Below are 110,854 nucleotides of genomic sequence, written 5' to 3' on the forward strand. Positions count from 1 at the left end.
ATGATTGACAGGAAAGAGACTGCGCATGCGTGAAAGCTGAGCGTGCGGTGAGAACGCCACTCTCCAACAAATCGGGTCTAAAAATGGCCAAAAACTAAGTTTTATGCAAAATCAACAGAGCCTTTATGTTGTTAAAGGGTGGACTTTAAATGCCTCCAAAGAAAACAAAAACGCGGACAGGAGAAAGTGATACTTGTGCTGAACAGGTGACAGCAGTGGATATGGCAGGTGGGAAGCCCAATCAACCTGAATTGGCTGCACTGATTCGCACTATCATGAGAGAAAAATCAGCGCGGTGATTGAAAAACTGCAACCGCAGCTAAATGCCTTGAAAGATAATATATCTGAGTGCAGCCAAAAAATCGGAGATGTTGAACAAGCATTATGCAACATGGACAGCCGGGTGACAAAACTGGAGACGGCAAATAAGCTCCTCCGTCAGGAGAATGAGGATCTGAAAGAAAAGGCCGAACGGCTGGAGAGCCACAGCAGAAAATACAATTTAAGAGTCTTTGGTATAACTGCGAACATCGAAAAAGGAAATCCAACAAGTTATATGTCCTCACTTTTTAAAGAGTTGTTTAAAGGCAAGCTCCAGGTGGAACCGGAGGTGGAGATTGCGCATCGGGTCGGACCCATGGTGTCATCTGGAAATCGAGCAATGATTGTGAAGATGCAGAGATACATGGCGAGAGAGGATATCTTAAGGATCGCGAGGAAGGAAGGTGTGCTTGAGGTACGAGGAATGAAGATACGGATTTTTCCTGATCTGACATCTGAGATGGCAAAAAAGAGAGCCGGCTTTCGTGTAAGAGAGAGACTGAGGAGCGCAGGTGTGAGGCACGGTATTATCCATCCGGCCACACTGATCATAACTTTCAAAGAAGAAACAAAAAGATTTGCGGACCATCTGGCCGCAGAAACTTATTGGAAAGAGGTGATAGAACCTGGGCTGCCAAACAAGTAAAGGACGGGATGGACCTGTCACCACAAGGTATGATATACGCGATTAAATATGACGTTAATGGACATGCGAGGTTAAGAGAATGAACTGCAAGAATTAATAATAAGACTGACAATTAAAGTTAAAATAAATCACTGGAAGTTGCTGAAAGTTGATTCTTTTTTTTTCTTTAGTTCAAATGAATTGAATTTAAGTTGTTCAGTGACGCTGAAACGAGTGGATCAATGGCCATACGAGAAATATTGTTACATATGAGGAGATGGCGAGTTCTCTTAAGGTTTCCGCTGTGTATTATTGAAATGGGGAGGAATGGGTGTGTATGTGTGTATGGCAGTCTTGCATTGTGTGTGTATATGTTTGATTGCGGTTTGTTTTTTGTTTTATTGTTTTGTGTGTGTGGTGTGTGTATGTGTGATGTGTGTATGTGTCTGGTTGTCCCGAGTGTGTTTGCGGCTATTGCCGTGTCAATGTATACATGTAATCCCAGTAAAGTCTCTGATAAATCTGTACTGTTTATATTATGGGGTTTGAGGATATAAACTTTGTTGGAGATTCTCAGCACTGTAGTGATATGGGTGGTAATATTACCTGTAATGTTCTTGACCCTGATAACTTAAAGCCGTTAATTGATGTGCATAATTTTTCTCTGCTACATCTTAACATCAGAAGCCTAAACAAACATCATTCCGATTTAGCTGCCTTACTGTCAAACTCTAGTTGTCATTTTGATGTTATTGGGTGTAGTGAAACCTGGCTCAATGACTTTTCATATGTTGATTTATTTAACCTTGATGGGTACAATTTACACTTTAAGAACAGACCAAATAGATCAGGTGGAGGGGTCTGTCTCTATGTTAAAAGCAGTCTCCAAGTAAAAACCTGTGATCTTCATTTAGAAGATGATCATTGTGAGTCTTTATTCATTGAGATACACAATCATGACAAGACAATCATTGTTGGTGTACTCTATCGTCCACCAGACTCTCCTCTTAACACATTTTTCTGTAATCTGGAAGTTCTATTACACAAACTGAATAAGCTAAAAAAAGACTGCATACTCCTTGGTGACTATAACATCGATATTTCCAAGGAAGATGGGCCAAAACACGACTTTATGAACACATTGCACTCTTCCTCCTTTTTCCACACTATAAATAGATTTACTAGAGTCACACAGGTATCCAGGACCACTATTGATAATATTATCACTAATATTATAAACACTAAGTTGGAGACGGGAGTTGTGCAGTCTGACATTACAGACCATTTTCCCATTGCAATATTCTTTGGCTCTGGCAAATTGTTCTCTCCTCCACTCTCAAAAATTAAATCTAAAATTCTAAATGAGAGGAATGTACATAACCTAATTGTTAATTTACAGGACAAGTCGTGGGACTCTGTCTATGATAGTGGGACTGCTGATGCTGCATATGACAGCCTGATTACGATAATCCAAGACTCCATTAAGGACACAATCCCTGAAAAGACTGTCAGGTGCAGCACTACTCTCCAGAACCCTTGGATTACGAATGGAATTTTAAAGTCAATTAAATATAAAAGTAGGCTTTACAAGTCTTACATGAAAAATCCTACTAACCTAAATAAAGAGAAATATATTTCCTATAAAAATAAATTAACACAGATCATAAGAAAGCGCAAAAGAAGTCATTACACAGAACTCTTACAAGCTTCACAGGGGGACTGCAGGAGGTCTTGGAATGTGTTAAATGAAGTCCTCAACAGGAGACATAAACCCATTACTCTACCTGATCTTGGTGATGCCAAAGCTGATCTTGCACAGAGTTTTAATACTCATTTTGCTTCAATAGGTGTAAATCTGTCTAGGAAGATCAGTCAACCCCAGGGTGTTACTTTCAAGCAATTTCTTTCTGGTAGCTACATTCAATCGTTTTACATGAAACCAACAGATAGTACTGAACTACTCAAGATCATTATGGACTTGAGGAGCTCATACACCGCTGGTGTAGATGGAATATGTAATAATATCATGAAAGCCATTGCTAACATCATTGTAGAGCCACTGGCCCATTGTATTAACCTTTCTTTACTTACTGGCACTGTACCCAAAATGACCAAAATAGCCAAGATAATTCCCATTTTTAAATCAGGTGACCGCAATGATATGAGCAACTATCGGCCCATATCAATTCTACCCACCTTTTCTAAAGTAATGGAGAAGGTGGTATACAATAGACTCAGTGGCTATCTTGAAAAACTAAATATTCTTGTTTCCTCCCAATACGGTTTCAGAAAAAAGAGCACAACCTGTATGGCAATACTTGACCTAATAGAACAAATTCATGACTGCATTGAAGAGGGCAAATGTGGGGTTGGTATTTTCTTGGACCTATCAAAAGCTTTTGATACCATTGACTTTGATATATTGCTAGATAAATTACATCACTATGGTATCAGAGGTTTGGCGCTTGCATGGTTCAGAAGTTATTTATATGAGCGGGAACAGTATGTCCATGTAAATGATCATAACTCTACCTGTAAGCCTATAATCTTTGGGGTCCCCCAGGGTTCCATTTTGGGGCCACTCCTATTCATCCTATACATAAATGATTTTGTAAATTGTTCCAAAATATTTCATAAAATAATTTTTGCTGACGATACCAATTTGTTTACATCACACAGAAACCCACTTATTCTTCAAGATATAGTAAACTTTGAGTTAACCAAAGTGGACTCTTGGTTCAAATGTAACAAACTGTCATTAAATGTCAGTAAAACAAATTTCATCTTATTCAAATCAAACAAAAAGTTTGTCCACACTGGTTACTACGGTGGCCCGTACGGTCAAACACAACAGAAAAGTGCGACACGCTATTTCAAATCTCACAACACACCAGAAAATTGTGACACGCTATTTCAAAACTCACAACACACCAGAAAAATGTGACACGCTATTTCAAAACTCACAACACAACACACCAGAAAATTGCACGCTATTTCAAAACTCACAACACAACACACCAGAAAATTGCGACACGCTATTTCAAAACTCACAACACAACACATTAACTCACAACGGAAATACGACGGACCATATTTTCTGACGGACCGTTTTGATTCCGACAGCGGGCTCTGGGAGATTTCAATGAGAGGTAAGTTAAACGCTGCTGCTCAATGATTGTTATTAATGTCGTTATATGTTTTCACAATTTTTGGTCACCATGTTGAAATTGTCATAAAGTTCTGTATGTGCCCTGCCGTCCATCCTTTGGTTATTGTGAAACTAGCTCTGCAGTAAGTAGTGCTAACTGCTAGCGTTACGTTGGTAATGTTTGTAATTCAGATGAAGGTAACGTTAAAGCCCTGACCATATTAGATAATACACTAACATCTGGGAGAAAGAAGACTTATAGCTGAGATCATTCTTCGAAAGTGACGTGTTTTTAATCGCGTTCAAGTAATTAAAACCTAGCGCAAAGGAATGGTAAAGTTAACGTTACATGCATGGTCTGCCATGTAGGCTATGGCACACTAGCTCTTAAAGTAGCAATGTTTATCTGGGTCATTTTATCGATAAGCATTGGTGTCAAACTGCGTTCCTGGAGGGCCACTATCCTGCATATTTGAGATGTTTCCCTCTTCCAACACACCTGATTCAAATGATCAGCTCATCATCAAGCTCTGCAGAAGCCTGATAACGATCCTGATCATCTGAATCAGGTGTGTTGGAAGAGGGAAACATCTAAAACATGCAGGGAAGTGGCCCTCCAGGAACGCAGTTTGACATCCCTGTATAAAGGTAACATAGCAGGTGCTTCAGTTTCCTCAGTCAGACATAAAACTAACGTTACAGTCATCACAAACAAGTCAGCATGAGTCAAACGATGATAAACAACCAGCTATCTGGATTTTTAAGGTGCAGAGCACACTACTAAACAACACTTAAGTTATTCTCATTATACACTCCCAATTATGTTAGGTCAGCAGAGGTGTATATTTTCCTGCCTTTCCATTAATTTTAGCCTAAGTGGCTTTGATCGGGTAACTACATCTAGGAAGGTCCACCATTCTAAGTGCTTGCTTAATGATTTATTTTTTTTTATTTACACAGTAAAATGTACTGTCCTTTTTGTGGATCTGGCCTGCATTCACAAAATGCATTCTGCAGTTCATGTGGAAAAGACATCAAATTCTTGCATGATGCTGATAAGCCTGGCACAAGTGGAGGTAATTTTTTAAAAAGGATTGCACAACTGTCAGTTTGTCTTCTCTGGTTAATTGAAGTCTGTCTGTCTGTCTGTTTATCTATCAGTTACTTATTTTTTAAATTGTACTAAGACTAGAGTAATATTATGTAATTATGGACTGGAATACTGGCTGTCTAAACAGTATTATCAGTGATCTTTGTCCTATTCAATTTTGACTCTAAACAAGGAAGCACAGCAGTGGCAGGAAAAAGTGCAGTGGAGTCATTCCAGAATTTTCGGGTTGTAAAAGAGAAGGAGAGACAGTCATGCTTCACAAAGAAAAAGGCACAACGGCCAGACAGCGTAAAGGTAACCTGTCTTTGTTGATATAGTCAGTTGTTTTGTTATAGTTAGGCCTGTCACAATAATCTATAAATCAGTAAATTGTACAATATATAAAAATTAACTATATTTTGCTGGCTTCAATATATCGCCATTTGCATGCACATTTGTTTTCCTTGTTTGTTTCTCTCTCTACGAAAGAGACTGGATGACTGAGAGTCACTGTTGTTATTGTTTTTTGTTGATTTATGTTTTTTTTTTAATTTAGAATATTTAAAATATCTTCTTCACACTCCAATAATAATGCTAAATATTCTTGAGAAATAAAAGGTGTATTGCTTTTGAAAGGGTGTACTTGTATTAGTATGGTATTTCATTACTAGATTAGTAGAGAATTGGTCTCAAAATAACAATGACAGTAACGTAATTTATCAGAACAATTTCTGGGACAATATATCATTTAGCAAATTTTGTTATTGTGACAGGCCTACCTAGTTATAGTTCATTCTGTCATTTATTTGCACTGTGTCAGTGAACCTTTTAATAGTAGCCTTCATATTTGTTCTTTAGATTTCAGTTGCTCTTATGAGACTGATAGAGGGAGAGCTCAGACCTGTCAGAGGAACATCTCTACCGCTTGCTGTGAAACCAGAGCTAGATGCAGAGCAGTTGCACAAAGCTGTTGTACAAAAAATGAAAGACTTCAACCAAAATTTGCAAAGCAGAGCCTACTTTCTTCTCTACCCTGATGGTGCAAAGATTATAAATATACCAGGAACAGAAAAGCCCTTCACTGTGAAATGCTATAAGGAGGCATTGGGAAAGGCATACCAGCGCATTACAGTGTACATTTGTCCAGTTGAAGATTTTCTTACCCATTGTAAGTGATTGTGAAATAAATGACCATACAAGACTAGCTTTCTTGCATTAATCTAGTATCTCTACATTTTAGTGTTATGTCTGATGTTTTATTTCACAGCTAAGGAACCAAACTCAGAGAAGTCTGATTCAGACTCAGAGGTGTTCATTACAAGCAGAAGCGTTGCAGAATTCAATTCAGCTGACACAGTGGTGAGTGTAACATTTGCCATGTTCTAAATTTGTAGGTTCTTTGCAGAGCTGAACAAATTATTAATTGCAATACAAACTCCTATTTTTAAATAGCTGAGGATACAATATATTTTTGAGATGTGTGCCAAACTACCACTTTGACATAAATATTGTCATGCTGCGTAGATGTTTGGTCTATCTTGATAATCATAATGTTAGCAATTATAATCACAATAACACTTTTAAAAATCAATCAGTTTAATTGTCAGTCAAATGTAAGTGCTACAGTTTTAAATCCATGTTTGTTTTACTTTCAGCTATGGGAACCAACTTTGAATAGCACCAGTGCTGATGACAGAGAATCATGTATTGATTCAGAAGTGGTAATTTCTTTCTTATAATATTTTGTGATGTGAATATAGTTTTGCTTGAAAATATTCTCACTTTTAATTTGTCCTAAAGCACATTTACTGTAAGTGATGTGTGACACACTGACCTAGAGATTCATGTAATCTTCTTTTACTTTAGAATAAAGCATTTCCTTCCAAATGGGACATGCAATAGCATAATTTATGATTGCAACACACCTGTCTAATCCCTGTTATGGTTTGTGAGACAGGTCTTACTTTCTGACTCAGAAGGGGGCCCAGAAACATCAAAACGTGCAATGGAAACTGCATGCTATAGGTATTATTCTTCCCCACATTTTAAGTGTAGTAATTGATATGGAAATGCCAACAATGTACATTTGTTTATTTCACAGCAAATACACCCAACTATATGCACCTACTGTAGTAGAGGATCTGGACGACTGGATGTACAGTATTGAGGACAGTTGCGATTTTGAAAAGGATGCAGAGTAAGAGAATGGTTATCCTTATTAAAACTGACGTTTTTCTGATTAAACAGGTCTGTTGTCGTGCAGAATTAGGTGTATTAAGTAAGATGGTTATGATATAACTCATTGTAGGGTGGAAGAGGAATCTGTGTCAAATATCATTGCAAACCTGGCACTCCAGATTGACCGCCATGCCGTGAGCAGATTTAACATTTGCCGGTCTGACATCTGGGATGGGGCTGTCAGAGGATTCAAGAGGGGAACATTCTCTGAGGAAAAGGACCTCCTGGTAAGGTTTTCTGATGATGGAGGCAGATTTGAGGAAGGTGTTGACACAGGTGGACCAAAGAGAGAATTCCTCTCTCTTCTGATGAAAAAGCTAAACCAACGACCCATATTTGATGGACCTGCGGAGAGCCGCTACCTTGTCTACAATGCAACAGGTACTGTTATGGTGAATGTTTTAAAGGAAAACTACACACAACCATGTATCATTGTTTAGTGTAGGAGCCAATTTAACATTTCATAACTCTGCATTTCTTCATGCAGCAATCAGAGAAGATGAATACAGTTTGGTAGGGAAGATGATTGCTGTGTCGATTGTACATGGTGGGCCTGGCCCTAACTTTCTGTCAAGGGATCTGGTTAGCCACATTGCAGGGCAGTCCAGTTTCACCTCATCCATAAGAGACATTACAGATGAAGAAATAGGGAAAGTGCTACAGCAGGTATGAGGATCATTTATAGAGAGCTGTTTAATTTTGGCATAGGTAACTGGTTGATAAAAGGAGCAGGTGTGTCCACTTAAGACCTTCTGTCATTGTAGCTTTCTGGTATAACTTATTCATGATTACTTTTTACATTTAAAAATGACTGAGGGGTTTCTCATGTTTTTTAGATTGAGAATGCATCCTCATTGGAGCGCTTGCGAGACCTGATTGCACAGAACAGCAGCATGTTGCAGACTGCAGGATGCTTCAAACATGTTAAATCAGTGGAGGAAAAACACTTGATTGTAAAGGAGTACCTCAGGTGGTATATAATCGACAGGAACCACAGAGCAATTGAAAGGTATTTTATTCTTGTTCTATTACTGCAACAAAACATTGTGTCATTGTCTCATTTACGTATAACTCAAACAGCAACCTGTTGTTGTTTTTTAGATTCAAGGATGGCCTTTCCAAGTTGCAGTTTCTAACTGCACTGCAGCAGCATCCTACGGTGCTGGCCCCCATTCTCTGCCATTTGGATGACAGATTATCTGCTGCAGAAATTGAAAACCTGTTTCAGCCACAACTTAGTCCACAAGGAAGCAACAGGAGGATCCAGGAGGACAAAGCAAGAAGTTTCTGGGCTGACTATCTTCTTGATTGTGTTTCTCCTTCGAAACAAACCTGTAAAAGGTAGACACAAAGTAGGTTAGTCTAGTCTGGTCACTAGACTGTCAAACTGTGTACGTGTTCTACTTCATGTTAGGAAAAAAATATTTAGATTTAGTTATGTTTATAGCATTGGCCAGAATTTTGGACCTGTTTTGCTAATGTCCTTGTTTTTGTCATGTGGTCTTTGTGACGCAGCTGGGTTTAGAGGACATAACTTTTCTTTTTTTAAATCAGTATTGGAACATATTCCGTACTAAACGTCAGGAAAGTAAGGTGGAAGTCTAATTTATGATTTTTTGGCAATAATGCCGAATTCTTTAATTTGTTGTATTTTTTTGAGTATACATTTTATGTACATTTAAGTGGCACTGAAGACAGCTTGTTTTGCTGAAAATTTAAAAAATAAAATTCTTTGACTGCAGGCTCTTCTGTTAAATCTCTGAAAGCTTTGGTGTGTGTACTTTAAAGGATTACCGGACAAATAGTATATATTAAATATCAGCCATGTTCTTCAAGGTGATGTATGTCTCTACAGCAGATTCCCACTGAAGAAGTGGTGTCAAACCACTTTGTCTTTGTAATTGTTCGTAGCGGGTTTGCTGGTCATTATCTCCCTCAGGAGTTGCTGGTGCTGGCATGAGGCTTTCAAGCTGACTAAGAACTTGGGTTGATGATGGAAATCCACAGTTCCTCCCATTAAACCTGTGAACAGAAAAAAAATGTATACAAACTGACAAAGCATCACAACAAAGGTTGGTTTTCTTTGATGTTCCATTTTTACTAGCATTTCAACAATTTCCAATTTTTTCACAGTACAAGGATGGACATGACTATATATTTAAAGTTAAAATGTATTATCTAAAATTAGAGCAAAGGGATATTATTTAAAGCAACAAGGTGTTCCAAAGTGAAGTGACAGCATTAGAGAAACACCTATTGTGGATTCTAGAGTCCACAACAAGGCAGTTTATTTTACAGTCATCCATTACTAACAATTTTCTTGATTTCTATCATGATTTGTTCATAATAAAAAATAATATTTGCACTACCTGTCTGAAGTCTTAAATATAGTTTTAATGCAATGTATTTCAAATAGGGTTTTGCAATTATTTTAAAATGATTTATAATACTCACCTGTTAGGCAAAAAGTACATTGCCTCTGGTCTTCCAGATGGGCATCTGGATTGCCGAACTGGACGAATAATGTGAGTGTTCCATTGCTGCTTGTATTCATTCAGTTCTTTCTGCAGGACATCCAAAAAGCAGTATCGCAGCAAATTTGTGTGTTCGTAGCTGCCATTGAACAGATGCCTCTCCCTCAAGTCACTGAATAGATCCATCCAAAATTGACTCCTAGTAAAACAACACACATTTTAGTAACATGTAATATAATACCATGTCCCTGTAAGAGATAAAGAGGTGCTCTGACAGAAATAAGCTTTGAGAAGTAGTGGTTATGATGCAAAAGCAATTTTATAGAAAGTCTCAAGTTGGTAATGAATTAAGACAACACTTAAAGGAACCAAGCAATTGAGTATCCTTATCATTTACATAATCAAACAGTAAATATTACAAGACTAGACAAAAACATAGCATATGGCTGGACTACATTTGGACAGGGGCGTGATGTTTGTGAGGGTTGGATTTCACATTTAGTCCCTCAATCAGTCAGTCAGACACACAATCACTCAGACAATCATGTTTACAGGACTGACCTGGTCCAGCCAAAAATACATCATCACAGAGCAGTGATTTTCAACCCTGGTCCTCGAGGCACACTATCCAGCAGGTTTTGCATGTTTCCCTGCTTGATAACACCTGATCCTAATTAATGGTCTTTATTAGGCCGTTATCAAAGTCTGCACAAGTCTGTTGATGACACGGCCACTTGTATCAGGGTGTGAAGAAGCAGGGAAACATCTAAAACCTGCTGGATAGTGTGCCTCGAGGACCAGGGTTGAAAACCACTGACATAGAGCATAGATCAATGAAGGCTTAACAATAAGCGACAAAAACCTTTGTTTGCGAAAGTAGGACCACCAGCTTTCAATGCGTTGGTTGGATGTTGAAGTCCCATACATGTGGCTTTTGGCTCCTGCAAACTCATCTGTATGCTCAGATCTCAAAGAACAATGAAGCGCTGCCATCAGTCCATTTTCAGTGCCACAGTCAGTGCGGAGCCGCATTGGACAAACTCCAAACTCAGCGACACACTCAATGTAATTTTGAGCAATGACTCTAGGATCATTGTTGGACTTCCCGCATTTGAGCCACAAAACTTTTCTGGAAAAGCCATCAATACAGCCACTTATGGCAATTCCAAAAGGTTTCAATTTGTCATACCCATCAACATGCCAGACCTCATTGGGTCCATTTGAGTGGTATGTTCTTCGGACAAACTTGCGTCTAGAACGTTTCTCTTTCCCCAGCGGGTCCAGTTCTCCCATCAGGTGCATCACATCACATCTTCTTACTGTAAAAGAGTACTTCTGTTTCAGAGTCTGCCACATCGCTCGGTAACCTAAGAGCTTGCCTGATCCCTGAATTTCTTCTGAAATAGCTGCCCGCACAGTAGCAATTGGAGTGTAGTTAGTCCTCCTGGTTAGGTCTGCATCTTGTAGTCTTCTTTTTAAAGTCCCAAGACTCATTGAAATGTTGTGCTTAGTTGTCAGTAAGTCGAGTATTATTTCATAAGTATGGCCTTCTGTGAAATACTTATGGATAAGTTCATCCACCATTGTAGTTTCATGACCTGGGGAAAAGGATGTATTATAACACTGTATTAGACACATGAACATGAGTTATATTACTTAATAAGCAGTAATAAGTAAGAAATTAAAGTTGCTTATGTAGACTCAGATTCTTTAGAATTCACTCCCTGATGAAGGCCTGCCAGGTGAAAAAAAATTAAGCTATAAACCCTTTTTTTTTTGCAAAACTTAAAAATATACTACTAAGGGGTTGAGTGAATGTTTTGAGGGTGCCTTTCTGTTTATACTAATTTTTTCCACTCTATTACATTCAGCTGAATGTTAGGGGTTTCAGCATACTTAAATAGTAATCTCACCAAAAATGTATGGTATATTAACACAGCTCCATCACCATAATTACATAATATTACTCTAGTCTTAGTACAATTTAAAAAATAAGTAACTGATAGATAAACAGACAGACAGACAGACTTCAATTAACCAGAGAAGACAAACTGACAGTTGTGCAATCCTTTTAAAAAAATTACCTCCACTTGTGCCAGGCTTATCAGCATCATGCAAGAATTTGATGTCTTTTCCACATGAACTGCAGAATGCATTTTGTGAATGCAGGCCAGATCCACAAAAAGGACAGTACATTTTACTGTGTAAATAAAAAAAATAAATCATTAAGCAAGCACTTAGAATGGTGGACCTTCCTAGATGTATAGTTACCCGATCAAAGCCACTTAGGCTAAAATTAATGGAAAGGCAGGAAAATATACACCTCTGCTGACCTAACATAATTGGGAGTGTATAATGAGAATAACTTAAGTGTTGTTTAGTAGTGTGCTCTGCACCTTAAAAATCCAGATAGCTGGTTGTTTATCATCGTTTGACTCATGCTGACTTGTTTGTGATGACTGTAACGTTAGTTTTATGTCTGACTGAGGAAACTGAAGCACCTGCTATGTTACCTTTATACAGGGATGTCAAACTGCGTTCCTGGAGGGCCACTTCCCTGCATGTTTTAGATGTTTCCCTCTTCCAACACACCTGATTCAGATGATCAGGATCGTTATCAGGCTTCTGCAGAGCTTGATGATGAGCTGATCATTTGAATCAGGTGTGTTGGAAGAGGGAAACATCTCAAATATGCAGGATAGTGGCCCTCCAGGAACGCAGTTTGACACCAATGCTTATCGACAAAATGACCCAGATAAACATTGCTACTTTAAGAGCTAGTGTGCCATAGCCTACATGGCAGACCATGCATGTAACGTTAACTTTACCATTCCTTTGCGCTAGGTTTTAATTACTTGAACGCGATTAAAAACACGTCACTTTCGAAGAATGATCTCAGCTATAAGTCTTCTTTCTCCCAGATGTTAGTGTATTATCTAATATGGTCAGGGCTTTAACGTTACCTTCATCTGAATTACAAACATTACCAACGTAACGCTAGCAGTTAGCACTACTTACTGCAGAGCTAGTTTCACAATAACCAAAGGATGGACGGCAGGGCACATACAGAACTTTATGACAATTTCAACATGGTGACCAAAAATTGTGAAAACATATAACGACATTAATAACAATCATTGAGCAGCAGCGTTTAACTTACCTCTCATTGAAATCTCCCAGAGCCCGCTGTCGGAATCAAAACGGTCCGTCAGAAAATATGGTCCGTCGTATTTCCGTTGTGAGTTAATGTGTTGTGTTGTGAGTTTTGAAATAGCGTGTCGCAATTTTCTGGTGTGTTGTGTTGTGAGTTTTGAAATAGCGTGCAATTTTCTGGTGTGTTGTGTTGTGAGTTTTGAAATAGCGTGTCACATTTTTCTGGTGTGTTGTGAGTTTTGAAATAGCGTGTCACAATTTTCTGGTGTGTTGTGAGATTTGAAATAGCGTGTCGCACTTTTCTGTTGTGTTTGACCGTACGGGCCACCGTAGGTTACTGCCTATTTAAAATAAATGGGCAGGAAATAAAAAGAGTATGTGCCACTAAATTCCTGGGGGTCCATATTGATGATTCTCTCAATTTCAAATGTCATATTGACCATCTTGTAAACAAACTGTCCAAGTATGTTGGCTTGTTCTACAAGATCAGACACTTCCTTCCTCTGTCTGCCCTTCTTACTTTGTACAAAACTCTCTTTGAACCTCATCTCAACTACTGTAATGTGATATGGTGCAACACCTTCACATGCCATCTTAAAAAATTAGCATCTTTGCAAAAGAAAGTCATACGGGCCCTGTCTTGGTCAGAGATAAATTCCCCCACCCACCCTCTATTTCACCACTTTGAGTTACTAAGACTGGCTGAGTTAAACAATTATCATAATGCTTGTCTTATGTTTCAAATTGTCAATAGGCTCAACCCTAGACTTAGTAGTCTTGTGCCAATCTCCAGTCCTCAGCACACGTACCAAACAAGAATCAAACCACTCATATTAGGGAAATGTCGCCGACATGTGCGCGCCAGTATGAGTGTTGTTTGCAGGGGGCCGCAGATTTGGAATGGGATTGATGATGGCCTCAAGGTGTTGCGTTCTATCTCCAAGTTTAAAAGACAACTAAAAAATAATCTTTTACTAACCTATATATAATTTAAAATGCTTCTTCATGGACTGCTGGGACGTATGTGTGTGTGACTGTATGTGTATGTAATGTTAAGTATGTATGTTAAGTGTTTTTTTGTGTACTTGTATGCATTTATCCATCACCATCTCTTTATGGATGGTAACTAAACTAAACTAAAAGGTTACAACATCTACAGAAGGGATAGAAATAGATATGGTGGGGGAGTAGCTTTCTACGTTCGAGATCATGTTCCAGTAAAAGTGCGTTCGGATATGATAAATTACAATATTGAAATACTGTGGTTACAAACCTATTTACCTCACAAAAAGCCTTTTTTACTTGGTTGCTGCTACAGACCTCCTGGGGAATGATAGTAAAAAACTATGGAAGGTCTTAAATGAACTGACAGGTAGGAAAGATAAAAACAATCCAGCTTTTCTGGAAAAGGATGGTGAGTTTATTACTAAGCCCAGTGGCATTGCCAATTATTTAAATGATTATTTTATAAGCAAAGTAGTGAATCTAAGAGAAAGTATGACTAATCTAAGTAATGATATATCTCATATATTAATAAGAAATAAAATTATGAAAAATAGAAATTCCAAGTTCAAACTGGTAAATGTTAACACGGAAAAGATTATTGAACTATTGACAAAGGGCAAAGACAAACCAGCTGGTCTTGATGGCCTAGACAGCAGGCTTCTGAGGGTGGTTGCTGATGACATTGCTCCAGCGTTGGTTCACATCATAAACTTAAGCTTTACATGCGGCACATGTCCTCTTGCCTGGAAGCAAGCAAAAATAGTTCCACTAACAAAAAATAAGAGACTACCTTTTTCTGGCTCAAATAGTCGTCCAATAAGCCTGCTACCGATACTTGGAAAGATGATGGAAACAATTGTGTATGAACAAATTAATAATTATTTATCAGATAATGAAATAATCAGTACTTCACAACATGCATATAGAAAGGCTCACTCCACTGCAACGGCGTTGACGGTCATGTCTGATGATTGGCTGAGGGAAATTGAAATGAAAAACATGATTGGTGCTGTATTTTTGGACTTTTCAGCGGCTTTTGACATTATAGATCATAACATACTATTAGAAAAACTGGCTTGTTACGGCTTTGAGCAATCTGCACTCAACTGGTTCTACAGTTATCTGTCCAACAGGACGCAATCTGTGTTTTTTAATGGCAGCTACTCAGAAAACAAAACCATAACATGGGGAGTTCCTCAAGGAAGCTGTCTTGGACCTTTATTGTTCACAATCTTTACGAATGACTTACCATGGGCACTAGAAAAAGTGAATACAGTGATGTACGCGGATGACTCGACTATATATGCTTCTGCAAAGACTAATAATGAATTAGAAACTATTATAAATAACAAATTAATTAGTATAGCGGAATGGGTCAGAGCAAACAAGCTAGCCCTAAATTTATCAAAATCCAACTGTATGATTATCGGGTCAAATCATAATATTGATAAGAATCCTGTTTTGTATATCAAGGTCAATGAAATCATCATAAAACAAGTGGACGAAACCAAACTTCTGGGAGGAATAGTAGACAACAAACTTTCATGGAAAAAACATATTTCTAATATCATTACAAAGATGGGGAGGGGTATATTTATTGTAAGAAGACATGCATTCTATATGAATCATAGGATTTTAAAAACAGCTATTCAATCACTTATACTATCAAACCTTGACTATTGCCCAGCAGTTTGGTCCAGTGCTAATGGTGAAATGTTGAATGCTTTGCAAATTATACAAAACAGAGCTGCCCGCACTATTCTCAAGTGCGACAATAGGACAAATATAATCTCTATGCACAAGAAACTCAACTGGTTATTGGTCAAAGACAGACTCATATACTCACTGTTGATTGTGATAAGAAACATATCTGTTTTAAAAAAGCCATATGATTTGTTTGATAACCTCTCTTTTAGTGCAGAAAATCACTGTCACAACACTAGACATGCAACTGTTGGAAATTTTACAATACCTAAGGTTAGATCTAATGACATCAAACGTACAGTCCTGTATAGATGAATGAAAGAATGGAATTCTTTACCCAATCATGTAAAACTTGCTAACAATAATCAATTCAGAATACTACTTAAAAAATATCTGTCCAAGTAATGGTTTCGGTATGGAATAGTTGTGTATGTAATATGATTGTTTTTAGTACATGAGATATAATGGTATTATTGCATAGTAGTGTTATATTATATATATATTATATATGTTATATTCTATTATTATAGAATAGATATATATGAGTGTGTGTATGTATGTGTGTATACATATGTAGGTATGTATGTGTGTATGTGTGTATGTATATATATATATATATATATATATATATATATATATATACATGCGCGTCGCAACCATATATTTTGGGGGGGACGCGTCCCCCCCACTCTTGAAAAAAAGTCGTTCGGACCCCCCCACATTTGCTAGTCCAGCGTGTTTTCATTGCTTCACAATCAAATCCGTTCCACTTTATGAGTAGGAGATTACCCATATCTACAGAAATCCACTCCGCGTTTTACTTCTGTTTTTTAACACGGCAGCAGCAGCAGCATTCAAAACATTCAGTCAGTCTGAGGCAAGCCGATGTGGAGATGCCGAGATGGACATAAGAAATTAAGTAAGTTACCAAGTTTTACCTTGAGTGGCCAAACAGCAAAATTGCGTTGTTCCCTGGTCAAACACAGCCAGTTTATATATATATCGACGCAGAGCCTACGGCGTAGGGTACGGTGTACGTTGCGCGTCGCCTACGCCGTAGGCTCTGCGTTGGTGTAACGCGGAACCATAAATCAGCTACGGAGCCGGCAGCAGACAGAAATCAGCCTTTATTCTGGCGAGGTTGCAAAAAACGTGCAAAAAAGTGATTATGTACATTCACTGAGTGGATATTATGAAAGTAAAATATATATATCTCGCTGTATGATGACTAAAAGCATTCTGGGATTTTTTTTGTCCCTAGAAAACTAGTTTTTTCTTTTTAAATCAGAGGGTGTTGTGTAAAATTCCCACTGTGACGTACTGGAGCCTTCACAGGTGTTGAACACTGGCCTGCTTCTTGTTACACCTCACATCCTTGATAAATACTGTAGTAGGCCTGTATGGTTCATCTGGAAACAACAGGATTGAATAAAATGATGTTGTTGTTAAGAAATCTTGTAAGCCATTCTTTTACTTTTTGTTGAATATAAGAAAATAGGGATAAGTAGTCAACTAATATAAAATAACATGACGCCGTGGGTTGGTTTTCCTCTCAACCTCCCCAATTTTTTCAGTCACCAGCCGCCACTGATATATAAAGTGTTAATAACTGGAAAGGTGGAGGATGTGGATGTGGTCAGTTCGTACCCAGAACTAAACCGCCATTCGTTGGAGGTACAGCTGGCCATGTTCAAACTTCAGTATCCCTGCAGCACAGTCAGTGAAGTGGTGGATACATTGAGAGCTATGCTGCCAGAGGTTCCAGGTCTGTTCACTCAAGTAGAAGTGTTGGTCAGGCTTCTTCTTGTTGTGCCATGCTCCTCAGCAGAGGCTGAGAGAAGTTTTAGTGCCTTAAGAAGGCTCAAGACCTGGCTGCACTCTTCAATGACTCAAAAGCGCTTGAACAATGTGGCTGTTTGCCACATCCACCAAGAGCATCTTGACAAACTTGACTAGAGGAGATTTGCCAGTCATTTGTGTCTGCAAATGACAAAAGAGGTCACACTTTTGGAGCCTTTGTATGATGGTTATGTTCTATTTGTAGAAATCCTGCTGTAAGCATGTACAGATAAAAGAGGAGATGGGTGAAGATATGGAACATTTAACAGGTTGTATTGAGTATTGAGTTATAGTTGTATTGAGTTATAGTTGTATGTTCTGCAGGTCACTGAATATTTTGTATTTCCTCATTACTTTTTTTTCCAAGAGATTTTTTGTTGCATGGCATTATTAATCCTCATTTAATAAAGTGCCAAAAAAGTTGTCAGTGTCAGTCCTCTATGAATTAAACCAAAACATATAGTAGTCAGTAATTGCAGACCATGCCAGCTCCAAGGAAAAACAAAGAGAAAGGGAGATTATTTTGGGTGTAAAATGCACCAGAATGCGGGAAATTGAATCTACTATGTTCAAAATTTTCTTCCCCAGACCCCCCCCCCAAAAAGGGTCCCCCCCACATTACAAAAGCTGCTGACGCCCATGTATATATATATATATATATATATATATATATATATATATATATATATATATATATATATATATATATATATATATGTCTGTGTGAATATAATATAGAATTTGACTTGGAATGTTGAATATGATAGAGTATTATATGATGGGTATATGTATGTGTATAGGTATGTATGTGTGTGTATATGTGTGTATGTATATATATATATATATATATATATATATATATATATATATATATATATATGTATATATGAGGTATATATTAGGTATATGTGGGGAGGATATAGTTGACTTGGTTTCTGTTCTTGTCTTGATTCTTAAGATATCTTGATTTTGTATACATATTTTTTTCTTCTTGCTCTTTCTGTGTTTTTATTTTTTAAAGTTTTTTTCTATGTTGTTTTCTTTTGTATTGCATTTTCTTGTTAAGACCCCAGGAAGAATAGCTGCAGTTTCTGCTGCAGCTAATGGGGATCTCAATAAATAAACAATAAACAAACATTCTCCCAATCCTCTTCTGGATCATCCAAATGCTCTCTAGCAAACTTCAGACTGTACTGGCTTCAGCAGGGGGAACGTCTGGCCCTGCAGGATCTGAGTCGCTGGCGGCGTATTTGTTACTGACGGTTCCTTTGTTACTCTGGTCCCAGCTCTCTGCAGGTCATTCACTAGGTCCCCGTGTGGTTCTGGGATCTTTACTCACCGTTCTTGTGATCATTTTTACCCCCCGGGTATAATATATAAGTATAATTATAATCTACAATTACCAGGTAATATTATGGAAACAACACGCGCTTTCTTTTACAGTCCAGTTTCACTTTAATTAATGGGTAAATATCAGGTAATTATTTCTGTACTTAATGAAGAAGTACCAGGTAATATTATGGAAACAACACACGCTTTCTTTTACAGTCCAGTTTCACTTTAATTAATGGGTAAATATCAGGTAATTATTTCTGTACTTAATGAGGAAGTACCAGGCAATATTATGGAAACAACACACGCTTTCTTTTACAGTCTAGTTTCACTTTAATTACTGAGTAAAAGCCAGGAATAAATGTCTGTACTTATTGGGTAAATACTTAGGAAATAGAATTACTGGGCAAGTAACTACAAGGTAAGTACCTGCCAATTGCCAGGTAAAACATGGTAACTATCAGGTTAATTACAAGGTCATTAGAGTCATTTACACCCCTCGGGGGTACATGCACCAATCCATTGATAATACATAAATCAATAATGAATGGGTAAATACCCGGTAGTTATCCATGAAATGTATAGTAAATACAAGGTAACTACATGGTCATTGAAGTGTAATTAGCTGGTAACTACCTCAAATATAGGTTATAATTTCCTTGTAGTTTGCAGAAAAATACTTAGTAATTACCTGGTACTTACTTAGAAATAATTCATGTAATTTCAGAGTAATTACATGGTAAATTGACTGGTAGTTACCAATATTAACCTAGTAAATACCTGTAATTTCCCTCATAGTTCCCATCTAATGGCCGGGTTTCCCAGATCCAACCTCTAATTAAGGATTTAAGAGAGGTTCAAAGAAGGTTTCAACTAAGAGAGAACCTTAAGATACGGGTGTTTCCCAGATGACTTCTTAACACCGTCCTTTAGTTTCGCTCTTTCAAAAGCTCTTTGGAGCAGCTGTCCGGTTCTGAAACCAAATCAATCGATGTCAGGCAAATCGATCACCGATCACTATCAGCGCATTTTCACACGCAGCACTGCTACCTAACGCACTAATTCCCTGCGTGCGTTACAATGAAAAATTAAGATGATAAATATAATTCAATGACCCCTTTTCATGATGAAAACAAGACGGCAACTAAATAAGAAGTAGTCCTGGTAAGAGAATAATGAGGAAATGTATTGTTTTTATTAAATGTGAAAGATGGACGGAAGGAGAAATTAACTTAACGATCATTCAGCATATTGGACCACATTGTATCCTCCTGACTAGTAAAACAGAATCCTTCACCTCAAAAAAATATTCTAAAGTTTATTTAGCTGCTTGACCGTTTTCACTATTGCATTTATCAACGTTGTATTTGTGGATGTTTGGAGACACAGCGGGTGTGGAGACCAGTGTTGGGACTAACGTTATTTAGTAACGCGTTACAGTAACGCCGTTGGTTTTGCGGTAACTAATACTCTACCAAACGGTGCGTTACGCCGTTATTTCTGGCTACAGTGAGGCTTTTTTTCCCCACACGCGGAGACCAGAGGAAACGTAGTGGGCGTGTGTGCGTTCAAAAACATGACGGTCATGGCGAGCCAAAAGAAGGCGAGTTTCACAACGTGGAATTACAGCAATCCCTGGTTTTTCGCAGGGGTTATGTTCCAAAAAGAACCCGTGATAAGTGAAATTCTTTTTACAATTATAGAGGGCTTCAAATTGCAGAGATCAGCCCCGCCTCGCACGTATTCCACTGCTCTTCTGATGCTGCTGCATCCGACTCGCGCTGTAGCGTCTTTTTCTCCTAAAGCCGCGGTGCAGGTGGGTTTTATCGAGAGAAGAAAATAGTTATGGGTCGTTGTCTTTGCTCTTTTTTCTTCTGGGGAAAAAGATTCCTATAAACCGACACCATTGGTTATATTTGAGACTGTAATGAACGATTCATCAAAGGCTCCTGTTCTTCAGCTGCTGCTGAAGCTCATTGGCCGTTCTCAGCTTGTTGCTAAGCAACCAACGTTATTGACACAGGAAGTGAAGAATCGGGGAGACTGTTTAGAATGCAGAACACGATGCACAATGCAAATCCATACAGTACCTGCTGAAATGAAGGCTAGAGGGGATTAATGGGAGCATTTAAAATAATGTTTTTATTTATTATTATTTTAATTATTATTATTATTATTATGTATAGTATATTATATTATTATTAGTATAGGTATCGGATAGGTGAATGGATGAATGAATGGGATGCCTGGGTCTGGGGCCCTCCGTTGTCGGGCCTGCATGGGTGTCGCCTTGTTGGGGGGTTCCCTCTCTCCGGGCCCGTCTCCGGTCCCCCCCGCTGCCTCTGCGGCGGGGCGCCCCTCTGGTCTTGGAGGGCCACTTTCGTGGGGGACGGGTCCGCCTGCCCGCATTGGCGGCCGGGGCGGCTCTGTCTCTCCGGGCAGGCTGTCCCCCTGCCGGGTGGGGGTCGTTGGCCTGAAGGGTGAGGGCCTCCTGGCCGCGTGTCCGGCCCGGACCGGGTGGCCGGGGATTGCCTGGGTCGCGGTCTGCCGCCGCGGGATCCCTGGCTGCTTCTTCCCGCGCCGTGGGGGCCCCGCCCGCGGGCCCCCTCGGCCGTCGCCGGGGGGGGGGGGGGGGGGGGGTGGGCCTCGCAGGCGGTGGGTTGCCTCCCTCCTACTTCTCCCCTATGTGGGGTTGCCGGTGGCCTGGGTTCCGGGCTCTTCCGTGTCGGCCTCTGGTCTCGCGGGTGGCGGGTTTGCTCCACCCCCTACCCCACTATAGATACACTTCAGGTGGAGCTTTGTTTGGTTTATTACACACACACACACACACACACACACACACACACACACACACACACACACACACACACACACACACACACACACACACACACACACACACACACACACACTGGGTATAGGTTTACCTTGGTTTTTCTTATTTAGTGGGGAAAGTGCGTGGTCCGATGGCCCATTGCGTGGCTGGCCCTGTGCTGAACCTTCTTTTGTTCTTTTTGGCTGGGATCTCCAACTCCTCTTTGTTTCATTACTTTTGGGTTAACCTTTTCCCTTTTGTTTTTGAAAAATAGCGGGGAAGCTCCAAACCCAGCTGGGGGATGTGATTGCTCGGTTTGTGTTCATCAAGGTCGACACTGTGAAGTCCGCTGGTCTCCACCAGTCACCTGCCGGCGGGGCCTCGGCTGCAGGTGGCCCGGACAGACCTGGAACCGCGCAACTGCCATCATGGTCCAGTTTGCAACAGGACAGTGTCTGGACTTGTTTGTCCGCACTTTTGTGTGTTCCACACTTTTGTGTCCCGGACTTTGGTGGGCGCCGCACTTTGGGTGGGCGCCGCACTTTGGGTGGGCGCCGCACTTTGGGTGGGCGCCGCACTTTGGGTGGGCGCCGCACTTTGGGTGGGCGTCGCACTTTGTGTGGGCGTCGCACTTGTGTGTGGGCGTCGCACTTGTGTGTGGGCGTCGCACTTTGGTTGAGTCCCGGACGTTGGTTGAGTCCCGGACGTTGGTTGAGTCCCGGACGTTGGTTGAGTCCCGGACGTTGGTTGAGTCCCGGACGTTGGTTGAGTGGTCCCCTGAAGTCTTACGACCTGGACATCCGACACATTAAAGGCCGTCTTAATGCGATAGCAGATGCATTGTCGCGGGCTCCAGTTTTAATATTGCCTGCATGTGGTTTGTTTTTTTTCTTTTCTTATAGGCAGGTGTTGTTGTTGTTTGGGGACGGAGGTCCTGGGACCCTCGTCTTATGGGGGGGGGGGGGGTGTGACGACCCTGTTTACCTTCCTGCCTTGTGGCTGGTCTTCCCCCTTGCAGGTGGCAGTGGGAGGAGCTGAGGGTCATCAGAGAAGTGGCAGCACCTGTGCTCAATGAGCCTTTAAAAAGCTCTGGCTGCTCACTTCTCCCCTCTCTCTCATCCCTGAGGCAGCATTTTGTTTGTGGTTTGGTTTTGCTTTAGTTTTACACCTTACACACATACACCCACATTGTTTCCCGCATGCACTCACTTACACCACTGATCTACTGACTACACACGCCATACTTAATTAAGGTTCTTCTTTTAGCTTTATTATTTGGTATTATTTAATAAAAACCCTTTTTGTTTGACTTTCCTTGTGTTGCGTCTCCCTCTTTGTCATGGCCGTGCAGCCCGGTTCGTGACAATGGGCACAGCAGCTGGGCCTCCTTCAGCTCCAGGTCGGTCCAAAGGCGTTCACGTCGAGGCCTGCAGGGTCCCTGGTTCGGCTCCTCTTTGGGCTCACTCGCTGCAAAACGGACAGAGCAGAGGAGAAGAGAGCGAGCAGAAGAGAGCTTTTCCTTTTATAGCTGGCCCAGGAAGTCAAGGCCCCCCCTGAGGCTTGGGGTCTGTGTCCAATCAGGGGCTGTTCCTTATCACTGCAGGGCCTTAGATGCAAATCCTGGTTGAGCTTTGCGTCCATGGAGTTTCCTTTGTTCCAAACCATGCGGTCATGTATCATAAACTCGAGGCTGGTCTCAGCCTGAACTGGGACTCAAAGCTGACCCAAGGCCTCAACTGTTCATATAATCACACAATCAATAGTTCATATGGGACTGTGGCCCAACAAATATTTTCTCTTATCTTTTCTCATCATTTGTATTGTGCTGGCCGATCGGGACGGCTGACTTCCTCATTCTGCGCTGGGTGAGGGGGTGGTCTGGACTTGTGGGTGTATATGTACGTGGAAATGTGTGCATCTGTCTTTTCACTCACTCACTCACTCACTCACTCACTCACTCACTCACTCACTCACTCACACACACACACACACACACACACACACACACACACACACACACACACACACACACACACACACACACACACACACACACACACACACACACACACACACACACACACACACACAGCTTTAATGCATCTAGAAATATTTGTGTGAGAATGCCCGTAAGGAATAAGATTGTACACGGTAAATAATGTATGCTTTTATATATAGATGAATACAGGGTAAATAGTGTTTATATAGAGGGACATGTAACTGCAAATGGCAATAATCACCCAGGTATCCGCAAATTTATAGTCATGTATACCACAATATGTTTACACAGTGTAAAATCGTTACTATTAATTTGTGTAACTTCTCAATACATCAAGATTTTTGACATCTAATAACAAGGGTCTATGTGAAAACATGGTATTGATTTCAAGGGGTAGGAGAAGTTTTTTTTTTTACTTCTTCTTCTTCTTGAACATGTAGAAACTGCTGCTGCTTCAAAAAAAAAAATCTTTCATTCATTGTTCAACTATGTTCGAGCATGCTCGTTACTTACACTACCATCATGTTCAAAATAAAGACATTTGAATTGAATTCTTGTACTTCATTTTATAAATCTGGTTATAACTGAACAGCTCTTACAGCTGCAAGAATCTGCTGCTTTTTAAAAAAAATATTCAAAATCCTTCCCACAATCTAACCACCAGAATTATTTCTTTCAAACTAAATTAACTAAACTAAATTGGTGCCTTTTAAAGGAGCTTGAGGCTCCTTTTAAGAAATGAGACTCTCTAGCGCCACCCTTCACCACGACGGCCGTTGGGGGTACTGCAGCCAACAGTGAAGCCGGCACGGGAGAACGGGGAGAACGTGCATGCAGCGTCATGTGACGTCACATCTGCAGCCCAGCGCGGGAAATTCGGGACCGAATTGCAGCACATTTTGCAGCACACAGCCTGTTCAAGGCAACGGAGAGATACACTAGAGGGCTTATTCTTTTGGGTTTGGAACGCTTCATCTGACATTATTACTAGAAAACTTAAAACCTATTGGCGTTGCCCACACAAAACTCCGCCCGTTAAGACGCGCTGCGGCTTCCACCGGCGCGAGCCCTGATGTCACCATGAATATGGCCTTGATTAATGCTAGATTGCTAGCAAATAAGACCTTCCTGCTGAATGACTTCTTCACCTCCCGTGCGCTGGATTTTATGTTTCTGACTGAGACCTGGCTGCATGCTGGTGAGTTTATTCCATTTTCAGAGCTTCTCCCTCCTGACTGTACATTCTTCAGCTCCCCTCGAACCACTGGCAAAGGTGGAGGACTAGCCTGTGTGTTTAAATCCAGCTTTTACTGTCGGCAGATTCCATCTGCCACATACTCCAGCTTTGAGTTGCAGCTCTTTGAAGTAAATTCGTGTCCTCCCTTGCTGTGTGCGGTGGTATATCGTCCACCCAAATATAATAAGGATTTCATCCAGGATTTTGGGAATTTTCTGTCTGGAATTATGGTGGATTACGATCACTTGTTAATTTCTGGTGATCTCAATATCCATGTGTGTTGCGAAACCAGACCTCTGGTTAAAGACTTCTTGGCTCTGATTGACTCTTTTAATCTTGTTCAGTGGGTGTCTGGCTCGACACATAAAAAAAGGGCATACTCTTGACCTAGTGTTGTCGTATGGCCTATCTGTCTGTGTCAATGAAATTTGTGACAGTGCCTGTATTTCTGATCATTTGCCTGTTTTATTTTCTGCCACTGTCCCTGGGTCTGTTGTTGCTGCTCGTCCCCCTGCTCGCCGCTCTCGTGCCATAAATTCCAGCACTTCACTGCAGTTTTCTGCAGCTTTTAATGCCTTTATGCATTCCTCCGGTGATGGTTGTGATGCCCTTAGTGCTGAAGAGCTTGTTGCTCTTTTTAATTCTACATGCGCGAACATCTTAGACTCCATTGCTCCCTCAAGGAGCAAGCGCTCCAAGCCACCCTCTGAATTGTGGATGAATGACTCTGTCCGTGCTCTCAGACGCTCGTGTAGGCGTGCTGAGAGAAGATGGAAGAAGGACAAGTTGCATGTTTCTTTTGGGATCCTGAAGGACTGTTTATTGGAGTATCAGAGAGCTATCAAAGCTGCTAAAACTGGTTACATTCGCAACCTTGTCTCCAATAATATCGATAAGCCCAAAGTTCTGTTTAGAGCTCTTGATTCTCTTGTTAACCCTCGTGATACTGCCCCCATTGTACCCACGGCTGCTCTCTGTGATGACTTTTTAAATTTTTTTGTTGACAAAATCTCCTCTCTTCGGGCTGTACCATCCCTAGCAGCTCCTGACCCTTCTGCTCCTCCTACATGCTTAGCTGTCTTTGATCAGTTTGAGCCCATATCACTGTCCTCACTGTCTGATGTTGTTCGTGAGCTACGGCCCACTAACTGCCTCTCGGACAGTATTCCCTCTCGCCTTTTTAAAGAGGTTTTTTCTTCACTTGGTTCTTTTATTCTTTTCTTGATTCATGCCTGTTTTAGCTCAGAGTGTTTTCCAGCTCCTTTTAAACATGCTATTGTGCAGCCACTAATCAAAAAGCCAAATCTGGACCCCTCCGTTCTTTCTAACTTTAGGCCCATCTCCAAACTGCCCTTTTTGTCTAAAGTGTTGGAGAAAGTCATTTTTATTCAGTTAAACTCATTTTTAGAAAAGAATGATATTTATGAGAAGTTTCAGTCTGGTTTTAAAACTCGTCATAGCACTGAAACTGCTCTTTTAAGAGTGTTCAACGATCTGGTTTTAACTGTTGATTCTGGTTGTGCTGCTATTCTGGTGACCTTAGATTTGACCGCTGCCTTTGATACCGTTGATCATAGGACCTTGTTGTCACGCTTGGAGAACTCTGTGGGTATCAAAGGTGCGGCTCTCATGCTGCTTCAGTCATACTTGACTGACAGGTCTTTTTCTGTCCACTTGGGTGATTTCTCCTCCAATGTGGCCCCTCTTACTTGTGGGGTGCCCCAAGGCTCCATTTTAGGTCCATTATTATTTTCTTTATATATGCTCCCTCTGGGCTCTGTTCTCCGAAAGCATGACGTTTCTTTTCATTGTTTTGCTGATGATGTCCAAATCTACCTTCCTTTAAAGTTAAAGTGCAAGGACTCTCTGCAGCCTCTACTAGCTTGCCTTAAAGACATTAAGGTTTGGATGGCACAAAATTTCTTGAATCTAAATGAAAATAAAACTGAGGTTATTGTGTTTGGGCATCCGGCTGTTTTTAACGACTCTGTTGATGCTCTGGGCCCCCTTGGTTCCAAAATGAATTCTTTTATTAAAAGCCTTGGTGTCATTTTTGATAGTGATTTTAAATTCGATAGACAGATTGGGTCTGTAGTTAAAGGTGCTTTCTTTCTGCTAAGGCTCCTGGCCAAAGTAAAGCCCTACCTATCTCCTAAAGACTTGGAGAGGGTCATTCACGCTTTTATTTCATCACGGCTAGACTATTGCAACTCCTTGTACGTGGGCTTAGACCAGCGTTCTGTGCGACGCCTGCAGCTGGTGCAGAATGCTGCTGCACGACTCCTGACTGGAACTAGAAAGCGTGACCACATTACCCCGGTTCTGGCCTCCCTGCACTGGCTTCCTGTTCATTACAGAATTGATTTTAAGATTCTGCTGCTTGTTTTTAAATCACTGAATGGTTTGGCTCCCCAATACCTTGCTGAACTTCTCCACTCTCACACACCAGCCAGAGCTCTGAGGTCGTCAAATCAGTTGCTTTTAGACGTCCCGAAATCTAGGCTCAAAACTAGAGGTGACCGAGCTTTTGCGGTGGCCGGCCCTAAGCTGTGGAATAGTTTGCCACTAAATGTTAGATCTGCCCAGACCCTAGTGGTTTTTAAGTCTTCTTTGAAAACTTATTTATTTTCTTTGGCTTTTAGTGTGTGACAACTTAGTTCCCCACATCTGTGTGAAGTGATTGTTTTTTATTGTATTTTATTACTATTGTATTGATCATTTTAGTATGTTAGTGATTTTATTGTTTCTACACTGGGTACTGTGTTTTTCTTTTGGTATTGTTTTATTCTCTTGTATGCTGTACAGCACTTTGGTCGACCTCGGTCGTTTTTAAATGTGCTTTATAAATAAAATTGACATTGACATTCGAATTTTTTTCATAAATTCTACCTCAATCCGGCCTCAAGCTCCCCTGAACTCTCAAAATAAACGATATCAGCACTGATCACAAATGTACAATTTTTATCCAGTGTGAATACGTCGATGTTTTGTCAAATCACCTTGCTGGGCAAAAGCCGCCCCACACTGATCACACCTGTAAGGCTTGTCTCCAGTGTGAATACGTCGGTGACACGTTAGAGTACCTTGATGGGCAAAAGCAACTCCACACTGATCACATCTGTAAGGCTTGTCTCCAGTGTGAATACGTTGGTGACTCGTCAAATGATCTTGCCGGGCAAAAGCCGCCCCACACTGATCACACCTGTAAGGCTTGTTTCCAGTGTGAATACGTCGATGTTTTGTCAAATCACCTTGCTGGGCAAAAGCCGCCCCACACTGATCACAACTGTAAGGCTTGTCTCCAGTGTGAATACGTTGGTGAGTCGTCAAATGACCTTGCTGGGCAAAAGCCGCTCCACACTGATCACACCTGTAAGGCTTGTCTCCAGTGTGAATACGTTGATGTGTCGTTAGCGCACCTTGATGGGCAAAAGCCGCTCCACACTGATCGCATCTGTAAGGCTTGTTTCCAGTGTGAATACGTCGGTGACACTTTAGAGTACCTTGATGGGCAAAAGCAACTCCACATTGATCGCATCTGTAAGGCTTGTCTCCAGAGTGAATACGTTGGTGTCTCGTTAGATGACTTTGCCGGGCAAAAGCCGCTCCACACTGATCACATCTGTAAGGCTTGTCTCCAGTGTGAATACGTTGGTGAGTCGTCAAATCACCTTGCCGGGCAAAAGCCGCCCCACACTGATCACACCTGTAAGGCTTATCTCCAGTGTGAATACGTTGGTGAGTCGTTAGGTGACTTTGCTGGGCAAAAGCCGCTCCACACTGATCACAGCTGTATGGTTTATCACCAGTGTGAGTTTTCTTATGGATCTTCAGGTTTGATGAAGCGGTGAAGACTTGATCGCAATCATCACAGCAGTATCTTTTGGGTCTTCCTTTATGATTCTGTAACAGAGAAGATGACTTACATTATCTTGGCTGCATTATCAAAAGCCTTTTCAGTTTCAAGTATGGAGCTAGAACAGTCTCATAATTCACAAATGCACACTGTCCACAAATGTAAAGGACAAAATTCACAAATGCATAGAACAATTCACACGTGCGTAGGACAAGATACACAAATGTATTTTTGATGCACACACAAATATAACCTGATTTTTAAACGTTTTTTTTTTGTCTGTGGGCTGCGCTGGATTTGCGTGTGACTTTTGGGACTCCCCTTTTTTTTTAAACACAGCGATTTACTCGTAAACCAATCAGACTATAAGGCAGATACACCTGGTGTTTGAGTTGCGTTGCGCCGTTCGCTTAGAAAAGTGATTCAATATTTCGAGTTAGTGGAGTAAAGATAAATAAACAAGACAGCAACACAGGATGAAGAGGAGATCACTGCTCTGCTTTTCTTGTGATCTCGGTAAAGAAAACAGCGCGATCGGAGAATGCTTGTCGGGCCGTTCAACCAGAGCCGTCGGGAGACTGGAGAGCTCAAAGTCCTGCCGATGTAGCAAATGATGATGAGAAACAGTGGAGATATTTATGTACCGGGTGGCCCCGGTGTTTATCTCCGGTTTGTGTAGCGCAAACGAATAGGTGGTAACCACCCCCAGGGCAGAATCTATCGCTGGATACTTATCCTAGCAAAGCTAGCACACACCTGGGTGAAGTGAGGAAAGCCGAGAGTAAAGCATCTTTCCCAAGGATGCACAAAGTGACGCCAATGCCAGAATCCACAACCTTTGGATCATGAGCCCAAAGCCCCAACCACTAGGCCACTCCGCTCCCACTAGGTAATGAAGCCTATAGTCGGGGACCAGAGAGAATGTAGTTGAGCCGAATGATGTTTAGTGGAGGCAGACATTATCTCATTACTGATATGATTTAACAGAAGATTCCTCAATTGATTAATACATAGATTGGATTTTTGTTTCCAGTTCATTAGAATGGTTTTCTTTGCGATACATAAGGCAGGGAGAACCAAGTAAGCCCGGTTAGACCCCATGTGGATGTCTCCCAAGTGACCTCATATGCATAGTGTGGGGCACACTGGAAATCTGTAATTGAGCCATGTGGATAAATCCTCACATATCTCCATCCAGAGCTTCTGTACCGGTGCACAAAACCATGAAGCATGTATATGATTATCAGGGGTGTTCTCTGTACACTGTGAGCAGATATTAGAGGTTGCAAAACCCATCTGGAACATTCTTTTTCCTGTATAATGTATTCTGTAAAGAACTTTGTACTGTATAAATTGCACGTTTTGATTCTTAGTCATAGTGAAATTATTTAAACATATTTGTGACCAAAAGATTTGGTTATTGTTGAGAGAGAGGTCAGCCGCCCTTTTGAAATCGGAAGAGTGTATCTATTTTGGAGATGAACCTGTAGAGTTTCGATAGTAATTTTGGGGTGTTTAGATTAAGTAACTATTTTCTTAGCAGGAAGTTGCAGATCCAGTTGGTTGAGTAATTCCATACTGAACAGTGAGTGTGTTAAAAGGTACAAAATGTCCTCTTATGATTATATGTTGTAGATACTTTATTCCTTGGTCTCTCCATTGAGTAAAGTTTACCCTCTTTTTATCATTTTTCAGAATGTCTTGGTTGTTCCAGATGGGTGTGCGATCACATGGGAAAAAGTGAGACTTTGGCTATTTTAAGGAAGTCCCACATGGCTGTCAGAGTTGAGCTAATATTAAAGTTATTCTATGCAACTTCCTAGAGCTAGCAAGATTTGAAAGTGGCGCTTCCTCCAGCCATTGACTATCTAGTGCAGGGGTGGGAAATCATGGTCCTCGAGGGCCGGTGTCCCTGCAGTTTTTAGATGTTTACCTGCTTCATTGCACCATGATACAAGTGATTGTGTCATTAACAGAATTGTGCAGCCCTGGATGACAAGCTGATGACAGTGATTAATTAGAGTCAGGTGTGTTAAAGCAGGGAAACATCTAAAACATGCAGGGACACCGGCCCTCGAGGACCAGGATTGCCCACCCCTGATCTAGTGACTGGTTTTTGCACCATTTAAAGATATACTGTAACTTATTAACTAAGAAATAATACTGGAAGTTGAGAAAGTCTAAGCCTCCACAGTCTTTGGATTTTTGTAATGTCTTTAAGCTAATACGTGGTGTTTTATTTTTCCACAGGAATTTTGACACGTATGAATCCAGTGACTTAAACCAAGAAGGAGGGGGTTTGGATGGTATCATTGTAAAAATATATTTATTTTTGGTAAAACCATCATTTCGATGGTGACAATTCTCCCCATCAGTGAAATGGGAAGAGAGTTCCATCGGGTAAGATCACCCTCTATTTTTCTTAAGAGCTGAACATAATTTAGTTTTATTAACACTGACAGTCTATGGGAGATGTTTATGCCTGGATATCTAATGTTTCCTGATTGTAATTTAGTAGTGGCTGTCTTCTGGAAACTGCAGTTGATGCACAAAACTGGATTTGGGCCAGTTGATAAAGTAGTCAGACAGAGATGAAAATCCATCTATAAGTGCAATTGTCTGTGATAGTGAGGTTTGTGAGTTCTGGAGGAAGATTAGTACATCATCACCATAAAGAATTATTTTGTGATCTAATGCTTTGCATTGTATGCCTTTTTTCGCATTTTTGCATTGTTTTCCCTAGCTCTCACAGACAGCAGAATTTGGGGTACAACTTTTTTATTTACATACAAATGTTTATCATTACGAACTGCTGCATGTAAACGTACTGACCGAGAGCTACGCGCCGACTAGTGGGGCTACTGTAGCCTGGCGTGAGCCTGTGAGTCCGAGCTCAGGGCAAAGGAAATGAAACCGTGTTTTTGCATTTTCAAATTGAATATTGTCCCTAAAAGTGCGTTGTAATATGTAAATGTAAATGCAATAGGCTGGGGGTGCTGTTTCTCTTATTGCATTTCAATATTGTCCTCTGTAAATCAGGTTAAATCTTTCAAAATGAAATGTGAAATGCCGTTTTCATTTTAATTTGAAAGTTGTTAGAAAATTGCATTTTAATTTAAATTTTGTCCAGAAAAAAGCTTGGTGACATTTAAATGTAAATGCATTAGCCTGGGGGCGCTGTTTCTCTTATTGCATTTGAATATTGTCCTCTGTAAATCAAGTTAAATCTTTCAAAATGAAATGTGAAACAGCTTTTCCATTTTCATTTTAATATTGTCATAGAATGCCCATACAAGTATGTGAAAATGAAAATTCAAATTGAATTATTGCATTTTAATTTCATTTTTGTCCCAAATAACTCATGCATATGTGGAAAATTATAATGCTATTGTGGAATTACATTTGCATTTGAATAAAGTCCCCTATGGGCTTCCATAGTTGCCAATAGAAATTTGCAATTTACCCGATTGAATGCTCTTTCTCCATCTAGAGATAATAATAATAATAATAATAATAATGACTTGGATTTATATAGCGCCCTTCAAGGCACCCAGAGCGCTTTACAGAGATCATTATTCATTCATACACATTCTCTCTGGTGGTTGTAAGCTACATTTGTAGCCACAGCTGCCCTGGGGCAGACTGACGGAAGCGTGGCTGCCATATCGCGCATAACGGCCCCTCCGACCACCACCAACATTCATACACATTCACACACATTCATACACATTCATACGGGGCAAGGTGGGTAAGGTGTCTTGCCCAAGGACACTACGACAGCAAACTGGGACAGAGCGGGATTCGAACCGCCGACCTTCCGATCATTGGACGACCCGCTCTGCCACCTGAGCTACTGCCGCCCCATAAAGATATAATATATATAATTATAAAGATATAATTGTAGACTCCTGTTTATTAATATTTGAATGATCTATAATATTAAGTAGTTTAGGAGTACTAGTAGAAGAGTATCTACCCTTAATAAAACCTGTTTGATTCGGGTGTATAATAGAAGGGGTAATTATTTTCAGACGTTTGGAAAGAGCTTTGCTGATTATTTTGAGATCTACATTTATAAAAGAGATATTGGGCAGTATCTCGATGGGAGCGTAGGATCCTTATCTGGTTTCATCCATCCATCAATTTTCCGCCGCTTATCCGTTCCTGGGTTGCGGGGGCAGCGGTCTAAACAGAGATGCCCAGTCTTCCTTCACCCCAGACACTTCCTCCAGCTCTTCCGAGGGGAGTCCGAGGCGTTCCCAGGCCAGCCGAGAGACATAGTCTCTCCAGTGTGTCCTGGGGTCTTCCCCGGGGCCTCCTCCAGGAGGGACATGCCTGGAACACCTCCCTAGGGAGGCGTCCAGGAGGATCCGGTACAGATGCCCAAGCCACCTCAGCTGATCCTCTCAATGTGAAGGAGCAGCGGCTCGACTCGGAGCTCCTCCTGGGTGACCGAACTCCTCACTAGGGCTGCAACTAACGACTATTTTATTAGTCGACTAGTCACCGACTATTGAAACGATTAGTCGACTAATCGGATAATTAGTAATTTTTTCTTAAATTTAGTATGTCGCTTTAATTATGTGGCAAATGATAATAAACACAAGAAAGATGGGTACTTCAATGAAAAATACAGGACTGTCTCAGAAAATTAGAATATTGTGATAGTCCTTTATTTTCTGTAATGCAAAAATGTCATACATTCGGGATTCATTACAAATCAACTGAAATATTGCAAGCCTTTTATTATTTTAATATTGCTGATCATGGCTTACAGCTTAAGAAAACTCAAATATTCTATCTCAAAAAATTAGAATATTCTGGGAATCTTAAGCTGTAAACCATAATCAGCAATATTCAAATAATAAAAGGCTTGCAATATTTCAGTTGATTTGTAATGAATCCAGAATGTATGACATTTTTGTTGTTTTAATTGCATTACATAAAATAAAGAACTTTGTCACAATATTCTAATTTTCTGAGACAGTCCTGTAGATATTTTATTCAACTTTGCCGCTGTTCATACAAAAAATTAATAAAATGTCCTATTTAAAACCAAGGACAGGCACAGTGATCAGTCAGACATAAATCCATGAATAAATAAACCTCTGTCCATTATTTTTCATTTTTTAAGAACAGGCAAATGTGTTATATAAAAAATAAAATAAAACGTCTAATTTTTTCTCTATCAAGTGGGTGAAATCGGTTCTGGATGGCAGGACGTGCTCTGGGTTGAACTGGTGTATCATTTGTTGAATCCCGTCACCCAGACCTGACGTGCTTTCTCTTCAAATGCTTGTGCATTACCAACGTGCTCCCGTGATAAGCAAGGTCGGCTTTGCAAACCTTGCAAGTCATCTTTTTATTCACCGTATCGAGGCTAAAAGGCTCCCAAACTTTAGAAGTTTTGTTACGCGCAGCTGCTCTACAGGACGCCGTCATTATTGTTTACCCGTTACCGCTCGGCAGAGACGCTATCGCGCATGCGCGACTCTCGGCAGAGAACGTATTGAAGTGAGATGCCTCACTCCGTTGGAAAAACAAGTCTGGCGACAATTGTCGACAATGGAATTTAATGTCAACAATTTTTATTATCGATTTATTATCGATTTTTGTCATCTCGGCCGCTTGTATCTGCGATCTTGTCCTTTCGGTCACTACCCAAAGTTAATGACCATAGGTGAGGGTAGGTGCGTAGATTGGCCGGTAAATCGAGAGCTTCGCCTTTCGACTCAGCTCCTTCTTCACCACAACGGTCCGATACACCGACCGCATAATTGCGGACGCTGCACTGATCCGTCTGTCAATCTCACGCTCCATCGTTCCCTCACTCGTGAACAAGACCCCGAGATTTTTTTATTTATTTTATTTTTTTATTTATTGGCTTTGTCTCGAACACAACAAAACCCAATCAAATTAAAAGCATCAGAATAAAAAAAATAAAATAAAAGCAAAACAATTTAACAGTCTCATTCAAAAATAAAACACACAGCAAAACAATGTGTTCGAGAGGGAACAGGAGGAAGCAGAACGCTTATTTAGTCCTGTCCCTTCCTCACAATATCATATATAAACTATAAAAATTTAATCAAATTAAAAGATTAAGAGATACTTGAACTCCTCCACCTGAGGCAGGACTTCTCCACCCACCCGGAGAAGGCACGCCACCCTTTCCCGATGGAGAACCATGGCCTTGATCTTGAATCCCTGCCGCGTCGCACTCGGCCTCAAACCGCCCCAGCACATGCTGAAGGTCGCGGTCCTATGAAGCCAAAAGGACAACATCATCCGCAAAAAGCAGAGATGAAATCCTGAGGTTCCCGAACCGGATCCCCTCCGGCCCCTGGCTACGCCTAGAAATCCTGTCCATAAAAATCAGCACCTCCAAAACCGAGGCCATGGTTCTCCATCGGAAAAGGGTGGCATGCCTTCTCCGGGTGGGTGCCACCGGGAGGAGACCCCGGGGAAGACCCAGGACACGCTGGAGAGACTATATCTCTCGGCTGGCCTGGGAACACCTCGGACTCCCCCCGGAAGAGCTGGAGGAAGTGTCTGGGGTGAAGGAAGTCTGGGCATCCCTGCTGAGGCTGCAGCACGCGACCCGGAAACGGACAAGCGGAAGAAGATGAGTGAGATGAGTGAGTGAGTGGTTAATATTAGCAGAGTTCCTATTGAAGGGTAAACTTTTACTCTCCTTAACATTTAAGATAATTTTATCAAATGTCGGTGCTGATATGCTCCAGAATTCCTTGTAGAATTTGACTGGATGTCACACCTGTTCTCAATCAAGAACTATCAAGAAGCCTGACAAAGTGAAGTAGACCAAAATATCCTCAAAAGCTAGACATCATGCTGCGATCCAAAGACATTCAGGAACAAATGAAAAACAAAGTAATTGAGTTCTATCAGTCTGGAAAAGGTTACAAAGCCATTTGTAAGCTTTGGGAGTCCGGCGAACCACAGTGGGAGCCATTATCCACAAACGGCGAAAACATGGAACAGTGGTGAACCTTCCCAGGAGGCCGGCTGACCAAAATTACCCCAACAGCGCAGCGACGACTCATCCAAGAGAGAAAGACCCCAGAACAACATCCAAAGAACTGCAGGCTTCACCTGCCTCAATTAAGGTCATTGTTCATGACTCCACCATAAGAAAGAGATGGGGCAAAAATGGCAGAGTTCCAAGACAAAAACCACTGCTGAGCAAAAAGAACATAAAGGCTCGTCTCAGTTTTGACAGAAAACATCTTAATGATCCCCAAGACTTTTGGGAAAATACTTTGTGGACTGAAAAGACAAAAGTTGAACTTTTTGGAAGGTGCATGTCCCATTACATCTGGGGTAAAAGTAACACGGCATTTCAGAAAAGGAACATCATACCAACTAGGGCTGGGCGACATGGCCTTTTATTAATATCTTGATATTTTTAGGCCATGTAAGTAATAACCTGGGCTGACATCTGGCGAACTCCACAGTCATGACTCAGCTTCATCGTGAGGGCAGCCTATGACACCCTTCCATGTCCCCGAAACCTTGCCCAATGGTTCGGAAGCGAGGGCAAGTGCTCCCTGTGCAGCAAGGACAATGCAGGTCTCCAACACATCCTGTCTGGGTGCAACATCGGCTGACACAGGGGCGCTTCCGCTGGCGGCACAATCAGGTGCTGCGGAAGTTGGCAGAGCAGTTGGAGAGATGCAGAGTCGGGGCAAACAACTCCTCCGATCCCCATCGGCAAAACATTGCCTTCATCAAACCAGGAGAGGTAGGACAGAAGACAGTGACCGGAAGATTGGGACGTCAGCTTACCCCGGGAAAGAGTTGGGAAATGCGCGTCGACCTGGACAAGCAGCTGGTCTTCCCAACTGAGATCACACAGACAACGCTAAGGCCGGACGCTGTGATGTGGTCCACAGCTGCCAAGAAAGTCCTTATCATCGAATTGACTGTGCCCTGGGAGGAGGGGATACCAGTAGCACACGAGTTCAAGTGGTCGAAGTACAGCGATCTGGCGGAGGAGTGCAGAGGAGGAGGCTGGTCCGCGATTATTCACCCGGTGGAGGTCGGATGCAGGGGCTTTGTGGGGGGGTCTGCGATCCGGCTCCTTCGTGCTGCGGGAATGACCGGTCACAGCCTGAAGAAGGCCATCAAGGAATTGGCAGAGGAGGCAGAGAAAGCGAGTTTGTGGATGTGGTTACGGAGGAGGGACAGCAGGTGAGGTCAGTTGCAGGGAGTGGCGTGGGGAGACGTCCCCACAAAGCCACTTTTTTCAGAAAGTGCACGTTGCATCTTTCTGACTCCCCATCTGAAGAACATCTGCTAAGAACATGTTCTGGTTCCGGTTTTACCAGGATGAGATGCTCTGAGCAGGAGGGGCCTTTAGAGCACCTTTATATTAAGAATAATTGTAGGTGTAAGGACTGCAATGTTTCATCCTCTCCTCCTTTACTTTGCATCACTTTCACTTACTTTTAGAAATATGACGTCATATAGTCTTGTTTGACTTTGTTTCGATGATAGTGATTGATTTCATGTGGCCACATTTAAGCAACACTAGGTGACGTTTCTCAGCTCTGGAAGAGAACGGCTCAGCTGCGCGAGGACGCGTGTTGCACTGAGCAGCTCCTCAGCTCTCCGGAGAGCTGTGCGCATCGTGCGAGGAGAAAACATCCCCTCCCGTCTTTACTAAACCGTCTCAGTTTGCTTTGAAAAGAGTCCGTCGCGCGTAGCAACTGCACGGATGAGCTCACGGTGCAAAAAGGCCAAGTTTGGGAAAGTTAAAGTTAAATTAAAGTAAAGTTAAAGTGGGGTGGAACTGACCGACGTACCGGACAGCAGCGCCGACACCAGCTGCTGGTCGTATAACGATGCACGCACGACAGCACGTGACTGACGTATCTAACAGGATGCACTTGTTTTATCTCTCTGAGGAGAGACGAGGGAGTGCGAAAAGCCTGTAATTTAATGCCCGCGGCTAAAAGCAAATACTTGACAATGTATACTTGAATATTCACGATATAGTTAATTTGTACATCACACAGAGTAGAAGCAGAGATACATCGACTATACTTGATATATCCCGCAGCCCTAACTCAAATATGAAATAGAAATGAAAGCAAGATATTTAAAACAGAACTATTATGAATCAGGTCCCAAAGCAATGAAATTATTGGCGAGACGTTTAGGAAAACAACAAGCAGAAATTACAGTCAATAAAATGTATGACCCCAAAACAAATCAGCCCAAATATAAACCAAAAGAAATTTAAAATATCTTTAAAGATTATACAAGGAACTCTACACTGAATCGTCAGATTTGTCAGTCAGTCATCATCTTCTCCCGCTTCTCCCGCCGGTTTGGGAACCTCAGGATTTCATCTCTGCTTTTTGCAGATGATGTTGTCCTGTTGGCTTCATCAGACCGGGACCTCCAGCATGTGCTGGGGCGGTTTGCGGCCGAGTGCGACGCGGCAGGGATGAGAATCAGCACCTCCAAGACCGAGGCCATGGTTCTCGACCGGAAAAGGGTGGCATGCCTTCTCCGGGTGGGTGGAGAAGTCCTGCCTCAGGTGGAGGAGTTCAAGTATCTCGGGATCTTGTTCACGAGTGAGGGAACAATGGAGCGTGAGATTGACAGGCGGATCGGTGCAGCGTCCGCAGTAATGCGGTCGATGTACTGGACCGTCGTGGTAAAGAGGGAGCTGAGTCGAAAGGCGAAGCTCTCGATTTACCGGTCAATCTACGCCCCTACCCTCACCTATGGTCATGAACTTTGGGTAGTGACCGAAAGGACAAGATCGCGGATACAAGCGGCCGAGATGAGTTTCCTCCGCAGGATGGCTGGACGCTCCCTTAGAGATGAGTTTCCTCCGCAGGGTGGCTGGACGCTCCCTTAGAGATAAGGTGAGGAGTTCGGTCACCCGGGAGGAGCTCGGAGTCGAGCCGCTACTCCTCCACATTGAGAGGAGTCAGCTGAGGTGGCTTGGGCATCTGTACCGGATGCCTCCTGGACGCCTCCCTAGGGAGGTGTTCCAGGCATGTCCCACCGGGAGGAGACCCCGGGGAAGACCCAGGACACGCTGGAGAGACTATGTCTCTCGGCTGGCCTGGGAACGCCTCGGACTCCCCCCGGAAGAGCTGGAGGAAGTGTCTGGGGTGAGGGAAGTCTGGGCATCCCTGCTGAGGCTGCTGCCCCCGCGACCCGGTAACGGATAAAGCGGGAGAAGATGAATCGTCATGAATAGACAAACGCAAGATAATATTAAAACATTACACATTATACATAAAGATGAGATAGGAGCAGCCTTGATTAGTTTGCAGAAAAAAGATTTGATAGAGTTCATTGGGAATTTTTATACTAAACTCTGGAAAAATGTGGATTTAATAATAGGTCAATTCCGTGTATCAGGTCTATATATAACAAACCCACAGCTAGGCTGAAAGTGAATGGCTCTTTGTCAGAAAGGTTTACCTTAGAACGAGGAACTAGACAGGGCTGCTGCCTTAGTCCAACACTGTTTGCCCTGCACATTGAGCCGTTGGCCCAGATGGTTAGACAAGACCCCTCAATAAAAGGTATAGATATAAATTAACAAAAACATACAAGTTTGTTTGCAGATGATATTATGATTTATTAAAAAACCCAGTTGTTCATTCAAGCAGCTTACACAAACTCTAGAAAGATTTGGTTTATATTCAGGCTATAAAGTAAATATTAGGGCTGCAACGATTCGTCGACGTTGTCGACAAAAATCGATAATCAAAATTGTCGACAATGAATTCCATTGTCGACAATTGTCGCCAGACGTGTTTTTCCAACGGAGTGAGGCGTCTCATTTCAATACAATCTCTGCTGAGAGTAGCGCGTGCACAACAGCGTCTCAGCGGCTGCGGGAAATAAAACTTCAAAAGTTTGGGAGCATTTTAGCCTCAATACGGCGAATACAAAGATGACTTGCAAGGTTTGCAAAGCCGGCGTTGCTTTTCCCGGGAGCACGTGGGTAATGCATTTGAAGAGAAAGCACGTCGGAGTGCTGAACGAAACGGACTCGCCTTTAGTAAGATATTAAGCGTATTTTGGCTTTAAAAGAAAGCTTTAACGTTATGCCTGACAAAGTATTAAATTAAGTCAGATATTTGGAGAAACTGCGTTTAGTGTCTGTGGCGCATCTTGGAAAAGAGACGCACGGGACCGCAGTCGGCCAGAAACATTCTCTCCCTCCACAGCAATGCAATGGCCAAGCGATTCATTTGTTAAATTAATTCATTTCATTCTAAACTTTGTTTATTTCATGTTATTTATTAGTATTATTTGAGCCACTCACAGTTACTCTCGTTGTTATAACCTCAATCACATAATTGATGCAGCGCGAAAGGCGGAAAAAAGCTTGTGTGATGACAATGATGGATTTGCATCTAACTTAGTATGAACTGTCAATTATCCATCAAGCTCCACACTGATCAACATTAAATCAGATAGATTTTTCTGGACTTTTCTCTTGCGGGACGGGAGAAGACACTAAATCAATGACTCTTTATTGTGCGCCGTGCAGGCATGAAAGAGTTTTGCGGGAGGGGCGGGAGTGTAACACACGTTGCGGGCAGTAATGGTCAGAAATTCAGCGGGAGCAGGATGAAGAAAACAGTCCCGCTATATCAGGGCTCTAGTGCCATCTTTATTGTGTTTATTATCATTTGCCACATAATTAATGCAACCTCATGCTAAATTTAAAAAAAAATTACTAATTATCCGATTAGTCGACTAATCGTTTCAATAGTCGGTGACTAGTCGACTATTAAAATAGTCGTTAGTTGCAGCCCTAGTAAATATACTTAAAACCTAACTTCTGATGTTTAATTGCTCGCCTAATCATGAACTGAGGGAATGGCAGATAAACTGGGAAGCTAAATTAATTAAATATTTGGGCATAAATGTGACTAAAGACCTTTCTAAATTATATAGAAGCAACTATGAACACATTAAGACATTAATAGATGGATCACCTATCCACTGGGATTAATTGATAGGATAAATGTGGTTAAAATGAACATCCTGCCACGTTTGCTATAAGTGTTCTTATCTTTACCGGTTGTGATATCGAAAGAACAATTTAACAAATGGGATAAATGCATATTAAGGTTTGTGTGGGGAGGCAAACGACCCATAATACGCTATACCACTTTATAATTGTCTAAAGACAAAGGGGGAATGGCAGTCCCAAACCTAAAAGAGTCTTTTCATGCCGCTCAACTGCGTCATCTAATCAGCTGGTGTGATAAGGGGTATGTAGCTCGATGGAAAGATATTGAAATCTCCATATCCAAAAACACAATTCAAACGAATATTGGGGACATAGAGACCCCCAGCCACATAAGAGGAGAACATAATTTAACCCAGTGATTTAATTCACTTTAGAAAAATGGTATTCCTTGGTGAAACAATTAAAACTTGGTAAGGAAATAGGATTGCTAAAATGGATTGTATTTGACGATACATTTATACCAAGAAAACTTGATGGGAGATTTAAACAGTGGGCAGAAGGAATTACAGCCATGTGCACAACTATTAAAAAGGGTGAAATGAAAAGCTTCCAGGGACTAAAAAATGCACACGATCTAACTAATCAGGACTTATTTAGATACCTGCAAATGATGGACTATTATATCAAAAATATGAGTATAAAATACATCCTATCATAAAACTGCTGGCTAGGGCATATAGCCATGCCATCTGTTTTATATGGCTGCTTAATGGACTCCAGAATAGAATCAACATTGTATGTTAAAGCAAAGTGGGAAAGGGAGGTGGGTGAAGAGATTCCAGAGGGCAAATGGTATGATTTGTGGAAAACAATCCAAAATACTACACAGTCTCGGAGATGGAGAGAATTTAATTGGAGGAACTTAATTTGATATTTCATCACACCTAAAATCAGACCTAACAGATAAATACCCACTAACCATGCTGGAGATTGTGTAACCACATGGATCCAGATCACATATCTTGGAAATGTATAAATGTACAGCCCTTCTGGGGGAATGTTCACTCAGTTCTCTGTAATGTACTGGGATATGTGATCCTGTCTTATTCTGTACCTTGGACATTTGGATGGATGGGTATATGTTGGAGACAGATATCTGGTCAAGATTCTCCTAGTGGCTGGGAAGAAGGCCATTACCAAAAACCGGCTCAAGTCTGATCCCCCCAGTAGCAAACAATGGATGTCAATTATAGATGAAATACTGGTGATGGAACATCTCACATACAAGTTGAAAATGAAAGAAGATCTCTTTGTAACAAACTGGGGAAAATGGTTGCCATATAAGGAAAGAAGTGACTTTACATAACTGTGCACAGGATCTGTTCGATCTTTCTGAATAGTTATTATATGTTTGTTTTTGTATTCATTTGTTTTGTCCTCTTTAGTATTATCATTATTGCCGTTATTATTTTCTATTTGACAGTTTCTTTCCTGATCCGTAGATCTGAGGAATTCGTCTTAAATGTGTTTGTTAACATAGATAATTGAAATAAATCAAAATTGATAAAGAACAAAATGTGGTGATGTCCTCCATTTCTAGACCTGCCCCCCCTGGCTCTGTGGGCCTGCTGATGGCCGGTGTCTCTTGGACCTTACCTTGGTGTCAGTGTTACGGGCCTCAGGTCCTGAGACCGCTGCAACAAGATTGGAGCTTTGCCTCACGGAGTTGAATCCTCCTAACTCTCCTCTGGAAACCTGGGAAGCAGAATTGAAACGTCAGGAGGGAGCCGGCCGCCTTTCTTCCCCGGAAAGCTTGGTCTGATTTATTTTGGAGACCGCCTCTCTCTTCTATTGACTGTAAACTTTTGAAAGAAGGGTCGATAATTCCTGTCAGCCAATGCAATCAGAGTTACCCACGTGCGTATTCTCCAAAGGTAAACAGTCGCCAGAGCATACTGAGTGCACGGACGCCAGTGAGCATTAAACCAGTTTAAAAACAAATATAAAAACATGATTTTCACAAGGTACAAAGAGGAAGGGGTTTAGCGCCTTTAGGGGCCTGATATAACACTATTGGGTAGACTGGTTTATATTTATGTACAGAAATGGGCTGCTAATCATAAGAGTGTGTATGTATATATATATATATATATATATATATATATATACATATATATATACACACACACACACACACACACACACACACACACACACATACTTATATTATATATATAAAATGTATGTGTGTGAATACGTGTGTAAGTAGATATATACATTAGGGGTGTAACGGTACATGTATTTGTATTGAACCGTTCGGTATAGCGTGTTCGGTTCGGAACGGAGGCGTATCGAACGAGTTTCCACAGGGACATATTAAGTAGAGGACCGCACGTTGTGGAGCAGAGCGCTGCTGCAGCTGCACATAGGCAGTTGCGCTCACACCGAGAAACAACAAGCAACAGTTGTAGCCGACCAAATCCGCTCCGACCCGGTGTGTCAGTATCAGCGCAGACAGACTGCAGCTTCGCCTGAATTATGGTTCCGCGTTAAATCGACGGCGTAGAGTCGCGGGGCATCAAACTCACTCTTATCTACGCAGAAATAACGCTAAAATATAAAGAAGGCGTCCCAAAGTGTGATCTATGGTGAAATAGGAAAATTAAGATGTGTACGCTATATGAGTAGGCTGTTCCCACTGTTCCCTTCAGTTCTGCAGCGCAGCTGGAAACCCCGCCCACCCCCGCCCCGCTGCAGGCACTGACGCTTTCAGTGTGAATGCAGGGTTATAAATGTTATTTAATCTGAGCAACAACTTTAAACTGTTCAGTGTTGCATTTGTTCAATTTTGCACATTTGATGTAGAAAAGATTTGTTTTTAAGATTTAAGATTTTGTTGTTTATAAGTCTGAGCCTTATAAATGTTATTTAATCTGAGCAACAACTTTAAACTGTTCAGTGTTGCAACTGTTCAATTTTGCACATCAGGGAGATATTTTTTTTTAAGTCTGAGCCAATGTTATTTTGTGTGTGTGTAATAAACAACTAGCACGTTTATATTTTGGATTTTGTTTTCTTACTGTACCGAAAATGAACCGAACCGTGACCTCCAAACCGAGGTACGTACCGAACCGAGATTTTTGTGTACCGTTACACCCCTAATTAGGGCTGCCACCTTTCAGAAATAGAAATAAGGGACGTCCTGATTTCAGCAGTGCAGGAGCCAAAAAAAAAGCCCTAAAACTTCTAAACTGAATAAAAATGTGTTTATTTTATATGAAAAACAAAATGCTTTGATTTAAAGTTTAAAGTGCTTTAATAGCATTGAACTTTCATGACTGTAGAGACAGACAACCATATAGCAACTGAAATAGCCTTCTATGCTACGTATGTCCACATCAGCCCAGATGTAGAATATAGCTACAAGTGAAGAATATGGTGTAAAAGTTAATTTATTTCAATAATTCAACTAGAATATGGTGTAAAAGTTAATTTATTTCAATAATTCAACTAGAATATGGTGTAAAAGTTAATTTATTTCAATAATTCAACTAGAATATGGTGTAAAAGTTAATTTATTTCAATAATTCAACTAGAATATGGTGTAAAAGTTAATTTATTTCAATAATTCAACTAGAATAGGGTGTAAAAGTTAATTTATTTCAATAATTCAACTAGAATATGGTGTAAAAGTTAACTTATTTCAATAATTCAACTAGAATATGGTGTAAAAGTTAATTTATTTCAATAATTCAACTAGAATATGGTGTAAAAGTTAATTTATTTCAATAATTCAACTAGAATATGGTGTAAAAATTAATGAAAATACGGGACAAATGGTGTCCCGTATTAGTTCAATACGGGACGCAAAATTTTTTTCTCAGATAAAGGACAATTCCGTATTTTACGGGACGGGTGGCAACCCTACCCCTAATATACATACATACATACAGGTAGATATAGCGCAGATGGAGTTAATATAGAGATAGTATGGTGTAAATAAGTATATTTATATAAATATTTATAAGGGCATGTGTGTACAAATATATAGAAATACTCAACTGTGTGTATGTATGTATAGGTAAGTGTGTGAGTATAATTATAGTATAGTTAGTTATTATAAATACATGTTAATAAATGATTAGTGAATGGGGGTATAGAATTAAATATGTAACACTTCTTCCTACTGCTTTTTTTGCTACCATGTAAATTAAGATAGTAAGTGTTAAAAGTATGAAATTCTTTGTTTTGTTATCTTATTTTCTCTTTAATTGTTGTTTTTTACATGTACAAAATAAAAATAAAATAAAAAAATAAATAAAAGTTCTCTAGCTCTTGGTGATGAATATGGTTTGGGTCACAAAATAATCCTGAAGGAAGAAGATGGCATAAAAATAACTGTAGATTAAGTTTTCAAAAACTACCTATGAGTGATGCTGGTGCTCTGTTTGAAACCAGATGGGTCATTGTCTCGGTTTCTTTGTTTCGGGCCATGTGGTCAACTGGAAGACAATGTGGTCTTACAGTTGATGTTAGACCTCAGAGTTGAAGTTACACCTTTACCATGTTCAACACGTGGCTGCGGCTCAACACTTGCAACATTGTTAGACTCACTAAATAAACTTTAAAGGTTTCAAACAAAAACGTACCTGGTCCTGGTCCTGGTCTTTCTCCTTCTCCATTCTTCCAAAATGTTCCAATCTTCAATGTAACGGGAGTTTCTCTGGTCTGAACCAGAGCAGTGGATAAAACAGAGGCGACGCTTCCATAGGACTCCGTTGGAAATCATGGCGGCAGCACTTCCGGGTTATGGAGCCTTTATTTAAAAAACTTTATTAGCAAATGTTGCTCTACAAACCATAGACATATAAACGTAGACGCCCCGTGGAGCTGCTGCGATACATAGATATAAATATATAAAGATATAGATATAAAGACCACCATGTATCGTTAAAAGCTGCTGTTTGACCCGCTCAGGTTTGATATTCCGGGGCTCGAACCCCCGACACACCGAGGATCATGGCGTCCAACGCGGCAGGGAAGCAGCGGATCCCCGAGGTGGCGAAGGTACGAAACCCGGAGCTTAGGGAAGCTAAGCTAAGCTAAGCTAAGCTAAGCTAAGCAGGGTTTGGACAGGGCACGGGTTTTAGTCATGAAGTCTTAGCGTTTTAAACTGTTTCTGTGTCAAACTGGGGCTGGTGTCGGGCTCACATTCATATGAATTAGTGGAATCAGTTCTTATTGATGTATTAATTCAGTTTAATTAGTTTAATCCACACTAGGGTTTCCACCTTTCACAAATAGAAATAAGGGACGCCCTGATTTCAGCAGCGCAGGAGCAAAAAAAAAAAAAACCCAAAACTTCTAAACTGCATAAAAATGTGTTTATTTTATATGAAAAAACTAAACGCTTTGATTTAAAGTTTAAAGTGCTTTAATAGCGTTGAACTTTCATGACTGTATAGACAGAAAAACCATATAGTAACTGAAATATCCTCCTATGTATGTATGTATGTATGTATGTCTGTCTGTCTGTCTGTCTGTCTGTCCACATCAGCCCAGATGTAGAATATACAGGTGAAGAATATGGTGTAAAAGTTAATTTATTTCAATAATTCAACTAGAATATGGTGTAAAAGTTAATTTATTTCAATAATTCAACTAGAATATGGTGTAAAAGTTAATTTATTTCAATAATTCAACTAGAATATGGTGTAAAAGTTAATTTATTTCAATAATTCAACTAGAATATGGTGTAAAAGTGAATTTATTTCAATAATTCAACTAGATTATGGTGTAAAAATTAATTTATTTCAAGAATTCAACTAGAATATGGTGTAAAAGTTAATTTATTTCAATAATTCAACTAGAATATGGTGTAAAAGTTAATTTATTTCAATAATTCAACTAGAATATGGTGTAAAAGTTAATTTATTTCAATAATTCAACTAGAATATGGTGTAAAAGTTAATTTATTTCAATAATTCAACTAGAATATGGTGTAAAAGTGAATTTATTTCAATAATTCAACTAGATTATGGTGTAAAAATTAATTTATTTCAGTAATTCAACTAGAATATGGTGTAAAAGTTAAATTATTTCAATAATTTAACTTGAATATGGTGTAAAAGTTAATTTATTTCAATAATTCAACTAGAATATGGTGTAAAAGTTAATTTATTTCAATAATTCAACTAGAATATGGTGTAAAAGTTAATTTATTTCAATAATTCAACTAGAATATGGTGTAAAAGTTAATTTATTTCAATAATTCAACTAGAATATGGTGTAAAAGTTAATTTATTTCAATAACTCAAATAGAATATGGTGTAAAAGTTCATTTATTTCAATAATTCAACTAGAATATGGTGTAAAAGTTAATTTATTTCAATAATTCAACTAGAATATGGTGTAAAAGTTAATTTATTTCAATAAATCAACTAGAATATGGTGTCAAAGTTAATTTATTTCAATAATTCAACTAGAATATGGTGTAAAAGTTAATTTATTTCAATAATTCAACTAGAATATGGTGTAAAAGTTAATTTATTTCAGTAATTCAACTTAAAAGGTGAAATTAATATATTACCTAGTCCTATTACATGCAAAGCAAGATATGTTTATTTGTTATTTTGATGATGGAATTGTTTATTGATTTCATAAAATATTCTCTAATTTATTTTTTATTTGGGGTTTTCATAAACTGTGAGCCATAATCACCAAAATGATAACAAATAAAGGCTTGAAATATCTCACTTTGAATGTAGTGGGAAATAATATATTTGTTTCACCTTTAGTTAAATTTACTACGAATGACGTTTTGCAATATATTCAAATGTTCCAACCTTCATCTGTATATTATGACATCAATAAATAAGAGCATAATAAATGTCCGTATTGGTTCAATACGGAACGCAACTTTTAATTCCCAACCCCGACCTGGAGGTGAAGCCAGAGTCCTCCCCGCTGTCTGGCACACACATATAATAATAATAATAATAATAATAATAATAATAATAATAATAATAATGTATAAAGATCTGGCACAGACGCAGCAGGTCCTGTTGTCCCGCCACAAAGATTTTGCTGGCCTTAATGTTTCCTGTGTTTTATTTTGTTGATTATTGTTAAATTTAGTGTTGATGTGTGTGTGACAGACGGGGCGTTAATGAAAATACGGGACGAATCGCGTCCCGTATTAGTTCAATACGGGACGCAGCATTTTTCTCTCAAATAAAGGACAATTCCGTATTTTACGGGGCGGGTGGCGACCCTAATCCAGACTTCTGGCAGAGTTTAGTTTAGTTTGGTTAGTTTTTGTTTCAGCAGAACTTTGATCACATCCGGGTTCTTCTGCCTGAAATCTGGAGAAAACATGTTTCAAAGTTGGTGGGGGGGGCACTAATGTGCAGTCAACAGCATAGAAAACATATCAGTCGTCGGTAAACTTGGAGTCAAGACCCCCTAAACCCAGACCAGGACCAGAGAGTTTACTTACTTACTTAAATCTTATTTGAGAGGGACCATGTGCAATTAAAAACATAAATGTAAACATGTGATGCATTGCACCAGAGTTAGCCTTAGGATCATTTGCATCTGCAGTCCCTTGGAACAAATAAATACAACAGCACAGATAAAAAACCTAAACTTTATTTAAGGATATTATCAAACATCACCCATCAAACATTATTCAAGGACATATAACACATACTGAGGTTGGAGGTTTCCGTTGTCTTACAGCAGCAGCATGAACATTGTTGTGATTAGCTGTCCCGTTTGGTCGGAGGTGGAACTCTTAAAAGGAGCGGCGCTAAGTGTTTCAAATCCTCAATCCAAGGAATGTCTCCCATCATAACTCCAGCTTTGGTTTTGCTACATTACTTGGCACTACTGCTTTTTTTGACTCAGGATGACGGCATGAAACACAAGATCCTGATTGTCCTTTCAATTCTTTGGATTCTGAAAAGACCCAGGGAGCATAAAAGTGGGTGGAGAAAGATTCCAGGGTGTTTGTGGTGTTTCAGGTGAAGAACAAAGCTCCTGCAGAGATATTTCAGGGTGTTTGTGGTGTTTCAGGTGAAGAACGAAGCTCCTGCAGAGATATTTCAGGGTGTTTGTGGTGTTTCAGGTGAAGAACAAAGCTCCTGCAGAGATATTTCAGGGTGTTTGTGGTGTTTCAGGTGAAGAACAAAGCTCCTGCAGAGATATTTCAGGGTGTTTGTGGTGTTTCAGGTGAAGAACAAAGCTCCTGCAGAGATATTTCAGGGTGTTTGTGGTGTTTCAGGTGAAGAACAAAGCTCCTGCAGAGATATTTCAGGGTGTTTGTGGTGTTTCAGGTGAAGAACGAAGCTCCTGCAGAGATATTTCAGGGTGTTTGTGGTGTTTCAGGTGAAGAACGAAGCTCCTGCCGAGGTGCAGATCACCGCCGAGCAGCTGCTGAGAGAAGCCAAGGAGAGGGAGCTGGAACTTCTGCCGCTGCCCAAGCAGGAGATTACCGTCAAGGAGGAGCTCAACGACTCCAAGCTGAGGAAGAGGAAGGTAAACCTGCTTCCAGGCTCCGTTATCTTGAAACAAACACCACAGTTTAGTGTCTTGACTTCACGCTGAGCTGCTTTCTTGAAGGCCTTTGAGGACCAACATCAGGAAGAATCCAACCGTCATCAGTTAGGGCTCAGTTCTACTTGCAGTTCAGAACGCGTACTCGTCGTTATCGTCACGCGTATCCTGCGTTCATTTGTCGCGTGGACGTGCACGTTCTCAAAAAGACAGTGAACGCGTCCGCGACCTGCAGTTCTGGCTGTGGCCGCGAGTGGCGCTGTTCCCGGTCTGATACCAGCTGGACACAAGTGACGACGGAGGTCGCTGGCGCCGTTTCCTTTGCCCAGATTCTGCTGCTCTCTGCTGGAGAAAGGTCCCCATGCAGGTTAACTTGCCCAAACTTTCTCAGGGGAAAGAACACCACCAACCTCAAGCGGCACCTGAAGACTCGCCACACAGATATTTTTTCAAAGGTAAGTTAGACCAAGTCCTGTTAACATTTCATATACATACAGTGTTACTCCACAGTCGACTTGTGATCAATTTCATATTATCAATTGCTGACTTCAGTCTAAAATTATCTTGGTTGCGCTGCTAACCCAGACTTAAGTTAATTTAGTTGTGCTGACATCAATTTAGTAGCTTGTGTGTGTTACTGGTAGCCGAGTGGCTGATTTCACCACGCGAGTACGAATGACAGCTAGCTTAACCGCAGTCTGTGTAGTACATGACGGGGTTCTGGTCGGGCTGCAAGTGTAATAAGTCATATTTACCCATGTTTTAGTGACTGTCTGAAACGTAGACAAAAATATAGCATTTGAGACGTGTTGCTGTTCCCCACGTGTCTAAATGAACAGCACACTTAGCTCTTTTTGTAACGTTAGCAGCATGTTTAACCATGTTTACATCCAGTGACGGTGTTGTCCTCTCTGCGTTCATTTTCCATCACCACATTGATATGTTAAATTGATCGAGTTATATGTACAGCTTTATCATATGTAGAGTCTGCTAGCTTTAGGCTAAAACAGAATATACCGTTCTGGGCTAAAAGCTGCGACCATGACCTATGCCGTTTGTGGTACGCTTACAATAAAGTTGGACGGGAAAACGCACACAAAAAAACTATCTCAACAGTACAAATGCATTATAATTTTTGCTATTGCTCAGAAATAAATCTCAGAAGGCTTAAGTACATAGTATGTGCCAGTCATGTGGTTAAAAAGCTATTAAAACATATTTTTGTTTTGCTTGTTTGATAGTTAAGGCCATTCCATTTTTTTTAACATTGTAGTATTTTTGTCAGGAATGATGCGTTGAAACACATGATGATGTTCGTAATATGTAGGTACGTTGTGGGTTTATATACCTACATTTGTAGACCTCTATAGGAGGTGCACTTTGTATACAGAGAGAGTAATTTTATCCCCCTCTTTGTTTTTTCCTCATCCAGATCCTGGAGACCAGGGGCCTTATGTACTAAGAGTGCGGCGCACAAAAAACGTGCGTATGCCACTTTCAACGCTCACGGTCGGATGTACAAAGAATGACGTGAACGTAGAAAGCTGTGGTCCGTCACTCACACATTAAGGCTGTTGTACGCACTTTTCTGAGGTTTTGTCCGTTGGCGACACTCACTGGTGATGCAGTGAAGTGCAGAATATGAGGAAACTTAACGTCAACAATAAATTCACGACCACGTGAAGGACATGACAGTCCCGACATCACCAGATAAGTTACACAAGAGTGGAGCTGCAACAATCTCACAATCAACCACATGATCTGAACAAACAACTAAAGGAGCTCAACTATGGAACCCGCAAATCCCGATGGAGCTTTGGCTCCGTTAGAGGAACCTGCTGATGCAGGATCGGGAGCGAGTCTTCAGGGACCAGACTGATCTGCTGGTCCAGGACTAAGACTGGACCATCAGCTGGTTCAGGTACCAAGAGGATCCTCCTGGATCTCTGCCCTGAACTGGACTAGCTGCTCCGGTTCAGACCAACATGATGCTTCAGCTGGAGCTGCAGGTCCGACATGTGTCTGTCACCATGACGACCGTATGGGAGGACTACTGGAGATAAAAGCCAGATCCTAAACATCCCATAACTGTGTCTGGACAGCCATAGTTTAATTTATTTTTTCTGTTTTGTTCATGTTTGTTCTTTTTTTATGATGTTGCTACTGAACGAAATAAACAATCATTCATTCATTCATTCATTCATTCAAATACATTAAAATTAATTTTGAAGCAAAAACCGGTGTTGTGCCAAAAAGTGATTGCCTGCCAGAATCTGATTTCTTCTTATTTGTGGCCGCGGGAGCGCGCACAGCAGCCCGCTGAACGACAGCGCTAAACCGTCAGATTTCAGATTATGAAGCTCAAGAATGAGATCAAGTCATATTTAGGCAGAAACAACCTTTCATTAAATGTATTTGGCCTTCAATCAATTTTTGGCAGGTAAAAAGAGCCATTTTCAGGGGAGAAATCAGATTCTGGCAGGCAATCACGTTTTGGCACGACACCTGTCTCTCCTCCTGCGGATGCAACACTCCGAGTTACAGCAATTTTGCTCTTTATTTCTCACGTTTGCACCTCGATAATCCCGTCGGCACAAGTTGTCTTTATTTCTTCAGCAGAGGAATCAGATCGTAATGCTTCATGTTTTAAATATAAATGTATTTTGTTCACATTGTTATACTTATGAGAGTGGTGATCGCGGACATCGATAATGTGTAAGACTCAATAAACGTGTACATTGGTCTTAATCCGTTAGTATATAATATGCATGACAATAAAGCGGAACGAGGAGCCGTTTTTCATCCACCAAAAATTCTGGTGTCGGTTCTTAAAATACAAACAAGAAAAGCAGAGTGTAATGATGCACTAACGCTGCCCATAAACATTAACAAACCCGTACGATCATAATAAAACCACAACTCTTCACGGAACGCAACGCAAAGCAAAGAACAGCATAATTGTAGGTCTCAAACTGAATCCCAGAAGGGCCGGTGTCCTGCATGTTTTAGATGTTTCACTGCTTTAACACACCTGATTCTAATTAATCATCGTCACCAACTTGTCATCAAAGTCTGGATAGTTCTGTTGATGACACAGTCACTTGTATCATGGTGCAATGAAGCAGGGAAACATCTAAAACCTGCAGGGACACCGGCCCTAGGACTGGAGTCCGACACCCCTAAATGCCCCAAAATGAATTATTTATTCCAGCTCAGAGCATTTTCTTGTTAGGATGAGCGGTTTTTAATGGATAATTATCTTCATATCATATTCAAACATATATTTGAGGGAGGAGACAAGGCGGAGTGTTGTGCTCCCGCATGTGCGCTCAAATCCACGCTGATTGGGATGTACAGAGAAACCTGCGTGGATTTGGGCGTACGTACAGCTTTGTACATATGAATTTTTGCGGTCTTGTTAATTCCACGCAGGGATTCACGTTGAAATCCACGCACTCTTAGTACATGAGGCCCCAGAACTCCTAAAGAGAAAGCTGGTGTTCCTAAGAGCGACAGGGCACAGTCATCTATCCTAGCAGCCTTCGCCGCACAATCCAAACATAAGCCAGACTCGCTGGAACAACGTGCCAAAGAACAGGCGATCGCACTTTGGATTGGACGTACTGGTCTCCCTGCTTGCACAGTTGAGGATGAAGATTTCATCCTCATGGAGACCTTTAATAAGAAGCTGACCATACCCAAAAGAACAAAAATAAACAACTTAGTTGACGAGATTTATAATGACGAAAAACAAAAGTACAAAGAAAGGCTTGCCACAGCACGCAAAATAACAATTGTGCTGGACATATGGACCAAAAAGGACTTACAGCCTCATTTCTGGCAATTAGTGCATGCTTTTTTGCAATGTGGAAAACAAAGCACAACACATATTGTTGAGACTTGACCAGATCGCCCACCCTCACACTGCAGAGTGTATAAAAACCTGTGTTGATCGATGCATAGAGGACTGGGGAATACCACAACACAAAATTCTGACAGTCATAACTGATAACGGAAGCAACGTGATTGCAGCATTCAAAGCTAATGAACCGGATGACCCCACCAGCTCCGATGATGAATCCATCGACACCAGTGAAACTGAAGACTCTGAGGTGATAATTATTTCAGTTCAGCTGTTAATTTACATTTTCAGTCTGTCAGTCCTATCAATGTACTATAACTTATGCTAGGTTATAGTAACTTTCAGTAATTATTTATTTTGCATGGTGTTTAAAATTAATTGTCTTTTTTTTTCTATCTGTGTTTTTGTCTTATCTGTCTAGGTTTGGAGCCGTAGATAGGACCCCCTGTGTTGTTCACACACTGCAACTTGTGGTGAATATGATCCAGAAAGATTTGAGTGTCAACCAACTGCTGAGCATAGTTAGAGTGCTTGTCAAGCTCTTCCGCAAGTCATCGGTGGCAACTGAGCGACTGCTGCAGCTGTGTCATCTAACTGTGGTCAAAGACTGCCCTACTAGATGGTCCAGCACATATCTGATGATGTCACGGCTTCTCCAAATCAAGGACTCGGTAGTTCAGGTCGGGATGGGATGAGCTGGAACTATCTACTACCAAGTGAGTGGCAGAGGCTGACTGCTCTAAGAGATTTACTCCTCCCCTTCGCTGAGCATACCCAGATGCTCCAGAGCGACACACAGTCCCTATCCCTTGTGGGGCCTGCCCTTCTGGACCTGCAGGGTCACCTGTCTGAGTTCCCCCATGCCCAGGGTTCTAGCTTCAAGGACTTAGCTTCCCTGGCAGAGAAGATGAAGGCAAACATGGACAAGCGGTTCAGCTGCTTTTTAGATCACACTGACTCTAAGTTTTCACCCCTCACTGCTGCTGCATGCTTCCTCGACCCAACAGTTGCACCTGAAGCGCTCCTTGAAAACGATGACGAGCAATTTGAGGCGCTTTTGGAAAAAGCAGAAGATTACATTGCTCAATCGCTGCCACCAGTAGTACGGGAGGAGGAGGCTGAAGATGAGGAGCCAGAGGAGGAGGAGGAAGAAGAAGAGTCCAAAGAGAGACCACAGACTAGAAAGTGGCCCAGATTCAAATTCTTGTCAAAAGCAAGCCGGCCATCCAGGTCTAGCCTTCCAAAGTCGTGTGTCAAGGAGGAAATGAGGAAATTCAAGGAGCAGCTGTCATAGCCCATAAACCAAGAGACTACCTTTGAATTTTGGGCTGCACAGGGAGATTCTGTTTATCCAATCCTAAAATCTATCGCCTTGGATCTTCTGGCCATGCCAGCATCTCAAGCATTTGCTGAGAGAGTGTTAAGCATTACAGGTGACCTCAGTCGTGGCCACCGGAATAGAGCAAGAGTAATTTTAGAGCTAAGCGCTTTCCTCAAACTCTATCGAGGTCGGTAGGCTAATTTTGCTGTTACTGGGATATTTGTTTTTGTTGTGAGACTGCACAAGGGGTAGTAAGACCCCCTCTCTAATTCATATAGTTAAACATTTTTGGGGATTTTTATTATTTTATTACTTTGTTTTAGAATGTTTGCACAAGTTAACATGCACTGGGGTTGTATGGTTATTTTTTTTTACAACATTTTGTTTTGCAACTTAATTGCACTGGCAGACAAGGTCAAGTTGAGTGGATGTTACTCATCCATTTTTGGGCATGTCTTTGCACAATTTTAATAAATAAATACAATTGCCAAAGTATGTTTTTATTCTTGGTGGGTGAGAGGAGGATGCTGGTCAAGCTGAACTCCATTGTTGCGGTCTCCACACAAATAACATTGGAATATGGCTCGAAAATGGAAACCACAACATCAGGAAGGACACCAACAAAAGAGCACAAGTTTAACAGCTTTTATTTAAGCAAACCTCCCCAAAATAAATACACTGAGCGGAAATCATAATACTCACTAAGGAAAAAAGGGACCTGGAGATGCCGGCTGAACTAAGGAGGATGGGAGGGGCACAGCCCACCCCTTTAAAGGGACGTCGAAGCTGGACCCCCCGCCCTAACTCAAAACCCAACTAACTATAAACAAATGAGCAAACGACCTAAAATAAAGACTACCGGCCATCTCCAGGCCCAAACTAAACTAAGGATCAAAATTAAACAAAAGCTAACAAAAGAGCATCCAGTTTGGTGTTGCTTGGTCTGTGTCTCCTGGCACACTGAGCAGAGAGGAGCTTTATAGGCTGATGGGAATCAGTTCAGGTGTGCCAGTCCAGGTGTGGTATTCTGAGATGGGAGGAGACAAGATTAATTAGATTATTGAGAATGCTGTGTGTTGGGAGAGAGAGTCATGGCCACACGCAACATCCATCATGGACAACCCCTCTCACCCCCTACATGACACTGTGGGAGCATCAGCAGCTCCTTCAGCCAAAGACTGCTCCACCCGCTGCAAGAAGGAACGCTACCGCAGGTCCTTCATCCCCACAGCCATCAGACTCTATAACAAGAAACTGTAGCCACCCGTGTGCAATAAACCTGTCTCTTTAAAAGTGCAATAACTACTAATACCTCACGTATTTTTGGAAATATTTTGTAAATATTATTATATTATAGTTTATTTGGTGTTTACTACCTTTTTTTTTTTCTCTCTTGTACATAGTCTTTTTCTACTTTTTATATTGCTCTTTTTTATTATTTAACTATTTATGGTTATTTCTATTTTAAATCTTGTATAAAGCGTGTGTGTGTTTTGGCTGCTGCACGACTGAATTTCTCCTCTGGGAGATCAATAAAGTCTACTATTCTATTCACATGGAGTATATTGAGTTTTCAAAGTTGGCTGCTGCTTAGGCAGAGAGAAAAAAAGGAGCGTGCAGCAACGGCACTAACTCAGCTGTAACACCTGTAACAGAGACTTATAAACGACAGGAAGAAAAATAAAGAACATCATAAGATAATGAATTCATATGATTTGCTCATCAGCCACTTTCAATTGTAGGAGAGTTCGGGTTTAAACACGTTTGCAGCTTAGATCCGTGGTCCGCGCTGTGCACGCTGCCGTGTCGTAAATATTTCACTGATGAAATCCTGTCGGAGTTTTACCAGACTATTTACAGTCCTAAGCCTCATGTAGGACGACAGTCGTGTCAGTCGCTTCAACCGTGACATGTGGAGTTCTAGTGTGAAGAGTTTTGCTTCACTCACAAGAGTTTCCTCACACGCAGTGGATGCTACCACTAAAGCTTTCACAAAGCTTAATAATTCATAATTCATTTTTATTTTAAGATTGAATTCCTCTTTCCACAGGGAAACTAAGGTTTATAGTTTGCAACTTGTATCAACTTTTAGAGAGTGGCATGTCTGCTGTTGTCTGTGTTGGTGCACATGTTGTACATAATTAGTACCACAGGAAAGCTGAAGCTACTAATATAAGCCGAGTTTACACCTAATCTCCAAATTTTTATACCTAATAATACAATGTCAATGTCATGTACATGAGAAAACAATATTGACAAATTTATGGATTTCACACTGTGATCAGTGATCGGCAAAATCGGGATCGGCCGATACTGATGTTTTCGAGATCGGTGATTGGTGATCGTCCCTCAAAATCCTGATCGGTGCATCTCTAGTAAATATTGGAGAAAAAATACTTTTTATCTTTTCTTTTTTTTAACTAAAGCTGATTAAAACTGGACTAAAACCTTTTTTGAGATTCCGTCGACTAAAACTAGACTAAAACTATCACATATAGAAATGACTAAAATGTGACTAAAACTAATAAGCATTTTCGTCCAAAAGACTAAGACTAAATCTAAAATGGCTGCCAAAAATACTGATCCGTATCAATTTGTCTCTTATTGGAAAATGTCACCGTCTTGCTATTGCCGTTGGTCTTAACAACTCCGCCCCCTCAGCGGTTCTGCAGCAACTGTTTTTTTCTGGCACGAAGCCAGTTCTTTGTCAGTGGAAACAGAAAGCCCGGTTCCAAACTCAGCACTGGCCCAGAACCAGCCCTGGAACCTGTTTGGTAAAAAAAGTGTAACAGAGACGAGGAGAGCAAGACAGAGAGCGAGACACTCCCTACAAGGACTACTGACTGAGCCTAATCACCCAGCTGTTCGCCAAACCACGAGGAAACCATTGTATGCCATGGACAAATTCATTGCTTACAAAGCCATCCCCGAAAGAGATCTTTTTTTTTTCTGGGCAAAGTGTGTGTGTGTGTGTGTGTGTGTGTGTGTGTGTGTGTGTGTGTGTGTGTGTGTGTGTGTGTGTGTGTGTGTGTGTGTGTGTGTGTGTGTGTGTGTGTGTGTGTGTGTGTGTGTGTGTGTGTGTGTGTGTGTGTGTGTGTGTGTGTGTGTGTGTGTGTGTGTGTGTGTGGTATTGATGTACGTTTGTGTATACATACGTATATGTACGTAAATGTGTATGAAAAAATTGTTTGCCTCCTTCCTGATTTTTTTTTTTTTATTTGCAAAAAAAAAAAATTTTTGTTGCATGTTTGTCACACTTAAATGTTTCAGATCATCAAACACTCACTCACTCATCTTCTCCCGCTTTTCCGTTACCGGGTCGCGGGGGCAGCAGCCTCAGCAGGGATGCCCAGACTTCCCTCACCCCAGACACTTCCTCCAGCTCCTCCGGGGGGAGTCCGAGGTGTTCCCAGGCCAGCCGAGAGACATAGTCTCTCCAGCGTGTCCTGGGTCTTCCCCGGGGTCTCCTGCCGGTGGGACATGCCTGGAACACCTCCCTGGGGAGGTGTCCAGGGGGCATCCGGTACTGATGCCCAAGCCACCTCCGCTGACTCCTCTCAACGTGAAGGAGCAGCGGCTCGACTCCGAGCTCCTCCCGGGTGACCGAACTCCTCACCCTATCTCTAAGGGAGCGTCCAGCCACCCTGCGGAAGAAAATCATCTCGGCCGCTTGTATCCGCGATCTTGTCCTTTCGGTCACTACCCAAAGTTCATGACCATAGGTGAGGGTAGGGGCGTAGATTGACCGGTAAATCGAGAGCTTCGCCTTTCGACTCAGCTCCCTCTTCACCACGACGGTCCAGTACATCGACCGCATTACTGCGGACGCTGCACCGATCCGTCTGTCAATCTCACGCTCCATTGTTCCCTCACTCGTGAACAAGATCCCGAGATACTTGAACTCCTCCACCTGAGGCAGGACTTCTCCACCCACCCGGAGAAGGCATGCCACCCTTTTCCGGTCGAGAACCATGGCCTCGGTCTTGGAGGTGCTGATTCTCATCCCTGCCGCGTCGCACTCGGCCGCAAACCGCCCCAGCACATGCTGGAGGTCCCGGTCTGATGAAGCCAACAGGACAACATCATCTGCAAAAAGCAGAAATCCTGAGGTTCCCAAACCGGATCCCCTCCGGCCCCTGGCTGCGCCTAGAAATCCTGTCCATAAAAATTATGAACAGGACCGGTGACAAAGGGCAGCCCTGCCGGAGTCCAACATGCACTGGGAACAAGTCTGACTTACTGCCGGCAATGCGAACCAGACTCCTGCTTCGATCATACAGAGACCGGACAGCCCTTAGTAGAGGGCCCCGGACTCCATACTCACTCAGCACCCCCCACAGAATGGCACGAGGGACACGGTCAAATTCCTTCTCCAGATCCACAAAACACATGTAGACTGGTTGGGCAAATTCCCATGAACCCTCGAGCACCCTGCGGAGGGTGTAGAGCTGGTCCAGTGTTCCACGACCGGGACGAAAACCGCATTGTTCCTCCTGAATCCGAGGTTCGACTATCGGCCGTAATCTCCTCTCCAGTACCCTGGCGTAGACTTTCCCCGGGAGGCTGAGAAGTGTGATCCCCCTGTAGTTGGAACACACTCTCCGGTCCCCCTTTTTAAACAGAGGGACCACCACCCCGGTTTGCCACCCCAGCGGTACTGTCCCCTTCCTCCATGCAATGTCGCAGAGGCGTGTCAACCAAGACAGCCCTACGATATCCAGAGACTTGAGGTACTCAGGGCGAATCTCATCCACCCCCGGTGCCCGGCCACTGAGGAGCTTACGAACTACCTCAGTGACCTCGGCTTGGGTGATGGACGAGCACGCCTCCGAGCCCCAACCCTCTGCTTCCTCAGTGGAAGGCATGTCAGTCGGGTTAAGGAGATTCTCGAAGTATTCCTTCCACCGTCCGACAATGTCCCCAGTCGAGGTCAACAGCTCCCCACCAGCACCATAAACGGTGCCGGCAGAGTACTGCTTCCCCCTTCTGAGGCGCCGAACAGTCCTCCAGAATTTCCTCGAGGCCGACCGAAAGTCCTCCTCCATGGCCTCCCCGAACTCCTCCCAGACCCGAGTTTTTGCCTCCAAGACTGCCCGAGCCGCGGCCCGCTTGGCCTGCCGGTACCCATCTACTGCGTCAGGAGTCCCACCGGCCAACATAGCCCGGTAGGACTCCTTCTTCAGTCTGACGGCATCCTGTACTTCCGGTGTCCACCACTGGGTTCTAGGATTGCCGCCACGACAGGCACCGGAGACCTTGCGTCCACAGCTTCGAGCCGCCGCGTTGACAATGGAGGCAGAGAACATGGTCCACTCGGACTCAATGTCCCCCGCCTCCCCCGGGATCCGAGAGAAGCTCTCCCGGAGGTGGGAGTTGAAGATGTCCCTGACAGAGGGCTCGGCCAGACGTTCCCAACAGACCCTCACAATCCGTTTGGGTCTGCCCGGTCTGTCCAACCTCCTCCTCCGCCAGCGCATCCAACTCACCACCAGGTGGTGATCAGTTGACAGCTCAGCCCTTCTCTTCACCCGAGTGTCCAAGACATGCGGCCGAAGGTCAGATGAAACGACAACAAAGTCGATCATTGACCTCCGGCCTAGAGTGTCGTGGTGCCACGTGCACTGATGGACACCCTTATGCCTGAACATGGTGTTCGTGATGGACAAACTGTGACTCGCACAGAAGTCCAACAACAAAACACCGCTCGGGTTCAGATCGGGGAGGCCGTTCTTCCCAATCACGCCTCTCCAGGTATCACTGTCATTACCCACGTGAGCGTTGAAGTCCCCCAGTAGAACAATGGAGTCCCCAGTTGGAGCACTATCAACTACCCCTCCCAGGGACTCCAAGAAGGCCGGGTACTCCGCACTGCTGTTCGGCCCGTAGGCACAAACAACAGTGAGAGACCTTTCCCCGACCCGAAGGCGCAGGGAAGCGACCCTCTCGTTCACCGGGGTGAACTCCAACACATGGCGGCTGAGATCATCAAACAAATTTAAATATTAGACGAAGATAACACAAGTAAACAAAAAATACAGTTTTTAAAGGTTTTTATTATTAAGGGGAAAGAAAAATCCAAACCTAAATGGCCCTGGGTGAAAAAGTGATTGCCCCCTAAACGTAATAACTGGTTGGGCCATTCTTAGCAGCAACAACTGAATCAAGCGTTTGCGATAACTGGCAATGAGTCTTTTCCAGCTGTGGAGGAATTTTGGCCCTCTTATCTTTGCAGAATTGTTGTAATCCAGCCACATTGGAGGGTTTTTGATCATGAACAGCCTTTTTAAGGTCATGCCACAGCATCTCAATCGGATTCAGGTCGGGACAAGAATGTTTTAATGTAGACGTATAGAATCATCATACTGGTGTGATTGTATGCATCAAAGTGTTAATTCAAGGCTAAGACAAAATATCGAGATATATATTGTGTATCGTGACATGGCCTAAAAATATTGAGATATTAATAAAATGCCATATCGCCCTGTCCTACCGCTAAGTATAGTAGTTACTTAATCCAAAAACCTCAAAATTACTATTGAAACTCTACAGGTTAATGTCCAAAATAGATAGTCTCTCTTCCGATTTCCAAATGGGCGGCTGACCTCTCTTAACAGTAATCAAATCTTTTGGTCTTGTTTAAATAATTTCACTATGACCAAGAAGATTATCTTCATTTCATCAACTCGAAATGTTGAATCACTTTTCTAAGCCCAACGGCACAACGCAGCTCAAACAGCAGGTGTATCCGCCCCTTTAATCTGATTGGTTTAAGAGTAAATCGTTCCCCACGTGGGGTGCGCTGTTATGATTGGCTGAAACGAAGGAAGATATCTGATTGGTTTCAGATCCTTCCGTGTTAAAAAAAACTCATTTGTGAATCGAGTCACGTCAGGGGAGTCTCAAAAGTCACATGCAAATCCAGCGCAGCTCACAGACAAAAAAACGTTTTTAAATCAGGTTATATTTGTGTGTGTGCATCAAAAATACACTTGTATATCTTATCCTACACACGTGTGAATTTTGTCCTTTGCATTTGTGAATAATGACACTGTTCTAGCTCCATACTTGAAACTGAAAAGGCTTTTGATAATGCAGCCAAAAAGTAAGTCATCTTCTCTGTTACAGAATCATAAAGGAAGACCCAAAAGACACTGCTGTGATGATGGCGAGCAAGTCTTCACCACTTCATCAAACCTGAAGATCCATGAGAAAACTCACACTGGTGATAAACCATACAGCTGTGATCAGTGTGGTGCGGCTTTTACCCGACAGTATCATCTAAAGAATCACCACCGTATTCACACTGGAGACAAGCCTTACAGGTGTGATCAGTGTGGAGTGGCTTTTGTCCAGAAAAATCACCTAACGACTCACCAACGTATTCACACTGGAGACAAGCCTTATAGATGCGATCAGTGTGAGGCGACCTTTGCCCAGCAAAGTGCTCTAACGAAACACAGACGGATTCACACTGGAGACAAGCCTTACAGGTGTGATCAGTGTGAGGCGGCTTTTGCCCAGCAAAGTAATTTGACGAGACACCAACGTATTCACACTGGAGACAAGCCTTACAGGTGTGATCAGTGTGAGGCGGCTTTTGCCCAGCAAGGTCATTTGACGAGACACCAACGTATTCACACTCGAGACAAGCCTTACAGATGCGATCAGTGTGGAAAGGCTTTTGCCCAGCAAGGTCATTTGACGAGACACCAACGTATTCACACTGGAGACAAGCCTTACAACTGCGATCAGTGTGGAAATGCTTTTGCCCAGCAAGGTGACCTAACGAAACACCAACGGATTCACACTGGAGACAAGCCTTACAGATGCAATCAGTGTGGAAAAGCTTTCGCCCAGCAAGGTGATCTAACGAAACACCGACGGATTCACACTGGAGACAAGCCTTACAGATGCGATCATTGTGGAAAGGCTTTTACCGAGCAATGTCATCTGACGAGACATCAACGTATTCACACTGGAGACAAGCCCTACAGGTGTCATCAGTGTGGAGCGGCTTTTGCCGAGCAAGGTACTCTAACGAGACATCAACGTATTCACACTGGAAACAAGCCCTACAGGTGTGATCAGTGTGGAGCGGCTTTTGCCGAGCAAGGTACTCTAACGACTCACCAACGTATTCACACTGGAAACAAGCCTTACAGCTGTGATCAGTGTGGTGCGGCTTTTGCCCGACAATATCATCTAAAGACTCACCAACGTATTCACACTGGAGACAAGCCTTACAGGTGTGATCAGTGTGGTGCGGCTTTTACCCGACAATATACTCTAAAGAATCACCAACGTATTCACACCGGAGACGAGCCTTACAGATGTGATCAGTGTGGTGCGGCTTTTACCCGACAATATACTCTAAAGAATCACCAACGTATTCACACTGGAGACGAGCCTTACAGATGTGATCAGTGTGGAGCGGCTTTTGCCCAACAAGGTTCTCTAAAGAGACATCAACGTATTCCTCATCTGGACCAGGAGAGAGAGAGAGCAGCTCTTTATCAGGATCCCCTGCTGAGCGTAACTAACCTTTGTTTCATCAAGAAACACTGACCGGCCGGATCAAACCACTTTCTCTTCATTTACAAAGATTCACGTAAGAGGCTGTTCTGTGTCTGGGCAGAGGAACTTAGTAACACATTTTAAAAGTTAGTTTTACGTTGTGAGCCGGACTGGTGATCCCGTCACAACTGTGCTCATTAGTTGTACTCAGTTGAGTGTTTTTGTTTATCTTATTGTTTTCTCCCCTCATTCTGCTCCTACTAACCCCCCCCCCCAAACACACACACACACACACACACACACACACACACACACACACACACACACAGGTAATCTGAAGTTTTGTTTTCATGTTTAGTTAGTTGTTGTTTTTGGGTAGTTTAGCCATCAGAATTTATCCGAAATGTTGTTTTACCATCTTATTGACACTTGTGTAAATAAATTCTTCTTAATTTGAATGAGAGAAGTTGATTGTGCTTATTTTACGCATATTTGTCACAATTACTGGTTGCAATGGCCTGTGTTCGGACTCCCTCCTCCTTTACTATTATTCTGAAGAATAATCTACATTGAGACTGATTTTTGCTGTTTAGTTATCATTTTACTGATTACATCAGGTGGTGCCCTGTTTTGATTAAGTAATTTTGATAATTCAATTTGATAAATTATCTCCTTTATTAATTATTATTGCCACGGCTGCCCCAAGAAGCACGCCTCCTCCATAGCTATTCAATAGCAATGGAGGAGGCGTGCCTCTGGCGCAGAGAAAACACGAAAAGTAAAAACTTAGACACGTGAGCCTTAAGCCCGAATCGAGTGGTATGACTTTTATTAGGGATAGGTGCACACGTTTTTGTGCAACGTGCAAAAACGTGCGCTTTAGAAAGTTGTTGGCCCTGAATTTAACTACAGTCCTGTCAATTTTCAGAGCGATGGCACAAAACGTTTTTGCACGAAGTGCAAGAATATTTCCAAATTTCCAAACTAATGGGGAGATTTTCCCATGTATGTTTATGGAGCAGAATGTCATAGTGTGGATGGGATGAGGTTAAAAAAAGCCAAAATCCACCTTTTTTCTGAGTCACCTAACTTTCTCATACTTGCAGTAGAAATGTCATTCAAACTTAAAACGGAGGAAAACTTCTCCTCTCTCTCCTAACCTGACACTTTTCAAGATATGATCACTCAAGCGAGGACTGGAAATCACTTTTTTGTCAAATCCAGAGTGGAGCTGTCATTTGAGTGGGAGAGACAGTAAAAAAATGACCTTAATTTTTATTTGTAACTCGAGCTCACGGCCAAACCGTAAAAAGGAGACCAATAATTTTTGGTTAGAATGTAGACATAGGTGTTGGGATTCAAAAATTTGACTTTGACAGGCCCGGTATGCACAACATTTAAACAGGGGGGGCTAAAGCGGCGCAAATTCCTGCCTCGGTCTCCATTGACTGTAATGTAATCAAAAGTTTTCTTCAAAAAAAATCTCACTTTGTTTTTCGCACTGCCGTTACTCAGACATTTTAAGGAATATCTGAATAAAATTAAGATTGTCAGAATCTGCCGAGTTCTGTGTCTCTCACGATGTCTTTGTTTTTCTGCTAGGAGCTATGGTTTTCTCACAAATCGGAGTTATTTGAGAACTTGTCACAAAATCTAGGTTTTTCTCACAGCCAAACCGGAAGGTTCTAAGTCGAGGTTCTTGTTGCCGGGGTAACCAGAATTCAGCTGCTGACTCATTCAGCCAAAGATCCTCTATAAGCTTGGCAGCCGCATGCTTACAACAAACATACAGCGCACTGTACACACCATTGAATACATACAGGACACCCATGCATGACTACTTACATGCCACGCCCACTCCCCCGTGCCAGCAGTGCCTCCCTCCCTCGGTGAATCACTCCCCCTACAGGGAGATAACTGTCACACCCCTCCGTTTCCATGTGACTTTCAAAGAGCCACGCCCCCCTCCCCATAGTGTACTCTCTCCCCTGCCCAAAGCAGCTGCATATACACCACTCACCTGTCTCAAACTCTGTCTTCTCAATATCAGATCACTAACCAATAAGGCCCTTCTCATCTCTGATCTCATCACCGACAAAACTCTGGACATTCTCTGCCTCACAGAAACGTGGCAACAGCCGAATGATTTCACCCAGTTAAATGCAACCACCCCACCTGGCTTTTCCTTTTTTAGTAAACCCCGCGCCACTGGGAGGGGGGGGGGCCTGGCTCTCATCTACCGTAAAAACACAAAAGTCACTGCTCTCACTGTCCCCCAACACTCCTCCTTTGAATGCCTAGCCGTAAAACTCTCTGGACCCAAACCCATCATCATTGTCACCATCTACAGACCACCAAAACCCTCCGCTGTTTTCCTTACTGAATTTTCATCACTGTTAACATCTGTATGCACAATGTCCCCTACTGTTATCCTCCATGGCGACTTCAACATTCATATTGACGACCCATCCTGCACCCTGGCAAAAGACTTCACATCACTCCTGAACTGCCTTGGTATCACACAACACGTCAACCTACCAACACATAACAAAGGTCACATTCTCGATTTAATCTGCTGCACAGACATAACTCCCGCCAACCTCACTATCATGGACTTCCCCATCTCGGACCACAAAGCCATACTTTATGACATCCATACCCAACTGCACAAAATCAAAGAACAACGGATCATCTCCTTCAGGAACATCAAACACATCAACCCCACAGATCTCTCTACCCTTATCAGCTCCTTCCCCAATCCCCCCTCATCCTCCTCCCCTGCTGACCTGGTAAACCACTACAACAACTGTCTCTCCTCCTCCCTCACTGCCCTGGCTCCACTGAAAACCCGCTCAGTTTCATTTACCCACTCCGCCCCCTGGTTCACCCCCGACCTCCACCAGCTCAAAACCACAGGCCGTCGACTGGAGCGACTCTACAAAAAGACCGGACTCACTGTGCACAACCAAATGTACTCCGACCACCTCCACCACTACAAAAATGCACTTAATACTGCCAAATCATCATATTACTCCAACCTCATTAACTCTGCCACAGGAAACAATAGAGTCCTTTTCTCAACTGTCAACCACTTACTTCAGCCTCCAAAAACCCTCCCTCCAGACATCTCCACTGACCAGTGCACCGCCTTCCTGGACTTCTTCAGCTCCAAAATAAACATCATTCACCATCAACTGGCCTCAACACGCACTCCCACAAATGACCCACCCTGGATAACCACCACCAACCAACCCCTCTCCAGCTCTCTCACCAATTTCACTCCGGTATCAGAACACACCATCTCAGAACTCATTCGTAAAGCCAAAACCACCACCTGTCAGCTCGATCCCCTCCCGCACCCTGTTCCTCCCGCACCCTCCGCTCAACCTCTGCTGGACTCCTTTACACTCCCACCTCACACCTTAACAGCATGGGTGCCCGAGCTTTCAGCTGCTCGGCACCCAGACTCTGGAACTCCCTCCCCCCACACATAAAACAAATAGACTCCATCACCACATTCAAAACACAACTCAAAACCCACCTGTTCAAACTTGCCCATTCACTATAACCGGACATCACGCACTACTTCCCACCAGTTTGTTTGTCTACTGTTTATTATTTGTCTTGTTGCTTGTATGGATGTTTATTGTATTTTTAATTGTATTTCTTGTGTTTTTATTCTGTAAGGTGACCTTGGGTGTCGTGAAAGGCGCCTCCAAATAAAATGAATTATTATTATTATTATTATACAGTTATACAGACCGTGTCAGAAAAAGGCTCTGTGGTGCAATGGTAGTGCGTCTGACTCCAGATCAGAAGGTTGTGTGTTCAACTCACATCGGGGTCATAATGAACTTTCAGTTTTTTTATTTATCCATCCTCACGAGTTCACCAACCAGACAAACTTTAGCTGCAACAGAAAACTTTGATATGTACATGGAATTGTTCAAGTCTGCATCATCACCTGACTTGATGAAAGGAGGAACAAAAGATAATCTTTAAAAGAACCAATTTCATTTGTTTATCAGGAGACACAAGGCAAGCTTATTTGTATACCACATTTCATGTACAATTTAAATTGATTTAATAGCAACATTTAAAAAAATGAAGATAAAAATATGTGTCAAAGTGATAAAGTAAAATCATCCAGTTTTAAAATGTCTCTAAATTGTTTGATTCTGCAGATTCACACATATAGGAGTGGTTGTTGTGGCCGAGTGGTTAAGGTGATGTACTCGAAATCCATTGGGGATTCCCCGCGCAGGTTCAAATCCTGCCAACAACGATTAATATTTGAATGGGGAAAAAAAGGTTTGTTAAATTCTGGATGTCTTAACCTCAGACAAAATTGTGATTTAAAACTCATCCATCAGGGGCCTCATGTACAAAGAGTGTACGTGCGCCACTTTCTACGCTTACGGTTGCACACATTAATTCTGGCTTACGCACATTTCTGAGGTTTTGTCTTATGGCGACACTCACTGGGGATGCAGTGAAGTCCAACATATGAGGAAAAGTGACTTCAACAACAAGTTCACTACCACACATGAAGGGCACGACAGTCCCCACATCACCAAATAAGTTACACAGGAGTCGAAATGCAACAATTTCACAATTAACCACATGGTCTGAACATAAAACTAAAGGTTGGTGCAAAACAATGTATACTGCTAATCACACTGTCAGCCTTGGCTCTGTTAGAGGACACTGCTGATGGCAGGATGCAGTACGGAGTCTTTAGGGACCACTCTGCTGGTCCAGGATGAAGACTGGATCATGAGCTAATTTTATTCAATGCAAGGATGCACAATTAAATCCATGCACTCTTTGTACATGAGACGCCAGGTGCTGGAAGCAAATCTGGCCTTCAATTTTCAATATTCAATTTTATTTATATAGCGTCTAATACAACAGATGTTGTCTCTAGACGCTTTCCAGAGACCCAGAACATGAACATAAACATAAACATAAACCCCCGAGTTATTATTACATAAACAATGGCAGGTAAAAACTCCCCTAGTGGGAGAAAAGCCTTAAGCCAAACAGCGGCAAGGAAAAATTCCCCTTTGGGAGGGAAGAAACCTTGAGCAGGACCTGGATCATAAGGGGGGACCCTCCTGCCGAAGGCCAGACTGGGGGAGTCGGGGACGTCAGCAGCACACAGCAGGCAGGTGGAAGCAGCAACAGGATGATCAGAGGGGGGGGCGTCAGCAGCACACAACAGACATCCACGTAGGCAGGCGGAAGCAGCAATGGGATGACTGGGGATGGGGATTTACACTACCTAGAGATTTACCAACACCAACTATAGGCTTTACTAAACAGAAAGGTTTTAAGTTTAGTTTTAAAGGTGGAGGTGGTGTCAGCCTCCTTAACCCAGGTTGGAAGTTGGTTCCAAAGTAATGGTGCCTGATAGCAGAACGCCCGCCCTCCAAATCTACATTTAGATACTCTAGGACAGTGCTTCTCAATCCTGGTCCTCGAGTACCACTGTCCTGCATGTTTTAGATGTTTCCCTGCACCAACACAGCTGATTCTAATTAAAGGTCCTAATTAGCTTGTCACCAAGGTCTGCACAGTTCTGTTGATGACACAGGTACTTTTATCACGGTGTGCTGAAGCAGGGTAGCATCTAAGACATGCAGGGCAGTGGTACTCGAGGACCAGGATTGAGAAACACTGCTCTAGGAACTACGAGTAAACCTGCACTCTGGGAGCGGAGAGCTCTGCCAGGAACATAAGGCACTATCAAATCTTGTAAATAATGCGGAGCTAAGCCGTTTTGGGCTTTATATGCAAGTAATAAAATTTTTAATTGGATTCTGAATTTTACAGGTAGCCAATGTAGCGATGCTAACACTGGAGAGACGTGGTCTCTCCTGCTGATTCCTGTCAGTACTCGTGCTGCTGCATTCTGGATCAGCTGGAGCCTATTCAGCAGAAGATGCTGAAACATCCAAATGAGGTTCTGGAGAGACATGTTCCTGATCACTAACGATTCAAAACTGTTCTCACAGATCTCATCACTACACTGCTGTTCAGATAAAATGAAGACTAGAGGAAACGTGCATTGTACACTAAGCTAGTTTCAGAAGTCACAAGAAAGTGGGATATGTGTCCTACAACATTTAATTATGATTCAGAGGGTTCTCCATTCAATCAGAAATGTTCGGCCTGATTCAAAAGTAACAGTGAGGATTGAGGGTTTCTTTCAGATCACCTACATGAATAACAAAGTTTATAAGGATACGCTGAATTATCATAAAATTGGTTACCTGGAAGGGCGTGCCTAATCTGACCTCTCTGAACAGCTTGGTATAGAGATTTTGAGTTCCATCGTGAATCTGACCTTTCAGCTTAGTTTTGCAGTGATTCACCACATGTTCAAACATCCTAGGTGGGACTTGGCCCCACAATTCCTGTTTTAGGAGGCCGGTTCCTTGTCCACTAGGCCACAGGGACTTCAGCGGTAGCATTTCCACATATAAGAGGCCCAAAGCCAGGAAATTTACCCAGGAACAGTGCACTCTCCCCACATGTCGGACGCTGGAAGGTGCACATTCCTGGTGTTGGGCCACAGTCCTGAATTATGCGACTGTGTAAATATGTGAACAGTTAAGGCCTTGGATTAGCTTAAAGGCCCAATTCTGGGCCTCAGACTGAGACCAGGCTCAATTTTTACAACACCTGGGGTCCGTTTCACAAAGCAGGTTCAACAAACTCTGAGTCTAATCCTGAACTCTTAGTTGATCTACTCTGAGATCGGAAACTCTGAGTTTTCGGTTCCAGAACAGCGGATTTGAGGTAATTTACTCAACTCTAAGTAGTTTCACCTGGAGTTAAGCACGTGCGCCACAATTATAAAAAGCCAGCATTAATGGAGCCCCGATTCGACGAGTCACCGTGGCAACCGGCGACAACAAAAGATCTACATACTTTTTCTTTTTTTTCTTAAACTTTATTTAACATTTCAATTTACTAAATCTCTTTGAGGAAACATTAGTTTTTTTTTTAATACATTTATGGAATTACTCTGTGTCTATTTGTATTGATTTATTCTATTACTTAATACATATAAAATAACTACAAATGCATATCAGAACAACATGATGGATTTCACTAGGTTTTATCTTTCCCAACACTTGTACCCCCTCATGTCTTGAAATGTGATGTCCCAGCGTCCCTGACGACAGTGGTCGCTATCAATCTGGTTTTTAGCTCTGCAGTGTTACTAACTTACAAAAATGAAAAGGAAGCAGACAACCACGCAATTTAAAAGAAAAGAAAGAAGGCAAGTGATGATGGGTCCAATGTTGCCCCAGCAGCAGAAGATATTAACGAGGCTGTAGCCACTGATGGATTAATTATGTAGTTCATTTTAAGGTAAGATATCAAATCACCCTACCCTCTTATATATCTGTTTAAGGGAAATATTTGACTTTTTTTTTTACTCTCTCTCTCTCTTTCTCTTTCTGTCTTTCGCTCCCTCCCTCTCCTTTTTGCATTTGGACTTTAACTGTTTGAAGTTAAACTGGGATGTCCCTGTGATATTGTTGCACTGACATAGTGAATAAAGTGAACAGAATGAGTTAAATTGCGTTTGTCAGATACGCTTTTTCTGCTCTCTAACTCTGCTCTTGCTGTCCGTGGTGCAGAAAACAGATGTGTATTGTGTAAAGGCCCATTGGCTGAATTGACGCCACTGAGGGAGGAGACAGAGAGAAACTCAGGCTTTATTGAAGTAAACCTGCTAGTGAGCCGGTTAGGTTCAGAGTGTCTGTTACTACGGTAACTGACCAGGTTAGGTTCAGAGCGTCTGTTACTACGGTAACTGACCAGGTTAGGTTCAGAGCGTCTGTTACTACGGTAACTGACCAGGTTAGATTCAGAGAGTCTGTTACTACGGTAACTGACCAGGTTAGGTTCAGAGCGTCTGTTACTACGGTAACTGACCAGGTTAGGTTCAGAGAGTCTGTTACTACGGTAACTGACCCAGAGCTTAAGTTACCTCTCTTTGTGAAACAGGCTAGAGTTACCTCTCTCTCTCTGGTTTGAGTTACCTCCCTTTGTGAAACGGAAAACTCAGAGTTTCCTTCATTTCAGGGTTAACAGACTCAGTTCGGGTTAGGCAGCGTTAGTATGTGAGGCCCCGGTTGTCTTTGGTAAGAGAAATCACCATGGAGACGAGGTAACTGAGAGGTTACAGAGGCCCTGTGGCTTAGTTGGTCAAAGCACCTGTCTAGTAAACAGGAGATCCTGGGTTCAAATCCCAGCAGAGCCTCTAAACTCATCTGTCTTTGGAGGAGACAAAGATTAGAGATGTTTCATTCATTCATAGTTCAACTGTGGTGGTGAAATGGTTAAATGACATGTAGCTTAATAAAGGAAGAAAATCACATTGAAGATTTCTAAACCAAAGTTAATTCACACTTAAAGTTCTTCTAAGAGATGTGGACTGCTTGAGAGGGAGGTAATGTCTGGTTCTTCTCCTTTTAGTCACTTTAATGCTTTGCTGTTCTGCACTCGTGCCACAAGGTGGGTACTCCTGCAATTATTTTTGACCAAATGTGTATTTCTTTACGTGGTGTGTCTGACAGTCAGTTACTTCCCAAGTTTGACCTCACTTAAAAAAGTCTCTACTTGGTTCGGGAGACTGTGCATGTAACTCAAGATGTTGTAAACCAGGATGGATCAAACATATACATGCATACATACGAAAAAGAAACGCTCACCATGAAGGACGGTTAGCTCAGAAGGTCAGAGCGTGGCGCTAATAACGCCAAGGTCATGGGTTCAATCCCCATACTGGCCAGAATGTTTACCACTAAAACACGGGTTATCTTTGAAAGTTTCAGATTCAGGTTCTGCCTCTCACCTGGAAATTAGCTGGGATAGGCTCCAGGAGACCCATGTGACCCCTCCAAAGAATATAGTGGATAAAGGATGGATGTACCATCAAGTCATTTCTGTGAGGATCTGCTATGAAGGGCATTTCTGGTACGATGGCTGAGTTGTTCAGGTCGTAGTATGGGGGAAGATATGTTGGTGTATAAAAGTGGGTTTTACTACTTTATAGTTAGAAACTGTAAAATGATAGTTTGTGTACCCAAATTAGATTAGATTAGATTCAACTTTATTGTCATTGCACATGTCAAAAGTACAGGGCAACGAAATGCAGTTAGCATCCAACCAGACGTGCTTATGCAGTGAAATAAACACAATGCACAGTATATACATATATATGTATATATATATATATATATATATGTATATATATATATATATATATGGTATATATATATATATATATATATATATATATATATATATATATATATATATATATATATATATATACACACACACACACACACACATATATATATATATATATACACACACACACACACACACACACACACACAAAAATAGAGAGAAAAAAAAAAGGGATACTCAGGTTATTGTCTGAATATTTAGTTTCTTCTTTTCTTCATATTTTTACAAATATAAGGCATTGGAAAGCCTTTACCACTCGGCCACAACAACCTGTCAGAGAACCTGGAGAACCAGAGCATTTAGAGCCTTTTTTATTGTTGGATGATAATTCTTTATCACTGACACATATTTCTATCCTCATTTTTCAAATGTTTTAATGTAAAGCACTTTGAATTGTACATGGAATGTCTATTACAAATAAACTTCCCCTCGCTTTATAAACTTATTCCTTATGTTTAAAAGTCATCTTTATTTCCTCCTTTTTCAAGGCAGGTGATCCTTCAGACGTGAATAATCCTTGGTCCACATAAAGTTAACAATGAAACATACGATCTTTAAAATCTGAATCTTTGTAAGATCCCCAGAGTGTAACTGGTAACCAGTTTGGCCAGTATGGGGATTGAACCCATGACCTTGGCGTTATTAGCACCACGCTCTGACCTTCTGAGCTAACCGGCCTTCATGGGACATGGTTCTTTTTCGTATATATCTAGGTATGTGTAAGCAGTAACGGCTGGTGATAAAACATTTTGGGGGGGCGCACTGGCGAGTGGGGATTAGGGTTAGGATCAGTGTTGTGCTAGTTGCTGAAAAACTTACTTAAACTTACTGATGGGCAAATGCAGATATTACTGGGGTCCTTGACATGCCAGTTTGAGATCTAAATATGCTGTTATATCGTTATTGAATGCACTGTGTTGTTTTATTTGTTGCATTGATTGACTGATTGTGCCTATATTTTCAACACTGTGTCTAGTTTTATGTTTTACACTATGCAATACGTTTTACACTGTACAATATGTTTTTTATACAGAACTTTGTATTTTTTTCTTTATCCTTTTGAAGAAAAAAAAAGTCTTTGACAGATCACCTGTTTTGGCGTAATTGTTACAAGGTGGTGGTGGTGTGTGAGGGGGTATATGACTTCCTTCACCCCAGACACTTCCTTCAGCTCTTTCTCCAGCTCTTCCAGGGGAGTCCGAGGCGTTCCCAGGCCAACCGAGAGACATAATCTCTCCGCGTGTCCTTGGTCTTCCCCGGGGTCTCCTCCCGGAGGGACATGCCTGGAACACCTCCCTAGGGAGGAGGGACATGCCTGGAACACCTCCCTAGGGAGGCTTCCAGGAGGCATCCGGTACAGGGAGGTAATTTCCCTCATAGTTCCCATCTAATGTATTTGTAATTACCTAGTAATGTTTAGTTTAAACAACCAGGTATTTACCATATAATTACATAGTAAATACACATAAATTACATGGTACAAGAAAATACGTAATAATGACCTAGTACTTACTGGGTAAATTACCCGGTAGTTACTATGTAATTACCTTGTAAATACAAGGTACTACTAGGTAATTACAGTGTAATTACCATGGTATTACCTGGTTATTACTGTACTGTAAATGAAAGGGTTACCGATATATCTGTAATTTTCATCACAGGTATATCTCAACCATGAGAGAAAAAATCCATCCATCGTCCGCCGCTTTATCCGTTCCCGGGTCGCGGGGGCAGCAGTCTCAGCAGAGATGCCCAGACTTCCTTCACCCCAGACACTTCCTGCAGCTCTTCTTCCAGCTCCTCCAAGGGGAGTCCGAGGCGTTCCCAGGCCAGCCGAGAGACATAGTCTCTCCAGCGTGTCCTGGGTCTTCCCCGGGGTCTCCTCCCGGAGGGACATGCCTGGAACACCTCCCTAGGGAGGAGAGACATGCCTGGAACACCTCCCTAGGGATGCGTCCAGGAGGCATCCGGTACAGATGGCCAAGCCACCTCAGCTGACTCCTCTCAATTTGAAGGAGCAGCGGCTCGACTCCGAGCTCCTCCCAGGTGACCGAACTCCTCACCCTATCTGGAAGGGAGTATCCGCAATCTCGTCCTTTCTGTCACTACCCAAAGTTCATGACCATAGGTGAGGGTAGGTGCGTAGATTAACCGGTAAATTGAGAGCGTCGCCTTTCGACTCAGCTCCTTCTTCACCACGACGGTCCGGTACATCGACCGCATAACTGCGGACGCTACACCGATCCGTCTCTCAATCTCCCACTCCATCTTTCCCTCACTCGTGAACAAAACCCTGAGATACTTGAACTCCTCCACCTGAGGCAGGACTTCTCCACCCACCCGGAGAAGGCACACCACCCTTTCCCAGTGGAGAACCATGGCCTCGGTTTTGGAGGTGCTGATTCTCATCCCTGCCGCGTCGCAGTCGGCCTCAAACCGCCCCGGTACATGCTGAAGGTCCCGGTCCGATGAAGCCAACAGGACATCATCCGCAAAAAGCAGAGACGAAATCCTGTGGTAACCAGAGGATTTCGAGACACAAAATGAAAAAAAATCACATTGGCTGATTTTTAAAGGATGTATTTGCAAATTATATTTTAAAATAAGTATTTGATCAATAACAAAAGTTAATCTCAATACTTTTGTTACTGGTTATCAATACTGATAACCAGTTAAAGCAGGTGCCATTAATACAGGTAATTACTGGAGGAGAGAGGTAATATTATGGAAATAACACACGCTTTCTTTTACAGTCCAGTTTCACTTTAAGTACTGAGTAAAAGCCAGGTAAAAATTTCTGTACTTATTGGGTAAATACTTAGGAAATAGAATTACTGGGCAAGTAACTACAAGGTAATGTTGTGAACCGATCACTCCGGGTTTGTTGATTGAGCTGGAAAAGTTAAAGAAAGACACAAACACTGGCATAATTAAAGAGGGAGATCTAGCTGCAACAGGCTCCGCAGCCTGTTCCTGTCAACCGTCCTGCTAGATCTGCCGCTCTGTGTGTGTGGCTGGTTTATTACTTTAAGAGAAAGGGGGGGATGGCCCAAAGTTTATTGCTGGGGGCCCCCCTTATCTCGTGCCTGGTACAGAAAATGGTTCTTTCAGTGAAACGTCAGAAGAATGCACCTTAGTTTCAACACAGACACATTTAGTTAATCAGCACATGCAGTTTACATATTCAGTTTGGTTTTGAATGTATTTTATCCAACAATCCCCCTTTTGATCCCTCCTCAGAGATCACTCTGTGTATCTTCTTTCTTCAGGTGTCAGGGGTAGACTACCCTGACACCCTGTGGACCCGCACCAGGGGATTATTCTGCCCCTATGTTGAGGGCTCATGTTTGATGTCCACTGCTGCGGCAGATCCAGCCGGATCTGGGGTTTTAATCTTTGTGGGGGTCCGGTGGGCCCACTGCAACCAGTGGCACCACGTGTCACCTTTCCTGTGTCGGATGACGTGGGAGGTCCGTTCTGGGTCCTGTCCAACACGGCTCGAACACTGTCTCTTGATGACTCTCAGGAGAACCCACTCTGTCTGTGGGGTCGGTGTCCGTCCGTCCCCGACCTGTTTGGAGTAAGCAGAGACCAAACTTTGCAGTTCGGAGAAGTAAGCTTTTTGACCAAGTTGGTATTTATCAGTCTCCTTCAAATAGGGCGCGTTCTGCGGCCCTGGAAACAGTCGTCCAGTCTGTAGTTCGTACGGCGTCAGTCCGTGGCCCGGATCCACCCATGTAATTTTGGTCTGTTCACAGATTTTTGCCAATTTAGTCTTCATAATCCGGCTTTCCCAAACGCCTTCATGATCTCACCTACTACACAATACTCAACTCCAGATGATTCAATACATTATTTTATAATTTTATACAGATAGGTGTGGAGTAATAATTGTTTCTTTACGAACATTACTGATTTCTTTCCCTTTGCGCACTGTATGTACACCCACTTCAACAATCCAGACCTGCAGATTACTCTGTTAAATCCTTTAAGGGTTCAGGGGGTACTTAGGATTGTCCACCCGATTAACATTTCCTTTGTGGAAAAAATAGCGTTTCTAGGCAAAAAAAGTAATAATCATTAGCTCACACGAAACTACGGCATATTTGCCCCAAAATACTGGTCGATGATCAAATTAATTATTACAATAAATGAAAAACATATTCCTTCTTGCAAAGCTCCTTCGTAGTTCACTGTTAAATGTTAAATAAAGACACATCTTCGCACAGAATAAAGTTGAAAATGATCTGCCCCAGGGGGCTAAACACTGGCATGCCCTCCGGGAATGCCCAGCGAAACAACCCTTCTTGTATCACATAACAACATTCATGAAATTTAAAATTTCCTTAACAATGAGCTCTCTAAGGTGGATATTTGGATCAAGATGAACAAAATCTCTCTTAATATTAAGAAAACAAATTATATATAATTTCGTTTCAATAAAGAACGAATGAATATGGAAAATCTGGCCTTTCAGATCAAAATAAATGATGAAAAAAATAAAGAAAGTAAACTCTACCAAGTTCCTTGGGGTCCTCATTGATGACTGTCTAAACTCTAATTGTCATATAGATCACTTGTGCAAAACTAAATATCTAAAAATCTAAACATGTCGGTCTGCTTTTCAAACCGAGACACCTCCTTCCACGTTCTTCTCTTTTCATTCTTTATAAACCTTTGTTTGAACCATATTTAAATTACTGTAATATTATTTAGTGTAATACTTATCCCAGTTACCTAAAAAATTTGACCTTTTACAAAAAAGAAAAAGATTACTCGTGCCATCTCCAGGACTGAATTTAATTCACCTAATCGGCATTTGTTTGCCCACTGTGGTATTCTTTACCTTAAAGAATATAACTACTCCCATAATGCTTGTACCATACCATACCATCAATCTCCGTTTCCCATCTCAAGGCCACTATTATTGCCAATACTTCTATTCTCTGGGCTTATTGCTCACTTTTATATTTCTTATTAAAAGCTGTCATTACAATGTCTACCTCAGTACTGCTGCACCGTTCACTTTTTAATCGTATATATTTTAATACGTGCCACATTGTTTGTCTACCGTACATTTGTTATTTACTGTTGCTACTTCTAAATCTGGGTGGTAAGCGAAATAACTGGAGTCAAATTCCATGTTGGGCAATGTTCAAACTTGGCTAATAAATCTGATTCTGATTGGATGCCTTCAATCCTTCTAGCTTCTACTGTTACCCATGTTTCGTATTCCTCGTTTACTATCGCATATGCTAATTGTAACCCTTCGTTCTAGTGTTTAAAACAGTATCCGTCTACAAACAAATTAATCGCTTCGTCAAATGGTGTTTTCGCCGTAGCAGCTACATGCTGTGTGCATGTAGGGTCGTGTTTCCATGTCATGCATGATTATCAACCATACTCCCCCTTTTTCTGAAACAGGACATCACTTGCTGATGATTCTTTTACAGAAAGATCTAAATAAAACGGAGACGAGTAATCTGGGGCGGGGAGGACTGCTGCCGACAATAGCAATTGTGTCATCAGAATAAACGCCTTTTCTGCGGCCTCGGCCCAATCTAATTGTGCCGTTCAGTTCCTAACGCCTAGTTGTTTCACCACGTCGTGCAACTATTGGGTGGTGAAGGTGTAGTCAGGTATAACGTTGTCAGTCTTAAAAAGGACAACATGTCCCCCACAATCAAAGGTGTGGGGTGGTGGAGGATGGAGGATCAGCGTTCTGGAGAGATGTGCACCCCTTTTTGAGACATCTATCTCCCCAGGAAATAAATCCGTCTTCTAGCATATTGTAATTTTTCTTTGGAGGCTTTAAATCCTTAGCCTGATGGCCTGGGCGCAAAGCCAATGACACATGAGGGTAGGCCTCATCCGTCATTTCATACCACCTTAGTCGTGCAGTCGTGAGTGCAGCGGAGGCGACTACGCCTACCGCCGAAACATACATGTGTGTGCACGCAATACTCCAATGGTCCCCCTTTTTCTCTTGGAAGGCCTCATGGTACCATTGGGTGTCATGTCATAAAAAAATGTGAGATGTAAGGGGTTGGGGGGAGGAGCGTAAGGTCCCAGGGTGTCGATTCGGGGGTGCCACTGTTGATAGACCGTATAAGGGGCTAGGAGTAGCCGGTGTTTCTGGTTCAAAGAAAGTCCAATATATATCTGCGGCCAGATCTGGCTGAGGAGATAAAATGCATTTTCCACTGGATGGTTGATCCACTCCGTGTACCTCCGTCCAGAAAGGTATGCGTCAAACAATCGGATCCACACTGAACAGTCATCCCTAACCCGATTAGTAACTCTCTTCCCATCAGGTTACAGGGAGTGATACGAGGGGGTGATACGAGAAAAAAAAATGTTTCAGGGTTTTCCGTCTGACCCTCATCCTGAGGGGGCGTGTGAATGGTAGAGTCTGTTTTACTCCAGAGAAGCCAGTCCCCGTCAGTGTGTCTTTGTGGGGCGTGTCACTCCTGGCCCTCTAGGGCAACCCCCTAGTCCACCCCCGGGCCCCCCCCCCCTCGTCCACCCATCCCTCTGTGGGCGAAATGTAATGTGGGGGGTGGGTGGAAAGGTGGTTAATACAATTTGTGTGTATGTAATGCCTAATTACTAACAGTGCCTTTTAGTCTGACCCCAGCTCATCGACCCTGCGCCTGGCCCCACCGCGAACTGCATTCAAAAGTTCCTCCCTTTTTTTTTTTGTCTTGTTCCTGTTTCACCAGACATGTTTACGTCTTCACCAACATCTCTTTCGAGAAGGGAGTACCTCACTGGTCCGTCAATACCTTTCACTGTGAAATTCTGCTTTCTGCAAACTCTTCCCACTCACAGGACCTTTACATTCTTCTGTTATCTTTGATTTGCGATTTCAGTGCATGGCAGTGTCTGTAGTGTAGTGGTTATCACGTTCTGCTAACACGCGAATGGACCCCTGTTCAAAACTGGGTAGAAACAGGTATGATTTTGCAATAGCATTATTTGGACTTGGAAAACCACTCCAGTCCTCTACTTGGTGCTCAGGACAGGAAGGCCGACCATCTCTTTCTCATATTGGGTCTCACGCAGAAATGAATTTTGTTGCAGTTGTTGCAGACCAAACGCCAGTCATTCTCCATTCACCTACACTTTAAAATGTCCAACTTTATAACAAAAAAGAGAGATTCTAGATTGTTTGTTTTCACACCCATGACATCTCTGTGGTGGATGATTTTTTATTGTACCACAACAGGATAACTTATATAAAGCCATACATTTATTTTTAATATGATTCATATGAAGATAACTTCAAAGCCAATGTGCAAAGACTCGAAGAAAAGGAAGAGATAAAATATTTCTCGCAGAATGAGTCTTTCAGAGCAGCCAGGAGAAAACCTGCAGTATCCATCTTGCTGTCAAGACTTGTAGCAGAATGTTTTAAAAGATTTTTTTTGTTATGCCCGCCGACTTTGCAGGTCAAAGCATGTCAGTTTCTGTAGTGTAGTGGTTATCACGTTAGCCTAACACGTGAAACGTCCCCTGTTTGAACCTTGGTGGAAACGTGAGACTTTACAGTGTTATTATTTGGACATGGAAAACCACTCCAGTCCTCTTCTTGGTGCTCAGGACAGGAAGGTCGACCATCTCTTTCTTGCATTGGGTCTCATGCAGAAATTAATTTTGTTGCAGTTCCACAACTGTCAAAAAGAAAGTCATTCACCTACTCTTTAAAATGTCCAACTTTACAGGAAAAAAGAAACATTAACTGCCTGCTATAAAAAGAGCGGAAAATTGTTTTTTCTCAAGGTTTTTTTTCACACCTATGACATCTCTGTGCTGGATATTTTATTCTACCACAACAGGACAACTTATATAAAGCCATACCTTTATTTCTAATATCATTGATGTTGTACCACAGGGGAGGTGCTGGTTCAGTTATCAAAGAGTCATTAATGATTGTCGAAGGACAATCATTAATAATTATAAAGTAGATTATCAAATTGAATTATCAAAATGACTTAATCAAAACGGGGCACCACCTGATGTATTCAGGAAAAATATAACTAAACTGCAAAAATTAGTCTCAAGGTAGATTATTCTTCAGAATAATAGTGAAGTGAGGAGTTTGAACAAAGGCCTTGCAACAACAGTTGTGACAAATAAGCGTAAAATAAGCACAAACAACTTCTCTCATTCAAATTAATCAGAATTTATTCACACAAGTGTCAAGAAGATGGTAAAACAACACTTAGGATAAATTCTGATGGCTAAACTACCCAAAAACAACTAACTAAACATGAACACAACACTTCAGATTACCTGAAGGGGGGTGTGGGTGGTAGTAGGAGCAGAATTAGGGGAGAAAACAATAAGATAAACAAACACACTCAACTAATGAGCACAGTTGTGACGGGATCACCAGTCCGGCTCACAACGTAAAACTAACTTTTAAAATGTGTTACTAAGTTTCTCTGCCCAGACACAGAACAGCCTCTTAGGTGAATCTTTGTAAATGAAGAGAAAGTGGTTTGATCCGGCTGGTCAGTGTTTCTTGATGAAACAAAGAGTAGTTACGCTCAGCAGGGGATCCTGATAAAGAGCGGCTCTCTCGCTCTCCTGGTCCAAATGAGGACCAGTGTGGATGAGGGGAATACATGGGCACAGCAGCTGGGCCTCCTTCAGCTCCAGGTCGGTCCAAAGGCATTCACGTCGAGGCATGCAGGGTCCCTGGTTCGGCTCCTCTTTGGGCTCAGAAACCTTGCGGCCACTCGCTGCGAAACGGGCAGAGGAGAAGAGAGCTTTTCCTTTTATAGCTGGCCCACGAAGTCAAGGCCCCCCCTGTGGCTTGGGGTCTGTGTCCAATCAGGGGCTGTTCCTTATCACTGCAGGGCCTTAGATGCAAATCCTGGTTGAGCTTTGCGTCCATGGGGTTTCCTTTGTTCCAAACCATGCGGTCAGGTATCATAAACTCGAGGCTGGTCTCAGCCTGATGCCCCAGAACTGTGGAAGGCATGTCAGTCGGGTTGAGGAGATCCTCGAAGTATTCCTTTCACCGTCTGACAATGTCCCCAGTCGAGGTCAACACCTCCCCACCCACACGGTAAGCGGTGCCGGCAGAGTACTGCTTCCCCCTTCTGAGGCGCCGAACGGTCCTCCAGAATTTCCTCGAGGCCGACCGAAAGTCTTCCTCCATGGCCTCCCCGAACTCCTCATAGACCCGAATTTTTGCCTCCAGGACTGCCCGAGCCACGGCTCGCTTGGCCTGCCGGTACCCATCTACTGCGTCAGGAGTCCCACAGGCCAACATAGCCCGGTAGGACTCCTTCTTCAGTCTGACGGCATCCTGTGCTTCCGGTGTCCACCACCGGGTTCTAGGATTGCCGCCACGACAGGCACTGGAGACCTTGCGTCCACAACTTCGAACCGCCGCGTTGACAATGGAGGCAGAGAACATGGTCGACTCGGACTCAATGTCCCCTGCCTCCCCCAGGATCTGAGAGAAGTTCTCTCAGAGGTGAGAGTTGAAGACGTCCCTGACAGAGGGCTCAGCCAGACGTCCCAACAGACCCTCACAATCCGTTTGGGTCTGCCCGGTCTGTCCAATCTCCTCCTCCGCCAGCGCATGCAACTCACCACCAGGTGGTGATCAGTTGACAGCTCAGCCCCTCTCTTCACCCGAGTGTCCAAGACATGCGGCCAAAGGAATTTTTGTACTTCTTCTTACTTCTTTTAGAACATGTCAAAACTGCTGCTGCTGCTTCAAAAAAAAAAAGAAAGTCTCTTGCATTCATTGTTCAACTATGTTTGAACATGTCTGTTACTTACACTACCATCATGTTCAAAATAAAGACATTTTAATTGAATTCTTGTACTTCATTTTCTAAATTTGGTTATAACTGAACAGCTCTTACAGCTGTAAGAATCTGCTGCTTTTTAAAGAAAACATTCAAAATCTTTCCCACAATCGAACCACCAGAATTATTTCTTTCAAAACTAAATTAACTAAACTGCCTTTTAACTGAACTCTCAAAATAAATGATATCAGCACTGATCACAAATTTACACTTTTTATCCAGTGTGAATACGTTGATGTCTCATCAAAAGACCTTGCCAGGCAAAAGCTGCTCCACACTGATCACACCTGTAAGGCTCGTTTCCAGTGTGAATACGTTGATGACTCGTCAAATTACCTTTCAGGGCAAAAGCCTTTCCACACTGATCACACCTGTAAGGCTTGTCTCCAGTGTGAATACGTTGGTGAGTCGTTAGGGTACTTTGCCGGGCAAAAGCCGCTCCACACTGATCGCACCTGTAAGGCTTGTCTCCAGTGTGAATACGTTGGTGACTCGTCAAATGATCTTGCCGGGCAAAAACCGCTCCACACTGATCACATCTGTAAGGCTTGTTTCCAGTGTGAATACGTTGATGTCTCGTTAGAGTACCTTGCCGGGCAAAAGCCGCACCACACTGATCACACCTGTAGGGCTTGTCTCCAGTGTGAATACGTTGATGTCTCATCAAATGACCTTGCTCGGTAAAAGCCTTTCCACAATGATCGCATCTGTAAGGCTTGTCTCCAGTGTGAATCCGTCTGTGTTTCGTTAGATCACCTTGCTGGGCAAAAGCTTTTCCACACTGATTGCATCTGTAAGGCTTGTCTCCAGTGTGAATACGTTGGTGAATCGTCAAATGACCTTGCTGGACAAAAGCCGCCCCACACTGATCACACCTGTAAGGCTTGTCTCCAGTGTGAATCCGTCGGTGTTTCGTTAGATCACCTTGCTGGGCAAAAGCTTTTCCACACTGATTGCATCTGTAAGGCTTGTCTCCAGTGTGAATCCGTTGGTGTTTCGTTAGATCACCTTGCTGGGCAACAGCCTTTCCACACTGATCGCATCTGTAAGGCTTGTCTCCAGTGTGAATACGTTGGTGATTCTTTAGATGATATTGTCGGGTAAAAGTAGTGAAGACTTGCTCGCAATCATCACAGCAGTGTCTTTTGGGTCTTCCTTTATGATTCTGTAACAGAGAAGATGACTTACTTTTTGGCTGCATTATCAAAAGCCTTTTCAGTTTCAAGTATGGAGCTAGAACAGTGTCATTATTCACAAATGCAAAGGACAAAATTCACATGTGTGTAGGACAAGATATACAAGTGTATTTTTGATGCACACACAAATATAACCTGATTTAAAAAACGTTTTTTTGTCTGTGAGCTGCGCTGGATTTGCATGTGACTTTTGAGACTCCCCTGACGTGACTCGATTCACAAATGCGTTTTTTTTAACACGGAAGGATCTGCAACCAATCAGATATCTTCCTTTGTTTCAGCCAATCATAAGAGCGCACCCCAAGTGGGGAACGATTTACTCTTAAACCAATCAGATTAAAGGGGCGGAGCACCTGCTGTTTGAGCTGCGTTGTGCCGTTGGGCTTAGAAAAGTGATTCAACATTTCGAGTTGATGAAATGAAGATAATCTCCTTGGTCATAGTGTAATTATTTAAACAAGACCAAGAGATTTGGTTACTGTTAAGAGAGAGGTCAGCCGCCCATTTGGAAATCGGAAGAGAGACTATTTATTTTAAATTGAATTGTCTCTCCATCCTGATCCAACCATTTCCGTGGTCCTCAAGTAGTGCCAGCGCATCCATGGTGCAGCATTACGCACGGCTGTCACCGTACATTTTATATTCTTACACAGCAATTAGACTGATTGTCACACACCTTGTCACGATTGATCATTAGATGATTAGACCGCTGCTATTAACCACTCATTTGAGGATGGGAGTATGATATATACGTCCTGCAAATGCCTGCGTAATGGCTTACTCGTGGAACACATGGATCTATGATGTTGCCGGCTTGGGTGTAAATGGATCTGTAAGTCTGATATGTGATGACATTGACTATGTTTACATGCAATCCACATTCGTGTTATTGCCAATCTTCGCGTTTTAAAGTGGTTGTTGAGTGCATGTTAATTCAATTTAGTGTAAGTATTAAACTTAAAAATTGTGACAAAGCTACGTTGCCCATTTGTAATGAATGTCACTGGGAGTATGACATGTATCTGGCTGCATTTCACCACCTCACCGCATGCGTCGCCAGTTCCCCATGTCTTAAGTAGATTCTTACAGGAGGGTGAGGGTTGCCGTAGGAATCGCCAGATTTTTCGGTTCGTTTTTTCTTTTTAGATCCGCGGCTTTGCGTAGATGGCGGCTTCCGCAACTTTCAGGTGCTTTTTCTGCGCAAGCAAGCTTTATAGATGAGGCCCCAGCTCGGAAATTTCAGACTAAGCGTGAGGCTTTCAAATGTATTATAATTGGATACTGGAGACTGGAGTTATAAATTGCTGCGACTCCTCCGCCTTGGCCCGTGTTTCTAGGAATGTGATGATTAAAATAGCCGGGCGGAGTCCATTCATTCAAACTAACAGACTCTTCCTCCTGTAACCATGTTTCTGTTAAGCAGAAAATATCACTCCTAGTCTCTGTAATTATATCATTTACTAACAGAGACTTGGAGCTTAACGATCGTATATTTAGTAGTCCGCATCTACAGTAATTTTTCGGTCTCTTATTGGTACCAAATGTGCATTGGTTTTAATTTTTACAAGATTATTTTTGTTAACGCCTCTATAACGCCGCGCCTGGTGAACTTTTGGAGGGCGGGGAACTGCAACCACTTCTATTTTGCTAGGCACCTGGTTAGAGTTGCCAATTACATCATGTAATCCTATAGTTTTAGAGTCGCCAATTACGTTATGCAATCATACAGTCTTGTTGGCAGGCGTTGGTCCTCGAGAAGCAGCAGAGAAGTGTGTTAAACTGCAGCTCTGCATCCTGGCCTGGCCCTGCGTTGTCAGGGAGAAGGTCTAATAAAACAGGCCAAATTACTAAAGACAAGAGCAGCACCAACCCGGGTGGGATGTATGCCGTCTCTTCCAATCAGACCGGGCTTTCCCCAGAAAGTTTCCCAATTGTCAATAAAGGCCAATAAATATAAAACATTCTTGTTCATACTTCATTAATATATGCTCATTTTAAACTTTCATGCAAAAAGGGGGAAATCACAACTTAGTCAAACGCACTTGACTGACGTATGTAAGTAGGTGCGCTTGTTTTATGTCTCTGAGAAGGAGAGACGAGACGAGAAAGAGTGAGAAAAGCCTGCAATTTAATGCCCTGCTAAAAGCAAATGCGTGACAATGTATACTCGAATATTCACGGTAGTCATTTTGTACATTGCACAGAGTAGAAGCCGCGATACATCGAGTATATTCGATATATTGCCCAGCCCTACTTAGCGGGAAGTTGCAGATCCAGTTGGTTGCGTTTTTTTTTTTTTTTTTATTATGGACTTAAGTTGTTGGTATTCTAAAAATGTGTTAGTGCTAATTCCATATTGAACAGTGAGTGTGTTAAATGGTACAAAATGTCCACTTATGATTATATGTTGTAGATACTGTATTCCTTGGTCTCTCCATTGAGTAAAGTTGACCATCATTTTATCATTTTTCAGAATGTCTTGATTGTTCCAGATGGGTGTGCGATCACATGGAAAAAGTGAGACTTTGGCTATTTTAAAAGGAAGTCCCACCAGTGTGTCAGAGTTGAGCTAATATTAATGCTTTTAAAGCATTTATGATATTTAATATTTTGACTGATAAATGGTAAATCTGAGATTTCCAAATCATTGCAAAACACTTGTTCTGAATCCAGACATTGACTATCTAGTGAGTGATTTTTGCACCATTTTAAGATATACTGTAACTTATTAACTAAGAAATAATACTGGAAGTTGGGTAAGTCTAAGCCTCCACAGTCTTTGGATTTTTGTAATGTCTTTAAGCTAATACGTGGTGTTTTATTTTTCCACAGGAATGTTGACACGTACGGATCCAGTGACTTAAACCAAGAACGAAGGGGGTTTGAACGGTATCATTGTAAAAATATATTTATTTTTGGTAAAACCATCATTTCGATGGTGACAATTCTCAATCAGTCCATCAGTGAAATGGGAAGAGAGTTCCATCGGGTAAGATCATCCTCTATTTTTCTTAAGAGCTGAACATAATTTAGTTTTATTAACTCTAACAGTCTAGGGGAGATGTTTATGCCTAGATATATAATGTTTCCTGATAGCAGCTGCTAAGCGCTCAATAAATAGTGAGGGAGAAAGAGGACAATCCTGCCTGGTACCTCTTTGCAAGTTAAAGCTTGTTGAAATTTGATCATGTTTGTCATTACACATGCCTTGGGAGAGCTATATAATATCTTTATCCAGATGATAAAAGATTTGCCAAATCCAAATTTGTGTAAAGTTGCCAACAGGGGTGATAGTAAAAAAAAATCCTGAGCCTGAACGTTTTTTCCCTGGGAGGTAAGCGAGCCCCTAAGTCAAGATATATGCCCTGATCAACACAATTGTCATTTTTTGTCCTCTTAAAGTGTAAGTCTGGTGTGAATTGACCCATGGTCCTGTTGTTCAAGCTCACCACATGCAGCCCATAGAAAACAGAATGAGACAATTGAACAACATAGGCCAGGGGTGTGATTCCCTGGGACAACATTTTGATAAATAGTTAATTAAATTGAATATTCTGATGACTTTTGTAGATTTTCCAGACAAACCCAATACAAGCCTATATTACAGTAGCATCTTAATTGTGGAGAGCATCAGAGCTCTTGGGACCCTGGGCCTGGTAGGCCTGTTCAGTAATCCATCCCTGCTTTTAACTAGTCACTTACCTGCATGCATATTGCTTGTATAGCACACTGATACTACGGATACTACAGCCATACTAAAAAAGGTCAATGGGTGACAATTATAATACTCAAAAGTAAACTAGAAATTGAATGAATCAATGAATATTGGATTTGTTTACAGTACTGATTAAGAGCCAAACCATTGACAAAAGGGCATGAGCAAGGAGACATTACATTTTCTGAAAAATATGCACCATTTATTCTAAATATTTTTGAAACAGCTACAGTGCAACAAACAAGTGAAATTAAGAGAACAATAAGTTGCAAGCATTTATAGTGCAATGAGAACAATGAGAAATAAATAAAATAAAATGAAAAAATAAAAAATAAGCAAATACTGTTTACTACACAACACTCAACATTTGTTCATTCAAAATAAGTTGCTATTAAACTGTAAGTTCAGTATAAATTGACCCATAGCCCCTATTTATTGTCCTCTTAAAGTGTAAGTCTGGTGTAAATTGACCTATGGTTTTGTTGTATAAGCTCACCACATGCAGCCCACACACAAAAAATAATGACAATTTGGGACAACATAGGCCAAGTTATGTACAGGCTGCTTAAAGCAGACCCATAACTTTGCCTATGTTGTTCGATTGTCTCATTCTGTTTTCTATGGGCTGCATGTGGTGAGCTTATACAACAAAACCATAGGTCAATTTACACCAGACTTACACTTTAAGTGGACAATAAATAGCAATAATTTAAAGTGCTTCAAGAACTGAAAAACAATGAGAAATAAATAAAAAAATAAGCAAATACTGTTCACTACAGAAAACATCTCCTCCTCAACAACATCTGGCGCTCTAGAGAGATACGGGAAGCAACAAAAATCTGAATATTTAACTCCAATGTTAAATCCGTCTTGCTCTATGGGGCAGAGACATGGAGAACTACTAAGCTTACAATAAACAAACTGCAAACCTTCACAAACAAATGCCTCAGAAGAATCCTGAAAATCTACTGGCCGGACAAGATCAGTAACAACGACCTCTGGATGAAGACACAACAACTCCCAGCAGCAGACGAAATTGGATGAAGAAGATGGAGATGGATCGGGCACACGCTACGCAAACCAGAGTCTAACACCACCAGACAGGCTCTGACCTGGAACCCTCAGGGGAAGAAAAGTCGAGGCCGGCCTAAAAACACCTGGCGGCGGGATCTCCAGGCAGACACCAAGAGACTGGGATGCACCTGGTCGCAGATAGAAAAGAACGCCAGTGACCGTGTACTCTGGAGGTCCCTTGTCGACGGCCTATACCCCAGCAGGGGTGTAAGGCGTAAGTAAGTAAGTACAGAAAACATTTGCCCCTCCATTTATTTTTTCCTTTTTGAGCAGGGTTTTGGGTTAGAAGAACCTTTCCTTTTTAACATGTTTGGTGCAGATGATGCTTTGGGTTGGAAGAGTGGGAAAAAACGTATTGGTGCTGAGGAGGTGGTGGCTGTTGCTGAGGAGGTGGTGGCTGTTGCTGAGGACGTGGTGGCTGTTGCTGAGGACGTGGTGGCTGTTGCTGAGGACGTGGTGGCTGTTGCTGAGGACGTGGTGGCTGTTGCTGAGGACGTGGTGGCTGTTGCTGAGGAGGTGGTGGCTGTTGCTGAGGACGTGGTGGCTGTTGCTGAGGACGTGGTGGCTGTTGCTGAGGACGTGGTGGCTGTTGCTGAGGACGTGGTGGCTGTTGCTGAGGACGTGGTGGCTGTTGCTGAGGACGTGGTGGCTGTTGCTGAGGTTAGGGAAGCTGGTGCAAAAAGATGTTGGTTGTGTAGTGAAGAGGGGGCTGTGGCAAATGGAGGACATCTGGCTCGTCCAGAGATGATGGCTGGAGAAGATGAGGGTGTGTCCGGTATCTTGGTGGCTTGTGAAGACGAGTTAGAGACTGGGAGAGAGGAGAGTTTGGGTGGCCATTTCTTTTTCAGGGCCTGTTGACCAGAGGAGGTGGCGACTTGTTTTGATGAGGTAGAGGCTGGCACAAAGGAGGATTTTGCTGGCCTTTTGATTTTTCGGGCCTGTTGAACCTGTTTGTTTGCCTCTTTTGAGGCCTGCATCCTTGCTGCCTCACTCAGCCTTTTCTGTCTTAGTGCCTGTTCAGTCTGTTTCTTTTTCTGTAAATGTAATTGGTAGTTTTGAAATGATGAAAGGCAGGCTCGCCTCAGAGGCTGGTCAATGGCCATAGTTGAGGCTGTCTGGTCCCTGACTTTAAGTGTGGACTTGATTACTGCAAGGCTCTCATAAGTTTCCACATTCATGGAGCACCTGTCACCTTCAAGGATATCATTCATCAAATTAAATGAACCTTCTACCAAGGGGCCTGTGAAAATGGACAGAAGAGCTTTAACTAGCTTGCATAAGGTTGGATACCTCACATCTCTCTCTGCTGTTTTCAAGGAGGCAACATGGCTCCACCAGTCTACGTCCACTCGACAATCGCCTTCATTGTAGCTCTGTCCATGAAGGAGCATGTCGCCATCCAGCTGGTAGGCCCGGCATTCCTCTACCAGCTGACCAATTTCTTCCAGAGGGACAACATTTGGCAAGGCTTCTCCTAAAGCAGTAAAAGCTCCAATGACACCATCAGCTTGCATTAAAGCTGGAGTCAGAGCAGAGAGTGATGAGAGTATGGTGTTGTCCAGGGGAAGGTTTTTTAGCAGAAACTCCGCTGACCTCATATATCCTTCTCTTAGAGATTCATAGATACGATCAACCCATATCATTCCCTCCACACGGGCTTTGTTCATGGCTATGTAGCAAAACTTCCCAACAGAGAGCCTCTTGTTTGGCAGTTGCAGATCCCTTCTCCGTACATCAACCTTGACAATCTCCTTGTGACTCAGCGGGACAGCATTTGGTCGCATAAATTTGCCCAGGAGCTCTCTTACAAGGGCCACCATTTCCATGTGCAGCAAATGCACCATAGGCTTTTCATGCTGAAGCTTTTTGGCAAATAGCTGAAATGTTGGAAGGACCCCTGCAAATATAAAAGACAATTATTATTATTATTATTATTATTATTACTATTAATAATAATAAGTCATTAAAAATCACAACCACTGTTGGGAAGTAACTTAATACAAGTATGATTCTGCATTAAAATACAAATATTAGGGGGAGTGGTAGCCTAGTGGTTGCAGAAGTGTACTGGAGTCTGGAGGACCAGGTTCAAGCCCCCAGAATGCAACCCAGGTCAACCACCCTGGGCCCCTGAGCAAGGCCCTCAACCCCAACCGCTCCCCGGGGGCCGTTTATATGGCAGCCCACTGCTCTCTAGTCTAATTAGAGATGGGTTAAATGCAGAGAAACAAATTCCACCAGCCTGGCTGTGTGGTCATTAATAAATTAAAAACAAAAAAAAATATATAACTAAAGACAGCTGAATTTTAACCAAGCTAAATATTAATAGGGAGGTTTTATCAAAAATACTAATCATACTGCTCAACAAAAGAAAAAACTTTTTGATTTATGATTGCACAAAATGAACCACTAGGTGGCAGTAAATCACTCATCTACGTAAGAGTAGTAGTAGTAGTAGACATCTGAGTAAGGGCATTGTTACCTTGTTACACAGTTCTTCACAGTATTATAGTACACCACAGTTGATGTTATTCTCATTCATTTGATTATTGTTGTTAAACTGACTGTTTAATTTGTATCATGTATACAATGAAGGTCATTAGCAAGAATTACCAGTGGAATTACCACTGCAACCACTTATTAGCTTAAGGTGTTATTTTTAATCTTAAATTTAAGAAACAAGCAATACTCTTATGTTGAGGTGGTGAAGGTCTGTAGCTGTTTTAGCAACTAATGCAAAAGCAACGTAAAGAGTGAGGTGATGGCACTAATCACTGGGTCAACAATGTACTGTACCTTGCTGTAAATGACTGTAAATCATGTAAGTATTTTGATCCATCTATGTCAATATAGATACAGTAAATGTAAACTCTTTCATGTCATAGTAGCCATGGAGTTTGAGCTTGTTGAAGAGGTTAACAACATATCAGGAGTCGATGAGTTGTTTGTTTTCAGTTTGAAACCAGGAACTACCTTATTTTTTGTATTGTGTTCATTATGTCCTCAGATTGATATCCTATGGTTTCTATTTTTTCAGACATAAGTTTTGAACTTTGTCTGAAAAAAAGAAACCATAGGATACCTTGTTTTTTGCTTTTTATATCAGATCAAATATTATGATAACAGATCTAGGCTATGCTAGGCTTAGACCAAGCCTCGTCTTTCTCTTATAACTTGTAAAATCTGTCTTTCAAAAGTAAAATTTCAGCTTTTATCAAGTCTTTTTAGAGACATTATTTAAAAGACTTTAGATTTGTGGAGCTATTGAAAATCCATTCCTAAGAGCTGAATACCTTCCTTTTTTTTCTTTTTAAGTACTCCAGCTCACCTACCCTATATGTCATTTTCCATTTTTCACTCTCTCAAACTTCTTTTATCTCCCCCACTAACAGTCTTTTTCCATGTCAGTCATCAAGCCCTACAATGCATAACCTTTATCTCTTTTTTCTTTCTATTTAGTCAGGGTAATATGACAGAGCGCTCAGATATAAGTGCCTTCATCATGTTATTCAGATCCCAGGATCCTTCCTTCCACTTGTTTTTTTTTTATTATTGCTGTCAAACTTCAAAATTAAATCTTTCTTATATTCCTCTTAAACTCGCGATCTACTAGCTTCTCTATCCAATCATTATGTGCACACTTTTTTGTCTTTTATACATTTTTCACAGCCCCACTTAATATGAGCCTTTTACTGCAGACGAGAAAACATTCAACAATCGTAAAAAAACTGTGCTGAGAAGACTTCATTGTGTTTTACTAAAATATAAGTATGTATTGTTTCAGTGAGTTAACTTAAAATATGAAAACTATAACAAAGTTTAAGTTACAATGTGTTTGCCTAATCATAACATACCTCTGAACAGGTCGAGCATGACCTTCACTCTTTGAAACTCTGTAAGGAGCACAGAGATTCGTGCCTTTCTCTCTTTGTTAACTTGTGTTGACACTGCTGCTGCCTTCTCTTGCTGAATGACACGTATCCTGGCCTTTTCCTCAACTGAGAGCTCATGTCTCTCAAAAACTTGATACAGAAGCCTTCTGTAGCACACACACATAAATGTCTATGTAAATAAATGTATACACACCTTAATATGCTGCTAATTTTCTACTTCCAGAATAACACATAACCATTCTAACCATGCAACAAGGACTAAAACTAAAACAAGCAAGACATGAAATGTATTATTAAAATGTTTGCATTTTGCATTACCTGTATTTGTGCTCCTCATTTGGGTCCAGCACATGATAGTAGTGCACCACGAGCACATCCAGGAGCTCGTTTGTTCTGTTGCACACCTCCAGCATTTGGATAAATCAGTTGCTGATGGGCCTTATCAAGCTCTTGGGTGGGAGATGGAGTAGACTTTGAAACTGTGCAAAAATCTCCTTCTGTTTAGGTGCCTTCTCTATATCATAATAAATATCAGAGCAAAGATCTTCCACTTCTGAGCCAAACGGTTTCATGAGGGCCTTAGCAGTATTTGACACCATGTGAACAGTGTCTCCTGATATATCCAGGAGATTGGGGTTCTCCATCCTTGCTAAGGTTTCAAGACCAGATTTTTTTCCCCTCATCACAGCACAATTGTCCAAAAGAATGCCAATGACTTGTCTCCATTCCAGCCTATATGCTTGCAGAACATCTTTTACTTGCACCATCAGTGCTGAGGCAGTTGCAACATTGACCTCTTTGCTGGCAAGGTGCTGTGTTTTCACCCTGCCTGCATCCTCGTCATAAAATCGGACAAGTACATTTAGGATTTTATCCATGTTTTTGTCCGTGGCCTCATCAATGTTAAGTGAAAACATGCTATTTTTAAGCTTGTCAGACAGGTTTCTTTTTAATTCTGGTGAGATGCCGTGTGTCATAAGATAGCCTGCATGCTGCCTCGAGACAGACAGATGTGTAAGGGCGAGTTTATCCTCCGCTAATTTCTTGCACAGCGTGACGAGTGGACGAGTGATCGTAAACGACAGATCATTCTCGGCAATAAAGGAGCACAGCCAAATTTTTAAATCAGCAATGCGATCTGTCATTGAGGGTTGGATATCTGCTGTGGCTGATGCCCCCGGCAAACATGAGGTGTGTTTAACTGCTCGTGAAGCTGCTTGGTGACTAGCGTCTAACTCGTGCCGTGGCAGCACTTTTTTCCCGCTAGTTCCATATAATATTTTCCTTGCGCACAAAGTGCAGAAACATGCTCCTGGTTGGCGAAGTTTCTGGCACCAGCTCCCAAAGGGCTTTCCGTCTCTGCCTACCTCCTCAATCCAAGACCAACGCCATTTGTTTTTAATGTCTTTCTCGATAACTTTGGTGTCTTCCCCATGCTTCATAAAATTACACTCCATGCCTCCACGCTACCAAACACACACAAACACAGCCGCAGCATGTGAAGTGACTGCTGAATGGTCTGAGGCCGTTGACTCGCTGTTTTGGTAGGAAACATCCAGGGCGAGAGAGAGTCCGTCAAAATAAAAGCACCAACCTAATAAAATACGGTGAAACTCTTTCATTTAAGGAATATAATTTACAGGAAGTCCAAGAGCCATTAAGTTGACCGTTTGCTTTTATTGTATTACAAAGTTAATGTCTTTTTTATACGTTTTATGTTGGTGAACACATTTATTTTGGTGATTTCGGTTAACAGCCTGGAGCCTGGTGACGCGAGGCTAGAATCAATCTGATTGGCCAAAACCCAAGACCACCCCCTACACTATTACCGATTGGCTTAAGTGTGGCTACTGGTGTGGTTTTGATAGAGTACTATAGAGAGAGAGTGGCGACAACGGAGGTTGAAAAAGCCGGCCGATCACGTGGTCCATTGCAGTAAACGGAGTTGTCGCCACTCTCTCTTTAGGTTTTGAGTGAAAGCGTCTCTCGGATCTACGCGAACGGCAAACCTGATTTTATTTTTTTTCTTTCTCGCAAACACCTCGGTATGCCGGAAATCCGGCGTGGCGCCGGAGCGCTATCACCCCTGTGCCAATATAAATTTCCAACAATTACCCAATTGAATGCTCTTTCTGCCTCTAGAGATATGACTGTAGATTCCTGTTTATTGATATTCGAATGATCTATAATATTGAGTAGTTTACGAGTACTAGTAGAAGAATGTCTACCCTTAATAAAACCTGTTTGAACCGGGTGTATAATAGAAGGTGTAATTATTTTCAGACGTTTGGAAAGAGCTTTGCTGATTATTTTGAGATCTACATTTATAAAGAGATATTGGGCGGTAGCTCGATGGGAGCATAGGATCCATATCTGGTTTCATCCATCCATTTTCCGCCACTTATCCGGAACCGAGTCGCGGGGGCAGCAGTCTAAACAGGGATGCCCAGACTTCCTTCACCCCAGACACTTCCTCCAGCTCTTCCGAGGGGAGTCCGAGGCGTTCCCAGGCCAGCCGAGAGACATAGTCTCTCCAGCGTGTCCTGGGTCTTCCCCGGGATCTCCTCCCTGACGGACATGCCTGGAACACCTCCCTAGGGAGGAGGGACATGCCTGGAACACCTCCCTAGGGAGGCGTCCAGGAGGATCCGGTACAGATGCCCAAGCCACCTCAGCTGACTCTCAATGTGAAGGAGCAGCGGCTCGACTCCGAGCTCCTCCCGGGTGACCGAACTCCTCACCCAATCTCTAAGGGAGTGTCCAGCCACCCTGCGGAGGAAACTCATCTCTAAGGGAGCGTCCAGCCACCCTGCGGAGGAAACTCCTCTCGGCCGCTTGTATCCGCGATCTTGTCCTTTCGCTCACTACCCAAAGTTCATGATCATAGGTGAGGGTAGGTGCGTAGATTGACCGGTAAATCGAGAGCGTCACCTTTCGACTCAGCTCCTTCTTCACCACGACGGTCCGGGACATCGACCCTGAGATACTTGAACTCCTCCACCTGATGGCAGGACTTCTCCACGCCACCCTTTCCCGATGGAGAACCATGGCCTCGGTCTTGGAGGTGCCGATTCTCATCCCTGATGCGTCGCACTCGGCCTCAAACCGCCCCAGCACATGCTGAAGGTCCCGGTCCGATGAAGCCAACAGGACAACGTCATCTGCAAAAAGCAAAGACGAAATCCTGTGGTTCCCGAAAGATGGCATGAGTAAGTCCTTGAGTCTTGTTAAAGACAAGAAAGCCCTTAAACTGTTCTTTACTTGAAAGATATGATTTAATATGAGATGGCCCTTGTGAGTTATTTTTCATTTTATTTTTTTATTTCATTTTTATTTTATGTTGTACAATAATTGGATTCTCAGTGTATATTTTGTAATACTGATGTTGCTCAACCCAAGGCAAAAGTTTGTAATTCTGTTATGTGCCTTGTTTGTTTGTATCTATGTTTCAAAAAAAAAAAAAAAACATTCTGGTGTAAAACTAAGTTAAGGATTAAAGTGAAGATTGTGCATGAATTAGCAGGAGACATCAAGATGAGAATATGTTTTCAGATAGAAAGTTTGGGCAAGTTAACCTGCATGGGGACCTTTCTCCAGCAGAGAGCAGCAGAATCTGGGCAAAGGAAACGGCGCCAGCGACCTCCGTCGTCACTTGTGTCCAGCTGGTATCAGACCGGGAACAGCGCCACTCGCGGCCACAGCCAGAACTGCAGGTCGCGTACGCGTTCACTGTCTTTTTGAGAACATGCACGTCCACGCGCCAAATGAACGCAGGATACGCGTGACGACAACGATGCGTACGCGTTCTGAACTGCAAGTAGAACTGAGCCCTAACTGATGACGGTTGGATTCTTCCTGATGTTGGTCCTCAAAGGCCTTCAAGAAAGCAGCTCAGCGTGAAGTCAAGACACTAAACTGTGGTGTTTGTTTCAAGATAACGGAGCCTGGAAGCAGGTTTACCTTCCTCTTCCTCAGCTTGGAGTCGTTGAGCTCCTCCTTGACGGTAATCTCCTGCTTGGGCGGCAGAAGTTCCAGCTCCCTCTCCTTGGCTTCTCTCAGCAGCTGCTCGGCGGTGATCTGCACCTCGGCAGGAGCTTCGTTCTTCACCTGAAACACCACAAACACCCTGAAATATCTCTGCAGGAGCTTTGTTCTTCACCTGAAACACCACAAACACCCTGAAATATCTCTGCAGGAGCTTTGTTCTTCTCCTGAAACACCACAAACACCCTGAAATATCTCTGCAGGAGCTTTGTTCTTCACCTGAAACACCACAAACACCCTGAAATATCTCTGCAGGAGCTTTGTTCTTCACCTGAAACACCACAAACACCCTGAAATATCTCTGCAGGAGCTTTGTTCTTCACCTGAAACACCACAAACACCCTGAAATATCTCTGCAGGAGCTTTGTTCTTCACCTGAAACACCACAAACACCCTGAAATCTTTCTCCACCCACTTTTGTGCTCCCTGTGTCTTTTCAGAATCCAAAGAATTGAAAGGACAATCATGATTTTGTGTTTCATCCTGAGTTAAAAAAAGCAGTAGTGCCAAGTAATGTAGCAAAACCAAAGCTGGAGTTATGATGGGAGACATTCCTTGGTTTGAGGATTTGAAACACTTAGCGCCGCTCCTTTTAAGAGTTCCACCTCCGACCAAACGGGACAGCTAATCACAACAATGTTCATGCTGCTGCTGTAAGACAACGGAAACCTCCAACCTCAGGTATTGCTACAGCGTTGTCTGCTTCTGACGAGGTGGGGCGCGGAGCGGAGCAGCGCTCTCCGTTCGTGTGTTTGGCTGCAAGTATTTGATACTCGACGTACTCCGATGGTAATTCATTTCAAATCAACAGAACATGCAAATAACTTACAATCTGCATCTTTTTGAAAGTGAACTAGCCGTTCAAAAGTCCCTTTTCATTCTCCATCTTTCAATCCACCATATTTTTCCTCAGGCTACGGGTGCCGACGAGCGTCAGAAATGATATCATGCCTTTTTCTTTTTAAATCGTGCATTAAAAAAATTGATGGCGTTAAGAGGACGTTCAGTTAACGCGTCAACTTGGACAGCCCTAATATATATACAGTGGGGAGAACAAGTATTTGATACACTGCCGATTTTGCAGGTTTTCCCACTTGCAAAGCATGTAGAAGTCTGTAATTTTTATCATAGGTACTCTTCAACTGTGAGTGACAGAATCTAAAAAAAAAAATCCAGAAAATCACATTGTATGATTTTTAAGTAATTAATTTGCATTTTATTGCATGACATAAGTATTTGATGCATCAGAAAAACAGAACTTAATATTTGGTACAGAAACCTTTTGTTTGCAATTACAGAGATCAGACGTTTCCTGTAGTTCTTGACCAGGTTTGCACACACTGCAGCAGGGATTTTGGCCCACTCCTCCATACAGATCTTCTCCAGATCCTTCAGGTTTCGGGGCTGTCGCTGGGCAATATGGACTTTCAGCTCCCTCCAAAGATTTTCTATTGGGTTCAGGTCTGGAGACTGGCTAGGCCACTCCAGGACCTTGAAATGCTTCTTACGGAGCCACTCCTTAGTTGCCCTGGCTGTGTGTTTCGGGTCGTTGTCATGCTGGAAGACCCAGCCACGACCCATCTTCAATGCTCTTACTGCTCTTGTTGGCCAAGATCTCGCGATACATGGCCCCATCCATCCTCCCCTCAATACGGTGCTGTCGTCCTGTCCCCTTTGCAGAAAAGCATCCCCAAAGAATGATGTTTCCACCTCCATGCTTCACGGTTGGGATGGTGTTCTTGGGGTTGTACTCATCCTTCTTCTTCCTCCAAACACGGCGAATGGAGTTTAGACCAAAAAGCTCTATTTTAGTCTCATCAGACCACATGACCTTCTCCCATTCCTCCTCTGGATCATCCAGATGGTCATTGGCAAACTTCAGAGGGGCCTTGACATGCACTGGCTTGAGCAGGGGGACCTTGCGTGCGCTGCAGGATTTTAATCCATGACGGCGTAGTGTGTTACTAATGGTTTTCTTTGAGACTGTGGTCCCAGCTCTCTTCAGGTCATTGACCAGGTCCTGCCGTGTAGTTCTGGGCTGATCCCTCACCTTCCTCATGATCATTGATGCCCCACCAGGTGAGATTTTGCATGGAGCCCCAGACCGAGGGAGATTGACCGTCATCTTGAACTTCTTCCATTTTCTAATAATTGTGCCAACAGTTGTTGCCTTCTCACCAAGCTGCTTGCCTATTGTCCTGTAGCCCAGGGGTTCTTAACCATTCTGACCTCGAGGCCCAATTTTTTCAGTACAGAGCGGCCCAGGGCCCAAGCAAAAACCTTGTCAAATAAAATGATCATCACAGACTTTTATGAAACATGTCAATGTTAACATGCACACGTCAAGCTTGATTTATACTAGGACAAATCAATCAGTTCAGGCTTATTAATAAAAAAAGATCAATAATTAGATTTTACTTAAATAAAAAAGGAAGGACTCAGAATAAAAAATATATATACATATAAATCAATCAATGGATGGCAGTAGAGCGGGTCGTACAATGATCAGAAGGTCGGCAGTTCAAATCCCGCTCCGTCCCAGTTTGCTGTCGTAGTGTCCTTGGGCAAGACACCTTACCCACCTTGCCCTGTGTGAATGTGTTTGAATGTTTGGTGGTGGTCGGAAGGGGCTGACTGACGCTTCTGTCAGTCTGCAGGGCAGCTGTGGCTACAAACGTAGCTACCACCACCGGTGAGAGTGTGTATGAATGAATAATGGTCTCTGTAAAAAGCGCTCTGGGTGTCTTGAAGGGCGCTATATAAAACCAAGCCATTATTATTAATAATAAAAAGTAAAATAAATACATTCAAAATAATGTTTTTAAATTAAATAAACTGTAAATAATTTGAAATAAAGTGCAAATGAAACTATATTTGTGCCTAGCAGAACCAGAAGAATCTTTATTTTCTTTCATATACATATTTAAAAAAAAAATACAATTTCCTTTTTATCTGCAGCTCTTAATGAGACACTTGGGCCTCTGAGACACAATCAGGTCCAGTCTGGGTGGAATGGGGGAAAGGCTCACTCTCAGAGTAGCATCCAGCGTTGCTCTGAGTCTGTTTGGGGCTTTGGGCTTAGTTGTGGCCACGATAGAGAATCCTGACTCACACAGGTACGTTGTTGTGAATGGGAGGAGTTGTTTCACAGCCCTCAGTGCAAGACATGGGTACTCCTTGGAGACAGCAATCCAGAAGGAGCCCAGGTCCAGTTTGCCCCACTGCAACTTTAAAGTGCTGTCGGTGGAAACTTCCAGAAGCTGGGATTCCAGATGTGAGGGCAAAGCAACATCATTTGCAGTGTGATACACAGAAAACGGGTCCACAATCCACATGTGTCCCTCTCTGGGATCCTCAGGAAAGTAGTCTTCAAACTTCTCTGCCAGTTGTGAGAGGTGCTGAGAGACTGAGTCACTGATGTTCACATGGGGGAAGCAGGGATTAAAGCAAAAAAAATATTTTTGACTGAAAAAATTTTTCATGCCAGTTCATATTCCTCCACCATCTATGCGCTCCTTTTCTGCCGTGCAGTCCCTTCCAAAGGTTTCAAGTAAAAAAGTTAAATGCTGTATTAGCCCTTCTGTTTTCTAATACAGCATTTAAGATGTAAGAATACTTTAACCAACACTATTTAAATACTCGAGACCAATAGCATTTTATAGGAGGAAGGTGATTTTGAGCAGTTTTATTATTGTCAGTTTGCTTTTAATTTATATGTTTTGATCTATTCAATAAAGCTGATACTTTTTGCTCGACTCAGTTTGTAATGTAGTCATACAAATAATTAACCATCTGCAAATCTTTTCAGTGCAAGTTTTATTAATAGTAGAACACATAACAAAACAAAACAAAGTGCAATTTTGCCAGCATTAAAGAAATACAAATTGTGCAAATGTGCTTGAACTATTTCTTCTGCTTTTTGGCAGTGAAACCATATGCCTCAAGCATGGCACCTGATGCCCGTTTCTGGGTTTTCTCAGGTCCACTAGCTCTGACTCCAGCAGAGGAGGAGGCTGAGGAGGAGGCTTTAGCAGGTCCACTTGCTCTGACTCCAGCAGAGGAGGAGGCTGAGGAGGAGGCTTTAGCAGGTCCACTTGCTCTGACTCCAGCAGAGGAGGAGGCTGAGGAGGAGGCTTTAGCAGGTCCACTTGCTCTGACTCCAGCAGAGGAGGAGGCTGAGGAGGAGGCTTTAGCAGGTCCACTTGCTCTGACTCCAGCAGAGGAGGAGGCTGAGGAGGAGGAGGCTTTAGGGGCAGAAAATGTGGAAGCTTTTCTTACCTTTCTAACCCTAATGGCTGAAAGGACTTTTTGGGCTTCTCTCAGTTTCCTCTCCTTATGTTTTTCAATGTGCTCCTTCTTCTGCTTCAAATGGGATTTATATATCTCAAAAGAAGAGAGGCACTTGCTCCTCATTGCAGCACTGATGTCAATATTGGAGGCCGTTTTTCCTGTCGCCTTCATGTGTGACTTAATAATTGCTAAGCCTTCATATGTCTCAATGTTCAGCCTGACTATCAGTTTCAATGATGTCATCCATAATGTTAAAGGATCCTTCTACAAGAGGGCCAGTGAACAATGAAAGAGCCTTCACCAACTTGGACAAGATGGGGAATCTCATCTCTCCTGCTGGTGTCTTCATGGCAAAGATCCCACTCCACCAGTCCACATCAATGCGTGCAGTACTCTCTTTAAAGCCTTTGGCCAGCTCTCCTAAATCTGAGTCAACCTGGTAAGCTCGCACTTCTTCATCCAGTTGACCCAGCTCCTCTGATCTCACTGCATTGGGCAAGGCTTTGGCCAAGGTGATGAATGCACCCTGGACTGTTTTGTGGACCATCAGTGCTGGTGTAAGTGCAGACAAAGAGATTATTATGTTGTTATTCAGAGGAAGGTTTTTCTGGAGAAATGTTGCTGCCTTGATGTAGCCTTCTCTGAGAGAGTTGTAGACACTCGGCACCCACTGCTTCTTCTCGACTCTGGCTTTGGTCAAGGCAAAGTAGCTGAACCAGACAACATTTTGTCAGGGTACTGCAGGCTTCTGTCCTGAACATCAACCCTCAACAAGGCCTTCATACTCAAGGGGATGGTAGCAGGCTTCATGAACTTGGACAGAAGTTCCCTGACCAGCACGACCATCTCAGAATGCAGTGCATGGACCATGGGCTTCTCAACCTGCAACCTCTTCAGGAACAACTGGAAAGTTGGAAGTACACCTGAAAAACACAATAAAACGTGATTTAAAAGTGGCTGAATATTTTGAACTATTATCTTCTGATCACAAAGTAATGTAACATTTTCTTCTTAGAATATTGTGTAATGTACATGACTTACAGTCATGGAAAAAATCAATAGACCACCCTTGTTTTTTTCCTTGTTTTCTTGTTCATTTTAATGCCTGGTAAAACTAAAAGGTACATTTGTTTGGACAAACAAAATTATAACCACAAAAAAAGCTCATAAGAGTTTTATTTAAGAGCTGATATCAAGCCATTTTCCATGGTTTTCTTGATAATAACCACTTCAGTTTTTACACCAATAGCTATGGCATTGTACTGCCAAAAACAGTTTTTGCATTCAATGTTTTCTTTTCTGTCTGTTTTAGTTACATGATACACTTTAGTGGTACCAGGCATTAAAATGAACAAGTAAACAAGGAAAAAAAACAAGGGTGGTATAATATTTTTTTCCATGACTGTATATTATTTCTTATAAGATTTGGTTTTATTTGGTCCACAAGGGGGCACCACAAACATAGTTTCGTATTTTTCTATTAGTTTTTATATTTATTTAGCTTTTCATTTTTGTTTTTAATTCAGTTTAATTTCAGAGTCTGCTTCCTCATTTAATATTTTATCAGTTTTAGTGTTAGTTTTGTTTAGGTGGTGTGTGTTTGGCAGAAGATTTAAGAAGTTCAGAATAGGTATTACTACATAAATGCAACACTTTGTGAGGGCAAAATTTGACGCATAGTCATTAAGACTCTAAGTCTCAATAAACACATGCACCAGTTCCGTCTCAGGCTTGTTTTGTTTACAAATTCTAAAACTGAAGAAATTTTCTGTATATTTTCAACAGTTTTGCAGGTACACAATAGTCAGTTTTCACTTTTTCTACAGTCTAGTTTTTTATTCTTATTTCAGTTAAATAAAATATTTCTTCACACCTAGTTTTCATTTATAATTTAGTTTTAGTTAACTATAATAACCTTGGGGTGCACATTAACAATTGTAACAAAGGTTTATTTCACAAGTTCACTAAAGAAACTAAAAGCCACTTTGCCGAATTTTATTACAGAACTTTACATATTGAAATCCTTATCAATTATGAGACTATGGTTATGTTTTGCTGTAATCTTTCATAAAGCTGAAGAGCTTTATCGTTTACTCAGATTCCATTTAAAGGTCACATCTACAACAATAAAATATTAATAGGGACAAATACAATCTCAGTACATTTCTTTCCACTTAAAGTGAACATACCTCTGTATAAATCCACCATGGCTGTGAGCTTGTCAAACTCTGAGAAAAGCACACAGATGCGTGTCTTCCGGTTCTTGTTGACCACAGTTCCGATCCTGGCAGATTTTGCCATTTCCTGTTGCAGTACACTAATCCTGGCCCTCTCATCAGATGTAACTGCATGCTTATCGAGGACGTGGTTCAGGAGCCCTCTGTATCGCACACAGGCATACACATAAGATTAAGGGAAGACAACAGAAATTGCTATACATTTTGTAAATTATTTCATGAGATTTTTCAAATTGGGCCTAGTACAGAGATTATATAAAAACAGAATGCTAATCCTGATTTACCTGTGTTTGTGTTGATCAGCTGCAGGCAGGATGCTGTAATAGTGCGCAATCAGGGGATCAAAAAGGTCACGCAATCTGTTGCACACATCCAGCATTTGCAGGAACCTGTTGCTGATGGGACGCATTAGGCTCTTCTTATTTTGCAAATGCAGCAAGGACTGGAACTCTCCAAACACTTCCCTTTGTTTGGGGAATTTTTCAATATCATAGTAGACATTGGTGCAAAATTCCTCCACATATCCCTGGAATGGACTCAACAGGGCCTTTGCAGCATTTGACACCATGTGGACGGTGTCTCCACTGATGTCCAGAAGTGACGGATTTTCCTGTCTTATTTGTGTTTCCACTCCAGACCTTTTCCCTCTCATGACATTGCAGTTATCCAACAGAATAGACACAGCCTGATCCCACTTCAAACCTCTAGACTCGAGAATATCCGTCAGTGTATTTGTGAGGGTTGTCGCATCTGCAATGTTAACCTTTCTTGAGGCCAGGTGTTGGGTCAGTACTTTACCCATATCCTCATCAAAGTATCTGACTAAAACGTTAACGATCTTGTCCATGTTTGCATTGGTTGACTCATCAGCATTTAAAGAAAACAACTTTCCTTGTAATTTGGCTGACAAATCAATCTGGTGCTGGGCAGCAATGCCATGTGTGCAGAGGTAGGAGGCATGTGCATTTGAAATGGACAATCTGGAGAGTGCCCTCGGATCTTCAGCAACCGACTTGACTAGGTCAACTAGTGGCTGAGAGATGGTGAATGACAGATCGTGCTCCGCGATGAACGCACATATGCGAACCTTCAAGTTGCACACACGGTCAGACATGAATGCGTGAACCTCGGTTGTGGTCGTTGATGCACCCGGCAGGGAGGCGGTGTGCTGCAGGGAACGAACTGCAGCTTTGTGCTTTTCTTCCGCCTGATGGCGCATAAGCACCTTTTTTCCATTACTGCCGTACTGAATACGTTTGTGGCACACAACACAAATACATGCACCTGGCAGTTTTAGCTTTTTGCACCACGAATTTACAGCCTTTCCGTCATCCCCCGTTTCAGTAAGCCAAGCCCATCTCCATTTGTTTTTTACAGTTTTGTCTATTTGTGATACGTCGGAGCCGTCCTTCATTAACAATGCATCCATGTTAGCGTGCGGAAATTTCCTGGAGTCTTCTTCGTGTTAAAGATAAATGATCAATCACAACGAGCGACCAATCATGACGTTACGTATAAGCACCTCTGTTGCGCTGCTACCACGCAGTATTAGAGCCACACTAAGATTTTTTTTTTTTTTTTTTTTTTTAAATGTCGAAAATAAAGTCATATTATTACAAGAATAAATTCATAATGTTATGAGAATAAACTCGTAATATTATAGTATTTAATGGTAACGTTAATAAGCAGCGAATACACTTACCGAAGAAGCTGCTCTTAGATGACGTTATCCATATATCCACATATTACATATTCGTTACCGTATTTTGACGACCATACGGCGCGCCATGTGGAAAGGCGCGCCCTCATTTTGTGTCATATCTGTATATAAAACACAACCGCACCGCCGAAAAGGCGCCGTCTACACACGGAGCGCCGCCTTATAACAACACACACACACACAAACGCGCACCGCACAACACACACACACACACACACACACACACACACACACACACACACACACACACACACACACACACACACACACACACACACACACACACACACACACACACACACACACACACACACACACACACACACACACACACACACACACACACACACACACACACACACACACACACACACACACACACACACACACACACACGCATACAGTGCGTATTTAAAAATAGAGTGAGCAAAACTTAGTTTGATTTTACTTTATTTAAGTTATTACATTAATTAGTTGGCAGGACTCAGCGTGTCGGGCTTCATCCAGCCTGATCAGGCTGAGACCGGGTGAACTGATCAGCGCAGCGACGGGCACGCTCCCCCCGGGAGCCGCATCTTCTTCTCGGTAGTCTCCCCGTCCGCTCCAGGTGTCCCGCCACGGATCTGCCGCCGGGCAATCACGGTTGATTCACGCGCCCCCCCTTCCCCCTTAACTTCTCATGGTGGCCTCAATTACGACCGCCTTAAACCAGATATGGTTCAGTGTTACCAACGCAGAGTCTACGCGCAGTCTCTGACAAGTTGCAAGCCGGGTCTTCCCTGACGGGAGGGGGTGAACCCGCCCTCCTCCGTTTCTGATTGGCTAATACCAAAGCTCTGGCTCGCTTTATTGGTTAACAACAGCGTCAGTTTAATGCCTAACTGCACCACAACAAAACGCACTTGCAAATGTTTTTTTTTTTTTCTTTTTTTCTCCTCCTCATTTTCCAATTGACGGAAATCCGTCTAGAGACGGAGAACTTTAATCCCTGGGGAAGTCTTTTAAAATGCCCGACAAAAGTGGAAACATGTCCATTCTCTTTTCCTGGGCCATCTTGGTCCACAAAGCAAGTTTCCTCTTGAACGCTTGAACTTTGTCTGCAACAACAAATATGTTCTTCCTTGAAGGGAGATGTTCAGCTGGTTCAGTAGTGAAAAAATGTCACTGAGGTAGGCAAGTTTTGCTGTGAACTTTTTTGTTTGCAAAGTGATGTGCAAGATGATATTTTTTCTCAGTGAGAAATGAGAAGACCTCATTCCTCAGTTCAAACAGCCGGTTGAGGACCAGTCCTCTTGAGAGCCATCTCACTTCACTGTGATAGAGCAGCTGGATGTGATCTGCTTCCATGTCCTCACAAAGTTTAGCAAAACATCTGGAGTTCACAGCATTGTTTTTAATGAAGTTGATGGTTTTCACACTTACGTCCATCACCTCGTGGAACTCTGACATCTTTTTTGCTGCGAGGCTTTCACGGTGGAGAAAACAGTGTGTCCATTTAGCTTCTGGTGCACGATCCAGAATCTGTCTGATGACGCCGTGATGCTTGCCAGTCATTGATGCTGCACCGTCACTGCACACCCCGACACAGTTCTGCCAGTCCATGCCATTCTCACTGAAGAAGTTATCCATGCAGCGGAAACATTCCTGAGCCGTAGTCCGTGTTGGTAGCTCTCGACAAAACAGTATGTCTTCGTGCAAACTACTGTCCCAGCGATAGCGAACAAAAACCAGCAGCAGTGCAGCATTCGTGACATCAGTGGACTCGTCAAGTTGCAAAGAAAAAAATGGGCTACTTTGTACTCTTTCAATGAGTTGTTGCTGTATGTCTGAGGCCATGTCCACGATACAGTGACTCACAGTGTCGTTTGAGAGTGAGATGGTCAGCAACTTTTTTGTAGCGGCCTCTCCGATCATCTCACGGCACATATCAACAGCAGTGCTTGATGAAGTCCGGATTGTACTTGCGCATTAATTTACTTTTGGTGGGGTTGTCGTCTTCATTTTTCCGTTTTAGGTATTTCTCCATCGTGTTGGCGTATGTTGCACTGAAAAATAAAGGATAAATGATCAGGCCAGTGATACAGTGTTTCCTCAAACCAGAGCTTTTAGTTATCTTTTTAAAATCACATTTTACATCACACTTCTGTGCAAACTGTTAAGTTTAACCCATATTTTAAATCATATCTGTAAACTGCACACTTCAGTTACTTTAGGTTTAACCTGCAGTACACAAATGGTAAAATACATTCAAACCAAAATCTTAATAAAGCTACAAAATAATATAGCCTACAAGCAACAAACAATTTCTTATTAGCTCATTACCTTCAATAAGTCTTGTGAAAATTAACTTTATCTCAGGGAAATTCACCTTTTTAATACAAAAACTGCTACATACATAGTAACTAAACAATTAACATGAACAAATATGGTCTTTGCCTTAACGAAATGTAATAAAATACATTCACTCATGCACAACGCATGTCAGTATTGAGTAATTCCACAAGATGGCGGCAAACGCACGTGCTTACGCTTGAACACAAAGACAATATACTTTTTAACTTAAAACATCACAAAAATATTCTCCTCAAAGCTAAAACATATTAAGAAATCATTGAGTACCGTTCCACAGTTAAACTCATTTAACACATACCTGGAAAATAAAGGATCACGCCGCACTCGCTCTCCCCCGTTGCTGGGCGCAGACCAAGTCGGCTTGGTCCTTGATACTGGCAGATCCAAGCCGACTCTGAGCGCAGACCAAGTAAACAATCCCTTATCCTGGCGGATTTAAACCTATTTTGTGCAAAATAAAGGATCTTCTCCGTAAATACAGGCCTTAGTAGTACACGTGCAGCTAGATGAGTGTCCGAGGTAAATGGAACGTGCCGCGGCATTATTCTCCTCTTTAAAGAGCTCCCCCGCTTCTTCCTCTTGGTTCCCTCCTCCACCGGCTGGCAGCCAAACGTACAAAACAGAATTTTTTCCGCGGCCCACTAGAGGGCGCTCGCGGCCCAAGTGTGGGCCATACCAGTGCGGCCCTATGGTTAAGAATCACTGCTGTAGCCCATCCCAGCCTTGTGCAGGTCTACAATTCTATCCCTGATGTCCTTACACAGCTCTCTGGTCTTGGCCATTGTGGAGAGGTTGGAGTTTGTTTGATTGAGTGTGTGGACAGGTGTCTTTTATACAGGTAACGAGTTCAAACAGGTGCAGTTAATACAGGTAATGAGTGGAGAACAGGAGGGCTTCTTAAAGAAGAACAGGTCTGTGAGAGCCAGAAGTCTTACTGGTTAACAGGTGATCAAATACTTATGTCATGCAATAAAATGCAAATTAATTACTTAAAAATCATACAATGTGATTTTCTTTTTAGATTCTGTCACTCACAGTTGAAGAGTACCTATGATCAAAATTACAGACTTCTACATGCTTTGCAAGTGGGAAAACCTGCAAAATCGGCAGTGTATCAAATACTTGTTCTCCCCACTGTGTATATATGTGTATATATATATATATATATATATATATATATATATATAATTGGTGTTTTTGTTAAAGACAAGAATTTTGACTTTGTCCTTAATACTTTGGTGTTATTGGGAAAGTTCTTCATTCACAAATGTAGATTTTTTTTAAGACCAAACCATGAGCTAGCTAGCTGAGTAAGTCCTTGAGTCTTGTTAAAGAAAAGAAAGCCCTTAAACTTTCTTTACTTGAAAGATGATTTAATATGAGATGACCCTTGAGTTATTTTTTATTTTTATTTTATGTTGTACAATAATTAGACTCTCAGTGTATATTTTGTAATACTGATGTTGCTCAACCCAAGGCAAAAGTTTGTAATTCTGATGTGCCTTGTTAAATGTTAAATTGTTTGTATCTATGTTTCAATAAAAAAATAAAAAAAACATATTGTGGTGTAAAACTAAGTTAAGGATTAAAGTGAAGATTGTGTATGAATTATTAGGAAACATCAAGATGAGAATATGTTTTCAGATAGAAAGTTTGGGCAAGTTAACCTGCATGGGGACCTTTCTCCAGCAGAGAGCAGCAGAATCTGGGCAAAGGAAACGGCGCCAGCGACCTCCGTCGTCACTTGTGTCCAGCTGGTATCAGACCGGGAACAGCGCCACTCGCGGCCACAGCCAGAACTGCAGGTCGCGTACGCGTTCACTGTCTTTTTGAGAACGTGCACGTCCACGCGCCAAATGAACGCAGGATACGCGTGACGACAACGACGCGTACGCGTTCTGAACTGCAAGTAGAACTGAGCCCTAACTGATGACGGTTGGATTCTTCCTGATGTTGGTCCTCAAAGGCCTTCAAGAAAGCAGCTCAGCGTGAAGTCAAGACACTAAACTGTGGTGTTTGTTTCAAGATAACGGAGCCTGGAAGCAGGTTTACCTTCCTCTTCCTCAGCTTGGAGTCGTTGAGCTCCTCCTTGACGGTAATCTCCTGCTTGGGCGGCAGAAGTTCCAGCTCCCTCTCCTTGGCTTCTCTCAGCAGCTGCTCGGCGGTGATCTGCACCTCGGCAGGAGCTTCGTTCTTCACCTGAAACACCACAAACACCCTGAAATATCTCTGCAGGAGCTTCGTTCTTCATCTGAAACACCACAAACACCCTGAAATATCTCTGCAGGAGCTTTGTTCTTCACCTGAAACACCACAAACACCCTGAAATATCTCTGCAGGAGCTTTGTTCTTCACTTTTTTTTCACTTCGCTCTTTGGTCTTGACACCAAGTTTACCGACGACTGATATGTTTTCTATGCTGTTGACTGCACATTAGTGCCCCCCCCACCAACTTTGAAACATGTTTTCTCCAGATTTCAGGCAGAAGAACCCGGATGTGATCAAAGTTCTGCTGAAACAAAAACTAACCAAACTAAACTAAACTCTGCCAGAAGTCTGGATTAGGGTCGCCACCCGTCCCGTAAAATACGGAATTGTCCTTTATTTGAGAGAAAAAATGTTGCGTCCCGTATTGAACTAATACGGGACGCGATTTGTCCCGTATTTTCATTAACGCCCCGTCTGTCACACACACATCAACACTAAATTTAACAATAATCAACAAAATAAAACACAAGAAACATTAAGGCCAGCAAAATCTTTGTGGCGGGACAACAGGACCTGCTGCGTCTGTGCCAGATCTTTATATATTATTATTATTATTATTATATGTGTGTGTGCCAGACAGCGGGGAGGACTCGGGCTTCACCTCCAGGTCGGGGTTGGGAATTAAAAGTTGCGTTCCGTATTGAACCAATACGGACATTTATTATGCTCTTATTTATTGATGTCATAATATACAGATGAAGGTTGGAACATTTGAATATATTACAAAACGTCATTCGTAGTAAATTTAACTAAAGGTGAAACAAATATATTATTTCCAACTACATTCAAAGTGAGATAATTCAAGCCTTTATTTGTTATCATTTTGGTGATTATGGCTCAAAGTTTATGAAAACCCCAAATAAAAAATAAATTAGAGAATAATTTATGAAATCAATAAACAATTCCATCATCAGAATTATAACAAATAAAGGTTTAACATATCTTGCTTTGCATGTAATAAGACTAGGTAATATATTAAGTTTCACCTTTTAAGTTGAATTATTGAAATAAATTAACTTTTACACCATATTCTAGTTGAATTATTGAAATAAATTAACTTTTACACCATATTCTAGTTGAATTACTGAAATAAATTAAGTTTTACACCATATTCTAGTTGAATTATTGAAATAAATTAACTTTTACACCATATTCTTCACCTGTATATTCTACATCTGGGCTGATGTGGACATACATACATACATACATACATACATACATACATACATACATACATACATACATACATACATACATACATACATACATACATACATACATACATACATACATACATACATACATACATACATACATACATAGGAGGATATTTCAGTTACTATATGGTTTTTCTGTCTCTACAGTCATGAAAGTTCAACGCTATTAAAGCACTTTAAACTTTAAATCAAAGCATTTAGTTTTTTCATATAAAATAAACACATTTTTATGCAGTTTAGAAGTTTTGGGGCTTTTTTTTTGCTCCTGCGCTGCTGAAATCAGGGCGTCCCTTATTTGTATTTGTGAAAGGTGGAAACCCTAGTGTGGATTAAACTAATTAAACTGAATTAATCCATCAATAAGAACTGATTCCACTAATTCATATGAATGTGAGCCCGACACCAGCCCCAGTTTGACACAGAAACAGTTGAAAACGCTAAGACTTCATGACTAAAACCCGTGCCCTGTCCAAACCCTGCTTAGCTTAGCTTAGCTTAGCTTAGCTTAGCTTCCCTAAGCTCCGGGTTTCGTACCTTCGCCACCTCGGGGATCCGCTGCTTCCCTGCCGCGGTGGACGCCATGATCCTCGGTGTGTCGGGGGTTCGAGCCCCGGAATATCAAACCTGAGCGGGTCAAACAGCAGCTTTTAACGATACATGGTGGTCTTTATATCTA

General features: G+C 42.1%; 4 protein-coding genes, 5 non-coding genes and 1 pseudogene across 10 annotated transcripts; 7 read left to right on the forward strand and 3 right to left on the reverse strand.

Annotated features, from left to right (window-relative positions):
* The first annotated feature begins 5,391 nt into the window (after positions 1 to 5,391).
* Positions 5,392 to 9,272, forward strand: LOC133460766 (G2/M phase-specific E3 ubiquitin-protein ligase-like). Its single transcript, XM_061741535.1, has 10 exons — positions 5,392 to 5,499; positions 6,043 to 6,352; positions 6,452 to 6,543; positions 6,840 to 6,905; positions 7,142 to 7,209; positions 7,286 to 7,381; positions 7,493 to 7,803; positions 7,910 to 8,088; positions 8,259 to 8,431; positions 8,524 to 9,272. Exons 2-10 carry the CDS (start codon positions 6,058 to 6,060, stop codon positions 8,765 to 8,767), a joined length of 1,524 nt encoding a protein of 507 aa, XP_061597519.1. The 5' UTR covers positions 5,392 to 5,499; positions 6,043 to 6,057; the 3' UTR covers positions 8,768 to 9,272.
* Positions 8,738 to 13,323, reverse strand: LOC133460770 (uncharacterized). Of its 2 annotated transcripts, XM_061741539.1 has the most exons (6): positions 13,057 to 13,323; positions 11,981 to 12,096; positions 10,759 to 11,494; positions 9,877 to 10,095; positions 9,217 to 9,444; positions 8,738 to 8,754 (listed from the first exon to the last, which is right to left on the reverse strand). In XM_061741539.1, the coding sequence occupies exons 2-5, from the start codon at positions 12,090 to 12,092 to the stop codon at positions 9,234 to 9,236; spliced, it is 1,278 nt and encodes a 425-aa protein (XP_061597523.1). In that variant the 5' UTR covers positions 12,093 to 12,096; positions 13,057 to 13,323; the 3' UTR covers positions 8,738 to 8,754; positions 9,217 to 9,233. The 2 variants fall into 2 exon arrangements, with proteins under 2 accessions (XP_061597523.1, XP_061597522.1); XM_061741538.1 differs by lacking the exon at positions 8,738 to 8,754 and having other exon boundaries at positions 9,077 to 9,444.
* A 14,573-nt stretch (positions 13,324 to 27,896) lies between these two features.
* Positions 27,897 to 87,076, reverse strand: LOC133460962 (zinc finger protein 91-like; annotated as a pseudogene).
* On the forward strand, positions 45,833 to 63,388 carry LOC133461374 (zinc finger protein OZF-like). The gene is made up of 3 exons (XM_061742262.1): positions 45,833 to 45,880; positions 49,202 to 49,351; positions 61,678 to 63,388. Exons 1-3 carry the CDS (start codon positions 45,833 to 45,835, stop codon positions 63,115 to 63,117), a joined length of 1,638 nt encoding a protein of 545 aa, XP_061598246.1. The 3' UTR covers positions 63,118 to 63,388.
* On the forward strand, positions 53,144 to 55,036 carry LOC133460781 (uncharacterized). The gene is made up of 2 exons (XM_061741555.1): positions 53,144 to 53,481; positions 53,653 to 55,036. Exon 2 carries the CDS (start codon positions 53,851 to 53,853, stop codon positions 54,523 to 54,525), a length of 675 nt encoding a protein of 224 aa, XP_061597539.1. The 5' UTR covers positions 53,144 to 53,481; positions 53,653 to 53,850; the 3' UTR covers positions 54,526 to 55,036.
* On the forward strand, positions 66,842 to 66,913 carry trnaw-cca (transfer RNA tryptophan (anticodon CCA)). Its single transcript has one exon. It is a non-coding gene; the product is annotated as a tRNA-Trp (tRNA).
* On the forward strand, positions 67,270 to 67,351 carry trnas-cga (transfer RNA serine (anticodon CGA)). Its single transcript has one exon. It is a non-coding gene; the product is annotated as a tRNA-Ser (tRNA).
* Positions 71,274 to 71,347, forward strand: trnat-agu (transfer RNA threonine (anticodon AGU)). The gene has a single exon. It is a non-coding gene; the product is annotated as a tRNA-Thr (tRNA).
* On the forward strand, positions 71,805 to 71,878 carry trnai-aau (transfer RNA isoleucine (anticodon AAU)). The gene has a single exon. It is a non-coding gene; the product is annotated as a tRNA-Ile (tRNA).
* On the reverse strand, positions 72,947 to 73,020 carry trnai-aau (transfer RNA isoleucine (anticodon AAU)). Its single transcript has one exon. It is a non-coding gene; the product is annotated as a tRNA-Ile (tRNA).
* Positions 87,077 to 110,854: the final 23,778 nt, after the last annotated feature.

This window comes from Cololabis saira, chromosome 15 (assembly GCF_033807715.1).
Source record: "Cololabis saira isolate AMF1-May2022 chromosome 15, fColSai1.1, whole genome shotgun sequence".
Classification (NCBI taxonomy): domain Eukaryota; kingdom Metazoa; phylum Chordata; class Actinopteri; order Beloniformes; family Belonidae; genus Cololabis; species Cololabis saira.

Excerpts from the sequence above, each read along its gene's own strand:
- LOC133460766 (XM_061741535.1), top strand. The coding sequence starts at position 6,058 with ATGAGACTGATAGAGGGAGAGCTCAGACCTGTCAGAGGAACATCTCTA. Across the intron at positions 6,353-6,451 it reads TGAAGATTTTCTTACCCATT|CTAAGGAACCAAACTCAGAG; the intron begins GTAAGTGATTGT and ends TTTATTTCACAG. Across the intron at positions 8,432-8,523 it reads AACCACAGAGCAATTGAAAG|ATTCAAGGATGGCCTTTCCA; the intron begins GTATTTTATTCT and ends GTTGTTTTTTAG.
- LOC133460770 (XM_061741539.1), bottom strand. The coding sequence starts at position 12,092 with ATGTACTGTCCTTTTTGTGGATCTGGCCTGCATTCACAAAATGCATTC. Across the intron at positions 10,096-10,758 it reads TCCTACTTTCGCAAACAAAG|GAGTCAATTTTGGATGGATC; the intron begins GTTTTTGTCGCT and ends TTGTTTTACTAG. Across the intron at positions 9,445-9,876 it reads ATGTACTTTTTGCCTAACAG|GTTTAATGGGAGGAACTGTG; the intron begins GTGAGTATTATA and ends TTCTGTTCACAG.
- LOC133461374 (XM_061742262.1), top strand. The coding sequence starts at position 45,833 with ATGGCGTCCAACGCGGCAGGGAAGCAGCGGATCCCCGAGGTGGCGAAG. Across the intron at positions 45,881-49,201 it reads GGATCCCCGAGGTGGCGAAG|GTGAAGAACGAAGCTCCTGC; the intron begins GTACGAAACCCG and ends GTGGTGTTTCAG. Across the intron at positions 49,352-61,677 it reads CCAAGCTGAGGAAGAGGAAG|AATCATAAAGGAAGACCCAA; the intron begins GTAAACCTGCTT and ends TCTCTGTTACAG.
- LOC133460781 (XM_061741555.1), top strand. The coding sequence starts at position 53,851 with ATGGTCCAGCACATATCTGATGATGTCACGGCTTCTCCAAATCAAGGA.